This window comes from Mus musculus, chromosome 8, assembly GCF_000001635.26.
Source record: "Mus musculus strain C57BL/6J chromosome 8, GRCm38.p6 C57BL/6J".
NCBI classification, from domain to species: domain Eukaryota; kingdom Metazoa; phylum Chordata; class Mammalia; order Rodentia; family Muridae; genus Mus; species Mus musculus.
The window spans coordinates 92,813,305-92,955,434 of record NC_000074.6 but is presented as its reverse complement, the minus strand read 5'-3'; the positions used below and the strand labels follow the sequence as shown (position 1 = coordinate 92,955,434).

Here is a 142,130-nt window from a genome sequence, read left to right as displayed (position 1 = left end):
CCTAGAGAGTTACAAGACAGAGGTCCGATGCCCGACTCCTGTCTCTCTCCTGGGCAGAGGGAATATGGTCAGCCTGGCACTGGATCTTTGTCCTTCTCGGAATTATCAAAGCAGATGGGAGCTCAGAAACAACCATGGAAGTTGTATCAGACAGGTATCCTATGAGTAGCCATGGAAGTGAGTCCATAAGGAAGCAAGGACTCACTTCCCAGAGAGAGCATACATGCACCATTCTTAATTGAATGTGAAATTCCTAGAGTATAAAAAGCATAAAACATTGTGTAAAATTCACAGTTTATAATAATTATTATATGAATCCATTCAATTCTCCCAGTTAAATAGGGCGTCCCCATGTCTCACAAGGCTGTGATCCTATACACACAGCCAGTCCTAAAGGTAAATCATTGTCCCTACCTTGTTTTTTTCTTTTTCTTTTTTTTTTTTTGGTGTTACCACCTATAGATTTATTCCCAAATATTGCATTGTTTGGCTTTATTATGTAATTTTTTTAGATTTATCCAGAATGATGGCATTTGCCATAGTTCCCTAATTTTTATTGTTGTGTATATTCATTCTGTGGAATGGATGATCACAATTTATTTATTTATTTGGTATGAAAGACATGGAGTTTAGGGTTGTTTCCAGAGTATATGTGTGTTCATGGGGGTGTTGGGAGGAGTGCGTTAATATTTCAAACAATCCTATACATAAACGTGTTAAAATGTCCACATCCACATTTACAAGAACTTCTTCCATTTCTTGGAAGTTCTCTGTTGTTTGTTTTTTGTTTTGTTTTTGTTTGTTTGTTTGTTTGTTTGTTTGTTTGTTTTTACGCTGTACTCAGCTTTATGAAGAAGTGATAAACTGTTTTCCAGGTGACTAACCAACTTGCTGCTTGCCAGTTCCTCGTTCTTGTCTTCAGGTCCTCAGTAGCCTTGGTGTTTGTCTTCTGGGTTGTTAATTCTTGAAGATCTTCTGAGGGTGAGATGATATTTTATCGTGGTGAATTTGCACTTCCCAGACTGTAATCCTACTATGTGCCTTCTCCCGTGTCTCTGGATCCTTCCTGTTTCTTTTACTTCTGGGAAATGACAGCACATTTGGCCAGTTGTCTATTGGCTTGTCTTAAATCATAGAAGCCCCTGAAGCATGCTGGCTGCTCATCTTGCTGTGTTTTGTGCAAGCGTCCTTACTTGGTTGCGCAAGACTCTTCTGCTCTGCTCATGATTCTGATACGTTACTACAATTAGGAGTGTCAACATTTCTTACTGTTTATGTGTTTTGGTGTAATTTGACAAGTTCTTCCTTTGCTGACATTCTCCTTCATTAGATGTTAAAATTTCACAGTTTGGGTCCTTCATATTTATATCTGTGATGCATTCAGTGAGAGTTCCTTTTTGAAGATGTGTGGTAGGAATTCCACTTCATTGTTTTTCGTGAGAACAACAGATAATAAATTATCTTGGTGAAAAGTTGTCACTTCTCTGCTTTGATTAGCAAAGAATTCTCTATTCTAAACAGTTGCCTTCTAGAGTTTAGCTTCTTCTGGGCTTTCTCTTCTGGTCTACTGATGTATTTATCTGTTTGTAAGCATCAAATACCTCACTAGCTTAATAACCATTACTTTAGATTCCTAGCTAGAGAGAAAACTGGCCAGTCCTTCTTCATTGAAAGTGCCTTACCATTACTCCTATTTAAATTCCATATTTCGCTTGCAGAGTGCTAGGGGGGACTGGAGCACTGCACTTCAACAGTGACTGTGTCTCTCTGAGGTCAGTCTGAAGAGAACCAACCTCTTCAGAGGGCCTGATCCTCTCGTCTGGGAATAGAGGGCATGTCTCCATCTTCCTTGGTGTGCAAAGCATTTAAACAGTGTGTGAAGCTTTGCATCAGAAGGAGAATGGCACCAAGGCTAAAGCACAGGCCCAGAAACTACATGACATGAGTTTAATACTATCCCCAGCACTGCGTGCCTGCAAACTCTTGGCTGAGTTCCTCTGTTTGCCGGTGTCTCCATTTCCTCATCTTTAAAGTGTGTAAGATGCTGCTGCTGGTGGTGATGATGATGGCATGGCGGCCTGAGCAATGGTGGTGGTAGTGGCGGTGGTGGTGACAGTGGTGGTGGTAATGACTTACCTCATGGAACTGCTGGGGGATGAATGAGTAAATAAACACAAAGCACTTAGAACAGCATCCATAAATCAATATTTCCCATAAGGCTATTGGAAGTACAGAATTTGATCTCCAGAATTTAAGTTAGGCCTACCTGACTTCAAGTTTTATGACCAGGAAGAGTCAGAAACCGTGGATGGTGTTAACAGCTGTGGCTGCAGCTTCTGGAGTTGTAACTAAAAGCCGACTTCAGTGCCGCACGTCAACCTTTGTTTGTTGGATAACCTTCAGATTCAATTTCCCCATCTGTAAACTGGGCATGACGGCCCCTATCATGGGAGTGTTTCAAGACTCTGGGACCATCAGTAGGATTTACAGTTGCAAGGCTGTTGGTTTGTTTGCCATGGCTGCTTAAACCTAGGCACCCACTTACCAGCTTTGTCACCTGACTCTGGTGAGTGCCTCAATTTCCCATTGCTGAAACAAGATCATGATGGACTCCATCTCATTGAGTAGACACAAGGCTTAAATGAATCAGTGACTGCAAAGAGCCCAAGCAGGGCTTAGCACATGCTAACACACAATGAGTACAACTGACCTGCACAGTAGATCTTTACTTGCTGTACAAAGTCATTCTAGGCACTGTGCTAAGTTTGCTTCATAGAACATTCACGGTTGCTATTAGATCTACTCCATAGGTTAAGTAATGGGGCTGGAAAATGGCCAAATCCCTTGTCTTGGGTAGAAGGGCTAGAGTGGGACTGGATGGGTCTTGAGCTCAGGACGTATACTCTTTGCCACTCTCCTATCCCAGGGACTCAGACACTTGCTATTTGGTTACCACCCTCCTCCATGGTCCTCCCTCAGCAGCCTGCTCATCCATTTTGACTAGAAACCTTGAAACTGATGCTTTTCTGAACCCCAATCGTGTATACCTGCCAGATGTTGCCTTCTCTAGCCCTCCTACCTTTCAAGATTGACAAGTTTTTCCCAGGCTCTTAGGTTCACTCCTTTCACTGTCTTTAGAACTTACCACCAATGCTATCCTCTTTCTCCTCTTCTCTTCCTCCCTGGGAAGTTCCCACTTGCCAAGACTTCGACACCCAGAGACACCCTCCCCTCCCCACTTTCCTCTGCTTCATCATCTCCTCCCAGGGAGCTGAAAAAAGAATCCTTCAACTCACCCACCCCCAGGTTATACATCCTCTATAAGTTGGCACAGGTTAGTCGTGGCTCTAAGACTTAAGATTTTGGTCCCCTGACACTTGAAAGGAGACATTTCCCACACCACCTGTCATCATGTGACACTCATCCGCCATTCATCACACCAGGTGGACTGATTTATAAAGGTTGTAGAGGTAGATGAAGAGTCTATAGGTCCAAGTAAAGTCTTGATAGTGGCAGGATGAAGAGGGTCCAGGTTAGGCAGGTTTCTCAGTGATAACAGAAGCAAGGTCACCCTCCACAGGCCACTGTTGCCTGTGATGAGTCACCCAAAGTTCACAGGTCCCTATGAGGAGCTTAGCAATTCACACTGCCTCAGAGCCATGAGGTGGTGAGTTAATGCCACTTTTAACACTCAGTTCCACCATCATACTAGAACAGACATTATCATGGGGAGAAGGTGGTCTTAGGAGGTGACCCAAGGGCTGTCTTCAAGGATGGATATGTATCCTCTAAGTATACAGTCATTGCAGGTAGATCCTCTGTGGCCTTACACTGAGATTATCCCATAAATGTGTGTGCAGATTTGCCAAATGAGAAATACATGCAGAGTGTATTTGGGCAAAATATATCATACATGGATGTACATAATATACTTAGCACGTACTATTAAATATATGTATGCATATACATCCCTAAAATATGTTGGTATATCCCTGAAGTTCTATATTAAATACATGTATGTGCATACGTGTATGCACATATATCCACATTTCTCTGAGTGTAAGAGAAAACAACTAATTATAAGTGAACTTCGTAACTAGTAAATATACCCATTTAACTATATAGAGGATATTGAAAAAAAAGGAGCAGCCTTGCAAAAGTTCCCCTGACAACTGTCCCCGTCAGTATCCCCTCCCTCTGCCCAAACAGAACCTCTACCCTGACCTCTGATGGCACGAATCCCTTTCGCCTGTCTAAACAATAGAAAGCATCACTTTGCGTATGTTGTAAGTTTACATAAATGCTATCATTCTGCCTGAATCGTTCTGCAAATGTTCTTGAGATTCTGCCAAGTTGATATGTAAATTTCCTTTCTTTAAACAAATCAGTTTGATTAAGGAAAACAAATTGATTGGAAATAAAAACATTGAGACCACTCCAGGACAAGGGGAACATGGAGTCCTAGAACCTAGGTACCACTACACCCACCGTTCCCTTTTATGGTTATGTAAACTGAGGCCAGGGCCAGTGGATGCTATGTCCCTCCTCCAGCCCCCCCCGGACCCCATCTCGGTGTGTGTGTGCTCCTGTCACAACAGAACGAAGTTCCAACCAATGCCTGAGACTAGAGAGCTTCCCTATTATGATATGTTGGCAAGAAATATTGCTCTTTATTTCATCCCACCCATAATTAGACACCAAGCCATTTCCCGGCCAAAGTTACTTCCCAGTCTTGAAGTGCAGAAAGTAAACTGTTTTGTTGAATCAATCGCCTCAACATTAAGTTGGGGTGTGACTGCACTGGGGGCCGGGGGGACCTGCTTCCACTAAAGCTGCTATCCAGCCTTCAAAGTTATGACAAGTCTTCTATCAGCAGCCCACCTCAGTGACCTATATTTTAATGTGTGCTATTAGATTATTGCTAATGAGACATCTTAGGGATAAAAGAATTATGCTCCCTGCTCAGGCCATGGTAGAAGTACAATTGAATTAAAGGCTGGAATCGTTTAGGACTCTGCTAGACAGGCTGTCCCCCAGGCTGGGCCTGAATGCAGATATTAGGCTTTGGAAATTACACAGGAAAAATAAGTATAATTGATCTAAGGTAACCGCACTCGTCTAAATTAAATAATGTGATTGTTACAGGCAGAAAGGCTCGAGATGAGGAGCGAGGCGGAAAAGGCTCCCTATCTGCAAACAAAGTTAGAAGTAAGAGCCCCAGGGAATTGACTTTTCCCTGATGAGCTGCAATCCCCTCCCGGCAGCCTCTTGGTAGCAGTCCACTTGGTAGCAGCAGGAAGGGAACCTGGTCTGGGTGTCCTAGAATGTGAGGCTGGCCAGGCACCCCACCACCATCCTCAGTCTCTCTTTCCCAAAACTTGGGTTTGTGGTGGGGGTCCTCACAGCCCACCCCCTGCTGGCTGACAGATAACATTTCTGTGTTGTGTCTTTCCCTGTGGAGATGCTCTCAGGGTTGTCAGAGGTCATCATTCATGGTCATTTCACCTCCTATCCCATGCCATCACTTATGTGACAACCACATCTGAGTGCCAACCTCTGAGCAGCCCCTGACAAAAGTCAGAAGACCCAGGTTGTCTGGGAGTTGTTCCTTCCTTGGGCCCCCAGGCAGCATCCTCAGCTCTTTCTCTGCGTCTGTGTTACCTGGAGGTTACCGTCCTCTGGAAGCACGCAATGGCTGGTGCTGGCATCACTTGTCACTGGGGAGAAACATGCCCATGAATCTGTGCACTGAGAGTTCGCACCTGCTGGCAGCTCTCTCTCCCTTGGCTTCGGTATACCCCACACATAGGCAACTCAGTGGACAGCCTGGGAAGAAAGATGTGGTGCCTCCCTCCCACCCCCCAAGTATCTTGCCTGCTGCAAAGTATTGCTGCTCTGGGGCCTTGAAGCCCGAAGTGAAGAACTTAGAAGTGTCAATCTCTTGTGGTTAAAACCATCTAGAAAATACACAGAGTGAAGACATTTCCTCTTGCCTCGATCCTTTCTGCAATCTATAGCTGGTCTTGATTGCCATCTTGCCAGGACTCAATGTCAGCCAGGAGACATACCACTGAGGGTGTCAGTTGGGGTGTTTATAGAGAGACTTAACTTGAATGTGTGCAACACCACTGCATGGGCAGGAAACCCTGATGGAATAAAGAAGGAAATAGGAGCATGCCACCGGAGTGCCCACACTTCCTGATCTGCCTACAAATTAGCAAACTCTTGCAGCCACAAGCCACTCCTGCTCTCATGCCTTCCTCCACAGGACCAACTGTGCCCTCAAACTCTGTGCCAAAAGAACCGTGCCACAACTTAAGTTGCTTGCTGTCGATATCTGGTAACAGCAATAAGAAAAGTCACTAATATCCTTTCGCATCCCCCCCTTTCGTCTTCCCTTCCTTGCTGCCACGAACATTCGCCAATTCACAATCGTGGACAAGAGCAGTTCTAGGAGCCAAAACTCTAGTGACAAATAAGACAACTCAAGTCCCTCCTTGAACTCAGGGAGAAAGGAAAGTCTAGTAAGTAACAAGCAAAAATAAATACAGTGTGGCTATGCATTGATAAAGGTTCTGAAGAAAATGCCAGAGTGGCAACAAGCCATAGAAAGTCCTGGAAGGGCTCTTGGCTGGTCCTCAGAGGCACCTTCTTTGAGGCTTCTATATCAGAAAGAAAAAAAAATTAGGAGGCCTCAGCCCTGTGGTCAGCTGAAAAGGATTGGCTGTGTCAGAGGGAGCAGCAATATCTGCCAGTGTCAACCAACAGAGGCTGAACACCAAGGCCATTGCTTGCAAGCTGTGACTAAAAAGAGGTGGACAGTGGCCTGGTTTTCTGGTCCCTTCTAGCAATTCTGAGGGGTATGGTTCCCCTCTCCTATGAATAAGGAGTCTAGAAAGGATTGTGGAGTAGAGCAACCTGACTGAATCTGTGTTTAAAGGGTCTGGAAGGCTGCATGGTGCAGGGACAGGGTCATGGGTGGAGGCAGGGGGCACTGATCAGCAGGTTCCAGAGTAGTCCGGAACAAAGGAAAGGAAGAAGAGAAGAGACTCTTGTCCCAGAGCAGGAGGAGAAAAGATGATCGTGATGACATTGTAAAGCCCACCACCTAAGGACAATGTGTGACATTTTCAGATTTGAAAATATTATTAAGGCAATACAGGCAGACCAGACGTTGGCTCTGTTTCTTGACTTTCAGAGAGGAGATGGGACTGGCTCAGAAGCCAGTGATCCAGGAAAAGCCTTTTTCTACCTTGCAAGCAAAGTCCATGCAAAGGCTGCTAGCCCCTGACCAGCTGTGGACATCACACACCACCGATGCTGGCTCTTTCAAGTACATATATTTCAACCATGACCTTGTACATAGAAAGCTGGCTTTCAGTGTGGGAACAGAAGAAAAGGCATCATTTGATCGGGTCTCCATGTAAATTCCCGCAGACAATATTTTAAAGGCAGAGTTCAGCTCTGCCTTTCCCAGTATTGACTCAAACCCTCCCACACTCTGTTAATTAAAAAAAGAAACACTGCAGCTCCCACAGAGCCCCCATCCTCCCCATGGTATCTGCACAGAATCCTTCCTTGGCACTCAGCTTTTCCTCCTATATAATCAAGAGACACTTTCCCAGCATTTACCTCGGTTCTTACATCACAAGTTCTTTCTGTAAGGAGTAACCAAATGATGGATGTATTGCCTATGATTGGGCTAGCACAGACCATTCTCCAAACATGGCGAACCTCCAGCCCTATTGTGTCCTAGAACACAGAAAGGAAGAGGGGAGCCTGGGGCAGGGTAACCTGCCTGCCACAAGGGACCCACATATCATTCCGTAATTACTTGTTTCCAGCTTCTCCTACTGTTTAGTCACCTGGGGTCTTTGTGAATTCTTCATTTCTTTCTGATTACTTGACTTCCGGTTTTTTTCCCCATGTTACCTTCACAGGGAGTTTAGTCCAGTGACTCATCTAATTGACTTCTTTATTTCTCTATTAATTTACTTTTTGATAGACACACATATAATGCATTGTGGTCATATTTACCTCTCTCCCCCTCTCTTATTCTCCCTCTGACTCCCATTAACGTCTTTAGTCCCAAAAGCTTTCCTCCTGTTACGTCTTTTTTGTTTAGTGTTGTTTCTGTTAGTGAATCGCTGAGTTTAGCCAGCACTACCTTTGTGGGCATGGGTATGAAGCCATACCCAAAGGGTGACTACTAGCAGGAGATAGAATGCCTATTGTGACAGATACACAATGCTCTTAAATGCATGCCTCCCCATGTTCACATATCATGATTGACTGGTCAGGATTTGTTTTCCTATACTCTTCGGCCCATACAGAATAGTAACAGATGTATAGCTCAGTATATTGGCATAGAGGACCCAGATATAAGTCCAAGAAACCACAACCACCTGGGTTTTGACAAAAATACCAGACATACACATTGAAAATAAAATAGTATGAGTAACACCTGATGGGGAAACTGGATATCAACAGGTAGAAGAATTAAATTAGATCTTTACTGCTAAGCCTACACAAAAATCAACTTCAACTGGATCAAGGTCCTCAGTGTAAGAGGTCGGGGTGGATCTTACCACATGAGCACAGGCACATTTTCGGAGCAGGATTCCAGTTGTGCAGGGAATACAGCCAACCGATCAGTAAATTGGACCTTAGAAAACTGAAACAAACAAACAGACAACAAACAAACACAATCCCAAAGCAAACCAAACCAAATACAAAACCAAACCAAACTAACCAAGCAAGCAAGCAAGCCAACCAAGCAAACAAACAAAATGTCTCCATGCAGCCAATAAGATGGCTCAGCAGAAGAGCCCAGCAACCGGAGTTCCATCCTCTAAATGTGTTTGTGTGTGTGTGTCGGTGTGTTTGTGTGTGTGTATGTTGTGTGCACATGCACACACACACACACACACACACACACAAACAAACAAATTATCTGTTAAAATATAATAAAAAGTTTTTTTTTCTTTTCTAAAACAGCTTCCTCAGCAAGGAAATGGTCAAGGAAATAAAAATCCCAGAAGAGGATAAAATCCTGGCCACAGATACAACAGATAGAGGATTCACTTCTAGGCTGTAAAAAACAAAAAACAAACAAACAAAAAAAGAAACAAAAACAAAAAACAAAACAAAGAAACAGAACACATCAAACCCACTTGACCTTTTATGAATTCCAGACTCCCATGTCCCCACCTGCCCATTTCCATTCCTGGTTCACAGAAGCCTGCCTTATGTTTAACTGTTCTTAGACAATCACAAATTACCACACTGTCAGTGTCAGTTACCCGTGTCTCCTCAACCCTGCCCCTTTAGACTATAGCACTTTCTAGATCATTCTGTCATTGGGCTGAGAGTTCCATTGTCAGGGATGAAAGAAAAATCTGAATTTCCTTTTAAAGAAATCGTGGCTGATTCCAAGTGGGTTGGAAATCACAAGCTGTGGCAGTTAGGACAAGTGTGTCAAGACACGGCCTTTCCAGGACAGTGGGGACTTCAGACCCCATCCACAGGAGCCCCTCTCTGCACATACCACCCCCCAAACAGTGACTGTTTAACACACACCTGGATTCCGATTGACACAGAGTGGGATGGGCGTGGACATGCAGCTTATCCCCTCTCCAGACATCTGTGGTTGTTAGGTCAGGATGATCTGGTTCCCTAACTCTGACCCTTAGAGTCACAGAGAAGAAGCTGGTTGCCAACCATCCTGCAGACATTTGAGGGCAGGAATGACAGCTCTCCCGGTCCTCCTCAGCCCACCTCCACCCACCCTTTTTTCTCTTCCTTGGGCTCCTCTGTTTCTTAGGATGTCTTAGATATTGGTTCTAGAGTTGCCTCTGGAATTCAGCAGCTGCAAGGATATCAAAGCTAATGGCTGAAGAGTTCCCAGGGACAGGTTTCCTCCCTGCCTCAGCCATTGATTTTCTCAGTTCTTCTTCACCCAGTTTGCTTTGCTTGTATCCCTGTGGAACATAAAGACAAGCCCCAGTTCTTCCCCCTGCTCTATCACTGGGGGTGGGTCATAACCATTTGTGATCACTTAGAAGGATATCCAAGGGTCGCTAAGTTCACTTCACTAACTGTGAAGTGTGGCACTTCACAGTTCAGGGTGGATCAAGGAAGGACTTACACCTCTGTCACAGGGACTCACTAGCCAGTACCTTGCAGAACACCTGGAGGCCCAGTCATGCTTTATTGACTCACCTAGTGCTTTTCAGCTTGAGAGATTCTCTATAGAACACCCGAGTTTCTGGTTCATATAAAGCTGTGGGAGTTCCCTTTGACTATCCTGGATTTGAGGGAGGGCACGCATTCTCCAGATGATGTCATACTCCCTATTTCCATAGCACTTGCTTCTTTGTTCTATCTTTGAGACATTTGAAACTTTGCAACCGCTGTTATTGACACATCTCCCTCTTTGTACAAGCATGCACACCCCAGAATGATGGCGCTGTCTGGGTAAGAGTTATCCCTGCTCCTCTGTGAGTGTCTAGGATTCCCAATTCCCATCTACCTCCCAGCCATGACTAGCCATCCCCCTGCATGCTTATCTACTATAGTGTTGCCAAACTGTTGCAAGTCCAGTTGTCCCTTATCTTTGTACCTCCCACTCCCTCAGGGCACCTTTCTCTGCCAAACAAGCACCCTGCAGGATCAACTTTTAAGTCCTCCCATCAAGGTAAGACTAAGGCTCAGCATTATCACTGTTGTGGCTGCTTTTGCATAGTTCCTGCACATAATAAGGAAAAACTTGAAATCTGGATCCTCAACAAAGCATAGTGACATCAGATCTACACGAGGGGCACAGAAAAAAACAACCTAGTTTTTGTTACCATTGTTCTTAAAGGACTTTAGAATTTCAGTGTTATGTCTAGGCGAGATCATCTAGATGCAAAATTCAGAGGTAAACAATGAAAGGTGAGATGGGTTGGATGTATCAGAACCAGAATCCAAAGTAATGCCCTGGGGAGACATGGCACCTGGATTTGGGAGATTGGGAGGCTAGACCTAAGCAGACCCAGCACAGCAATCCCCGAGTCACTTGACAAACATGGGCATAGCTAATTTATTCTTAGACTGGTCAAGAACCTAAGACTACTACACTTTCGCTGGGAACCAGTAAGGAAGGCTTGGGAAACAGTTTCTGTGTGCTGAACACACCTAGGAGTCCAGAGTAGCTGGAGTCTTCTCCACTCTTATAAGTGAGGCAAGAGACTAAGAACAAATTCTAGACAGCCAATAGTTTCTTAGTACTGCTGGATCCAGAACATGTGTCATGAAATCATGGCCTCTGCCATCTTAGGGGACAGTAGCTATTCTGTGAGTCAGGGCTGGAGTTGGCCTCACTCTCTGGGCCTGATGTCATCTTTTCTCTATGACAGATTACCATGTTTGTCCATCTAAATCTAACCAAGATAAAACAAGACCCCACCCAATTCAGTTCTGGTGGACCAGCATGGAATTCCAAGTGCAAACACATATGGGTCGATCCTGACAAGACCTTTCTCCCCTGAACTGACTTCATTTCTTCTAAATATGAGAGAGAAGTTGGCAGCGATTGGTATATGTCTTCTGGTTGGTTGGCATAGGCTTGTGCTTTCCACAGACTTCAAGATCTGAAAATTGTTCCTACCCCATAAGGCCTTTCCCACTACATCCTGCATTCATCCATTTAGTTCCTACAATAAACCACCCGAGGTAGGGTACTAAATAGAAAATGAAACCTATTATGCCTATATTTTTAGAGGATGAGTGTTTAAGAGCAGGAGGCCCCAACTGTCGTGCCTCTTGTGAAGGGCTGGTAGCAGATGGTGTCATCATGGCTGAAGTATTGTGAGATCAAACAGTAAGAGAAGCCAGAGATTCAGTCTTGTTCTTTTTGTAATAACTAACACAGGGAACCATGTTAATCTTTATTTGATAGTAGACACCCCCCCAAGTGCTGTAATTCTTTCCTGTTGCTCCTCATCTCTCCTAGGTTCCACCACCTGTCAACATCACTGCACTGGGACACCAGGCTTCTAACATGTGTTGAGACACATTCAAACCTTACCTGAACTGTAGCCCTCATGTGCAAGAGCATGCTACCCTTTCCTCTCTACCTCATGCTGAAGCAAAGGCTGGAAAAAGAAGGGTTAACTCAGTTTGGCAAGCACTCCCAGCCTTATCTAAACAGGAAGAAACAAGTTAGTAACTAACATGGTGACTTGCAGTACTGTTCTGTTTGTGCCGGGAAGCCTGCCTTGATTGGGTAGAGGTGATAGTGGGTACACCTAAGGAGGAGATGTGAATCCTTGTTGCCTCATAGAAGAAATAATTACTCCACTGAAATGACAGGTACATGTTCTTTGTTTCATTCTGCCAGCGGCCTGGGTACTATAATGCCAGGAGAGTTACAGAGGCTTCCCCTTTGAGAAAGAAGCCCTCCCAGGTGTGGGATGGTGGCTAAAGCCATGCTGAGGTGCAGCAGGGATGCATGGTAGGGGAGAACTGGGCACACAGTGAGATCTGACGACAGTTTTGAGAGTCTGTTCTCAGCCACCTAAGTTTTCTAAGGGCTGCAATGCTAGGTACTTCATTTCGGCTTGAACTAAGAAACAAATGGCTTCCACTTGAGCAAAGAGGTCCAGAGAGAGGACAGAAGCTCCTGGAATGAGAAACACAGGCATTGTAACAGAGAGAGGGGGTGACTGGACTCTAGCAGGTTAGATCTGGTAGGCGAAGAAGCATCTCTCGGGAATTATGACAAGGGCTGACTCTCGAAACCTTGAACGAGATGAGGATTTCTCATAGCTCCTAGTGGTCAGTTTGGTAACATTTTAGTTTTCACACACCAGCAGTAAGTATTTGAGCAGCATCAGCTTAATGTGAGAGATGACTCCAGAAAACAGGAGTGAAGGAAGAGAGAGCCAGAAAAAGACGAAGGGAGAGATCAAGGTGTGTTCCAGGTTGAGCTGTGATCAGACATCTACCACAGCCTCTGCTGTGCAAGCCTCCAGCTTTGTCCCTGGATGGAATGTAGAAGTTTTGCTCTTGGGTTTATGGCCACTGCTCACAAGGTCTTACTGGACACTGGTTGCTGGGAGCAGACAGTAGAAAGGCATACTGTACTCCCTTGAGGTTGCGAAGTTGTGTGTGTTACACCGAAACATGAGTCTGAGCCACCTCTGAGAATTGATCACAGCAGCTAAGAGGAAAACCAGAAGTGGGTGGAGTGGTAGAAAGAAGGATACCAAAGGTTCTCCAGCGTTGGTATGCTAATCGGAGAATAGAGTGCAAAACCAGGCCAGCTTCCTGCCCCAACTTACTACTGTACCAAGCATGAAGGTTCACCCTACCCCTCAGGACAGGGCTAGGTAGCAAGTTAGACCTGGCACCAAAACCAAGGTGACAAGCTGAGGTCCTCCTGGAGTGTCTCAGACACATTGGGGAATGTGGTCATGGAGAAGTTTTAATTCTGAGTGTAGCTGGTGACATACTGAGAGAGGTAGAGTGAGACTCAGGGGGCAATCTGTGAAGGTTTTGTCTTTGATTATAAGTGAGTGTATCCTGAATAATAAAATCTTATTTGTCAGGAAAGGGTGAGGCAGAAAAATCATCCCCTTGCTCTTCCTAGTCAAAATTCTGGCTAGACGTCAAAGTCATGAGTGGTTAGTTCTTCTGAGGGTCTGTAGCCTTCATTGTGGAGGGAATTAAATCACTCAGCACCTATGATAAGTCTTAGAATACTTAGTATTTCTAGTCTGGCCTGCATGGCATCTTCAGGAGGGAGTCCTTTCAGATGTTTCTCCCATTCCAGTCACACTGGACTCCCAAGCCCTCCCATACATACAAACAGGATCCTCTTCCAGCAAAGCTGATGATATTCCTCCTCTTGTCTTAAAAATAAATAAATAAAGTTTCAGGTCATCAGATCTCAGTCCATAACCAAATGCAACAGGTTCTCATCCTCTTGAGTACACACCAAGAGGGATGGGCACATTGCTGAGCATGCCCACTCCTGAGAGTGTTTGGCTTAAAATCATGCAGTCAGACACATTGTGAGGCATGAATGGATGTTGGAAGGTTAAAATGGTAGATACTCAGGGTCATGCTGGCCTATGCCAGAGATGGAGGAAAGAAAATTATATAGACCTGTGTAATCCTAGCTACTAGAGACATGAGACAATAGGATACAAGTCCCAGGTCTTCCTGGGCTATAGAGTGAGTTCAAGGCCATCTGGAGCAATGCAGCCTTAAAAAAATGTAAAGATTGTGATGTAACTCAGTGGTGAAGTAGTGTGCATGAGGCCCTACAATTTCAAATCAGCAGTGGAAGGAGTGGTACAGAGGAACATCTCTGGGCATGCACAGATTGTGTCAAAAATCTTTAGCTGGGGAAAACAAAGAGAGCCCTGATCACTACCTCTTAAGGTATATGTCAATACAGGTGTCAGCTTCCTAAAGGTCCCAGCCCCACTGGAACTGGCCCCGTGCATCAACATGCAGGTCTCATCTAGGCAGTAAGTGGCTGGGTGTCTTCATTTCTGGCTCTTAACAGCTACCAAGTTCCCTTGTTTCTTTAAGTACTAGGAATTAAATCCAGGGCTTTAGGCACGCTAGGCTCACCTCCCACCACTGTGCCACACCTCCAGCTCTGTCCAAACTCACTCTGTGGTCTAAATTGGCCTTGTTTTGGTGATCCTTTGCCTCAGATTCCTAAATATGAAATAACAGGTTTGAATCACCAACCCTGGCTCTTTTTATTTTCCTTAAGGGAAGGAAGAAATGCTCCTAGCGTGAGCTAGAACTCCTTTACTGGCTTCTCCTGACTAGACTCCATTGCAGGGAAAATCATCCCTGAGTGCTGGGAGTGTCCTCCCGCCAATGCTCCCTCCTAGACCACACCCATTTGGTTCAGATAATGATGTTTGATTTTTTTTTTATTTTACTCTAGTTTTAGGGAGTTGAGAGGGGAAATTGGAACGGACTTATGAGTAGATTCCTGAGATAGATTTTAAAAGGTCCAGTTTTAGCTTTTGTAGTTCCAGAAGAACCAAATGACTGATTTGGTTTGACATTTCAAAAGTAAGGTTCTTTATTTTTCCTGGGTTTGAAATTCATCTAACCTCAGTAAGGGGTTCCACTGGACAAGACTGGGAAGTATGCTTGTCCTAAGGAAGGTTATTCCTAGTCCTCGGGAGCTGTTGATAGGATGGGAGGCCCGCAGCACACAGTAAGCACTTAGAACACCACACACACACACACACACACACACACACACACACACACACACACACACACACACACACACACACACACGCACATACACACACATGCACATACACACATGCACATACACACACGCACACCTCCTGTCCACTCTGCATCCAGCTCTCTCCCTGAGGCAGCCCCAGCATCAGCTCAAGTTCATTCCCTCTCCCTTTTCTCCTCTAAGTCCTTTGAAGGTGGTTGGGCCAGTAAGCAGCCATCTCTCCCACTTCCCAGAAATACCTCTAGCCCCTTCTAACTCATCTATCAGAGAGTATCCTAGGACATTAGAAGGACTGCCAGGCAGAGATCTGTGGGAGCAAAACATCAAATTATGCCCTCCAGATTTGTTACATTTTCAGCTTGCAGGATTCCGTTGGCTAAAAGAAACACTTAACAACGGCATGGGTGTCTCACGTTGCAGGCGCTTCATCTTACTTCACTCTCTCTGTATCTCTCACACATTTGTGTATGTATATCCCCAACACACACACACACACACACACACACACACGAGAGAGAGAGAGAGAGAGAGAGAGAGAGAGAGAGAGAGAGAGAGAGAGACTGAATTCAGTAGTAACACGTAGAAAAAGACATTTATATTTGGGGAAGACGAGTCATTGATAGCAAGAGCCATAGCAATCTATGAGGAAACATGGGCACTAATCCCAGAAGCTATGTGTTACAGGCACTAAGAGGAAGGCATTCTATGGCAGAATGGATAGAGGGATATTGAGCAGGGAGACTCATTCATATCCATGCTGCCTCTCCCGGGCTCCCATCCTTAAATGTGCACACACATCCTAGTCTCAAGCCATCTAGCAAGCTCTCTGGCAACAAACAAGGATTTTCTTCCAACTCCAGGACAGTCTCTCCCACCCTTAGTACTGGCACCACCCTGGGCAGCCATGCGTCAGAGGCTGGGGCCTGATGACCTCTGCAGGAACTCCTCCATAAAGGCTAGGACAATGGCACAGGAAGCTCTGGCTTTTAATGTGCCAAACGACTGGAGTGTCCCCAAAGAGAGAGTTGGTAGTTTTGGATTTCTAGACTACCTCTGGCCCCGAGGTGTAGAAGTTCTGTCCCCAGTGTTGGGACCAAGCAGCTGCTAAGCCTCACACAATCTCCATTTCTTTGTAAACTAGACCCATTGATTCTTTTGAGACTCTGCTGGTGTGCAAAATCAGGTAGATTCTGTTGATGGTAATTTGAGAAGCATTTAAGCAGAGGTGAACTCTTAGGTTGGATTACTGCAATGACCCACTGAATCCGTGAATGGAAGAATAAGAAGCTTAGGGGAAAGGACCTCTATTACTGATATTCCAGACACACCCTACTCAGCTCCACCCAGACTCCCGAGGACTAAGGAGCTGCAGAGCATTCCATAGAATGGTAGGAGTCCTCTGAGTCATGCATGTGAACTGTCAACCATCCTCCACTAGCTAAACCCATGAGCAGTGTACCTGAATCACACACAAGCGCTGCAGGTAATGATGGGAGGGAGCAATAATTGATGTTTGAATGCCGTCCACCTTTGTTCTGGGTTTCTCTTTCCCTATCCTTTAAAGAGTCAGGAACAGGATGGCACTCTCAGAATTTTCTGTGGGTTTGTTTTGTTTGTTTTGTTTTTGTTTGTTTTGCAGAGAGCATTTTTCAAGTCTGGAGTATTTGGCTACTGCTTTGAAACATTATAAGAAGAATAGGTAGGTAAGATGTGCCACACAAATGTAGCTGGACTTGATTGAAAAAAATATCTCGCCTGTACAGGCAAAACCAAGACTATATGCCGGGGCTGAGGCACTGGGCAGATGTTACATTTACTGAAATCTGTTAGTCAGCTTCCTGTTGCTATGGCAACATGTCTAAAATAACCAAATTACACCGAGGGGAGATTTATTTTGGCTTATGGTTCCAGGAGTTTGGTCTGTGGTCACTTTGGGCCTCTGGCAAGCCAAACTCTTAGACAGGCAGTAGACAGCCTAAGAAACCTAAACTTGTCCCAAAGCAGCCAAAAGTGACGTGGATGGGAGGGGCCCCAACATGTCCTTCAGGAGCATCTTCCAAAGAGTCAGCCTCTAACCACTAGGCAATACTCCCTAAATGTCCCCTGGCCTGCCAAGCAGTACCAGGTGTTTGGGGGAAACTTCAGAACCAAAGAAGGGTAGTCACACTGCACCTTCAAAGAAATGAGCTATGCCGGGAGCTACTTTAGCCTTCTATGGTTTCTCCTGCCCATTTCTCTTGGTATTTGGCAAACCACTAGCTTTCCTCCAGTCTATGAACCTGAAAGGAATTAAGTACAGCAAGCTGTGATCTCAGCCTTCCACACGCTGCTGTTTACAAGGCCTGTGTTTACCACTTAAAAGAAATTAGTGGCTTTCCCTGTTCTTTTTGTTAGACAATTACATCAAGGGAAAAGATTTTTGTTTCAATGTTTTCTGCTTAATTATTTTTCTACCAGATTCTGGCTTGAAACCCTAACAAAGCAAATGACAAGAAGTCTAAAAATCTTTTGTGAGTTTATAGTATGAGTGTTTTCTATTGAGGTAAGAGATAGACAGAGACAGAGAAGCAGAAGAAGAGGAGGAGGAAGAGGAAGGAGGAAGAGGAGGAGGAGCAGGAAGAGGAAGGAAGAAGAGAAGGAGGAAGAGGAGGAGGAAGAGGAGGAGGAGAAGGAGGAAGAGGAAGAGGAGAAGGATGAAGAGGAAGAGGAGAAGGAGGAAGAGGAAGAGGAGAAGGAAGAGGAAGGAGGAAGAGAAGGAGGAAGAGGAGGAGGAAGAGGAATGAGGAAGAGAAAGAGGAAGAGGCGAAGGAGGAAGAAGAGATGGGGAAGGAGAAGGAGGAGGAGGGGGAGAGGGAAAGGGAGAGGGAGAGGGAGAAGGAGAGGGAGAAGAAGAAGAAGAAGAAAAAGAAGAAGAAGAAGAAGAAGAAGAAGAAGAAGAAGAAGAAGAAGAAGAAGAAGAAGAAGAAGAAGAAGAAGAAGAAGAAGAAGAAGAAGAAGAAGAAGAAGAAGAAGCATTCTTCAATGTCTTCCTCCTCTGTTCCTGCCTGCAGGTTCTTGCCTTGAGTTCCTGCCTGACTTCCCTCAAAGATGGATCTTAGTCTGGAAATACAATATGAAATAAACCCTTTCATCCCCATCTTACCTTTGGCCATGGCATTTATAACAGCAACATACATATAAACTAGAACAGACTTCACGAATAACAACACTTGGTTTTTCCAGAATACTTGTTTCTCCTGAAGAAACACTCCATCCTCCACATATTCTGCCCATTCCCCCTGTCCCGCTTGGCAGAGAAGTCTTCCTCATAGTGCCAAGGCCCAGTTCTCTTTGGTCCTAGATTAAAAGACTTTAAATCAGTCATTCTCAATCTGTAGGTCATGACCTATTTTGAGATCGAATGATTTGGAGATCGGTTGTTTTGTTTTGTATAACTCATCACATGTATGCTTACAGGTCCTTAAGCATCAAATATGAGTACCTATGGCCCAGGAACTTAGGTTTAAATTACTCTAATTTTCATGTCCCAACATAGTAACAGTTTCATGATAGTTTTATAGTCATATGACAAAGAAATTTCCAACTCAAGGACCTTCCAAGAGTATCTTGGTGCAGCTATAAGATAGGTTGTGCACAGTGAAGCAGAGAAATCTTATCCAGGTCCCAGTTATTACTTGGTGATGTTCTTAGCTGGCAGCTCAATTTCACTAAGAAATCACAGCTAGATCATCACTAAACACATTAGGTCAAATACAGAATTTGGCAAGGAATGCCTTTTAAGGGACTTAAAGATATCCAAGACAGGTTGGCTCCTGAGACACAGGATTCCAGATTTCCACAGCCATGGACATTGTCATCCATCATCCACCCCGGGAGAATCTTTCTCACAGGTGTGGCTCCGTGTACAGAATTTCAGTTCACAAGCTGAAGTCTAAGCAACAGATGCATTTACAGTTTGCAGCATGTCTTACATTTATTTGTTTGTTTGTTTGTTTGTTTGTTTTGAGAGCGAGTGTGCACATGCATACACAGGGTACCATGTCCTTGTGGAGGTGAGAGGACAATTTACAGCAGTCAATTCTCACCTTCCACCATGTGGCCTCCGGGGATAGAACTCAAGTCGTCAGGCTCAGCTGCAAGCCCCCTTTGCCCACCCACCTTGTTGGGCCCCAGAAAATACTTTCAAAGAAATATTTTTAGTGCCCCTGCAGTCTCACCATGACCTGCTCGTGAGTTCAAGTGTCAACTTCTCCACTCAGGTTATCATGGACATGCTCAGGAAGGTTTTCCAATTTCCAGGTCAGGGATGGATGCCTGAGGTGTATTCATTTGAAAATGTGTCCTGTGAAGATCAAGACTGTTTGTCCTGTTCACTACTGTGTCCCGGGCATCTACTCTGGCAGTACTCAGTGTGCCTGACAAATATTTGTTAAAGGAAGTAGAAACCCGTCTTCCTGCTCATGGATACTCCCTCAGTCTCTAGCTTGCATTCTTTTAACCTGAACTGCTATGACAATTTTGTCTCTGTTTTAGACTTCATCCGTGATGTGGTAAGTTCCCTGCATCAAACATGGCTTTTCCTGGGCTCTCCTTTGCGGTTTGTATCCTCCACTCTGCAAACACACATACACTCTACAGCTACCTTTCCTAGTCTGTGCTTATCAGCTCTGTCCCTAAACCCACAAGCACCCGCCTACCACAGGCGAGTTTCTCTGTGATTGCTTGGAATTTATGAGCTATTGAAGGAGACCTTCGTGGTTAGCCCATGAAGTCAACCTATAAATTTAATTGTGTCTTCTCCGTTTTCCTTGTCTTTATTGAGTGTATTCCAACGATGTTTTCAGAATTTCCTCCACAAAGTTCTTGTGAATTTATTTTAGATTATTCCTCCATACCCTTCTTTTAAAGCATTTCATTTAACAGTCGGGTAAGTGATAGCTCATTGAAGCACAGATGATGTGTATCAGTCTTGTTTTATTTTGTTCTGTTTTTGAAACAAGAGTCTTAATCCCTCTGTCCCCGGTTGACCTTGAACTCACAAACTTGTGATGATCCTCCTGCTTTTAGCGGTGCCTGGGTAATAGTCATGAGCATGCCTGGCTCGGCACAGTGCTCTTGTTAACTGCACTAATCAATCTGTGCACTGTTAAATTTTATGTGTTTTATTTTCCTTTTCCTGTGTCTGGCTTTTCTTATCTCCATGTGCTCCATACAACTTCCATTCCAGTGGTGACAGGAATCCTGTGAATCAGGAGAGTCGATTCTTATCTCCTTGGTTTTGGAGGAATGCCTTCACAAGTGTGTATTTTCTTGAGGTTTCTGGTACATAATCAAGTGAAGGAAGTTCCTCTCTCTTCTGAGACAGTTATTGTAGGGAAGGGAAGAATTCTGTGAATGCCTTGTTTAATCTACTGTGATTGCTATGCCTTGGATAAGTATCCGAAGCCCAATGTGTTAAAGCTTTGTCCCTGATCCATGAAGCTATTGGGAAGTAGCAGATTTAACAGGCGAGGTCCAGAAGACAGACATTGGATCAGTACAAGCATGCTCTGGAGAGAAGTGCTGGGACCTTACCCTCTTCCTCCTTCGTACTTCTTGTCTGCCATGAGTTAGCTTTCTCCAATGTGGGCCACCCTTCACCATGATCTTACTGCCTTGTCACAGACTGAAAAGGGACTGGGATTGCCAGTTTCTGGAACCTTCAAAACTGTGAACCAAATTAGCCTTTCCTCTTTTAAAGTTCATTTTCATGATATTTGTTATAGTAATGAAAAGCTGAGTACACAGGTTCTATACTATGATGTGTACTTCCTGAAGAACATAGGCAGACCATTGGTCTTCTAAATGTTCCTTTCCTATTTTTGAACCCATGAATATGCTACCTTGCATGGTAAAACCATCTAAGGCTGCAGATAAAATTCAAGTTACTAATCAAATTGTCCTGGATTTCCTTGGTGAACTCAGGAAAGCAGAAATGCAGGCCCATGGGTTAGACCAAAATGAAGGGGAAACAACTTGGTTATCCTTGCAGTCTTCAAAGACAGAAGAGAGAGCCATGAGGTATGGAATGTGGTGGCCTCTCAAAGGTGCCACAGGCAAAGAAATCTGTTCTCTTCGGAGTCCACAGGAGGAAGAAGCATAGCCTGTCAGTACTCCTGTTTTAGCCCAGGGAAACCCAAACAATGTCCACACAATGAGATGAAGCAGTACTAGATGCCATAGGAAACTAAAACAATCTTAACTCAATTACGCAAATTAATTCTCTCTTCTTTAATGCTCACCCCTCCATAGAGTCCTGGGATGACACCACAAATTAATACCCTTTATACATTTCAATAAAATTTGATAATGTAGTCATAAATAAAGTACAATACTCACGGAACAATTTCCTTGCTGGATTTTGATATCAAAATCCATTACTTTCCCACTCTGCCTGAGCATACACAACTCTGAAATGACCTATTGCTTCAGCATTTAAAGGTTCAACATCACATACAGATAGATTGGGGGTTCATTAGAGAGCTATTTCTAGATCACTAAATTTCCATAATTGTAGAATTACATAGGGTTTCTCTTTTTTCTTTTCTTTTAATTAATTTTTTTAAAATTTATGTGTGTGGGTGTTTTGTTTGCATGTTAGGCCTATGTACAACCTACATGTAGTGTTCGTGGAGGGCGGAGACCACATTGGATGCCCTGGAACTGGAGGTACGGGCAGCTGGGAGCTGCCTTCTAGATGCTGGGAATCCAATCTGGGTCGTCTGGAAGGACAGCCAGTGCCCTTAATTGCTGAGCAGTCTCTCCAGGCCCTTCTCTTTAAAACAAACACAGAACAAACAAAAGCTTTTATTTTAAATTGGCACATTATAATTGCACATATCTGTGGAGCAGTGTCATGTTCCACTCTGCATATAGAACATGTTGTTCTTCTACTGTTAGATTTGTTAGTTTTTTTTTTAATTTAAAATATCTGAGGGGCATTAGAGATGGCCACTGGTTAAGAGGGTTTGAAGCTTGTACAAAGGGTCCAGGTTGAGTTCCCAGTACCTGTGCTGGGCATCTCACAACTTCATGTAACTCCTGCTAAGATCCAATGCCCACTTCTGGACTCCAAGGGCACTCATGCCTACTTCTGAACTCCAAGGACACACATATCTCACACTCATTAAAAATAAATCTTAAAAAAAATCTTATTTGAGGGTTATAAACAAAGAGTGTGTCTCATAGGGTTCCTTTATGGTTTTAAAATAGTCTCAAGGTGTGTTTATGCTCATGTTAGGTTCCTAAGATCTCTCTTCTTATAATCAAATTTTCAAAAGCTTTAAAAAAAACAGATTCTTTGGAAACATAACTGTTAATTCACTAGTAATTAAAATATGGACATCTTCCTCCTGGGGGATTATGAGGAGAACAGATTTCTTTGCCGTGGCACCTTCAAGAGGCCATCACATTCCATACCTCATGGCTCTCTCTTCTGTCTTTGAAGACTGCAAGGATAACCAAGTTGTTTTCCCTTCATTTTGGTCTAACCCATGGGCCTGCATTTCTTCTTTCCAGGACAATTTGATTGATTAGTAACTTGAATTATATCTGCAGCCTTAGATGACTTTGCCATGCAAGGTAGCATATTCATAATATATGAATATAAGAAAGGAACATTTAGAAGGCCAATGGTCTGCCTATGTTCTTCAGGAAATACACATCACAGTATAGAACCTGTGTTAGTCAGCTTTTCAGTACTATAACAAAATATCAAACTTCAAAAGAAGAAAGGTTAATTTGGATCAGTTTTGAAGGTTCCAGAAGCTTTTACAACCCCAGTTGCTTTTGGACCTGTGGCAAGGCAGCAAGCTCATGGTGAAGAGTGCTTTGCATTGGAGAAAACTAGTTCATGGTGAACTGAAGTGAGGGGGGAGTAGGTAGGGTTCTAACACCTTTTATGGTGCTAGTCCATACCCTTCTCCCTTTGATCCTTCTCACCTGCTTGGCCTATGGTGAACATTGATCTGATTTCCATTTTTATAATTTTGTCATTTCAATAATGCTGTGTAAATGAGCTTATCATTTGTATGTAACATATAGGGACTGATTCTTCGCTTGTGCCATACATGTTTGTGACATCCAGATTCATCCAGATTGTTGATTTTATTGTTTGTGCTTTCTTATTCCATAGTTTAAAAAAATATTAGATGAGTTCTTTCTATCAACTTCTATACAACTCACATTTAGGATATGAAATTTAGATCTTTTCCTCATTTTGAAACTATTATGTAAATGCGTTAACCCCACCACCATCACCACCACACCTGGTAAAACTTTTATTTATACAAAAGTCCCTTCTGCATCCCTGAATTCATGGCCTAGAACTATGACCCTTTCCACTTGGAGCAGTGACCCCTTTCCTCTCCCGACCTCATTCCCTGTGTGTCAATTCTTTAAGACTGACCAATTGAATAAGACTGCAAAAGTTCCCAGGCAATGGAAAAAAGACACAGTTATCACTGGAATTAGAATTAAAACTAAGTATACTTTTTATGCCTTTGATTGTCTGAGCTCATTCCCTGAAAAGGGTCAAGTGTGCCTTGTCCAGACACTTAGAGTAGGAGGGGAGGTATCTCTCTTTACAATCCTAAATTTATTTCTTACAATAGTCTGGAAATATTAAAGTTTATTCACTTCTTAATGTATATTTGGGGTGTTTAACATTTAAAAATGTTTAACATATTTTTGTTATTAACAATAAGATGGCTATAAATGTTTATATAAAACTTATGTGATTATAAGCATTGCTTTTCTAAGGCAAATGCTGAGAAGAGTGATTTCATCATTGAGTAGTTGAATCCTTTCTTCCTTCCTTCCTTCCTTCCTTCCTTCCTTCCTTCCTTCCTTCCTTTCTTCCTTCCTCCCTCTCTCCCTCCCTCCCTCTCTTCTTTCTTTCTTTCTTTCTTTCTTTCTTTCTTTCTTTCTTTCTTTCTTTCTTTCTTTCTTTCTTTCTAAACAAGTTTCTAGGCATCCATTTTCCACAGTGCCACAGCAGGTTACATCCTTGCCAGTGCTGTGTAGATGCTGTAGTTCCCTTGCTTCCTTGTCAGTATTTGATAGTGTCACAAATTTTTATTCTAGCTATTTTGATAGGTATGTATTAGTATTTCATTGGGATTTGATTTCCATCCCCCCAATATAATAATGCTGAACATACTTTCAACTGTTTATCACCCATCTGTTATATCTCTGTGGTGAAGAATCTGCTTGTATCTTTTGATCATCTTCTAACCAAATTGTCTAGTTTTTACCATTGGGTTTTGAGAGTTCTTTATATACTTTAGATACTATGATTTTGGATATCTGGTATGTAAAAAATAATAGATAGAAAAATAGATAAATATAAGTGAAGAATTTACTCCAAATATGCAGCTCTTTTTTTTTTCATCTCAAAAAGATCTCTTGGAGCAGAAGACTAAAATTCTGATGATGCTCTATTTTTTGAGTTTTGTTTTATGCAACTGTATTTTGGGGTGTTAATAGAAAATTCTTTGTTTGCTCTTAGAATCTGCTATGGTTCAAATGTGCTTTGTCTCCCAGAAGGTTGTGTACTGGGAGGTTAAGCTCTTGGGGTGATGATAAAAGATGGTGTAGCCTTTAAGAGTTGGCAGATTAGGTTGCTGAGTCTGTGTTCTCAGATGAGTTTACAGTACGCCTGAAAAAAGGGCACTCTAGCTTCTTTTCCCTCACACATGCATGCTCTCTGGTTCTGTCTCTTGGAGGTGGTACATCCAGAGGGTCCCAAGTGATACAGGAACACTGAGATGTCTTTGAGAACAATAGAATCTCTCTTGGGAAGCCAGCATTCTAGAAAATTCAATGGTCACGAAAGGAGCCAGAGCCAGTGGCTTTCCAGCCTTCCAGTTCTTGTCTCCTTTTAGGAATTCAAGATTCTTGCCTCTTATATCCAGGACTTTAAAGAATGAAATTTGTGGAACACAAAGGATGAGTTTTAGAGGGAAGTAGAGTGTCATTTACTACAGATTTATAGGTGAAAGCCTAAGGGATGTGTGGGTGGGTGTGGTGGTGTCTGTATAGCAGGAGAGGGCTCAGGAAATGAGTGACATCTAGCTGCTTGTCTGGGGGCTTTGTAAAGTGCTTATGGCAGAAACAGCAGTCAGGTATGGGGGATGGTAAGCTGGTCAATCCAGTTGGTTCACCTTGGTAACTGCATCCTCTTAGGTTCAGCCACTCAGTCACATACAGCCTCCAGGCTGAGATGCTCATTTAGGAGATAACAAAGAGACAAGAACCAGAGATCCCTTCTGGCATCCCTGGCCTCTGGTGGGGATGTTCTCAGAACAGCTGCTTTAGGGTCTCCATCCCATCTGACCAGATGTTTCCTGCTGTTTTCACTGCCACACAGCTGGTACCGCACTATCTGAGCTTTCACTCTTGAAAACTGTGAAATTAAACCTCAAGTGCCCAGTCGTGGACATTTTGTTACAGTGACACAACAACACAGAGCCCAAACTGTTCCTACATTCCACTTAGAATGTGGGATAGTTTATGCATTTTATATTTAAATTCTCAGTAATTTTGAACTAATTCTTGAGTATGGTATAACTTTAGATCACAGGTCATGTGGTACTCAATTTTAACTAAGCTGGACCATGTGGTGCTCAAGCAGTTGTTTAAGCAATCTTTGTGTGTATTTCTAAATGAGATTGACATCTGGGTTGTAGACTAAGTAAAGCAGATTCCCCTCTTAAAAGTGGATGGACCACACACACGCTCCACAAGGTCTGAAGAGAATAAGAAAGGCCTCCATGAGGAAAAAAAAATTCCTCTCCTGTTGGACTTCCTTGAACAGGGACATTAATGTTTTCCTGCCTTTTGACCTGAACTGAATAGTGGCTCTTCCTGAGTCTCAAGCCTTTGGCCTCTAGCTTGCCAAATATGAATTATTTTACTTGTCAGCGTCCATCATCACGAAAGCCAATTCCTTATTATAGGTCTATCTGTTGCCATAGAAACAACCAACGCCTCAGAAGATCAAAGAGATGCTTTATTCTGGAGCCAAGTTTGAGTGACTACGGCCTGGGAACACAGACAGAGGTTATCCCAGGTTCCATGTTGCAATATGGTAAGAGTTTCATAAAGCTTAACAGAAACAAAAACAGAAAAGTGCCACCCATCAAGGCACTCTCCAAATGCACACTGGAAACACATAAGGCAGGCAGGTTAAGACAAGAAAAGACAGGTGTTGTAGGCCACAGATGCTATGTGGCAACATCCTTAGCTTTTTGGTTGATTAGAAATCAAAGGTCTGTTTCTACATTCAATGGATTTACCTATTTGTTTCAAAGATGTCAACTTATCTATGGTGGAGGATAATAAATGGTTTTTAAGAAGGTAGAGGTGTCCCAGTATCACCTGGTCTGGATTTGTAACAATGCAATGTGCCCTCACCCCCCCCCCACACACACATTATTGAAGTTCTAATTAGTTAGTCAGTCTTGCAGAAGGTTGAGGAGGTGGAGCTATTCTTTTGAGAAACTTTCATTCACATGAAAATTCAGACCTCATCCTGTAGCTAGCTGGACAAAACACAGGGTGAGCTCTTGCCCTCATAGAGAATCCACTGATAAAAGTCAAGGCACTGATTAAGAAGAAATTAGTCTTAAAAGCTTTAATGGATGTGGGAAGGAGTCTGGAGAAATGGCTCAGTGGTTAGGGACACTTATTGCTCTTGTAGATAAGCCAGGATTTATTCCCAGTACCAACACAGTAATTTGTGATTGTGTTCCATGGACCAATGTCCTCTTCTGGCCTCTGAGGACTCCTACATGTATATGGTGCATGTAAACTCATACAGACAAATACATATAGAACAAATATATAAATACAAAGATCTAATAAGGACAAATGGGTAGAATCCCATAGGAAGGTGACATTTGACCTCTGAACGTTGACACATTGCCAATTTTTTGGAAAAAAAAAAAAGCTTCTTACAACCTTCTTCAAAGGGAATGGTAAGAAAATTGCATTGTATTTAAAAAAAAAGTAGCAGGCCTTTTGTGAATTATTGTACATTGGCTCTGAACCAACACTAATTCCAGGAGACTTAGAACATCATTGTGGTCCAATGCCACTTTAATTCAGTTGCATCTCAGTGGGCTCATGGGTCTCTGAAGGGTTGTTTTCCCTATCCTGTTTCCTTTATTTATTGGCATGAGGGAAGTAGCTAGAAGGAGAGGGACTATTCAGGAGGGTGCATGTGTAGAGTTCCCTCTACTGGCACAGTCATCTTGCCAGGCACAGCTTCCCCAATTTTTTAATAAATGAGAGGTCATACTCAGCACTCAATTAAAGGCTTTAAGGGAAAACAGGTTGGGACTCTCTGGGGAAAACAAGATTCTGCCTTCCAATGGTATTTGATTTATGCTGTAACACCAAGCCTTCCTTGGGTTTCCAACCTACCACAGATATGGATGATTTTTGATCTTCCAGCCTCCACAGTTGTACTAGGAGTCATTAAATCCATTCTCTCTGAACATCCTTATGTACATATGTACACAGCATACACATGTACACATCTCCTCAGATCTGCTCTCTACCTTTGGACAGCCTTAATACAATGCTTACAATGGCTTTGTTTGGAGTGAGTTTCTTACAGACAGTGTTCAGTTGGGTAGTTTTTAAAATTCCACAGACCAGCTTCTGCTTTTTAAATGGGGCATTTAGGCATTCACCTTCCATTCAGTCATTGAGACTGCATAATGACTTTCATCTGTCTTTTGTTTTGGATATTTGATGCTTTTGGTTTTCCTCTTCCCTGACTTTTTGAACATTTTTCTAATTCCACCTTGATTTATTGAGAGTGTTTATCTCTTACACCTTTTTAAGTGGTTGCTCTGGGAGGGTGCATCCCCTTCATGCCTGGGTGTTACTTTACCAGTTTAGGTCCAGAGGTGTTACCTCTTTGGTGTGCCCTAACCCTCACACATTTATAAAATAATCATCTTCAATACCACTCCTAGGTAATCATAGAGCTAATCATACAGAGTCATTTCTACTTCACTTATCAAACATCATTTAGGAAACTCAAGGGTCTACTGAAACTTGTCTCTTGGTTTACCATATTCGTTCTTTTCCCACAATGTCCCAAGGCTTCTTCTTTTATCATTTCCAAAATTTTAGGAGAACTTCCCCCAGCCATTCATTTTATAAACTTGATGGAAACCACAAGCTTAAACATTGGGAAAAGTTCAACAAATGAAATACCACCACCAACATGACCATCTAAACATGGACTGAACAAGGATAACAACAGACAACCAGAGAGTGGGTGAGGAAATCCAGGGGTCTTCAGTCCTGTACAAAGAACCACAGGCAAGGAAAGAACTCGGAGAGTGGGAGAAACAGTCATGCCCAGAGAAGAGCACACTGACTAATATGCCTAATATGAAATGGTCATCCTTAAAAACCGAGCATATATATGTAACATTATGCAGACTAAACAGGCTGTATTTATACATTTAGGAACACAAACACACATACATACACATACATACACACACCCCAAAAGTTAAGGAAAAAGAGCAAGGAAAAATATGAATTTGAAAAAGAACAAGGATGAATGTATGGAGAGTTTGGAAGGAGGATATAATATAATATAATATAATATAATATAATATAATATAATATAATATAATATAATATAATATAATATATTCTTAGCAATACATTAGAGTGGGAATACATGGCTCAGTGGTTAAGAGCACTGGCTGTCTTTCCAGAGAACCTCTGTTCAATCCCCAGCACTCTCATGGCAGCTCACAATCATCTGTAACTCCAGTTCCACGAAACCCAGTGTCCTCTTCTGGCCACTTATGGGCATTGCAGGCAAACAAAACATACACAAAAATAAAAGTAAAATAAAAACAAGAATTTCTTGCATAAGGGGAGACTGTGAAGAAAATTTCTGTGAACTGTTTCAAAGAAACAAGAAGAGGAAGATGGCAGTGGGACCCTTAAATAACAAAAGTGTGTTTGGGGGTGAGTGGGGGGTGACATAGTATTATTTATCCAGAAAAAAATGTTCCTCAAAAAATGAAGACAGAAACATATTCAGGCCAAAGAAAGTTGTATGAATTATTTTTAGAAAGCTTGTGCTTTAAAAATTGTTCAAGAGCTGGGCAGTGGTGGTACACTTTTAAGCTTAGAACTTGGGTGGGCAGAGGCAGAGACAGGTGGATCTCTGTGAGTTCCAGGCTAGTCTGGTCTACAGAACAAGTTCCAGGACAGCCAGGGGTACACAGAGAAACTCTGTCCAGAAAAACCAAGGGGGGGGGGGAGGAGGAGGGAGGGAAGGAGAGGGGTAGAGGGAGAGAAGGAGAGAGAGAGGGAGGGCAAGAGTGAAAGAGATGTTTAAGAACATTCAGAAGAAAAGTGGTGAAAAGGCAGAATTACAAAAACATAAAACATTCAAAATGTTTAAAAAAAAAAGGAAAAAATGCCAGAACTAGGAAGTAAATATGGGGATAAATACAAAAAGGCTTTTCTTTCCCCTCTCAGATTCCTTCTCTTAAGTGCAACTTACCATTTAGAATAAAAAAGGTAAAAAGAGTTACTGGAGGGTTTTAAGATGCACACATGATACTTGGGGTGGAGTAAGTGAAGTTACACTCTTCTGAAGCACCCTGTGTTAAAGGGCCTATTGCTGTCTGAACTCAAGCTGCATTAAGTTGTGTGTGTGTGTGTGTGTGTGTGTGTGTGTGTGTGTGTGTGTGAGAGAGAGAGAGAGAGAGAGAGAGAGAGAGAGAGAGAGAGAGAGAGAGAGGAGTAGACATAAAAAAACATATCAAAGTAAGGAACCAAAAGGAAAAACAACCAAAATGATATAAGTAAAAACTGATTGATAGAAATAAGATTAAGAAAAGAGAAATTTAAAGAATAGGTGGAAACAACAGGAAGAAAAGACAGTGAAATCAGCCATGTCAATTGACAACACTAAATGTCAGTGAACAGAATCCTCCAATTAAAGGACACAGACTGGGCCCAGCAGAGTGGCAAATTTCTGCAATCCCAGAACTTGAGATGCAGAGGCAGGATTGCAAATTCTAGGGCAGCGTGGGGTACATCCTCTGTCTTATAGTTTTTGTAGGTGTGGATGGTTAAGTACTTTCTCAGTATGACTAAAGTCTTGAGTTTCAATATCAGCCATTATAAAACACACACACACACACACACACACACACACACACACACACACACAGAGGCCGAAGGGGGGAGGAAGAGAGGAGAGAGGGAGGCTCATACAGACTATAAAATACTCATTTTATAGAGTATTTCATATAGAAATGAGTCCCTATACAGTTAACATAGTTGAAATGGAAAATAAAACTATCAGTTAACTCCCCGCATCCTAGCACCAGGTTGAGAAAAACCTCAATGGCTTTCTGAGCCAAAAGATGATGTTTTTTCCAATTCATTCTTATATTGAGAATATAAGCAAATACACTCTTCTCTACTGAGATGTCTGTTCCAAATGCCCACCTTATGCAAAATTCTTACCCTTTGCCTATAGGTCCTCTTTAGTAGTAAGGCTGACACATATCTGCAGGAAAGCTGTAACCTTCATCCTTTGGATAGCAGGCCTCAAGGTTTTGGCACTGAGGGCTGCCCTTCCCAGATCACACACTCATCTCTGCATTTCTGTCCGTGCTTGCAATGTTTAGCATCCTTAGAGGTTTTGTGGCTGGTGGGTTCTCATATTATCTACTTTCCATGTTTCTGGAAGTTTCAGCCTGACATATAATCCCTTGGCTGTTTTATGGGTTCAGATTACATTGTCTTAATTAAAAGTCCCCTCATGGAGAGCCGGGCAGCCATGGGTTTGAATTCCAATCCCAGTGTTCAGAGTTACGTAACTCTGAACAAGAAACAAAACCTCTCTGGTTTTAACATTCCTGTGAGATTTAGAGATGATAATTCCAGGTTTTCGAGTTTGTCTTAAGATTTCCTCTTATGCTATATGAGGAACACTAAACAAACGATAATGTTATCATCATATCTTTGGCAAATATCAAGTGTCAGGGAAACCTATACACTAAAAATGGCAGACAGTAAGGATGCACACAAGAAACTAATTTCAGGTAAGCTTTACAGGAACGGTGCTGGGATTGAGTGTGTCCATAGCTTTGTTTGATTAATGACAGGGAATTCCCAAGTGATGATACGACACTTGATTTAAAATCTGATTATTATAAAATTAGATTGTGGTGACGGCCATACAATCCCGTGAATAAACCAGAACAGATGCTGTGTGAAATGTGAGCTGATGGTGTGGAGCTCTTCTGAAAACCTGAAGAACAAAAACCATGGGAAAATCTGGGGAAAAGTCTATCCAAGAAGGCAGCAGAGCAGACTCTGAGGCCAGACTTGGCTTTACCCAGCTTGAAGGAAAGAAGGAAATTGAGTCCAGAGGAAATTAGTGAGAAAGAAGACCGAGGGCAGCTGAGATCTAGTGTGTGAGATTTTGTGTTCCATGCTGGAGGTTTTAATTTACCCACATTGGAACCGATGGCCTCGGAGAAGCTTTAACTGGAGAAGTGGTATCTGTCTTGTGCTTTGAATAGATCACTATGCTCCCTGCAGTGCAACCGAATTCACAGGATGGCAAGCTCCCAGGCAGCACAGATAACATCCCACCACAGCTGGAACGAAGGCCTTTACCTCAGGTCCTTTCCACACTCTTCTTCACCTCCTCGATTGCAACAGCACCTCAGCAGAGGAGGAGAGGTAGAGACCCCATGAGCCAGCACTATCTACAGGGAAATGGTCCTGCAGCATCCTGAAAGCCACCTCACCTCTGAAGTACAGGAACCATAAGGAAGAACAGAGGTGTTACCCTCCCTAGCTTGAAGTTCATCTGTCTTACTTCATCGGAGTCACAGTTCACTGTTAAGATCCATCTTTAACCCATCTCAATCACAATTCACTGTTCAAAGCATTATTTTCCTTCCTTCCTTCCTCCCTCCTTCCCTCCCTCCCTTCTTTTCTCCCTTCCTTTTATGTATGTGCTTGCTTGAATGTATGTGCCTGGTACTCAAAGAGGCCAGAAGAAGGCATTAGATCACCTGAAACTAGAGTTAGACCTGGTTTATCACATGTTGGTGCTGGCAGCCTAGAAAGTGCTCGGTCATGTCTACAAGTCCCAGATCTTCTCCTCCTCCTCCTTTTAAAATATAACTTCCATTTTATTTTTCCAAGGCATTTTTCCTTCCACCCTTACAAAGCCACCTCTTTACATGGGCTTTGGTGCAGGTCATGGTGCAACACCAGCAGGTTAAATCATGGTGGGCATGTACGGTCCTTCTGGGTTTCACGAAATCGATTCCTGACGACCTTGCTGTGAACGATGGCAGAGCTCACACAGTTATGCAGTAATGCAGCATAGCACAGAGCTTGGGAAACACATAAGCATCGATGATGTTTGCATCAGATATGTCCCTGACAGCTGTAGTTTCGACTGTGTTCCAAATGACGAACTTCTTAATGGTCTTATCCTTGGGCAGACACCAGGTGCAGTTCATGCATCGAACGAGGTTCACTTGACCTGGGTCCTTTTTGGCACAGCCATTGTTTCTTTTCCTCCTCCTCCCCCTCCTCCCCCTCCTCCTCCTCCTCCCCCTCCTCCCCCTCCTCCTCCTCCCCCTCCTCCTCCTCCTCCTCCTCCCCCTCCCCCTCCTCCTCCTCCTCCCCCTCCTCCTCCTCCTCCCCCTCCTCCTCCTCCTCCTTCTCTTCTTCTTCTTCTTCTTCTTCTTCTTCTTCTTCTTCTTCTTCTTCTTCTTCTTCTTCTTCCTTCTTCTCCTCCTCCTCCTTCTCTTCTTCTTCTTCTTCTTCTTCTTCTTCTTCTTCTTCTTCTTCTTCTTCTTCTTCTTCTTCCTCTTCTTTTTTTTTTTTCATCTTGAAGCCAAGACCCGAGAGCTCCAGAACCATTCTTAATCAGTTACTATCCTCCTTTCCTTTTAAGAACTAAGTCACAGTACGGCATCTAGAACCTACATGTAGAGAAATACATGGCAGATGTTCAATCCAGCAGGCAGTGCAGGGCTTAACCTCATGGTTAGAACTATGGCTGCTGGAATCGGGCAGATTGGAATGGGGCTTAATTATACACCTTACCACTTAATGACTAAGTTCTCCTTTCTGTTCACTGGAACTAATGGCAGAATGCACATGCTCCATTGAGCATTCAAATGAGCCACTTAGGATTACACATAATACCCGTCACCATCTGTACTTTTATTAAGGGAAGAATAAAAAGAATGAAATCTACTTATGTCTATAAGACATGAACCTGCTGACTACATCAAATATTTGAAACTATCATAATCTATGTAGGCTAGAATGATACTTAGCCTGCTGAGCACATCACATAATTGAAATTATCCTAATCTATTAGCTAGGACAATATTTTCTTCTGTAAGGAAATATTTAAAATAAATGTGAATAATTACAAAATCTTTGAAAGTTTTGTTTTGTTTTTTGTTTTTTTTAGAACTGAGAATGTGTCAGCCACTGGTTAACCACTGCTAATAATGGACGACATGGTGGAGTGTTGAGCTGGAGGGTTTTAATAACCCCAAAGTGGAAGTCAAAGTCATACATCCAACATTAGACAAATAAATATGCACCACAGCGTTCTACTGTTTCCAAAGGAACGCTAGTTTAAATAGTAAAATGTTTATGCTTACTGAGGACTCCAATCATGTTCGAAAGTCTTACCCCGTAGATGAAAAGGTAGGATAGAAACAACTACATTTAACTGTCACTTTGAGGATGCAAGGATATTTAGCTGAAAAGTGACAAAATACACCAAATATTCAAATGTTAGTACTAAGTAGTTGAGAGTGATGGAAGTCAGAGAGATTGCATTTATTCTCCCCCACCTCTTTCTTTTCCTGTGTGCACAGATTCTTTTATAGTAGCTTGAGGAAAATCATTCCCTTAGTGTATTACAAGAAAAAAAAAACAAAACAGAGAGAGAGGTGGGGACAATGATGCAAAGGACACAGCCTGCTAGACATGTGGTTCCTACCCAGATACCTGAAATACCATACAGAAATGTGATGATCCCAAAACAACAAGAGGAACATCAACTGAGATGGGAAGGACTAAAGCTCGTTAGGCAGTTACCTTATGTGCCACAATCTGTGATATGTACACTAAATATACCAGTAATGTTGGAGGGCTTTACCCCTTCTGGTGCCATAACACAATATAACACACTGAGAAAATGACTAGTTAGCTTTCCTTATCTGTGACCTGTAGCAACTAACAGAAAGAAGGGTTTGGCTCAAGATGACAGGGCACAGTCCACCACGCACAGGAAGGGATGGTGGCCGTTGGTTTCACAGTGATGGGAGAAGGTGACAGCTGCTAGCTCAGAATTCAGAGGACCAGGATGCAGAGAGGACAAGAAGCTAGACCAGGCTGTAACCCTAACGTCTCTTCCTGAGATCCACCTCCTCCTTCGAGATTCCACCTCCCAAAGGTTTCATCACCTCTCAGAACTGAGCCGCCAGCTTGTGAGCAATTGCGCAGACACATAAAATCATGGAGGACAGATTACTTCTAGGGCATAACAATTTAACAAACAAAATCAAACAAACAAAAAAAAACTGGAAAGAGAGAGAAGAAAAAAACTAACATGTCATCAATGTGTTCACTTTCCTAGAAAACGCTGTCTACAAGTGTCTTTTAATATCCTTTGAGGATTGCTATATAAAAGTCAACCATCCAAGGACTTTCATAGCAGAAAGCCTGTGTCCAGGCCTCTCTATTAAAATACATTGCCTTCAATTAACCACCCCATATTTGAAATGACTGGGTGGAAAATGTTCCTGAGCCTGTGAATCCAAGCAGCTTCACTACTGTGCTTCATGCAGAACACATACATTCTAAAAGGGAAACACTCTTCTGCTAAACACCAGTAGAGGTGGGCTGGTGAAATGGCTCACAGAGTGAAGGTGCTTGCGGCCAAGTGTAATGATCTGAGTTCAGTCCTCAGAACACACATGGTGGAAGTAGAGAACTGTGTCCACTAAGCTGTCCTCTGACCTCCACGTAGGATAGTCAAATCATGTCTGCCCCCCACCTCCAGACAAATTAATGTATATTTTCTGTGTAGCCCTGGCTGTTCTGGAACTTACTTTGTAGACCAGGGTGGTCTGGAACTCAGAGATCCACCTATCTCTGCCTCCCAAATGCTGGATTTAAAGGGGTGCGACACCACATCCAGCCGCAAATGTAACATATCTATCCATTAGAACTATCCCTGCTGACTATCACACTCAGAAGAGGAAAGTTGACCACACACAATGCAAACACTTCAGTCTCTAAGTACTTGGTCCATCATTATCTCCCAACAGAGCTGTTTTGATTGAAATGTGTTTGGTTTATCAAATGTTTTAAGAAATGAAATTCCTAACTTCCCTTCTACAAATTAGTACATATGACTACAGTGAGTACATGCATTCACTGCATATAGCAGACTGCATATAAACATTACTTAGCATAACTAATTAAGCAATTGCTTCAGCTCATCTGAGACCTTTTAAAAATGCTTTAAGATATATAAGAGGCATATAGTTACCTATACTTAAGGATAAAGCTGTGGTGCTCAATTATCCACGTGTGTATTTAGAGCACACCTGCTTCATGTGTGAAAGTAGGTCGAAACCACAGCTTTTGATTAAATGTAGTCTCCCACACTTTCAGGGGACTCCTGAACCTCAAAACTGACTTTAAAATCTCTAGCTTATGGCTGGCTGTCTAACTGATTCTGAAACCCAGACACAGCAAAGAATTTGGTACCAACAGAACCAATAATCTTTGTGCATTCTTTTAATAAATCGGTTCTTTATTCAAAACCTCAAATGTAAGTGATAGCAAGAGTATGCAGACATGGGTATCAATAAAAATGTCATTTGAAGAAATTTTTGCTTAGCTTAGGTGGTATTCCTGCCTGGGGGTAGACACAGCCACACGTTAACAAACTAAGCTTTTTGATTCTTTGGCTCTTGGCAACATGCTGGAGGCTTCTCTTTTCCATGTGGAAATTTCTGACAAACTCTAAAGTTTGTGAGGAAAAATTAACAGGACAAAGCTCTCTCTTGGACTGCACGGTAAAATACACCAATTTGGCCATTATGTAAAAAAGAACAAATCTGATTTGCTTATTGGGAAAGTGCTATCTTCGGAACCAGCCAACTTAAATTCAATTCAGCTCTGTAGCAAACAATTCATTTTCTCATTAGGCAATCACTGTTCCCTTCAATAAGGCAATTCCCAGCTTATGGCCCACTGCAATCGTCTTTAAAACAAGGTCCCTTCTATACTATGGAGAGTGCGAAAGGATCTGCTATCCAGATGCAAGTCAAGGGGAGCGTGTGCGCTTAGAAAGTCTCAGCCAGGAAACTAAAATTTAAATGGAAATTTAAGCCGGTAAAGATGGAGGTACAAAACCCTGCAGTTTTTTTCCACATTCCCATCCTTGCTTCCAGAAAGGGAAGGGACTAGAGAAAACGTACATGATTACATGTGAAACGACTGAAAATTGTTTGCACTTGCTAAACACGCGGTGTTGATTAATTGCTGACCAGTGGAGAGTAAGACTGATGGATTTATTTATTATGAAAAGTAAACTGAAAATTTTCATTAAAAAATATACAGTACTTAGCCTCAGTCAACACAACCAGTAGGGCACAATGTGAGATGAAAGGAGCTTACTTGATACAGGCAGGTTAATAAAAAACACTTTTGGAAGAAAATATGTCATCTTAGTAAAAAAAAAAGCTTTCTATCGTGAACAACATTAGTTGATAAACACATTCACAATGTGGCCAGTGAACAGCTCTCCCGCGTCGCCTTTCCTCACTGGGAACACTGGCTCAGTCCACCTTTTTGTCTGAGGTGCCCTCCTCCTGGCTCTCAGGACTGACTTTATTACTAGCAACAGAGGGAGCTGTCTGGACCTCTTCTGGCAAGGAGAATACATGGCATGTCTGGAGGTCTAGGTATGTGGTAAATATCTTGGCATATTCTGGGTGCTTTAGGGCGAAACTTTTGAATTCCTCTAGAAGAGAGAAAAAAAATCAACAAATTAGGATGGGTTGTTTTCTTGGCATGAGGAAACTTAACAAAGTATCTTAGTCATGTAATCACTGCAGAATATTGTTACTCAACTCAAAAGCCTGCTGATGAGGGTATAAAGTGTTTAGCAGCTCTGGAATAGTTCTTCCAATATTTAGTCAAGTTTTTAAACTCTCTTTAAAACACATTTTTTTAAAGACTCACTAATTCTATTCTGAGGTACAAATCTGTGGGAATTGTAACTTGTACTTGGGAGACATGTATGAAAAATATTCATAGCCAAGCAGTCTCATCCAAAATAGGAAAGAAAGAAAACGGCTCAGACCAACAGGAGCCGTGAATACAATTGTAGCAAAATTCACAGAGCGTATGGGATGCAATGCCAGCAATGAACAGTGCGGGTGAATTTGGGACCATGTATCTGAATGGAAAATGCCAGAAACAAAGGAACACAGATCACAGGAGCTCATTTACAAAAAGTTTAAAAACTTAGAATTAACCATGTCTTGATACACAATGGTGGTGAAATGATGACGTAAAGCAAGGCGGAGATTCCTTTCTGAGTAGGGAAGAGGCTGTGGTAATGAGGGGCCATGAGGGAGCCCTGGGGGCTCTGGAAAAGCTCCATGCATCTCTTGAATGGTAGCTACACGGGTGTTCCCTTCATGACATACGCTGTGCCCTTCATTTTTCCTCTTATTCCATTTTCTATGTCTTTTTTTTTTGTTTTTTGTTTTTTGGTTTTTTTTTTTTGTAAATCTGTTATCCAGGGCTGTCTATGCTAGACTTTGAATGTATTCTAACCCTTAACTCTTATATAGAAAGATGCAGTCTTGACAAACTGAGTCCGATTTATAATCAATAATGGCTAGGAAAGCACATTTAATAATCATATTACAAGAGCCCTGAATCCTGGCTCTTATCTATCAGTGTGGTAGTTCCGGGAGCTGAGCTAAAGATAATGGATTTATCAATGAGGATTTCAATCTCAAGTCTCCAATAAGCTTGAGTTTCCACAATGCAGTACTGTCCTTGGTTTTAAAGTCTCTTTCACATCTGTAGCCTATGTCAGTGATGAGAAGAACCTCAATGACATCTAAGACAGACCTGGGAGCACAAGAGACGACTTACTAAACTAAGGCGATACTCTGAAGGCTTGGCTTTGCTCAGAGGCCTGAGGCCTTTGGTGGAATATCAGTAACACTAACAGGCATCTTATTTCTGTGTGTCAAGCACGGTAGTAGAAGCCTTTAATCCTAGCTCTTGGGAGACCATAAACAGGTGGATGTTGGTGGATTCCAAGCCAGCTAGGACTACATGGTCAGACCCTGTCTTAAACAGTATCTCATTTTTTAGAAGTGCTGTGAAGTGACTATGGGTAGAATTGGGCCATTAATTTGACTAACGGAAACCCAAGAATGCTAACAATTTAAACAGTCGTGTTCTTACCTCACGTCAATATTTATTTTAAAAAATACTTAAATATCTTAAACTTTTTTATTTGTATTTTTATAATTTAGACTTACATAGGATTAAGGGAGAGGAGAGATTCTAGGTATTCTGAAGGAAAAAGGTTGAACTAAAAAAAAAAAAAAAAACAGAGCTCTGGCCACTGGTTCTGGCTACCAGATCAGAAGATTGCCTATGTTCCAGTAGATGGTCCAATATCCACAAGCATATGTGCATCACTCATTGGACTCAGTGGGTTAGTTACAAAAAGAGGAAGTAACATTGGAAGGAAGATGTACTGAGAGGGCCTGGAAGGAGTTGGAGGGGGAACATGAGAGGTGAGTATGATCAAAAACTGTATACGGGGCTGGAGAGATGGCTCAGCAGTTAAGAGCGCTTATTCTTGCAGAGGACCTGGGTTTGACTCCCAGCACCAACATAGCAGCTCACAAACGTCCATAACTCCAGTACCAGGAGATCCAGTGCCCTCTTCTGACTTCTGTGGGCACATGGTGCCCAAACATCCACACAGGTAAACAACTCATACACATAAAACATATAAATCTAGATGAACACACAAACAAAATAATGCAGCCTAATTGTCTAACAGATGATTTAAGCTGACAAAGTATGGCCACCTACAGACAATTTTAATCTAATAGAAATCATTATCTTCCACTGATACACTTCATCATAATCTGGTCATTTGGGAGCTTCAGAGATGGCTCAGTGGTTCCAAACAATCACATGTTGGTTCACAACCATCTATCACACCAGTTTCAGGGCACCTGATGCCCTCTTCTGGCCTCTGCGGGCTCCTGAGTTTATGGGATGCACATAAACGCATATATTTTATAAAGAAATATAAAAATAAAGTTTTAAAAACCATTGGTATTTAGAGTAATAGAGAGTGTTATAGGAGCAAATGGTCAAAGAAAAGTTAGTTCACATGAGTTTTTGAAGACTTCTTAAAAAAATATGAACTCAATAATTGATTCATGGCCCTCTATATGTAAGTAAGGGAATATGGGCAGCCAAAATACCAGTAACTAAACACAGAGTAAAGGAAATATTTGACCTGCTTTTCCCATGCTATGAGCATTCATAAGCTGGAACTCTGTGAACACCATCAGGGCAATGTAATTAGGGAGTTAGAGGGTACCACTCCAGCCAGAGGGGATAGCTTGTGGAAGATAAGAGAGCCTGCCACCCAGGACCACATCAAAGTAAGCAGGAAACAATCATTTAGGCCTCTGTACAGAGATATATTTTAAAGACTACCCTGGGAAATATAAAGAAAGTGATTCACCACCGTTGTTTTCATACATGGTCTTGAGCCATCAGGATGAAGGAGAAGTTAATGTATGGGTCTGGATCTATACCACAGGATGAAGGAGGAGCTAATGCATGGTCTGTATTTCAGGTCATCTTTTTTTTTTTTTAAAGATTTATTTATCCATTATATGTAAGTACACTGTAGCTGTCTTCAGACACTCCAGAAGAGGGTGTCAGATCTTGTTACAGATGGCTGCGAGCCACCATGTGGTTGCTGGGATTTGAACTCCTGACCTTCGGAAGAGCAGTCGGGTGCCCTTACCCACTGAGCCATCTCACCAGCCCCTCAGGTCATCTTTTGTGATGGTCACTTCCTCATGGGGAATTGTGACAGAATGAAAAAGACAAAGGCTATCCACATTCACATAAACTACTACATTAAATATCAGCAAACTGTGTGGCTCCTGCTACCATCAGTGCCTTGGTCCACACCCCTCCACTGCAGCTGACTAGGTCACTCAGGGCAGCCTAGTCACACTCAAGGTAGATAGCAAAGGCACTGAGGTGCAGGTAATGGTGCCAGTGCTACAGCCAGACTCTTAGAATTTGAATCCTGGTTCTGATGGTCTTCAGGTGGACAACCTTAAGAGAATTACTTAAATCCTTTGTTCTTCACCAAACACAGACGTGAAAACACAGGATACTGATGGCAGAAGTTTATATACACAAAATGTAAGAGTATCTGGCATGTGAGCCTTCAATAATTAGCTATTACTATCACCACCATGACAATATTGCCACCGGGGCCATCACCGCTATTACCAAAAGTGAGCCTAGGGAAGCCACACTCATCTAACTCTCAATTCATAGCCTAGATGCTCTCTTAGTAAAGGGGGCTTGGCGTTGCCTACTCACCGTAGGAAACAGAGTCCCGTTGGGCAATTTCTCTGAAGAGACCAGAAACATTAAGGTCAGGCACTCCAAGAGAAGCCTGCAGAATGGTGCAAAACTCCTCCTCTGTTATGTAGCCGTCCTCATCAACATCAAAGAGCTGCAAGGGAAAGAGCACACAGAGGCAGAGCCCTAAAGCATATGGTACTGAACTGTACTGGAAAGTAAAGTCTTTAATAAAGAAGTTATTGTATGATATATTACTGTACCTATGTATGCACACATAATGTATATATAGTGCATATATATGTGTGGAGAGAGAGAGAGATAGATCTGCTACTCCTATAAGACTTAAAATCTTACAGCAGTTTGGGCGTGGAAAGAGACAGGACTAAAATAGAGGCCATGCCAACAGTACATACTAAAAGACACTGTAGCCCTAGAGGGACAATGAATCTTACTCAGATAAGTCTACAAAGGCTTTTCAGAGAAGTTTCCATTATAGTTTGCTCTCATAGTATAAAGAGATATTCCCACAAGATAAAAGGAATGGCAGGTGAGTCCCGGGGACTTACGTTGGAGAAGTCAGAACCAGATCATGGTGGGTACATACAGCCCCACCCAATCCTGGAAAGGGAAGGGGTGTGATTACATGTATTATGAAGCAGAGTGTGTAGGGAAGGGTGGGGGGTAGGAAACTGCTAAGACTACAAGCAAGGAAACTAAGCGGAGTCTACGAGTCTACGGTGAACAAGTCAGACAGGAAGGGCAGACTTTTGCAGAAACGGTTTGTAGCAATGGGAGGGAGCCAAAGAGCTGACGTTTTTCCAGTTGGGTAAGGGAGGAAAACAGCCATGAGAATTACTACCAGATGAGACCAAGAGTTGGACCTAGAAAATTAGATTTGAGTTACAAGTGCCAAGAGTAAGGAAAAAAAAATCAGCTACAAGTTCACGAGACTGATGAGGCCTCAGGTAGAGATCCAGGAAAGAACGGAAAGCATGTATGCATGTATGCATGTATGCATGTATGCATGTATGTGCGCATGTATGTATGCATGTATGCATGTATGTATGTATGTATGCATGTGTGTATGTATGCATGTATGTATGTATGCATGTATGTATGTATGTATGCATGTATGCATGTATGCATGTATGCATGTATGTATGTATGTATGCATGTATGTATGTATGCATGTATGTATGTATGCATGTATGTATGTATGCATGTATGTATGCATGCATGTATGCATGTATGCAGCTTGTGTGGAGAGAAGAAACGGAGCAGAGGTACGGCCCTGTGCAGCCACCACTGAGACGTGTGGGCAGAAGAGGAAACGAGATTTAGGAGCAGACAGATGAATGTGCCTTCAAACGCTAACAGCGGGTTTAATAACAGAAACAAGACTTGACAGTGGTGACAGGCACCAGACTACAAAGTCATGGGAATGCTGAGAAGAACAAAATGGCTGCTAGATTTGGTAATTAGGAATGAGATGCTTCCAAGAACCAAAGGGGAGGTGGTAACGAGAATCAGAAGACAGACCAGTGACAGCAATACAAGTGGTGTGGGCATCAAGGACAGCTTACAGAATGGAGGGCGGGAGGCAGTGAACCAAGGCAGGCATGAAAGGTGGTTGCTATATTTATAGGTAGAAAAAAAAAATCACTAGACTGGGGAGGTAAGAAGTCAGGCAGTATTAAAGGAGTAAAGACATGATGGATAACGAATAATCAAAATCCTTTCTGGGGTATTAAGAACTTTTCATTAGAACTCATTCTTTACAGGCACTGATCAATGGTATTCAGTTCCCTTTTCATGTATATTAATCCTTAATGCTCCCAATAGTGTTGGATCAATGGGTGCCACCATCAGCCCTCTCCTGGACATGTGGAAGCTGAGGCCCAATGAAGGGAGGTGGTTCTACCCCAGGCCATAGAGCCTGCAAGAGGCAGAGCTAGCATTCAAATGCTGGCAGTCAGTACTGAAAGTCCCAGAAGTTGAAATTCCTACTTTAGACAAAATATTAGATCAGAGACATAGAAAAATAATGGCACTGGGGAGACCTGATGATCAAGGAAGGAAGTATAAATGAAGACTCAAAGTTAGTGAGTGAAAAAAATACATCATTCAAAGTTGGGATTTGCCAGGCATGGTGGGGCACACCTTTAATCCAAGCACTTGGGAGGCAGAGGCAGGTGAATTTCTGAGTTTGAGGCCAGCCTGGTCTACAGAGTGAGTTCCAGGACAGCCATGGCTACACAGAGAAACCCTGTCTCGAAAACAAACAAACAAAAACCAAAACAAAACAAACCCAAAAAAACAAAACAAACAAACAAACAAAAAAAGTTGGAATTTGTTACCTCATGGATGGGAAAACAGGCTTCGGGCCCATTTCCTGTGTTAAGTTTTTAACTGGTGTGTGAGTGTGTGTGTAAGAGAGAGAGAGAGAGAAAAAGAGAAAGAGAGAGAAAGAGAGCGAGAGAGATAGAGAACTCTGTGTGCGTGTGTGTATGTGTGTGTGTGTGTTTGCATGTGTATGTGTCTGTGTGTGTGTAAAGTAGACCACAGGCTCCTTATGTATCTTGGACTTCAAACAGTAATGGTCAGGATTCAGTAGCACTGGCTCCCCACTGGCTCTAATTTTCCTCCAACCTTCCAGCCTTTAATGACTCTCCCCAGCCACCTAACACTCTAAAAGTCTTGGCACAGTTGCTGGTCTCACTTCCCTGTTTTATCTCTTCACAAGGTCCATCCTGGGCCTTCCTTCTGCTTTATTGATTCTTGGCCACAGCTACTCTAGACCCTTCTCCTCCTTGATTTCTCTCGCTTACTAAGAACTCCTAATCATCTCTGTTGGCTAATTCAGAGATCTCTGATGAATCCAAGTCTGGACGTTGGTAGAAAGCTAGACACTCCGTTTCCTCAGGGGAATGGTATTTCCCATTGTACAAAACACTATAGAACCCCTAATTAAATAGTCCTGTACCTCCTACTAAGCCTGTGGCCCCAAACCTTTTAGACTACCCTGGGTGTGAATTATGAACTACTCACTCACTTTGACTGTAGGACTTAAGAAAGGGTATTGGGCATTCCTATAGTCAGGACCTCTGGGCTGGGCTGGGCTGGGCTGGGCTGGTCGAACACATTCTCCTTGGCTTCTTCCCTGGCCTCATAACTATTAATAATTTTGTCAATCAGCCAGAATTCATCCCACTGCTTGCGACTATAACCCTCTACTACTCTACCTGTATAGTTTGACGTAAAGGGGAAATAAAAGATAGGAAGGTAGCTGTCATGTGTGCCCCACAGAAAAGGATGTGGCAGTGTTCTATATACTATCAAAGTGTATTACCAACTGAAAAGGAAAAAAGTTAAAATATCCACAAAACCTATAACATATTCAAAAGTCAGTTTAAAATAACCAGTGTGAACTGGGCCTAGTAGTCTGAACCTGTAATCCCAACACTCAAGGGACTGAGATAGAAGCACTCCAAGTTTGAGCCAGCCTGGGTTACAGAGTGAGCCCTTGACTCAGTTAAAAATATAGATAAATAAATAAATAGATAGATAGATAAAAATCAATGTACAGCACAACTCTTGCCATAGGGGGAAAATGAGCTAATTTTAGATGTAAATCTTCCTTTCTTCCCTCTTCCATCTTCAAACCAAGGTCTAGGCTGGTCAAGATTTTCATGACTTCTTTAAAAACAGTAATTATAGTGATTAAGGTCCGACTTTCCTATTGGGTCTTTCATTGGCAAACCAAGGGTGACTATTTGCTTGGCTAAACATGTAATTACACATATGATCCTAAAACAGAAACAGAGATGTCTGGATTGGAACAAGTTAGCTCTCTGTGTCCTTTAAGGCTTTTTGATAAGTAAGTCTAAAAGCTGAAGGTTTTGGGAATTTGAAAAAGTGTCTAGCCCCTGCATCATGCCCATTTGCTGGGCTCCGAGCATCAGGATTCTTTTTGTCCTGGTCTCTCAGTTTAAAAGAATCTGCAATAGAAAGTGCCCACCGGGAATCCTTCAACAATGATAGCATCCCTAGATTCCCAAAGGGCCATCTCTGCTTCTTAAAACATGGAAGAGGAGTCTTGATCACAGAGCCTTTCTAGACAAGAGAGACAGAGGAAGGCTTGTCGGAGCCACAGTGTGATCTCTGTCTTAGAGAAAGCCAGGGAGAGAGAAGAGGACGAGATGGAAGAGAAGGTCAGGACCATTTCCACCATGGACCCAATCAATGCTTTATTAAAGTCCTAGTCCCTACCTCTCTGAAGGGTTCTCATCAAAGCCATTCTGAACTTAAGAGTCCACACTAAGTGTCAGTGGGTCACTTGACATGGCTTTCATGCTGCATGGATTTGCTGTACAATCAATGAACCCATTCAGGCAAGACCAGTTGGGAGATGACCCCACAGACTTAGTACTCAAAGGCAAGGCCACAATGAAATGCTAGCAGGTGAAGCATCTCTACTCTCAAAAACCCATGCACTTTGGCATAGAGTGTATATGGGGGCATGTGCAGTCTGCATCTTCACAATACACATTTTCCTCAAGCTCTGCTGGGCATGAGATATATTTTTTTCTCTCTTAATTTAGATCCCTGCACCACACTGAAAATATATTGAATACTACAGTAAGATCGGCAGGATAGAAACTTGGGACATGTATGATGATGCTAGTCTGACACCACACAAAATAAACTCCAGCACCAAAATGCCACTTAAACCATCTGGCAGATGCAAAAATCAGGACAGATCAGAATTTTCTAGATGGATTAGGGTAAGAGGCAAAGAGCGGTATTTATTTATAAATCTTACTCCAGGGCTTCAAAAAGGAGCTGAAAAGAAGTAACATTAATTTGTTAAATCACCTGTTGTTCAGTCTGGACGCTCGCGCCTTAGCTGCTTCCATTTTTGTTTAAATGGATACTGTGTTTTCTTTATTCTCAGTAGCAATTGACTTAATCTCATTACCCTTCCAAACATGTCACAGCAGATCTGTAAACTCGGGGGACAGATTCACTGATTTTTTCCAAATAATGGAGTTAGAGTCAACACATATTTGCAAGGCCAACCGAGATGCGGTCAGTGGGCTTGGCAGTACCTTAAATGCCACCTGGATGATCTCTTCTGTATTGGCAGGGTTGCACAAGACAGCCAGGCCGATCACATACTCTCGGAAGTCAATACTGCCATCATTATTCTGTAAAAAGATAGCAATCGGTTAGGAAGGCCACCTAATGAGTTAGTGTTAATCACACCAAAAAGGTGAAGTATAAGCATGCTGTGTAGCACTGTAGGATCATGCACTGGGCCACTGTGAAGAGAAGTTTACTGAGAAGGACAGCAAGGGACGGGCTACCCACTCCCAGTTCAGGAGGCAGAACATGTTATGTTCAATAATAACTATAAATACTTACCCTGAGGCCATGTCAAGTGACCCACTGACACTCAGTGTGGACTCTTAAGTTCAGAATGGCTTTGATGAGAACCCTTCAGAGAGGTAGGGACTAGGACTTTAATAAAGCATTGATTGGGTCCATGGTGGAAATGGTCCTGCCAAGATGGCCAGCATCAGAGGATCCCAAAAGGTCCTGGAAAGTTAATAAACAACAAACCCACAGAAAATGAAAGGAAAGGGGAGAAACTGAGGCATTAATCAAACTGCATTGTTTAGCTCTTTCTGGCTTAATGTGGAATGAACCAGGAGCAACTGTGGCATACCAAAAACCCCTTGGGGATTTCTGGCCCCAAAAGTCTATACTCCGAAGCCAAAGAAAAACAAACATAACTAACATGACACAATTCAGGTGGGGCATCATGATGACAACAGAAAACAAAGGCTAGATGGTTCTAACCCAAGCTGATATGCACATTAACTATTAAGAGAATGAGAGTTTAAGATAAAGAAGAAGGAGAGAGCCACGCTTGGTGGTACCCACTTTAATCCCAATACTTAGAAGGCAGAGGCAAATGGCGCTCTGTGAGTTTGAGGCCAGCCTGGTCTACAGACTGAGTTCTGGGCCAACCTGGGCTACAAAGCGAAATCCTGTCTCAAATAAAGAAAAGCGAAGAGGGTGTAAAAGAAACTCTAATTGCTCTAATTGTCTCCAAGGTTCACTGTCTCTGTCTCCTAACCTAGGCCGAGTCCTGGAATCTTCTAGCCTCCTTATAATCTTATCTAGACTTAGACTGTTTTTAGCCTCTGAGACTTACAGCTGAAAAAGCTCACTCTTTCTACTTCTATCTGGACTCTGTTGGCTAGTTTAACTCAGCTCTTCTTCTGGCTCAAACTCCTCTCCAAGCTGACTGATTCGATCTGGCCTCCAGTAAATTGCTCTGCTTGGCCGCAAACTAACTTTGGCAATTTGTTCTAATTTTCTGGCTCCTTCTCATTCTGTCTTCACCTGTGTCTAGCTTGTTCTCTCCCACAATTTGTCTCTGTAAAATTCTCCCAGTAAAACTGTCTCCCTCTTTTTTTTCTGAGAGACTCTTTATTGAGGCTCTATTCTCATGAGAGTTGGGCATGTCTTATTCTGTCAACTCTTTCTCCGATTCCTCACTTTATCTGACCCAAAATTAATTATCACTCTCAAACATAAAGCTTCCTTCTACAAACTAACTTTACCTTCATTGTTCGGGATTAAAGGTACGTACTAAGGGCGTGCCTGTACTCTAGCCAGATGGATTAAAGGTGTGTGCTGAGGCTGAGCCACACCACAACTAGAAACAGGTTTTTCTAGTAAACAGGATAATCTTGGGTTCACAGTCTGATCAACTATCCTGCAACAGGGGTAGAGGAAAGTCAGAACATGAGGGAGGACTCGAGGAAGAGAGACTGTTCTTACAAGAGGAAACAGGGACATGAGATGGAGAGGGGGAAAGAAGGATGAAGAGGAGGAGATGGTATTTAAGCATTATGAGCAGGATCCCAGGGTGGGAACTATTTTGGCAATACAACCTCAAGTGATGAATCCCCTGATACACTACGCATCAGAGACAACAAGGCCAGAGCAATCCTTAGTCCCATGGGCTAACAATGGACACCTGGCATGGACGTGCATGCAGTCTTCAACTATACACAGTCAGCAGATGCACTGGAAAAGCAGAGGCTATAAAAGCCCCTGAAATGCTGGGTGATCCTTTGTAAGCACATTTTCTAGGGAGGATTTCATTTGTTTCTCAATAGCCGAGCTCTCAAAAGGTCAAATCACTTTCTTCATATTACTTCATCTCTCTGCAGGGTGGAAACTAAAAGGAATAATAACTTAATTTCCCCTTCCCACCAGAAAAGGCAGAAACATGGATTTTTGAGATTTCCCCCAAGTATTAGAGTTTATTTCTAAGACAAGACCAAACGTCATTCAGCTTCTCTAATTGTCCAGAAACATCTAGAGAATAACTATTAAAAAAAAAAACCGCTTTATTGCTGAGTAAGTTATATCCGGCTGGATGCATCTCCTTTAAGTGTCTAACCGATATCTTGTACAACAGGTAGTCACTGCCACAGTGACCATCTGCCAAAGAAGGCAGCATTTGAAGGAGCGCAATACACTGTTGCGCATCAGTATCAGTTCTTGACATCCAGTGCACGGTGATTTAATGAGCCTTAGGCTTTGCGGAGCTTCTTGAATCATAGCAAAGTTGCTCAACAAAGGCAAGGTTCTTACCCAACTGACTCTCGCTGATGAATACAGGAGAAGTAGATGATCAGTCCTCACCACACCATCGCGTCTATGTGGAACCCAGGTGATCCTCCCCATAACCACTAGTCATGGAACAAGACAATGTGCTGGAGCTGACATTTCCATTAGTCTATGATGGCTAAGCATTCTTCAATGGGCTTTTATTTTTAATTGATATAATTACATTACACAAACTCTTGACTGACATGAAGGAGAATATGTAATTTTTCTTTCTAGTAATGTGAAGGAGGAGAAATCAAGATGGAACTCACTTGGAGAGACTATTTTACTTTGATTAATAATATACCACTGAGGCTCTTACTTCAGGATAATAAAATTAAGAACTGGAAGAAATTGTAGAAACTACTAGTAAAGCCAAGATATGCATTTCATTCCAAGTTAATAAAGCCTACTATTTCTATAACTACAATTAAATTTAAGTAGTTTGATCATCATACAAATCTAACAGTTTGATAAACTATATTTAACATGGACAAAAAAGTTATATAACAACATCTATGCTTTTAACTTTTACATTTTCAATTGAATTTGTGACTTAAATTGTTCCATAAATCCATGTTGGTTTTCTTTAAACTTCCCTGGGAAGAATTATAAATTTAATAGCACCTGGTTTTAAAATTTATTTCAGAGCTGCATTTAAATGAAGAAATAAACCTTTCAGTGGAAGGTTCTAGTCATTTCTCCACGTCCTTTGCCAAGCAGAGTTGAGGAATAGTCCCGACTTGGCGCCAAGGAGTCACATGGAGGCACTGGAGAAAGAATCGTGGCCAAGCTTGCATGAGCTCCATCTGCGGGCTTCACCCTTTTCCTGGAGGTCAGCAGGATCAAAGAGGCACCGAGAGTGGGAGGAGTCTGAGTGAGTCCAGTCACCCAGCATCTTCTACTTGCCTTTCTTGCTTCTAAGAAGCCAGGAAAGTCTAGGTATGTCAGCTGTTTAAAATCTCAGGAGGGGGCTCAGAGAGAGCAGTCAGCTGTCAGGAGCATTCGCTTCTCTTGCTGAGAACCCAGGTTTGATTCCCAGCACACACATGGCAGCTCATAACTATCTGTAACTCCAGTCCAAGCGGATTGAATGCTCTATTCTGGCCTTTGCATGCATGGTACATACATGGCACATAGATGCACACACACAAACACACACACAGTGGAAAAACATTCATGCACATAAAAATAAAATCTTAGGAGGAAAAAGCATCAGTTTTTCTAGGCTGTTTCAGAACTTAATTTGTTTAAAGTATATATACATATATATTTTTTTTCATTTAGATTCAGATTTTTTTAAATAAGGGTTTCAGTCTTGCAACATTTAAGGATACAATTTTGAATACCTGTTATAAGGATTAATTGCCAAGAATTTCTCTCTGTTGTGTTATAATTGATAATATCTTTGTGAATGAGAGATAACCAATGTTCTCAGAGTAACATGCAAAACATTCCCATAAAATATAATCTACTTGTCTGTAGTAAGATACCATCTATGATGAAATGCTACACTCCTGAGAAACACTATTATTAAGAATTCTATGTCTCAGTTATCAAAACAGGCAGGAAATGTTCCAATTACCTGCCCATTCTGACTGAGAGTATATTTCTACCACCTTTTAAAGAATACTAACAATTATCTTAGTAACTTAGTATTATGTATCAAATAGTAATTTATGACAATTTTCAAGATCAACTCACATTCAGTACAGGGTTCCATGTAGATGAAGCTTTAAAATACTAAAATATATTCCTAGACTGACCTTGCAGATGACATACAAATTATGAATGTTCTTTTGTAAATTTCCCACTCTTGGATATACAGCATACATATTTCTTTCTACGCTTTTACAGGTTATAGAATTTAGTGGATACAATCAAGACATAGTTATTTTCAAAGTTACATGCAGTTTTAGAATGTAGAAGTGCAGGTCATATCATTTACATGTTCTCGCTTTTCTCGGTTTACTACTTTGATTGTATTCTTTAGTGTTAGACATTCATGGGCAATGGGGTGGATAAATCAAAAGCCTTCTTCACAGGCTATAAGGAGCTTTCCATGTAGACATGGATGCTTTGTGTGTGTGTGTGTATGTCTGTCTATCTGTCTGTCTAGGGGGAAGGTTACAGAGGTTGAGGTAAGGTCCCACGTTACCAAGACTGGTCAAAAACTCACTAACTACATAGTCAAAGCTTGACTCCAGCTCCTGATCTCAGGCCTTTGTTTCAAGTGGGAAGACCACAGACATGTGCTTCTGTCCCCAACAATATGGTACTTTTTAAAAGTTGCAAATTAATACATTCTCTAACTTGAAAGTGTGGCTTTAAATGTTAAATATGTAATGAAAACTAAGAAACTCACTCACTGTTCTGGCTGTTGGTTCTATAGAGAAACCAAAGATTTGTCTCCTTGAGGCAATATAGAGTTAGGACTGAATTTTCTAGTATCCACACTGATGACTGGGGTTATTTAGATAAATTTTCGATGAATATGGAGGACAGAGGAGGAGAAAGTTAGGTGGCTTCTGGGTGGTTTTCATGCACGTTAGAGGAGGTTCTAGAAATTTCCTTAGCTGGAGGAATGAAGGAAATGCTTAACGCCACTTCTAGTATACATTGCGAGCCTCGAGTTTTATAAGACATTTATGATGATAACTGGAGCAAAACCACAGGCTCTACCTTGTCCTTCCTACAATCACAGTGTGGAGATCAAATGAGGACAATATTCTAAGACCAGACAGACATCTTGGCAGCTTGCTCCCTTTCCTGGCTACTCTCCTACTCCCGTGCCTGATATTTTCCTGGGTTAACTCTACAGTAGGGAGGCTGGTACGAATGTGTGCTCGCAGGCAGCAGCTTCATGCTTATATACTCATGTCTGGTCTAAGCGGACGATCAGACCAATGGGAATTGCAAGTCCCTTGAAGAAAGCAGATGTGATTTCTGTGCTTGGCTCAGTTCAGCATTATGTGTGTGGTATTTCATAAATGCTACATGATGCCGGTGACGGTGCACACAGAGTCCAAATGCCAACCTCTCCCAGGCTCACTGGGGCTTTCTGGCAGGAGCTCTAGACCTCCTAAGAGGCCAGCTACATCATTCCGTTCCCATAGTTACATCTTTCTTTTAAATGAGTTAAAGGAGGAAAAATAATTGAGTTTTGATCTCAGAAGGACTCTCCAAAGTGGCCCCAGGATGGGAGGAACTAAACATATCAGAGTGCGAAGTACTGAAGGGCAGGGGATGGAAGACCAGAGACTCTCAAGAGAGCCTCTCTTGTGCATTCTGCTCCAACAAACAGGCTTCCTGGGCTTGGCTTGCTCAGCTGAAACAAATAGCTTATACCAAAATAATCAGGGCAGGTTAAGAGCTCTGCAGCAGAAAGGCATGGTTCACACAGCCACAGGCTGGCAGGTTCTCACTATTCCTTATTTTCCTTCTCTTGAATAGAGGCAGTGCTGACTCTCCTGCTTGGCAGTTCTGGCTGGGACAGATTTGAAAAACACTGGGAGACAGCCATAGTCCAAAGCGCCCAGGACTGTCAGTTTGGCAGCTCATTGGCATGATGACCCCAGGAGCTTTAGAGCGTTCTGAAGAGACTTACATCATCTGGAGTGGGAATCACTCAATTGCTAAAGGATTCTCCCTGCAACTCTAAATTGCAGCCAGGGCTTCAAACCTCAGCAATTATAAAAGTCAGCAGTATCTGCTGTCTATGCAGCTTCATATTCTACTTCATTGACTGCTAATTATGTGTTTTGTCTTGTTATTTTTTTCTTTCCCTGCCCGTTGTTTCCAAAGATAAGCAAAAGAATTTTCCTTACTCTGGGGTAGGGCAAGACAGGACAAGAGCTGGCTAGCATCACCTAGGTGTGCCTGGGTCTGTATGGAGTCAACAGAAGAATGATCATTTTGATTCGTTCAGGCGGCCAAAGACGCTGAACAACAGGTACACCTTTGTATTCCTCGGGGGCCCTTGACTCTTCACAAACACACCAACACAAAACCAGTCTGTTTGTCTTACTAGAAAACAGAAGAAGGGCTCTAGACTCTTAGACGTGCGAAACCATCAGTAGAAAAGACTTCATTTAGCCTTTCCTTCTCAGCCTTTGAAGAGCAAAATAATCTACCTCCTGATGCTTTCTTGACTTATTCTGTGATTTTAAGCAATGCAAATCCATTCACCCATACAGAAGCCCCTTTCATAGTCAACCAACACCTCCCCATCACATATACATGACTCTTTATGTCCTCTCTCAAAAAAACTAATCTACAAACCACTCAGAACACTTTTGGTCCAAAACTAGTTTTAATTAAGCAGTGAAGCACAGACTATGGTCAGGAATATGCAGCATTATAAAAGAGCCCACCAGGAAATGGTAGCTGGTGGGTGGGATCTGAGCTGTGGCTCATGTAGTAAGGCGTTCTGCAGTCCTGTCCTCCAGGGAGGGTCTCTACCTCTCTGCATCCATTTCAGGAATACATGGTCAGCTGCAGCCATTCTCGGATGGACACCTGAATCAGGCCATCCCTATCTCGGTCCAGAGCCTTGAAAGCTCGAAACATAGCATCCAGGCGAACCAGGCAGCTGATAAAGTTGTTAAAATCCATCCCGCCATCTTCGTCAGCATACCGACGGACAATCATTAGGTAAAGTTGCTCATTGAGCTGGAAGCCCGCTGCCTGCATGGCCCCGTGCAGCTGGGAGCTTCCGAGGGAGCCAGAATGGTCACTGTCGTACTGCTTGAAAACACACTGCCATTTCTTGATGTTGTTCCACAGGTACTTAAATTCCTCAAATCCCAGTTTCCCTGTGGTGTCACTGTCCATGACAGACACAATGCTCCTACAGGTATCAAGGCTGAAGCCCTCTGTCTTCAGCTCTTTATGCTTAGAAAGGACTTTGTTGAGAATATTCATCAGGTCAGTAGCACCCACCTCCATGTCGGGTCCAGCCAGCTGTGTAAATTGCTGCCGAAAACGTCTGACTTCCTCACTTTCTGAGGCCTCCACGACGGTAAAATGCTGCTGTTGGGGAGGCGGCTCTGGGGTGTACTGAGCTGCGGCAGCCTCGCTGATAAAATTGACAATTCCTCCAAGGATTCCCCCGATGTTGCCCCCGCCTGCTCTTGCCTGACCACCTCCTCCAAGAAGGCCTCCAAGAGCCCCTCCAAGCCCCCGATCTGCACCTTCCAGGATCGCCTTTGCGAGAAACATGCTTGCCGGTTAGCGAGCAGGTGTGACAGCTGCTGCAATCCTGGAGATGGTTTAGAAAGAGCTGCCACAGAGTCAGAGTAGTGCACATGTGGAAGAACTGGCTTTTCTGTACCAGTCTAGAAGGGTACCACACCCAAGAGGAGATGTTTCACCTCCAACTGAAGTTGCAGAGTTCCGTTGGGTCCTAGCAACTGTCATGTTTTCACTGGCCTCAATGAAGTTATTTTTCCATGTCTCTAGATAGTCCACATTAGAATGCTACCTTAAATAGAATGGAAAACTATACATTTCTATGGCATTGCTTTCTTATTTTTATTAGCACCCAAAACAGGACATGAATTTTCCTCTCAGGAGATAAACAGCTTAAGTCAACATCTCCTTTACCAAGGAATATTTATGGTAAGGGTAGAATTGAAGAATTCTTGGGTATTTGAAACAGATATTTCCATTCCTTTAGGAAGGTTTCCAGAATCCAATTCTTAAGAAAAACTTGGAAGAGGGTCCAGATGCTACCATGAGAAGTTCTGAGGCCTTCTCTGTAATTAATACTTTTGGCATCTTTTTGAGGTTAGCACTTACAGGAAAAAAATATTCTATATGCATATGTCTCTATAGATCCCACAGTGCTGGAGTCACAGGCAGCTGTGAGCTGCTGGTGTTGGTGTTAGAAGAGAATTCATTCTTTGCAGAACACACTCTTGATTGCTAAGCCATCTCTCCAGCCTTAGGTGGTAAGCTTATTTAAATGTTTGATGGGATTCACCAGTTAAGGCATATGGTTTTGGACCTCTCTTTATAAAGAAGTTACAGATTTAGGTCCAAACTTATATTCTTGGGGATAAAGAGATGGCTCGGCAGTTAAGAGCATGTGCTTCTCTTGCAGAGAAGTTTCATTCCCAGTATTCATATTGGGTGACTCACAATCTCTGTTAACTCTAGCTTCAGGGATCCGATACACATACACACACACACACACACACACACACACACACCAACATCAACCTCTGGCCTCTACATGTGCAAACACACACACCTTCACACACATGCATACACATACAGATTTACTTATTAACGAGTATTTGGGAGAAAATTCCAATTTTAAATCTGAAAAGTGACACAATAAGATTATCTTCCCTGCCTACTTCACAATGATTCGATCTAATTTCTCACATGTTGAGACATGGGCTAGGTAGTTAGGATACAAAGGTAGATAAAACAGAACTGCTGTGCTCAAAACTAAGTAGATCATGAGGACTGACCGTAAGTATAAGCTTGTGTCCATTTGCACATTTTTATTATTAATACTGAACCATTATAATTTCGTAGACCATAATCTGGTGTTAAGGTATCATAAAAATCCTTTGGAAGAAAAAAAAACATTCTAGATAAATAAAAACTCAAAAAAGCTAGCACTATTCAAGATCACGCAGGTAATGTGTTTTATACTGCATTACCAAGCTAGCACGGTTGCCAAAGACGAGTGATGAATTCTGCTGAGGTAAAGGAAAGGCAGCATCGACTGCAGAAGACATAATGTATACGCCTGGCTACAAGTGGTTCTTCTCCAAGTGTAAGATGATACACAAGGATAGCGCAGTAGAAGCACGGGGCAGCCAGGGGATGCTGGGTGCTTAAGATGCAGCAAACAGCGCAGTGCGATGAGAGTCTGTTCAGAGGAGTGAAACTGCTGAGACAGCAATGAATCACAATCGGACTGGAAGGGATTCTGAGCTGCTGTGTAACAGGGTCCGCCCTCTGGGTTCCTACAAAGCCACCCATAGCTCAAAGGAGAACAGAGGTGAGATCACCATGGGAATGTACAGTTCCACAGCAACCAACGGACTGGCTGTCAAGAAGAGAATGGTAGCTAGAGACTGCCAAGCTCTCCCTCACAGCTGACGATTACCACATAGCCCAAGAGGTCCTAGCAATTGCAATGCTCTTGCCTCAGCTCTGGAAAGCTGGGATTGCAGGTATATGCTGCCATGCCCAACCAACTATTTATTTATTTGATCATGGAAACGATGCCCTCAATGTCCTGTCTCTCTTAGTCATACCCAATAATTGGCCTTATTTCTCATGGGCACAATGAAACTGCTTCTATGAACACCAAAAAGACTCAGCATAGTCCTTAGCTGTGTAAGGAAAAATACCTCAAACAGACTACCTTCTCTTTAAGGGGTTCACGGGGCTCATCGTGTCAAACATGGACTTAAATCCATTCACAGAAGCCTCTTTAAGAGAAAGGGGCTTTAATGGAAATGGGCTTTGTTTTTTATGACTTTTTTAAAAAATTATTTTTATTTTATTTTATGTGTGTGAGTGTTTTATCGGTGTGTATGTCTTTGTACCGCATGCAGGCAGAGTCCATGGAGACCAGAAATGGACATCAGATCTCCTGGCACTGAAGTTATAGTTGCCTGCTACCCTGTAGATTCTGGGTATCTGGAAGAGCAGCTAGTGTTCTTAACCATTGAGCCATATTTCTAGATTTTTTTTGACTGCTATATATTAACTTGATAGCAATAGCAGCTAGTATCATATACAATCTACCTCAACTGATACATTGTTTTGTTATTTGCTACATTTTAAATTCCTCTCATTTCTTACTGTAAAGAAAGGATATCTGGCTAACAGTTTATTAAAAATCACGATAGAATAAAATGCTGTTATTAGATGTGTAAGTCTTTTCTTCACTGGACCATTTAATCCTCTATGGTCACTTACTACAGCATTTATAACAACCTGACTTGCTATCTGGAAGGAAGCACCATTGCCAAAGCCTTCAGGAAAAGGATAGAACAGGCCACACCTAATGGAAAATGCAGTCCTAATCTGGGAGGAGAGTTACTAACTTCAGAGATAAACAATGATACACGAATGCTGTTAGCAATATTAGTTCTATTTGCACAAAGTATTAAAAAACAACTTGACTATCTACCAACAACTGAATGCATATTTGATATAAAGAAGTACTATAAACAAAATGAATTAATCACTGATGCACACTCCATGGATAAATCTCAAAGCATGTGAACTAAAGCCAGACACAGGGAAGTACGCGTCATGACATCCTAGTTATGAGAAATGTCCAGAAAGGCAGGAAGCAGATGAATGTCAGCCTAGGTTCTAGCAGGGAAGGCATGGAACAAAGGATGACACAATGAATGACAGAAGGAATCAGGTGAGGCCGATGGAAGTGCGCTAAAACTCATCGATGGTGATGGCTGCCTAATCTCATAAATCAATCGAGGGGAGACTGCATCGATGGTGATGGCTGCCTAATCTCATAAATCAATCGAGGGGAGGCTGCATCGATGGTGATGGCTGCCTAATCTCATAAATCAATCGAGGGGAGGCTGCAGTGACTTGTGTTCTTGAAACAAGTGAATTAACATAACTTGTAAATCCACAGGAACAGTTTACAGCAAAAAAGGACACAACACTTTTAGTCTCTGTGGTGCAGTTAGCCAGCTCTGTGGCCATGAGGTGGAACTTCCTCTCTTGGTTAGCAACTTACCACAAAATGAAGAGAATGGGAAATTAATTTGATAGCAAAGGTATCAGGTCCTATAGTTGAATCCATTTAGATTTTCATGTGGTATTTAACAGTGACAGCAGCAAAATCGGTACCTACACCTCATTATAAGATACACACACACATACACACACACACTACCTTGAACCTGGTTCTACTAATGTGAAAGACATATTACATATCATTACCCCTAACCCTATCCTTATGCGTTGCCTCATTTTCAAACTACAACCTCATTTCTGACTACAACCTACTAGGTGCATTATGCCTCTAAGTAGGATTTGAACATCACAGAGAGGGACAGGATCTACACTGAGGTCTGCCAGTTGCCATCTAAAGTCAAGTCTTTCTGTCAGGTGTGGCTTTAGCTCCTGCAACATGATGTGGAACAGACATTCTGAATTTGGCAATCATGTGTTGATCAGAATGCCATGCTGGGTGAGATAAAAAAAAAAAGCCTTTCTGGGGTCCATGGAAACTGTATCAAACTATGCCTTATGCTGGACTCTCCCTCTTTCCAGAGTGCGGATGAAATCAGTCGAACACAATCTTTTCTTTGCAAAGCCTGCTCTTTATGTCCCTCTGCACACAGGGGAGGTCAGAATCTCTCACGTGCTGCAGAGAGGAAGTCTGGATTGTTGCAGCCCCTTTCTGTTTCAGATACTAACGTCACAGATACCCATGAACTACGAAGATAAATGATATAATTCTTATGCTTAGATACATATTTTTAGGTGAAATGAGAGAGCTAAGTCAGACTAAGAACTAGAAAGAAATATTCAGACATGCAGGACTGCAGAACTTTCAAGAAAATTGAGTAGAAAAATTCACCTATCCCACCCAGAAGTTTTAGCCTTTTCTTCTAACGATGCCACATAAATTATGAAGTGAGTTTCCTAGAGCAAAGACTGGATAGCTGGACTTGAAATCAAGATGAGGTCTTCTCCCAGGAACTATCAAATGCTACATTATTGACTCAAAAGTGACATGGAAATTTAAAAAAATGGTAATGTCCTTGTCTCTCTATAGCCATTTAAGGAGCCTAAGTGTTCTAACTTTCATAAGGAGTGAGATCTCTGTATGACAGCACCTTGCCTCTAACAGCCAGAGGCGAGCCAGAATGTTTGTTATTATTGGCACTCAAGACTTATACTTGGACTCCTACGAAGAACAGGACAGACGGGAAGAGCTTGGGATAAAGAAACACATTCATTCCACAGAATAAAACAATAATAAAAAAGATCTACAGAACTTTACAATAGCCAGAAAGACCGGGTTGCCAGAGTTCACAAGTAGACACAATCCCTTCCTGTGTAAGACTTAAGCAACGAGCATGCTGCTGCCAGAAGATCTCAGTACTAAACAGCAGAAGTAGAATATGACACCTGACAATATATTTTACAGAAGGAAAATAGTAACCATCGAAAACTTACTAGAGTCAATGGTCTGTGAGGAGAACAGTATTGGTTAATTAGAGTCTGAGTTCATGTCAGACTATACCCAAGGAACTAGAAATCAAGCTCTCATTCTTTCCCTTGTCTGTGAAGATGGTTGATAGACCTTGCACTAGGGGAGGAGGACTGGAGAGAAGGCTCAGAGGTTAAGAGCACTGGCTGCTCTTCTAGAGGATCCTGGTTTAATTCCTAGCACCCTCAAGGTGGCTCATAGCTCTTGCTCTAGGGGATCTGATGCCCTCTTCTGGCCTCTGGGTGCATGCGACATAAAAGTGAGACAAGGAAGTACATGTAAGCAAAACATCCTTACATATATAAAGGAAAGGAAGAAGGGGAGGAGGGGAGGAGGGAGGGAGGGAGGGAGGGAGGGAGGGAGGCAAGGAGGCAGAGAGGAAGACAGAGAGGGAGGAGGTGAGGGGAGAGAGGAAGGAAGGAAGGAAGGAAGGAAGGAAGGAAGGAAGGAAGGAAGGAAGGAAGGAATTTAAACTCTACGAGGAGATCAATAAGAGGGGTTTGTAAAGGGTGAAGTTAGCACTGCTGCTATGGTCCTGGCAAGACACTGTTCTCTATAGAAATGTCTGCCCTATAACTGCTCCCAATTTAGGTGGCATTATTTCTTGATTTCACTAAAGTTCCTTCAAATGTGCTGGCAAATAATTTAGCACTTAATTTGAATTATTACTATAAAATATAGAGAGGCCTTTGTTCTAAACCATTGTCTCTGACTTATCTGAGCATTCAACACATTTCCCACTTAGTCTTTGATATGAGGGATTCAGTAAATATTTGTAAGTGTAAACAAGCGAAATTAAACCCAAAGACAAAAAAGAGTGTTTTGCTTTTGTCTCTCACACAGGCAGGATTTGGCCAAAGGAAATTACTCCAAACTAGGAAACAATGGCTTTTGTCACATTTGGAACCTTTATGTTGTCTGCAATCAAATTTCTGAGTATCGAACTGAGCACACAAGTAATAGCATTTTTAGGACAAATTGGTAGAAATAATTATGCAGCTTTGGTAGATTAGCTAAGAATGTAATGGGGGAGGAAAGAGTAAAACAATAGAGTCAGGGTTCTCCATCTCTTAAATCCTAACAAATGCATGGGACTTACACCCAGCCCCCACTAAGCAGTGAAATTACTCCAGTAGCTCCTGAGAGCAATAGACCTGAAATTACTCCATCTCCTTGTTCTCCTATCAAACAGCCCCAGCCCAGTCCTCTCAGGAGACTGAGGAAACAGGCCTGGCACGTGCACGTCAGTGTGTGCGCAAGGTGTGGCGGCAATCACATAACTCAGCGCTTAGCAAAGAGAATCTTCACAGGTACAGACATGTAACTGTATGAAAAACACAGGAGTAGCACGGAGACAGATGAGGGAGGGCAGACGGACAGACAGACAGAGGCTATTTGGTACATTCACCATTAATTCTCTACACTATTTTCTTTTCTAATACGTGGCAGGCAGAAGACCGGCTCCTGGTCTATATGGAAGGCCAAGGACAGGGAAGAAACATGTATAGCTGGAAAGAGGAGTGAAATATGTTTCTATGAATTCCTTCCCCAGCTCCAGGATCGAGACAGCTGCCCCCGTGCTATTCCCGATTTAGTCTGTAGCTCCCTCTGTACACACCATCTACCAGATGCACCCTGGCCCAGCCTTTCATGTCTCTGTCTCTTCTTTCAAGGCTTCTGTATAGGAAAACTCTTCTCCATATTATTTTTAGGGAATAGAAATTTAAAAGTCCCCTTCTCGTAGCATCATTGTGCATGAGCCTGAAGCTATGCAGCCCATCACTACGTGGACGTTTCATCATGTCCATTTCAATCTGTATGTGGCTCAAATTATGGGGCCTGCCATAATTTTCTTTTTCCTCTCCTCTCCTCTCCTCTCCTCTCCTCTCCTCTCCTCTCCTCTCCTCTCCTCTCCTCTCCTCTCCTCTCCTCTCCTCTCCTCTCCTCTCCTCTCCTCTCCTCTCCTCTCCTTTCCTCTCCTCTCCTCTGGAACTCACTCTGTAGACCAGGCTGGCCTCGAACTCAGAAATCCGCCTGCCTCTGCCTCCTGAGTACTAGAATTAAAGGCGTGTGCCACCACTGCCCGGCTCTTTTCATGTTTAATATAGAATTGAGATCATCCTATGTAAACTGACATCTTGAATTAGTTTTTTTTTTCTAAATTGTGTCATGGACATTTCAGTTTTACAAATAGATTTCCAAAACCACTCATATCTTAATGAGTTTTTATGTATAATTAACTTTATTGTCTAAAAGTAAGACCTCAAATCAGTAAGAGCAGATCAGAAATTAGTGCCTGCAGCACCAAGAGAGCCTGCAAGAAGGAGGGTGGGAATGTTCCACAAAGCAGAGGCAGGTAGGCTAACCAGGAAACTATCACGTTACCCTGCTCGGTCAGGGTAAACAATACAAGCACACAGGCAGAATCCATGAACAGGCAGGGTCAAATCAAACACATACACTGCTTAAGGAACCAAGGAGGAAGACATCATGCTTGCAATAGTGACACTGTGTATTCCACACCACAGAAGGAAACCAATGCCAATTCTTATAAAACAGAAATAAATAAATAAATGCAAAACCTATTGAAACAGTCCATGGAGAAAGGTGGTTGGTAAAATGGGCTCCTGTTCTCACTGTCATCACTGTGCCTAGAGCCAACTGCCTTCCCTCAAAGTCAGGGTAACTCAATCTGTCTGACTGGTGATTACTATAATCCCTGCTTTTAGCTCCCTTCCTCACTCCTGAAGCTTCCTGTATTTAAATGTGACATAGAAATGCCACTGTTGGCAGGCAACACCAAGCAGAAGCTGGAATATTCCTGAAACTGCCAGCTATGGTCATTTGACACCTGAAATACAGGGTATGCTCTACAAATACTACTTAACGCTGAAGAGGAGATCCTGAGGATGTTAAAGGTGTGCTACAATGGCCCCCATTTGTCCCAGTTTCACCTCCTTCCTGTTTCCTCATCTCCTTTCCTTGTTTGGATCTCGATGCTGCCATAGCCCTTCCTGTCAGCATGTCGACTAGGGAAGCTTTACCTGAAACCACTTGTATGGGCTTGGAGAGTCAGCGTAAGAAAGTTGCTATAGAAATGTCACAGAGGCTCAATGCTTATGAGAGAGGCCAACCAATGACTGGTCTAACATGAGGCCTATGCCACAAGAGGGAGACCAAACCCCAAAGACATACATACATACACACACACACACACACACACACACACACACACGTCTATGAAATAATTCCTAGCAATATTCTACTATGCTGATGAGGACAGATGCAGAGACCCACACCCAAACATTTAAGTGGCTTGGGGAACCGCACAGAAGAGAGGGAAGAAGGACTGTGGGAACTGGAGGGGTCAAGGACAGCAGGAAACTGTGGCCCATAGAATCAACTAAGCAAGGCTCACAGAGACTCACAGAGACTGAAGCAGCAACCATGGAGTCTGCGCTAGGTCCCTGCATACATGTAGTGGCTGTTAAGTTTGGGGTTTTGTGGGACTCCCAATAGTGGGAGACTGGGTGTCTCTGACTCTTTTGCTTATTCTCCTGATCCATTCCCTCCTTCTGGGTTGCTTCATCCAGCCTTGATATGAGGGTTTGTACCTAGCCTTTTTGTATCCTATTAGACTGTGTTCAGTTGATATCGCTGGGAGGCCTATTGGTTTTTTAACAGAAAGGGAGGAGGAAGAGGAAGAGGAGGAGGAGGAGGAGGAGATGATCTTGGGGAGAGGAGAGTGAGGGGAGAGTTGGGGGAACAAGAGGCTGCAGATAGACCCACATTGTTGAGAGAAGAGTAAGTTTAAAAAAAAAAGCAAACAGCAGCGCTTATGAAGTAAAAAACACCTCTAATTTACCAATTTGCATAGTTGTATCTAATAAACTTTCTTCCTCACCATAAATCACCATTGTGCTTTAAGCACACCATGACATTAATCTGCTGTTTCATGTAAGAGGGCAGGCTATTTGAATGATGTAGCAAGCCCAGAAGAGATGCATAGGTGTTACCTCCTTCCAGCCTAGCAAGGCTGGCTGTGACCACCTGCTGTGCTGCTCCTTTGATGTGCCACTACCTGCCTGAGGCTCAACCTGCCAGAGGCTGAACTGGTTCTCTTCCAAGAATCTTCCGGAGTTAACATCGAACTGCAATCTTCGAGAGTTCCCACTAAAAGGCTGACCTATCTACTTCAAAGGAACTTTGCTGGCCAGGGACAGGCCTCCCCTTTTCTTTATAAAGCATGTTTGCTGACATTAAAATTAAACCTTGAGCAGAGAGCCTTGCCTTGGTTCTGTCCTTATCTCCCACAGCCTAGCCCCTCTTCTCTTCCAGGTTTCCAAAATGCCTTTCCAGGCTAGAACCCAGACCTGTGATCTGCTGGCCAGACACAACACATAGGGACTTCCTACAGAACAAGATTGGTTACTGACCTGTATCACCTTAAAGACTAGTTAATTCTACAAGATCACAAAAAAAACCAGTAGGACGATGACCTTGCTGGAGAAATGGGGAGAAGAAAGAGTTAGGGGTCCGGAGGCTTGCTCTTTCTGTCATCAGCATGATTTCATTGAAAAACATCTTTTTGATAAGTGACTGAAGATTCTAGAATTAGAATCTTCACTCAAGAGGGAGTAAGCACCCTTGAAGCTCTCTCCCAATTGAACAACAAAAGAACAAACTACCTGTAAACAAAATAAGGGTCGGTGATGCAATTAAAAGTACAGAGGACAATCAGTAAGGGTGTGAACCATGGAGGCCTGAAGAAGGCCATGTTTAAACTGCCCCAATGGGACACACAGCAAATCCTCCTCAATTGAGAAGTAACGGAAACAACTTGATACAGTCAACACAATGGCTCAATTAGGACTTAAATTCTGTACAAATCCATTTACATGGCATCTTAAATACACATAATGAGTGGGATGGACCGCAGGTTAATGATTAAAAGGGATTAAATGTGGAGGCAGGCTTAACTACAAATGAATGGCTACAAGAGAATTATTGTATTTGTATAATTTTAAGACTATCTATTTTAAGACTAGTTTGTCTTAAATGTTATAGGCTTCTACACATGTGCTAGCTCAGAACTATAGGCATAAGAGTCCATATTAATGCTTCATCTACTAAAATAAAATTTTAAGGAAAACTGGAAATCTTAATTTCTTTTTGTCCTGAAGAAACTTGATTGATGAGCCGGTTAACTTACTGCACACACTTACATTTTAGGATGGTGGAGAGGTCATTCGAACACTCTCAGGCAGTTTCATATAAAAATAAAACCCATTTGCTCTTCTTGCACTTCGGGGGCAGTCCAGAAATGTTCAGGACAGTACAGTACCATTCAGGTCACCAACGTACAAATTCTACATACTTTTAAAAGGTCTTCCCAATTAAATAAACATGCCCAATGCTACACTGCAGATGTGACTACACAGTCAGCTTTTACTGCTGAACAAACACCTAAATTAATTCGCACTACTTGACGTTACACTTCAACTGTATTTATTATTCCTACTAAGGGGAAGATCTACCCATAACGTTAAACTGCATCAATTCTTCTCACACTGACCCGCTAAGTTTGTCAGTATCTGCCTTGCACTCTGTAGGAACTGGCCAAATAAAATGTTAAAGATAAAGCTTACCGTACCCTGTCAAAGAGTGCAAAAAGTTGTCTCAGGACATCGGAAACAGGTAGCTTCAAGTATTCCGCAAACTCCTCGATTCCAATTCTGCCTCCTTTGGAAGAGCTTGCGATAGACGCATATTCATCCAAGTGCTTCCGGATACCATCCCAGTCTAATCTAGATAAAGAATTGTAAGTGTACAGTATTAGTTCTAGGTCACTCGGACCATCAACGAGTGTTATTTTATCAATTTGTGGAAGGGAAAGATATTTTACGTTAAATTTAAAATAGAAGTGAATAAGCATTTGAGAGGACATATCAAATAGGTATGGAAGCATTTAATTTTTAAAAGTATGCCAGTATGGTGACAAAAAAAAAAAAAGAAAAAACAAAATGAAGATTGGGAGGACAGAAAGGTCACTAAGAGCAGAATGGGGACAGAAAGTGATCCATGAATTTTAACCTGACATTATCTGGAAAGTCAACCACTGCTTATTGAGCTGTTATGAAAGAAACTAGAAGTATTTCTTTCAAAAAGCTTTCAGGCTGATAATTCATAGTTCACAAAATGGTACAATAGGGTGATTCACTAAACTATACACACTTCCTTTGATATCAGCTATCAAAAGTGAGAATAGTAAGACACTGGGGTCAATAAATTCTGTAATTCCTATAAGGATAAGAAAGGAATTAACTCTGAAGAGGAATACCAGGGTCACATCTCTTACACTGAACAGCCAAACTACTTATACCAAATGATTAAAGTTAGATCACAGATGAACGAGGCGAAGTTTTCACCACCACCACCACCACCACCACCACAACAACAACGACCGTATATGAAGGCAGGAAGGCTGTTGCCAATGTGACTCATCAGGAAAGGTGCTTGCCATCAAATCTGCTGGCCTGAATTTATCTCAGTGGTGGAAATCATGATGGGAAAAGACAAGTGAGTTCGCAAGTTGTCTTCTGAGCTCTACACGTGGATTGTGGCATGAGTGTGTATGTGAGCATGTGTGCGCATGTGCACACATACACTCATACACACAAACACATACCTTTTTAAAAGGCAAGTGTGTAGGGCAGGTATTTTAAGCGATAGAGTTGTCTGGGTCAGTTTTCCCCATGTGATGCTCTGAGTAGTGTATGCCAGTGCCATGCACTTGCCAGCTGCTCTGGCGCACTTCTGAGTGGCAGGGTGATCTATATGTACATATGTACTGATAACTCTCACTTGTTACTTTGAGCAGCTCATACAGACACCACTGTGTCAATTATTCATGATAAAACAAAAATAGATTTAAAAAATTGACGATAAATTCACCGTTCTGGCTTTCCTGCTAAGCACCGCATAGAACTAGAACTAAATAATAATAAAGTAAGAGAAAGCAGAGATGGGATTTCCCACTCTGCACATTTACAAGGGTTTACTAATTTTAAAATATACTTACTTCAGTTTCCGGCTAATCTTTGAAAATTCTACCAGCCCGGCCTCCATAGGCAACGTGAGCTGTCCCGCTGAGATCATCAGCCTGCAGTCTTCGTAGGTGTGATCCGTCACGGGTATTTCCAATGCTCTACAAACAGTAAGAAAAAAAGTGATCAATGAACCACTCATGGTTTCCCACTACCCATGAGCTGGTGAGCAGGCCAGGGTGCCCGGGAAGAAATGAGGGAGCCCTCAGATTCTCCTCTTCTGTTTTTTACTTTCCAGTCTCGCCCACTGGAGTGTCTTCTGTCTGTCTGTAGAGCTGAAAATTTGTATTTTGCATTCCAACTGGAAAGGCAATACATTATTAGTAGATTCATAAACCACACAGCATAATGGTGGTGTGGGATCTGGTGACAGGAAATGCAGGCCTGAGTCCCACACTGTCACTGCCTCATATGATTTTGGGGGACACTGCTCAGTAACTGGGTCTGGTGCTTTCCTCACCTCAGGGTTATTGAGAGCACAAAGCTAGATAATGTGACTTAAGGGCCTTCGTGGCACTTGGTGGGGAGAGCATGCGCTGTGCCCATCATTGCTTTCAGCCTTTTATGCTGTAACACAGGTCTCAGAGTGCACTCCAGGTTCTGTTTCCTAAGAGCTGTCACTAGCTGGCATGTTTTCAGGTGGTTTTATCACCTATTTTTCCCACTTGCGTCTCGTTATAATAAAAACTGCGTGGAAGACAAAGAGGTAATTTTAATATCCATTTTATATAGGAGGGAAAGGAGCTCGGGGGCGGGGTGACTGGTTCTCTCTCTCTTCCTGAAGAGCCACACTCGCCCCATTCCCCATGCAGGAAAAGAGCTGATTTTCAATGAATCTCTTCTTTGCTTTAAGGTACACTTTGGGAAACTGAGCTACATGGTACAAACTCTTTCTAGTTCTAACATTTATCTCCTCATTTTTAGACATCAACCGGCATATAGTTACAAAATTTGCTTTTCATTGTGGGGAGAAAAATGATCAAAACAAAACTTGTAGCTGGTTTAGAAACTAAATAAAAATGAGTATACCCAAATATTCTCAATAGCAAAAATGTTTCCATAAATATTTATCCTATTTGGAAAATAAATTTATTTTGGTGTGAAGTAACACATTTGTGTATATGGGGGAGGGATTCAAAATCTGGACTTAGGATTTCTATTGTTGTGATAAACATCATGAACAAAATTTGGGGAAGAAAGGGTGTGTTTCACTTATATTTCCAGGTAACAGCCTGTCACTTAAGGAAGTCAAGACAGGAATTCAAGCAAGACAGGAACCTAAAGGCAGATACTAATGCAAATACCACAGAGGAGTGCTGCTTACTGGCTTGCTCCTTGTGGCTTGCTCAGCCTGTTTTCTTACAGTTCCCAGGACCACCAACCCAGAGGTAACACCAGGCACTGTGAGCTGAACCCTCCCACATCAATCTGTAATTTAAAAAATTCACAGCTGGGAGGTGGTGGCGGCGCACACCTTTAATCCCAGCACTTGGGAGGCAGAGGCAGGCAGATTTCTGAGTTCGAGGCCAGCCTGGTCTACAAAGTGAGTTCCAGGACAAACAGGGCTACACAAAGAAACCCTGTCTCAAAAAAATAAAATAAAATAAAATAAAATAAAATAAAATAAAATAAAATAAAATAAAATATTCACTACAAATTACAGAATGCTGAAAAGGTGGAGAGACAATCTTCCCCAGGGAAGAAAACACCAATTGGTTTTCCAATACCAAATGGTCAGCCCTGAAAACATACATACCAATAACATTATTCAGACTGTATGTATTTGCATATACACATGTATGCATGCATGCATATGCACACACACACACCAAAAAGTAATGAAAGGAGAAGCCATGAATTTGAAAGAAAGAGGTTATATGGGAGGAATGGGAAGGAGGAAATTGAGATATTACAATCTCAAAAAAAAAAGAAATAATATTTTAAAATAATCCTTCCACCAAAAAGAAAAGATTAAAAACAAAAAAAAAAAAACAAAAAAACGCACTACAGACTTGCCAATGGGCGAATCGCATGGAAGCATTTTCTCAGTTGAGAATCCCTCTTCTCAAATGATTCTAGCTTGTGTCAAGCTGATATAGAACTAGCCAGGACAATTACTATAGGTGGGGGGAGGGGAGGAGAATCTATGGAGGTGGTACCTCGGGGGCCCTGAGGCTGCCTGGGTGGTCACACAGCATAATACATCCTTTCTTTACAGGCTCCATGATTGATCAAATCAAAATACTGGCCAGTTAAAACTCCCTTCCATGCAGTAAATATCCTCCGTCTGTGGTGCAGTTTCTAAACGCTGTCCTGGCCATTCTTCCATGCGAGCAACTATTTTTCTTTCTGCCAATCCTTTCTACAAGCAAGCCTCTTCCTTTTGGGCACTGTAATCTTTACTGCCTTTGAAACACCCGGCCTTGGGCAGCACAGGGAATAAGAAAAGTGGCCTTAGAACACATGCCTGGAGCCACCCCGATGCTCTGCAGTGACAGGCCAGCACCCATGGAAGACACTGACTGCTCTTTCTACCTGAGGCATGCTTTTATTGGTTTGAGGCAGCACCTGGGAAATATCTGTCGATTATTTCACTGCCTGTGTCCATCAGCATACCATTTTACATCTGAAGAGAGTTGCTGAATGAGAACCATGGGGGTTGGAGGGTTAAATGATATTTACCATTAATTCTCATTATCAGTTGAAACCTCCAGGACATACTTACTCAGCCATTAAGTTCCGGATTCTACTGGCGAAAAGGACAGGATCGTTCTTCTCTTCCTCACTGGGTGCTTGCACAGGCATAAACTGAAAGACAAACGTCTTCCCATAGCAATCCTTGGGCCCAAGACAGTGAACGCTAAATACATTAAATGATCAGTCAACACACCTCAGTTGTGGTCCTTCCTGGAGCTCATGTTAGATGTCATGGAAGGGACACCGGGCTTGGACCTGGGATATGGAAGCCTGACAGGGTTGACTCTGCTAAACCGCCTCCCCAACTCTCAAAAGATGGCCATGGTCACTACCAGCTTCAATGTGCTACTTAAGGGAACTGAAGCCTACAGTTCGGGAATTTACAACACAGCACTGCCTAACATAGCCTCCTTAGAGCTAGACTCTCTTCATCTCCATTTTATGTGAAGATGGCCTCTCCCCACCCCACCTTTTCTTTAAAAAAAATGTTTTATAGTATTTTCTATTCTATCCATTTCAATGTCAACTACACTTTAGTTACTTGATTGAAAATTATGTTTTGTTATATTTTTTTCTACCTAAAAAAATTAAATTTCAGAACTAGCTTTCTAGTTTTTTGTCTGTCACCTTTTTCTTTCTTCTTTTCTGTTCTTTCTTTCTTTTTGTTTTATTGGTTTTTCATTTTGAACTTGACTTTACTCTCTACCTGACTTTGACACCTAATTTTTACTGTCCTTTCAGTTCGTGTGTGTGTGTGTGTGTGTGTGTGTGTGTATGCACAAGTCATGTGGGTGTATGTGCTCATATGTGCACATGTATGTGGAGACCAGAGGTCAAATTTGGGATGTCTTCCTCTACTGTTTTCCACTTCATTTGTTTTTGAGACACAGTCTCTTCCTGAACCCAGAGCTCACTGGCCGTCTAGACTCTCTGGCTGAAGAGCCACAGGGGTCTGCCTATCCCTGCTCCCTCTTCCCAATGCTAGAGTTAGGAGGTGTTCATGCCAGGAAGCAGGCAGTTCATCCACTCTCCTCCATCCCTTTAATGTATGGTTTTCCAATACCAAGAAGGCTTTAATTCCATATTCAATATAGTCTGTCAGCACATACAGTATTCTGGACAAGATTATTAGGACCTTCTTCTCCAAAGAAGAGCCACGTCTTAATAAGATAGATCAACACATCATTTTAACCCCTCACATAAAGTACAGTTGTACATGGGTTTAATATCTTAGCCTGCCAGCCCAATGTTACTGAAGCCACATGGCCCTGGCTCATCCTAAGGCTGGCCAGACTTTACTTTTCTCCTACCAAATCATTTTTTCCTGGATCATGAGAGCAAGGAGTAGGAAATTATTAATTTTGAGTGGGGCTGGGAGCAAGAAAATGTAGCCAATGTAGTGGGTGGCGGACAGGGAGAAGATTCACCCTAAAGCGCTAATGCTCCAGAGAACGTTCTATAGATAATCCAATCTTCGATTGTGGGAAAGCGCCATCCACTTTGCCTCTACTTGTTTACTGAAATATGTTTCTGAGCCAGGGACCATGCAATATGTCTCATGGGCGCCATTTCATTAATTCTCTTATGTATATCATAGAGGACGATAATATGTAAAGATGAAACAGCTCAAGGCATCATGACTCGAGTTCATTCAACAAATAGTGATCGAGAATGGACCTCCCATGTGTCAGTCCGTGCACCAGGCCCTGAAGTCCCTCCCCCACAGGAAGCTCTGCATGAAGTATGGCAGATATTGGACATATGGATGAGCCGAATCAGCCAACAAGAGCCACTACACTGTGCTGGGTACCTTATGGTAGGGGTGTTTCAGATGGCTCTGTCAGTTCTGAGGCAAATGAAATCTCCTAAAGTGAAATGCTCTCTTACTTACAATAAAAATATGGCTTAAAAGACTAAACAACGTAGCCAAGGTCACACATAGATGGCAGGCTAGAACTCAAAAGAAAGAAAGAAAAAGATTTGTCTAAACAAATACCATTATTTTTTTTAGATGGACCTATATTCAAATATGGTAAAGCATGCTATGAATTTTAGGCTGTTGGTGACTCAGATAAAGTTTGAACAAAGCAGTGGACCAAGACAAGGCCTAAGGTTCTTTAGTTTGCTTTATGTTATGGACTGGTGTTTTGCCTGCATATATGTCTATTCACAACATGCATGCGTGGGCCACTGAAGCCAGAAGAGGTGATGGGAACTGAACACAGGTTTGATGGAGAAGCAGCCAGTGCCTTTAGCCACCCATCCATCTCTCCACTGCGAGGACTGAGTTTCTGAGCAGTAACTTGGGTACCAGAAAGGAAGACACTGGGAGGAGAGAAATAAGGGCCTGGAGGATGCTGTAATGGCCCCAGGGAAGACCTTGGGACACTGAATGGGAGGAATAAGGATGCAGAGCATGATGGGATACAAGAGGCATTTCAAAGATAAAAGTAAAGGGCTTGCAGAGCAATGTGTTATGGGCCATTTTATACTACATGCTTATCTTATTAACTTTACAAGGAAGCAACAGTGTGTTGGAGAATAGCTCTGTAGTGTGAGTCAGGGAGAGGCATTTAGCCTTTCCGGCTTCAGGTCCTTCTGCCAAATGAGCAACTTAGACTCCCATAAACTCCTAAGATTCTTTCTGATCAGAAGTCTCTACTGAACATCTAACTCTTACGGTGGAAAAACCAACCAAGCCACCAGAGGTCTCCACATCACTTAATCTAGAGCAGCAAACTGCAAATCAGTTACTGAAACTTCCTTCTGCCCTAACATAGTAAAATTTATTACACTTGCATAGTATGAAATTCAAAGAAGAAACAGGAGGTTTAAAAAAAAACAGTGTTTATTAAATTTCTAACAAAACAATATAAGGGAATAAGATTTTTAAACTGCCATATACTTTTTTTTTAAGTCAATGACATGTTGAACTCCAGAAAACGGGCAGGCAGCTGCGGGAACTCATCCCCTGCTCAGCTGAACCTGCCTCTGGCACGAAAGCTCCTGCTCCCCTCTCTGCCTAAATATTCTCTGGTTCGCACCACGCTGTACTGTGTCTTACAGCCTGTGCCTGTTGAAGACGTGCTGTCCTGTTTTGCAGCTTTGTGCTGTGTTTTTTATGGACCCCATGTCTTCTGAAGCCTTAAACCATACACAAGATTCAGAGAAAACTCCTCGATGTATTACCCACGTTTATCCAATAGCCAAGACCTCGCCTGCCACTGACACCGAACACCTGTAAAACTAGTTTAACGCTCATTGTTTCGTAACCACACCGAGCGCATCTTACCAACTGCTGACTAAGAAGGGGAAGATGGCTAACTGCTGGCACTATGACCATCTTCCTTTTCTTTTTTTTTTTTTAGAAAGCAAAGCCACTGTTAGGTCAACGCTAATAAGTGTGACAGATGTAGCTCTTATGATTCCTTTTGGAAAAGGGCAAAGACTGCTCTCAGCATCCGCTGGTGCTTCCTTCCCAGGGAAAGAACACTGCCAGATGAGGTAGGATGTAAAAGTGAATGCTTAATGAACGCTTACCACATAAGTAGCCTTATTAAATTTCACAACCCCATAAAAAGGTGTTATTATCCTCAGTCGCCGGTGAGAACACAGATGTAGAGAGGCTGAAGTAATTTTACCTTCACATAGAGGCAGGTAGTAGTAGGAAAAATATGATGCGTTTTATAACGCTCATATATCTACTAATACTCAGAAGTTTCAGAATTTTGTCAAGTTCCAGAACAAAGTTGCTTTGCCTGGACAAGTATACCTGTGGCTGGTGTATATTTATGTGAGGATGTAAAATTGGGGTTTTTCTAAAAGGCCTGTTTTAGATTCAAAATTATAAATAATTTTAAGGTCTTTGGATATTTAAGTAAATTATTCAAACATACGGATGCGTGCAGCAAAACACTGTGTTCAGCAATGGACCAAGTATATAAGGATGATCCCATGAGATTGCAATGGAGATGTTTAGACATGTTTTTAAATGTATATGTATTTATCGTTGTATCATAACTACCTACAGTATTTAAAATAGTAAGATGCTGAGCAGGTTTGCAGTCGAGAAGCAACAGGCTCTACCACATAACCTAGAAAGCCTATGCGTGGAGAAGCCTTTTTTTTTTTTGTCTAAATTTGTACAAGTACAGTCTATAATGTTTATAAAAATGCATTTCTGAGAATATATCGGCTGTTATATCTGACTGCATTTGAACTTCCCCTAAGCAATCGATTTTTTGAAGACATAAGAATGTTATATAATATACAATCATCATCGTCACTATTCACCCAAGTTCACTTTTAAAAGTGTAAACCTAATACCATATTTTTGAGTGGTAAGCCTTGGCTTAGGTTTATTCAAGGCTGAAGGTGTTTTAATAGCATGCTTATAACAATGACTTGGAATCAGAAATAAAGATTTCCATCACTTAAAAAAAGAGAGAGAGAAAGAGAGAGTTGCTCACCTCGATACCTGCAATTCCAGAGACAAATGACCAACAAGCTTGCTGTGGGACAGCTCAGCTCTGCCACTGAAGTTACATAGAAGCCTGAGTCTCAGCAGCAAGGCCCAGATTATTAGTCAGTGCTAGGGCGTGGCCACACATACTGCCTGAAAGGCTGCTGGGCTGCACTTCTGAGATATAGTCAAACAGTGGAGAACTAAAATATTCAAATATCATGTAGCTACTAGACCCAGGCATGGTGGTATACATCTTTAATCTTAGCTACTCAGAGGCAGGAGAGTTTCAAGTTTGAGGCCCATCTGGGCAGCTTAGCAATATTCTTTCTTAAAATAGGAAAAAGAAAAAAATGCTGGAGATATATGTCATTCCGTGGTATAACCTTTGTCTAGCTTGTGTGAAACCCTGCATGAAATTCCCAGTACCATAAAAGAAAAGAAAATGAGTAAAGCAGTCATGAGCTCCATGGGAGAAAGAACTGTAAATCCAAAATAAATAGAACAAAACGAAGAATACTAAACTAAAAGTCAATAAATTCCAGTTTTGCACCACAATCCAAATATATCAGCTCAATGCCCTACTGATTCAACTACGTTCAACAAGGCTGGTCATCACTTTGTGAAGTTGTGGGACAAAGAATACATTCATTCCTTTGCCAGAGGGGGAATGCAAATACTGTAACTTCTTTCTTGCTTTTTCCTGACACGGAAAGGAAATGTGGCAAGAGCAGTCAGAGGACAGGATGGGGAACTTATGGACCCTGATGTAATGCACTTTCATCACCGACATGGATGCAAGGCAGGAAAGTCCGGGGCTGTGTGCACCCCACACCTGCAGCTGCCTCTTAACTAGAGAATGATCAACTTAGGGGGAAGGGTAACTGATGGTGGGGTGTGTGTAGTATATATTGTGTGTGTGGTGTATATTGTGTGTGTGTGGTGTATGTGTGTGTGTCTGTGTGTGTGTGTGTGTGTGTGTGTGTGGTGTGTGTGTGTATATATGTGTGTGTGTGTGTGTGTGGGATATGTGTGTGTGTGTTGTGTGTGTGTGTGTGTGTGTGTCTGTGTGTGTGGTTTGTGTATGGTGTACGTATGTGGTGGTGTGTGATGTGAGTATGCATAGTGTGTGGTGTATGTATGGTATATGTGTGGGGGGGGTTGTGTATGGTGTATGTTTGTGGTGGTATGTGATGTGAGTATGCATAGTGTGTGGTGTATGTATGGTGTGTGTGTGTGTGTGTGTGTGTGTGTGTGTGTGTGTGTGTTATAGCTTTCCAAGTCTGCAGAGGTGATAACAAGGTTGTTTTAAGTATAGGTTGGTTGGTTTCTTTTTTAGAAAAAGAAACTAGAGCTAGACCACATAAACAGTTACTAAAGAAGAGAGAGCAGTGCTCAGGGCATTTAGGGACAATAGTGTGAACTTGCCCCAAGTGTCCTCTGTGCACAGAGTTTTGTGTTCTAACCTCAAAGGTTCTGAAAAGACCCCTAGTTCACTGTATTTGCCCTAATGTTTGCTGAATGTTGTGGGATATAGATTAGCTCTTTCCCTCCACAGAAGCAACTAGGATTATCCCAAGAGTAAGTGCTCTGCTCCATTTTATGACTATGCTGACAGATGCTTTAAAAGTGGTTAGGTACACAGTGACACTCATAAAAAGGTATCTTCAAAGTACTCGGATAGCACACACATCTCCAAAGAGTTCACTAAAGCTTAAACTCACTCTGAAATCTAATCCATTCCTGTGTATCACTTGGGATTGGTACATACCTATGAATAGTTAAACAATTAAGTTATCCAGCAAGGGAAAATAGTATTTTAAATGTCACAGTCCTGCCACTTAGAGCACAAGCCTCCACTCAGAATTCTGTAGTATATAAAAGTGTAACATTTTCTTTCTTCTTTTTAGGAATAATGTTATTTATTTTTACTTTATGTGTTTGAGTGTTTCTGCCTGCATGTATACTGGTACTACCATTGCAGTGCTTGCAGAGGTCAGAAGAGGGCAGTGAATAACCTGAAACTGTGAGTTGCCATGTGGGTGCTGGGAATCACACCCCGATCCTCTGGAAGAGCAGCCAGTGCTCTGAACCTCTGTGCTATCTCTCCAGCCCCTACTTCCACTGCCTGACCCACAGGTACAACTGGCACATATCCAGGCTAGAGTCTCAGATGCCAGACTTGAGGGCCTCACTTGCTATCTAGAACCAACTCTTAGGGTCTTCATATTTGGGTCCAAAGTTTGAAAAGGTTCTAGTCATCTACCCATTCTTCATCTGCTCCTGAAACTCAAAGTCTGTCCTGTGAATGAGGACAGGAGCCACACAAAACTCCCTAGAGGTTCACAGATGCAAAAGCAGGCTGTGCGAGCATCTGAAGCTGGTTTCTCTTGTCTACATCCCAAGTATTACCTCTCAGCTTTCATACAACTCGTCTTCGAGGAAGCTGGCTCGGCCAGCTAGCACTGCTCTTTCGGTTGGGTGTGGGACATTAAACTAGGCATGGGCCAGCATTAAAATGGACAAGGGTGGGAGAGGGGAGGCACATTTTACCTGCCTGAGTGATTAGCATGTTGGGGGGTCTCAGAAGTTACATGTGCTTGCTGGCTGGATTCCAGGAGCTAAATCTCTTACAAACCGAATCTGTAAGACTGGGCGGGTAATTTGAAAGGTGCTGGACTGCAGCCTCTAAGCTAGGATTCAGGGTCAGAGCAGAGGCTACATCATCTTAAGCCCGGAGGCTGCATCTGAACGGCTTACCTCAATCTCCACCTTCGTGAAGAGTTGACAGAAAGTGAGCACACACAGCTGGAGGCTGAAAAAGAGGAGAGAAGCCTATTCTCTCTTGCACAGCAATACAAGTACAGCGTATTCTTCACACATGGGAACTCCCACGTCACGCTACATATATATTTTGGATTTAGATATGTTACTTTCAAGCCATGAATCCTCTCTGGGTTAGACAACTACACTTGTGATTGAAAAACGAAATCACCAAATGCAGTCACTATGTTGTATTAGTGAGTGTGAGCTACAGCTCAAATAGATCAAACCTCAAATGTACACTTGCCCTGATAGCACACTCACAGGCCTAAGTCTCTATAGAAAGTACCCAAAGTCTACTACCAGAAACACAAATATGCATGGGAGACAGGGCTCAATGGTTAAGAGCACTGGTTGCTCTTCCAGAGGTCCTGAGTTCAATCCCCAGCAACCACATGGTGGCTCACAACCATCTATAATGGGATCTGATGCCCTCTTCTGGTGTGTCTGAAGACAGCTACAGTGCATTCATATAATAAAATAAAATACATCTTTAAAAATAAAAATTTAAAGATATACAAATATGTTTACAGAAAAACTCCTAAGTAGAATATCATATTTCTAAATTCTTCAGGTAACAACTTTTAAAAAGTCAGTGGGGTTTCCCTTAAAAATACCAATTTTATCAAAGCCACCCAAGTAATTACGAAAGCTTGAACTATGGAGAAATTTCCTGAAAACTTTGGAATATCACTGTAATTCTAGACAGAGGGATTCTGCAAGTGGCTGACCCACCCATCAGAGTCAGTTTTTGAGACAAATGTCATGCCTCATGGCTTTTCAAGACGAACTTAGACTCTAAGCTAGATTTCTGTAGGATTTTCAGTTTAGCCTCTTCCAACAATTGACCCAGAACTCAGGCACAGTGGATTAGACCATATGTTTAAGAAAGCAACCAGTCAAGCTTTCATTTATGTGTGTGTGTGTGTGTGTGTGTGTGTGTGTGTGTGTGTGTGTGCTATTAAGAAATTAAAGAATGACTTATCTGTAAAAATTATTGGAACTGTTGGAACTGAGACTTACTTAAGTTAGGGATATCACCAAGGAATACTGGCTCCACCTGGAGGGAAGGGGCACTCAGTGCCTTCACCCCCAATGGATAAACCCGAGGTCACACAGACAGCTCTGGGTAAATCTAGTGAGTTCACAAAAGAAACAAAAGGACTTGAATGTAGGAAAGGAGGCTTGTCGGAAGAAAGACAAGTTGGTGGGGTGGTGGGAAGGAGAGAAGAGGATGAGGAATAAAATACCCAGAATGCATGAGAAATAGCCTAATAACAAATGTAATAAACTTCATAGTTTATTAAATTTTTAAATTATTAAAAGGAATTGAGGAGTTAGGTTTAGGATTTGTTAGAGTTAATTATGGTTTTAAACTGTGATTGTTTTTAAGCCTCTCAGGAAAAAAAAAAAAAGGAAGACTTTTTACGACATATAAGCTCCAAGACACACCAACCCATCTTAATCACTGTCAAGTGAACTATCTTAAAATTTTTCTGCCGGGCAGTGGTGGCTCACGCCTTTAATCCCAGCAATTGGGAGGTAGAGGCAGGCGGGTTTCTGAGTTTGAAGCCAGCCTGGTCTACAGAGTGAGTTCCAGGACAACCTGGGCTACACAGAGAAACCCTGTCTCAAAAAAAACAAAAAAAGAAAAAGAAAGAAAGAAAGAAAGAGAGAGAGAGAGAGAGAAAGAGAGAGAAAGAAAGAAAAAAGAAAAAAATTCCTATGTGTTTTGAGTGTTTTGACTGCATGTATGCCTGTGCACAAGGTATGTACAGCATCCACAGAAACCAGAAGAGGTCACCGAATGCCCTGAAATTGGAGCTGCGGCTTGATTGTGAGATGTCCTGTGGGTACTTGGGTCCCTCTGCAAGAACAGCCAGTGATCTTAAGCACTGAGCCATCTCTCCAGCCCAAGTGAACTATTTTCAACCATTCACATAGGGCCCTGGGATCAAGTATTTGGACAGGTAGATATTTATTTTTTAAAGTATAAAGGTTGAACACAACAGCTCACTAAGCATGCCTTGTTCACACTACACTTCTTAGAAAATCACCTTCCACAGCTCTGTCTCTTCTAAGCTTACTCCTCCATGTCCCTTCTCCCTTGAGGTACCTGCCCCAGTGAAATATCTCTGTTTTGGTGAAACAGCAACTGAGACTATAGATTTGCGAGTAATAGGCACTGCGCTAGCAGAAGCACTCAGTGGGCCAGAAGACAGGTGGCAATGGGACTTGCATAGGCAAGGGCCATGTGCATTTGCACAAAACAAACTTGGTGCCTTTGAAAGATTTTGTGTCTCCGTCTAAGTCACGAGGCATCTTTGACATGAAACATCTTTTTTCCTCTCCAAAATTTGCTTTCTGATTTCATTTTTCCCTTTATCCCACACTCCCCAGAGTGGAAGGCTGTACTCTGAAGCTCCTCTGTGTCCTTCCCCTACCTCAGCTTCCAGAAAGCTTTCTTCTATTTGACCTTCGCAACCACCCAGACTGCTGTGTAACAAAGCCATACAGATCAGCAAGCTCAAAGCCACGCTCTCCACAGGACACCTAGCCAGGAAGTGCCCAATGGATACCTTAGAAGATAGAAATCGGTATCCACTGAAATTGCAGACACTATGCTTCTGAGATGATCAAATACTACTTGTCTCTCATTTTTTGTTGCGTGAAAGTTAAAAAAACAAAACAAAACAAAACTTGGAATTCAACATTAGTAGCAACATGAAACATGCAGCTAGTCTGAGGGGTCAATTGATTCCTTAAAAAAAAAAAATTGAACATAACACATTGCCTACAGCCCCTTTGTCATCCTGTTCTTTGTTTCTAACATTGCCTGTTTAACTTCACCTACAAGGACTGAACACTGCAGCTCCCAAAGGAACATACGTGTTCTCTATGATCACTTTCATTTAAGTGTCCCATGAGTTACCTTTCCTAATTCAAATTTATTCTCTCGGAGAAATTTCTGCATGCACACACAAAGGGAGGCGTATATACTACCTTTTCTCCCAGACTTCCAAAGCGCAAGAGATTGTGTAAACGCTACATAGAGAAGCCAGAGGATGCTAGAATGAATTGGTTGCATCCTCTAAAAGATCTCCACTGTTATTTGAGCTCCCTTGTTAACACTGTCAAAACCTGGGTAAGGCCCTATGGAAGATTTTTCAAATCCAGATTTGCATATGGGTCTTGCTGAAATTTAAGGAGGCTGGAACTTTTCTAGCGGGAGCCAATCAAAAGATCTTGGAAGAAAGCTGCATTCTGCGTGCCCTGTTTTCATAAAAGGCCTGTTTCGATTCAGCTTGTTCGATGGTGCAGACGTCCCTCGTCTCTCTAAGAGCTCCAGAAACCGCTGACCACTGTGCTTTCAAGATCTATCACCGTGGAACTGAAGTCCTGGGTAGCCACTTCCTTAACACAGACATACCACAGAAGTTTCAGGTCCCGAAACTCAAGTGAACTGCTTAAACCAGCCTTTTAAAGTCTGATCAGACAGACTACATGATTCGAAACCTACAGTGGGAATGAAGCCCCAAGATCCAAGCTAAGCACAATGCAAGCCAGGGCCCTGGAGTGTTCCTTACAAACTGACAGATTACCAGTATTCTGAAAATGGTGTTTAATGGACATTAATCTCACCAGGCATTTAGTGGACAAGAAGGTAATACTGTCCCCAGAGATACGGTTAAAAAAGACTCAAGACTGATTGAAGATTTTGCTTTTGAAGAAGGAATAAATTCTATTTCTTTTCTTCATTAAGATAGCTTGGATGACGTATTAAACTACGTAAGTGACTTACAATGTATAGCCTTGCCAGGTCCAGGTCACAGTATCCTAAAAGAGAAGTAGTCAGACCGTTAGTCTAGACGGGTAGGGATACCTGTAATCTCAGCAGATGAGAGATGGAGGCAAGAGATCAGGAGTTCAAGCCCAGTTTTAGCCATACCATGAGTTTAAGGCCAACAGAAGCTATATGAGGCCTAGTCTCAAAAAACAAACAATACAAACAACCTAGTAAAATTAATCTTTGTTTAGTATTAGGACTCGTGTAGACTTTTTCTAGAGTAAAAAGCAACATATTAAAGACTAAAATAAGCTTGTAACTATTAAATAACATGAATTGATGTAAAAACTCATTAATCACACTGACTATACAGCTGCACAGAGATCACTTCCCACCCCTGTATATTTTTATGGAACAACTGGTTCTGAATTTAAAATATTGTACATGTTCATTTATTTTTTTTCCCAAACAAGCATATCTGGGAAAGTAATGTGCATGTAGTATATATAATTTATCATTTATCAAAAATGATTATTTGGAAGAAAATAGCCAAAGCAGTACACAATGCAGTAATTTTAATATGTGAAGATTTAAATATACAGACAGAGGCCTGAGTAGAAGTTTGATAGATTTTAATTCCTTTTTTACCGCAGATATTCAAGTTGTGAAGCTAGTCATTAAAAAGAAATCTGAGCAGGTGTAGAGATCATAATCTTTCCTAGTATGAGTAACAGTTACACCCTCCTTTGATTACCCTCTGGTAAGGCATGAAGCCCAGTGTCTGGAGAGGGCAGCATAGTTAATGTGTGGAGGATAACAGTGGGACCAGATGACGCACAAGAAGACACTGCTTCCTGGGGCAGCCTTGGACTCTAGAGAAGATGTGGAGTTCTCTAGGACAGTTTCCACACCACTTGCCAATGCTCATTCAGCCAGTAGATGCTCCACCTGTGCTTACTGCCTCCCCCAAGGTTATACTCTGCCTCCGGCCTTGCTACCACCAGTCACCTCTGTATCTGGAAAGGTCTCCTTGTCATCTCTATGAGAATCATACATTTCTACTGTCCAGTCTAAACAGAGCCTAAGTCTGAGGCTCCCCTGTCCATCCCAGAGATGGCAGAATAGGAACTACGTAACGCCTTCCTGAAGCTAAGATATACAGAATGGTGTCTAGTACTGGTATCACATTTTAAAATGCCGGCAACAGATGGCATTAATCTGCCCAATTGCTTTCCCCATTTAGCCTTTTATCAATGAGATTTTTAAGAGTCCTAGAAAATGAGCTATTTGGAATACAGAATTCCTTCCCTTACCAACTTGTTTGGGTATCTGAGGAGGACGGGCTGCACTGGAACTCCTGGGATGAAGGCTCCTAGAACCACATGGAAATTGTATAACAAGGTTTGTATATGAACAAGAGGTATATAATAATCAAATAGTATAAATACACTGATTGCTTGAGAGTACACAAAATAGAGGCCAAGATGAAGTATTTACAAGTTATTACAAGTAAGTTATTAATCACGAGTTATTCAAAGTAAGACGTAAGCAAACATCAAATGCTGTGCCTCACCCACTTACACACATATTTATTCACTGTTTTCTTTGGTAAAGAAAACGACATTTATTTTGAAACATATAATTTCACCATTTATTTATTTTTATTTTGGGGATGGTTTTCATGTCCTAAATACATACTATCCAATATTAAAAAAAAAAAAAAAAAAAGGTAAGGACAAAAGTTGAGGCAAACAAATAAGCAGAAGGAGCAAAGCTGCCACACTGGCCTGAAGCAAGCCAAGTCTTTGTGCAAAGCACACTAGCAGCCAAAAAGGGGCCTGAAGTGTTCCACGTTAAAATGAAAGGTGCATTCATGGCTGCCTTCCTAGCATTGGAAAAAAAAAAGTGAACTTTGGAAGGCATGTAAAAGCATGAATGATATTAAGGTAGGCTGTCTACTTCTCGACAGAAGACCCCAGATATCTATGAAGGTCCTTGGAGGAAAAAGAAGTCAGTGACTTCTGAGCATGCGCACACACAGATACACACAGATGACACAGACACACAGATATACACATAGACATATACACAGAGGCACAAACAGACACACACATATAGACACATACATAGATTCACACAAGCGGACAAACACAGACACACAGACACAAACACATACGTAGATATACATAGGCAGACGAATGCACATGTGCACACACACACTCACACACACACACACACACACACACACACACACACACACACACACACACACACACACATACACACAAACCACATACTCCCCTAAAAGGGAAAGGCTACATCAAAAAGGAGAGCAAAGAAGTAAATTGGCATACGTTCTGTGGAATCACAGCATCAGAAAGATTTTATCAGAAAAGACAAGCCAGGAGCAAATGAATTATATTGTGCTTTACAATGGAGTCATTCGAGAAATCTCCCATACTATATTGTTACAATACATAATTTAATTTATCTCACCTGGTTTAAAAGTAATCAAACAGGAGCGATTAGTACAAGTACCTTCTGGGAAAACTAGTATCTTGGGAGAAAAGGAATAAATTTAATATTTCAGTCTAATTAATAGATCACCTCATTATTCTCCTATGACTTCACAAACACTGCTAATGCTTCAAAAAAATAAAAATGAGGCAAGAGTCTGACTCTTGATTCGAATAAAAGCTGGACTCAGCTTGTTCCACACACTCCTTTAAAAGAAGTGTAGCTTTATTTTTTAAAAAAGTGAGGTTTGACCAGTATGATAATTACAAAAAGATAAAGGCTTTGAATAAATAGTATTCTTAGTTTCTAGAATATGCTGTCCGCACGTTTCTTGTACGTTTCTCAATGCTTTTATTAATGATCTAAATAAATTGGAAAGAAGACATAAAGAAAGGTAGCATCCTCAACCAAAATAAATCTTGTCACAGCTTTCTCATTAGATGCTCTTTACTCCCAATATATAGTTCAGGGATGCCTTGAGAACCGAGGGCATCTGTGGTGCCTCCTGCTCAGTTGCCTTAGTTATCACGTGACGTACACTGTCATGGCTGGCTCTGTTTCTCCTGGGGAAACATTTTAGCTGTTACTGTGCAACCTGATCTTTTCTCTGAGAGAGACTGGGGACAAACACTGGGGACATCTCCATTCGTTACGGCACAGACTTTTAAAATGTAGTCAAGAGTTAAGTTCTAAGGATAGAAAATCAAATCAAATCCCTGTCCTCAAAGCAGTCAGTAACTATCCGATCTGTCATAATTAGAGAGGGGAAACACTGGCTCAAACTACAAAACAGGAATAAATGAGTGGCATAATTCCATCCCCTAATTAATAAAATGGGTTTCCTGTGATAATCAGACACAACGGCCAGCAGTTGTACTTGGTGTGAATCCACAAAGAGCCCATTAACAAGGACTGCTCACAAAGCGAGTCAGAGAAATCTCAGAGAGGAAGGAGCACTCAAAGCAGCCTAGCAGCTCCAAGGTTTGAACTATTTCCACAGCCTCCTCCCATCCCGTGGCTGTCAGTCAGAGCTAGAGAAGGATACCACACCAGACCACGTTACCCCTGGACTGAGGAAAAGCTCTGCAATGTGAGAAAAACGAGCTGAAATCTGCCTCCTTGTTATCTCTCGCCTACTAATCCTAGAACATATACATATTTCTTGGATCCAAAGAGAAAAATCTAACTTTTCCAAAGGACTCCTCAGCCATTTTTAAAGCCAGTCCTCCTAGGCCTAGGTTTCTCAAGTTCCCAGGGTGGGTGTCCTTGAACATCTATGTGTTACCATAGCAGGGCTGCCTGCTATAGCATCTGTCTGCTAGTGATCTTGTTTTCATGAGGGCAAAAATAGAGGGTGTTCGTTGGATTCAATCCTGTTTTATATGGTACGTCATACCCTCCTTTAACCCCAAAAGGGCACCTCAGGGAAAGAAGCTAGGAGATGGTGAAGTATAACATGTTTGTACAGGCTATTTCGATATGCCCTTGAATGGAAAGCTCTACTTAAATATAATTCAGAAAAAAAATGTACGCTTTGAATATTTTCAGTCAAGTGAGTTAAATTATGTAAAGTATTCATTGTATTTAACAGGAATTAAAGTCAGCGTTAGAGAATCCTTTTGTTTGTTTGTTTGTTTGTTTTATGACTCAAAGGAAACATCTGACAGATAAAGGGGGCGGAACATGTGGGGATGTCACACTAACTGGTTTTACTCTGCATCTATCATGCTACAGACATGCGGCACGGAGATCTTGCTCTCCGAGGACCCAGATGAGAACATCTACAGACAACATCCAAGTCCTCAATATATATGGATGACCAGCTCCTGCCTCTTACCTGGGGCCATTCTCCACCTGATGTCGCTCGCTTTTTGATTTCATTGATTGTGTTTTTTCGGGAGTCAGGGTCAACACGGGATACCAAAACTGGCTGCAAAGCCCGTAACAGTCCTTGAAGACAAAAGGTCACTTTTTTTTTTAAAGCCACCATGGCATTAGCATGAAAATGCTAGCAAATCTAAAAGTAGAATCTTTTTAAAAAACCAGATTCAAAGTTTTCTAGTGAGACTCTAATTTCAAATGCAGAGATGGGTATTATTTCATTGATTCTACAGGAGTTAGTGGAAAGAGTGGAGGGTGGGGCGGGGAATGGAGGGAAGAGCAAATATCTTCTTCCTTAATGGATGTTACGCTGTCAATCAAAGCTTCAAAACTATCCTGTTTGATTTCAGATCATGTACACGAGTTGAGGAAGAATATGATAGATTCTACTAAAATCCTTGGAACAGGTCGCCTCCAATCACACGAAAACAGTCTTCCAGTGCTTTGCAAAGGAAATGTTTGGGAACAAGCCATGGTACACAAAGCACAGTAAAGTGAACAGTGAAGGTGTGTGTGTTGGGGGGCGGGGGGTAAGCATCTTCATTCATTCATTGACAAAGCTACAAGGATTCCTATTCTTTCTTTTCTTTCTCCTGGACAGGGAGGCAGCATCCGGGGACTTTTACACCCATTAACTCACGGCTTGGTGTGTGCCGTAACCTTGGAACAACCAGGAGCAGTTACTTGGAGACTGAGTCCTCTGGGAGAGATGGAAGCATCTGGCAGGAAAAACACTTCACTCGCTTCGTTATTTTTTATGGCAGGAAGCACTCATTGTTCCACCTCGTAATTTTCAAAGACTTACACAAATGTCCCCCAGGGAACCGTAGGGGCACAATAATTTAGAAAGCAGAGCTAGGAGGAAATATTTAGCACATCTATCAGCCTAAAACCATAAAGAGAAGTTCATGAAATAGCATGTGACTGGTGGTTGGTTGGTTTGTTTTTTTTTTTTTCCTCCCAGACTCTTTTTAAAAAATAAGCATCTTTGAAATCTGATTTTTCTCATGACGCATAGCAACACAAAGATATGACCATGCAGAGATAAAGCAAAGTCTCCTGAAAGCCCAAAAGCGAAAGATAAGGGTGGGAAAAAAACCTCATTCTTTACATAGAGTAGCTCATTTAAAAAAAAGGAAAATGTTTAAAATATTTTAAAGTTTTATTTTTAACTGGCTGGAGATATCATTCGGTGTTAGATCATTGTCCTGCATGTACAAGACCATGAGTTTAATCCCCAGGAATTAAAGTAATAAGCATATTGGAAATGCCTATATATGATTCTTTCATCTTAATGTTCTCACACGATAATACTTTAGCTGTTGCCCTTCTGATACTTACTGCCAACCAGAGGGGTCTGTGCATTCTCATTCCGTGATACCAGCGAAGGCAGCCCAGCTACTACACAGGCAATTCCGTCGAAGAACGTGGAATGAGGAGCGACGACAAAAATGGGCGCTTCCAGAGGGCTTGCAACCTTTCCTTTCACGGTAACCGTAAACCCCATGGAGAAGAACATGGCACGCGCCAGAAATGTCAAAGCGGGCCGAGTGATCTTCCTTTGAAAGCAATGATGGAAAAGATGTTTTTAGCTTTGCTTTCCTCTAAAGCACAGTAGGGAAGCAGAATCAGATGAGAGAACCTCATCTTCATAGACGAGCTGTGGCAAGTGGGAGCTGTCGGAATTATCTGCAGCTGTCAACCTGACACGTGTAGAAGGAGGCAACCTCAGCCGAGGAGTTGCCTCCATCAGATGCCCTGTGGGCGTGGATGCCTGTGGGTTACTTTCTTTACTACTGATTGATGCTGAGGGCCCAGCCCAGTCCACTGTGGCAGCAGGGCCTGAACTGTGTGAGAAGATGACTAACTGAACATGAATCTAGGGAGCAAGCCAGTTAGCAGTGCTCCTTCATGATCCCTTGACTCCAAGGTCCTGTCTTGAGTTCCCCTGCCTGGCTTCCATAATCAATAGATGATGATTTAACCCTTTCTTCTCCACACTGGTGCTGGACAGTGTTTATCACGGCAACAGAAAGCAAATTTGAACAGGAGCTGAACAGAGAACTCCTCTGAATTGGCAGGCTGTTCTAAATGTTTCATATATATTAATATTTTTTAAGTCTCAGAATACCCTTGTGAAATGCAAATTAATATCATCCTCATTTTAAAAACTTACTCCTTATGTTTACCTATATATGTGTGTATGTCTGTAGGAATGTACATCCTACATTGCACATCTTGTGGTTAGGGGAAAACATGTAGGAGTCAGATCTTTCCTTCCACCATGTGAATCTAGGGGATTGAACTCAGGTTGTTAAGCTTGGTAGCAAGCATCTTGACCCAAAGAGCCATCTTGCCAGCCCTTGTAGCCTCATTATTTACATTTAAATTTAATTTTATTTCTATGTATCTCTGTGTTTGCCACAGGTATATGGGTGACCAGGGAGGCCAGAAGAGGGTATTGGAACTAGGGTTACAAGAGTCTGTGAGCTACCTCATGTTGGTAGTGGGACCTGATCTCCGGTCCTCTACCAGAGCAGCAAGCACTCTTAGCCCTTGGGCCAGCTCTCCTTAACCTCGTTTTGAAGATGAGCGAACCGAGGCACAGAGTAATGACTTGTCTAAAGACACATGGATAGGAAATGCCTCCACTATTCTGTAAGCTTGAGACAATTAAAGTGAATCTTCAAACTACAGCCCGCAAGAAGACTACCAACATCAGTACTGGCCTCAGAAAGCAGTCATCTTGGTAATAAATTCCTCGTACATAGTGAAGATGCTACTGTCTACCGAAACACTTTAGACGTTTCATGGGGAAATGACTGAGGACAAGCCCTTAGAGATAAATCTAGGCTACAGTACTACAGCCTGCAGCCATCACCAATACCTACAGGGGTAAATGTCCAGTTGCACTGCCATTGAACTTGGATACACAAGCAATTGTAGAAGGCTTGCTATTTACTTCTTTAAAAGGTTTTCAGAAATTCTATCATTGAAAGTAATTATCTCTGCAGGCAAGACGGTTCAGCAGGTAAGTAAATGCTTTGCCATCAAGAATGATGACCTGAATTAAATATTTAGGACCCACACAGTAGAGAGAGCCAACTACAACCTCTGCATGTGTGCAGTGGTATATGTGCACATGTAAATATACATATATTCACAAAATAATGGTTTTTAAAAGACTACTATCATGCTGTGCAAAGACATATAGGACTTATAAGGTGCAGTCCCTTACCTGATAAGCTTAAATAATAGGACATCAAAATAGGTATTTAGATTCCTAAACACAGAATGGATACAACTCAGTATATGAACAAACATATGTTATAGAGCAGCCAGACATGGGATGACCCTTACTATCCTGAAATCAGAAGAGTTCTGAGTATCCCAACATGACAGAACTGGGCCCACCCTTGTGGCGAGGTAAGAGCATTCACAAGACACCAGAGCAAAGCCCTGTGTGTAAGAGGCAGCCTCACTAGTAGCTCCCTTATATATCCTTCCCTCCAGATATATAAGCAAAAAGAAATAGCTGGGGTGGAAGTGGGGGTTGCCCCCATTCTTTGGCGCTCTAGCCTCCCTTAAGTTGCCTGTGCTTGTGAGGTAACTCCTTGTGCACCCTCCTGTAAGCATCCCAATTAAACTCACTGGTTCACTAAGCTAGACTTGCATGGAATAATTTCCTTGGGTCTGTCATCAGTGACCTATCTGAATGAATAGACATTTGTTCACGTCTCTATTTAAACAACAACAACAATACAGCTCTTCATGGAAAGTAAAATAAAATGTATACAGTCATCCCTCAGTAATTGTGGTGGAAAGACTCCACCCCCAGTCATTTATAAATAGCAACATCTTTGATTGCTCAAGTCTTTTATAAAATTCCCTGGAACCATGGCATAAAAGCCATGCTCACTGTCCTGCAGACTTTCAGGAGAGATATCCTTTTTTCTAAGCATTTTGATGCAGAGGCAGAACACACTCCTGACTATACAGTACCTATGAGGTACTGAAAAGAACTTTTTTAAAAAATGAGCTTCTAGTAGCCACAGAGGAAGGTTCTGTGATGCTGGCCTCACAAGGAATAAAACTCAGTAATCCAGAGTGCTTTTCGGAGGGCACAGGAAGGTGGTGACCTCCACCTTGAGTCTAGAGGGGAGCTCTAGATGCTATAGAAGCACAAAGTACATTTCTGGGTTTCCATACTTTATTTCTTAACTACAGTGCTCCTACTTCTTTATACATACATTTCAAGAAGCCACACCCCTTAATGACTGCTATTTAAATGTGTTTTAAACACCCACAGGGAAAGAGCTGTGCAAACTTGGTGGGCTAAGTATGAGTTCCGTGAGCCATGTAAAGGGAAGAGACAAGGGTATGCGTGTGTGAGCTGAGCACTTCTACGGAGGAATGGGAGGTGAGCCAGTGAACTGCTGAGCACTGGAATGCAGTATCAGAGCAGAAACAAGATAGTGTGCCTCAAAATGAGGGAAAACATGAGGATCCACTCCCACTCCCAAGTGTCCTCCGAAAGACATGTATGTGCTGTGGCACAGTACACACATGCACGTGTGCATTCATGCATGCACACACACACACACACACACACTTTTTTAAAAAAACGTTCATAGCTAAAAGTCTTGTGCCACATAAAAACTTCAAAATTATTTGTATGAGAGGAGACAGATATGGATTTCATTGACAGCAGTAAAACGTTTCTAAAACAAAAACAATAAAATATTGAAAAGAACACATTTCTAATTTTTTTTTTGTTCTGGATTCTTACTATTCCTTCCCTAGATTTTTGTAAGCCAGTAACTATAAAACCGAAGGGGGAAAAAATCTGAAAGAATCATGAATCTGGAAGAGCAAGCCATAAAGTGTTACTTTATAGTGTGCACCCCTGAGTTATAAAACAAAGAAGTGTGATTTGCAAGGACCGAGCTCTCTCTCGGGGCACTGCCAACGCTTTCCCACTTCAAAACAGCTTTGGTTTTGATATTCACATTTGCTCCCTGGAACAAAAGCTGGAAGCAAACTGCATACTTCTATAAAGGTTGCAGAACAGTAGCTTTCATGATTTAGGAAGACATATCTGCATTTGAGGTTTGTATAAAAAGAATACATCCATGCATATGAATAAAAGCAAGGGAGCAAGCACTGTACAAAAGTTCTGGGAGTTCATCAACGTCCTAAAATAAATGTAAAGATTTGCAGCCTATTGGAATCCACAGAATACACATTCGGCCCATAAACACTATATACAGATGGCAATAATCTGATCCTGCCAAACATTAGGAACTTCTACTAGTATGTTTTATTTGTTCTTGCTCATTCTGTTCTCTAGAACCTTCCCAGTTAGATAATTCTAGAAATCCTAGAAAAGAATTTCCATTTGCCTCAGTACTAACATTTGAAAAAATGCTATTTGAGTGATAATAAAAGAGAATGCTAACCACTAATATAATTAATAAAGATAGTATAATCCATCTACTTAATGAAATTACTGTAGATCATTACTTCAGGGAAACAAAAGCAAATGTGAATACCGTGGAAAGACAAAAAAGAAAGCCAGTGATTTTCTAGCTATGATGTTCCAGATGCTGACTGCATCGTGACACAAGGCCCAGTACACACAACTTGAGAAGAAGAAAGATTTGTTTTAGCTCGTGGCTTTAGGAATGATGGTTTACAATGAACAATTCCATTCTGGGGACCATGGGACAGTGATGGAGTGTCACAGCAGTGAGACCAGAACAGGGCACAAGCTATTCACCTCATTGTGGACAGGAAACAGAGAGGAAATGCACAAAGGGGCTCTCCCCCTCTTTCCCCAGGACATACTCCTAGTAATTGACATAATTATTCCAACTAGGCTACCCCCCCCCGATTTTCACCACCTCCTTATAATGCCATCATATTATGAATCCATAAAGGCACTAGTCCTTTGATCAGGCACAGCCCTCAAGATACAGTCACTCCCCAAAAGCCCATTGGCTGTCAATAAAGCCTCTAATGCATGAAGCTATTGGAGACATTTCATGTTAAAACATATCCCAGGGGCTCTTTAGAACCAAAGATGAATATCCTTCACAAAAACTGGTCATTGGAGAAACTTTAAAAGTTTTGATTTGTGTAATATTTGGACATGATTACCACTTACCTCCTCCAATTGCTTATTGGATGGGTCAGCTTTTCAGGACAGCATGCTGTTGAAATGACAGCAAATGGCCATGCGAGCAGCAAAATTATTCCAACCAGTAAAGCACGGACTGGGAGCAGAATAATTCCAAGAAGAAACATCTGCAAACCAAAGTTGACCAAAAAAAAAAAAAAAAAAAAAAAAAAAAAAGTAAGTAACAGGAAAGTTTTTGGTTTCCTGCATGTTCTCAAGGGTGAATTAATTAAATGCCTTGCATGAGACTGAGATATAAACACACACAAACAAATATGTACACAAGATAGGACATTTATCATGGTTTGTATATTCTTGGACCAGGGAGTGGCACCATTTGGAGGTGTGGCCTTGTTGGAATAGGTGTGACCTGGTTGGAGTAGGTGTGTCACTGTGGGTGTGGGCATAAGATCCTCACCCTAGTTGCCTGGAAGTCAAGTCTTCCACCAGCAGCCTTTGGATGACAATGGACTGAACCTCTGAACTTGTAAGCCAGCCCCAATTAAATGTTGTTTTTTTTATAAAACTTGTCTTGGTCATGGTGTCTGTTCACAGCAGTAAAACCCTAACTAAGACAGAAGTTGGTACCAGGAGTGGGGTATTGCTGTGATAGGCCTGACCATGCTTTTATTTTAAAGAATGTGGATTTTGAGACTTTGGATTTGGAAAGCAGTGGAATGCTTTAAATGGGGCTTAATGGGTCATCCTAGTAGGAATATGGAAGACTTTGTTGCTGGGAGTAATTTGAACTGTGTTGACCAGGCCCAAGAGATTTCAAAGGAGAATAATTTCAGAATGTGGCATAAAGACTGTTTTTGTGATATTTCAGTGAAGAATGCAGCTACTTTTTGCCCATGTCTGAAAAGTCGACCTGAGGCTAAGGTGAAGAGACTTGGATTATTGCATTGACAAAGGAAGTTTCAAAAAAGCCAGCAGAGACTTTGTTCTCTGATTAAGTCTTGTGAAGAGAAGTTTGAACAAGCATAGCAAGCTTAGAAAGGAAAATTATAAAAATATATGGTTTGAGTATTAAAGGGGCACCAGGAAGTGAAACGGAGCAAAATCCTGTGTTCTTGGAGATAACAGATTAAGGTAGTGGGACCTTGGGGCAAGATCCTACCCAGCTAAATTTAGATCCAGGCATGGTGGTACACCTTTAATCTCAGGCTGATCTCTGCATTCAAGGTCAATCTACAGAGCAAGATCCAGGACAGCCAAGCTTAGGCAGTAAAGGATTTGGATGAAGACATAGAACTCTCAGCTCTGCCTGTGCCATGCCTGCCTGGATACTGCCATGCTCCCACCTTGGGAGTAGGACCTTGGGGCAAGATCTTACCCAGCTAAATTTAGATCCAGGCATGGTGGTCACACCTTTAATCCCAGGAGACAGGCATGCTGATCTCTGTGTTCAAGGTCAATCTACAGAGCAAGATCCAGGACAGCCAAGCTTAGGCAGTGAAGGAGTTGGAAAACAGAAAGCCTGTGACAATGTAATAGTACAAGGGGGTCATGTTCTAGTTCTTGCAAGCAGCAGAACTCGTAACTTCTGCCATGTGGATCTGGCTCTAGAGTTAAGCCATGGAATACGCGGTAAGGAAAGCTGCTAACAGGGAGTGGAACCAGCCCAGGAGAAAGCAGTTTGTTGCAGTCAACAAAGATGAAAATGGAGTAGAGATCTGAAGACCGCTTTAACATCAGCCATGGAGATGCAGAATTTGGAATTTGCCCAGCTGGTTTCCTGTCTTTCTTTGAGGATTACAGTTAAGTGATTGAATGAATCTCAGAAGACCTTGAACTTTGGACTTTTAACATTGTTAAGACTGCTATAAACTATGAGAACTTTGAAAGTTGGACTAAATGCATTTTGCATTATGCTATGTTTAAGTATTGCCTCCCACCCCCATAGACTCATGTGTTTGAACAAGTCTATGGGGACCAGGGAGTGGAATGACATGGTCTGTATATTCTTGGACCAGGGAGTGGCAACATTTGGAGGTGTGGCCTTGTTGGAATAAGTGTGACCTGGTTGGAGTAGGTGTGTCACTGTGGGTGTGGTCATAAGATCCTCACCCTAGTTACCTGGAAGTCAGTCTTCCACTAGCAGCCTTTGGATGAAGTTGTAGAACTCTCAGCTCTGCCCGTACCATTCCTGCCTGGATACTGCCATGCTCCCACCTTGATGATAATGGACTGAACCTCTGAACCTGTAAGCCAGCCCCAATTAAATGTTGTTTTTTATAAGACTTGCCTTGGTCATGGTATCTGTTCACAGCAGTAAAACCCTAAGACAACATTGAATCTCAAAGGGTTATTTCTAGCAGAGCATGGTGGCACATATCTCTAATCCCCACATTCTCTGCCCAGAAGAAGCAGGCAAATCTATAAGATCTATAGTTTGAGGCCAACCTGGCCTACATAGTGAGTTCTGGGTCAGCCAGGGATACATTTTATGAGACCCCGTCTCAAAAAAATAAAATAAAATAATAAAACAATACTATCAATAATAAAGGCAAAAGAAGCAGTGGGAGAACCATGGGACAACTTGATCTGTGCATCAATGAGGGGGCACAGAAGATGCTGGGAGAACAGAGGAAAGGTGAGCCTAACTTAGCCGATAGAATAGGCTTCCTGGGAGAACATGGTAGCCTCAATACTCCCGCTAAAGAAGCAGGTGCCCTAGGTCTTTGGTCATAAGTACTTAAGAGACCAAGACAGGGAGCAAGTTCAAGGTTGCCCAGGCTACAAAGTGAAGGGAAATGGAGCTTAACACCTCAGTGATAAGAGTGCTTGCTCCACATGCTCATGCATCAGTATGGTCCCAGCATAGCTAACCACAAAGCAAACTGATGCTAGCCAGGCAAGACAGATGCACTGTTGCCCAAGAGCTACACAGAAAGAAGAGTAGGAACAACAGTCTCTGTGAAGGATGGATGGATTGCACTGCTTCCAGAGCCTGCCAATTCTGTGTAACTAAGCAATAAGGAACTGGGGAAGAGAATACAAACTAAAAATAAGTAAGAATAAAGGATATAAGAACAGTAAATCATATGTAGATGCTTAGTGTGTGTCAGGCACATAAGACATGGCAATTCATCTAGTTCTTAAGATCTTAAGTTTATTTACATGCAAAGAATGCCATGGAGAGATAAATTAAATCACAATAAGTCACAGAAGGGGAAATAAACTTATTTAGAAAGCCTTTGCCCTTAATCCTTACACAATCCTGCCTTTTAAGTGAACAGCCATTATGTATAATACCAATTTTTTTTTTATAAATTACATGATATAACCAGTGAAGCCTGTCTTCTGTCTCTATTGCCCTCTATAGGAATTTGAACATTATTAAATAACTTACAAAAATGCCTCAACTATTCTAGTTCTCTATCTATCTTAGTTGTTGTAATTTTCAAGTAGGACTTCAATTCAAATGGTGGTGGCCTGTGGGCTCTAAGTTTTTTTTCTTCAATTTTTTGAAGATATTTCTAGATCTCTGCATTTCCATAGAAGTTTAGAAGTAATTCCTCAGTGTTCTCCCTCTTCCCTCCCTCCCCCTCCCTTTCCTTCCCTCCATGCCTACCTCCCTCTCTCGCTCTCTCTCCCTTACACCACACACACACACACACACACACACACATACACACAGACATGTGTATTAGGATTTTTGTTGAGATTCCAGTGAATCCAGATATAAGCAGGAAGAAATTGTCATACCAATAACACTGTGCTTTCTAGCTCACAAACAAGCTACACCCACCGACATGTCATAATTCCTCGCTGCAAGATTTAGTTGTTTCCAGAATAGTGACCAGATATGGTTTGGGTTACACATACTTCCAAGTATTCAACATCATTTACTCTTATCACAGGCATGCTTAGCCTGTTTTACTTCTTAGTTGTTAATGCTTAGTGTAAATACAAAATTGGTTTAATCTCTAAATATGAGAATTTTCCAAGTAGCATTCATTCATTCATTCATTGAGATAGAATAGCGGAATGCAGCTTGGCTGACTTTGAACTTGCTAGGTAGACTAGTCTAGCCTTGAACTCACAGATTTCTGCCTGCTTCTGCCTCCTGAATGTTGTAATTAAATGTGTGTACTACCAGTCTCAGTCTGTTTCTTTTTTATTTCTAATATAATCTGTTACAATCAGCAAACATATTCTGTAATATGTCAATCTCTTGAAAATTTCAAGACTTCTTTTCAGCCAACGAAAGGCCTTGGGATCTTGCAGTTGCAGGAGACCGTATCCTACAAATGACAGTTTAGTAAAGGTGGTGACCTTTGCTCTTTAACCCTTATGCTTCAATAATATCTCTGGTCTGGTCTTTCCTATCAAGTACTAAGAAATGAGTGTCAGCATCCTGAAAGCAGGTTACTTGCGTATTTTTTTAGTTCTTTGTCGCACCTAAACAGCTGGAATAGCACCTTGGCTACATTGTCTTGAAATTTTAGCCAGCAGTTGCTCAAATGACTACAGCATATACATTTAATGTATGACAATTCAGAAAGCCATGCTACTTCACATGCAATGCAGAAAAATAAGTGCAAATCTGTCCTTTCAAAACCATTTTACATGTTTTACATCTGCACATATGTACACTTGAAAAAATACTGTTAGATTTTTTTCACTAAATCATCACATTGTATAGTGATTCTTTGATTAAATTAAGATGAAGAAAAAGGAGTTTTATTTACTAATTTCCAAGTGTCATTTCCAATATTCCTCATTCTTCCCTGGGTATCCAGGTTTCTATCTGAGACTATGATACCACGTTTCTACTACTCTATCTGAGACTATGATACCATGTTTCTACTACTCTGAGACTATACCATGTTTCTACTACTGGAAAAAAACATTCTGTCTCTTTTGTAACATTACCCCTACTTATTTCTTTGGGTGCACATGTGTGTTTGTGTGTGTGTGTGTGTGTGTGTGTGTGTGTGTGTGTGTGTGTGTGTGTAAGTCAGAGTCAGTTCTGTCTACCACATAGGTCCTGGGAAGCATAACTTAGGTCTTCAAGCTTAGCAGCAAGAGCTTTGTTCTGCCTGAGCCATCTTGACACTTTGTTTCCTTTGGTTTGTTTGTTTACAATGAGGGTTGAGCCCAAAGCCTCAAGCAGGATGTCACTGTAACACCAGTGAGCTAGAGACCTCCAATCCCCACTTACTTTTTGGTTTGGTTTGGTTTGGTTTGGTTTGGTTTGGTTTGGTTTGGTTTGGTGGTTTTGGTTTTGGTTTCGGCTTTTGAGACAGAGTCTCTCTCCACAGCCTTGGCTGACCTGGAACTCATTATGTTGAGCAGCCTCTGCCTCCTAAGTGCTGGGATTAAAGATGTGCACCACCACTGCCCGGATTCATTTATCAGCCCTTATATGCAGCTCTTGTAACAACTCTCATCATTTTTCCTTCTAAAACTATCTTCATTTTCTTTCAAATTCCAAATAATATTTTATATTACATTCATTCATTCATCCATCCATCCATCCATCCATCCATCCATCCATCCATCCACCCACCCACCCACCTACCTATTTTGCATGTGTGTACATGTATGTATGTGGGAGCTTGTGTGATGTAGCACACGTATGGAGGTCAAAGGGCATCTTATGAGCATTAGTGTTCTGTTCCCACTGGGTGGATCTTGGGAAGGAACCTGGGTCATCTGGTGTGGTGGCAAGCATCTTTACACAAAGCATCTTTAGCTTTCTTGCCTCCTCCTCCTCCTTGGCTGTTTATTTCTGGATTGACTTGTCCTTTTTAGGAGTTCTGGGAGTTATTTACATGCTTTGGATACTATACCCCTACCAGATATATTATGTACAAACATTTTTCCCTCAAAGATTTTTTAGGCTATCACTTTCATTTCTTTCTCTCATTTTATATGCATACGTGTTCAGTGTGTGTGCTTGTTGGCGTGGCTTGCTTTGGGCTCATGGAAGGTGGGGGTGAGGTGCATGTGGAAGCCTCAAGTTACTGCTAGATGTTTTTCTCAACCACTTCCCACTTTAATGACTGGGGTAGGGTCCCTTATTGAAGCACAGCTCGCCAGTTTAGAGTAGTCTAATTGGCCAGCTTGCCCCAGGGATCCTGTTTCTGCCTCATTAGTGCTGGGATTGGAGGCAGCCACTATACTTGCCTAGCTTTCCGTAAGGGTTCCAGATACCCAAACTCAGGCTCTCATGTTTGTGTCATAAGGGCTTTATTCACCGAGGCATGGCCTCGGATCCCTCTTCAATATAATGGGAACATTTTGAAGCACAAAGAATTTAATTTCACAATACTACTTATCTACTTCTCATATGGCTCCCTCTCCCCACCCCACCCAGTGCTTGTGCACGTGGATGCCAAGTGCACGTGTGTGTGCTTGTGTGTGTGTGTGCGCGCGCGCGCATGTACATTTGCTTATGCTTTTATTGTCTAGCTACAAAACGAATGACTAATCCACAGTCATTAGGATTTACACTTATGCTCTCTCCTAACACTTTCATTATTTTAACTCTCATATTTTTTCTGTTTAGTTCTTTTATGAGCTTAGGCTGTTTTATATGAAGTGAACTTAATTCTCTTATGCATGTTAATCCATTTAGCCCAGACCACATGAAAAGACAAGTCTTACTCCATTGAATTGCTCTAGCACTCTTGTAGAAAAATCAATGGCCATAGATATGTGTTTGTTTCTGGACCCAGTTTTCTCCCATTGATCCATTTATTTGGGGACTTTTATGGTTTAATTCTGTAAGGTTTATTTTCTTTGTCATGGGTGGCTCCTGGAATCTCTGATCAATTTGATTAATAGTCAGTTGATGCACACAGGAATTTCCTTTAGTGTAGAAACATAAATTTCCCTGTACTTGCAAGGGGCTTTTGTTGTGCAGCTTGGATACAATGCCAATGCAGGTGGCAGTTCAATGGCCTGAGCCTTAGATCCTGCTTGTACAGAGCCCCAAGGTCAATCAGAGATGACACATCAGGGCATTCTTGGATCTTTCCAGAACACAGGCATATCATCTTTCTCGTGTTCAACTGTTATATGTCCAGAGATTGGTACTTACTAGGCTATATACAGCAAACAAACATTTTTATGTGGACAGATAATCCCATCAGTTACCACTGGTCATTTTAGTTCTAAGTTCTTTTGCAGCAATAAAAATTAGACTATATTTTACCATGACGCATAGTAGCATAAGACCCTTAAATACTTTTTTAAAAATTGCGTAAGTAGGGGCTAGAGAGATGGTTCAGCAGTTAAGAGCATTTGACTGTTCTTCCAGGGGACTGAGGTTCAATTCCTCAGCACCCACATGGCAGCTCACAACTGTCTGTAACTCCAGTTCCAGGGGATCTAATACCTTCATATGGATATACATCCAGGCAAAACACCAATGTATATAAAATAAAAATAGATAAATTATTTTTAAAATGCATAAATAAAAGAAAAAGGAAGAATTTAAAAGTCTTAGGCCCAATAATAAAATGCTCAAGTAACAACAATCCTTAAGAAGACACCAATCATAATTCAATGTTAAATTTAGTCTGAGCCAAATATATGATCATATCTAAGTGAGAGTATGTCTGTACTTTAAAGTAGACTGTATGAACATCATATTTTATCCACACCTATTCAACTGTTCCCTTTATCCATGCTATTCAAGCCACTGATGCATCTATGATATCACTGGTATTATGGATTTTTTAAAAGAAAGGAAATGAATGCCCAGGAAGTTTAATCCAAGTAGTGAATTTTAAATATAGTATACCGTTATAGACCTGCAGCAGAGTTATCAATATTAAGATTGGCAAACCAGAGTACATTATGCCACATATTATCTCATTTAACTCTCCTTTGAAGAATTATTTCAATTTATAAGATGAGAAAATATAATAGATAAAGGAGGTTAAGTGACTAGGCCAAATTCACAGAATCTGCAAATAAGTGACCAGTATGCTTTGCATTATATGTGGTTTTCATGAAGTTTTTAGAAAAAGCTCTTTTTAGGTGATTAAGAAAACTAATAATCAAAGTACAATAAAAATATTTAAATATGCTGCTTTGAGCCTCCCTCCAAACTCTGAACCCAAATAGCCAGGGTACATTTTCACTTAAATATAACTCATTTGTCTAGAGTTATCTTGAAGAATAACATATGTGCTTATAAGTACTGCAAGTGATTCAAAGCATAAAGAGGAACTCTGTAAACTTAGTGTCTCCACATCTTTTATCTTCCTCTCTCATACCTATCTTCAACCAGATCCCCGTCGTTAACTCTAACCACCACCCTCTACCACCAACCCTGCTCCCAACACACACACACACACACACACACAGAGCTCTGTGCTTAACATGCTTCCTCCAGAGGGGTCACAAATCTTAAAGCTGTATATAGAAACAATGCTAAATACTACTTCAGTGCAAAATCGCAAAAATTCTGAGACGTACAGGGAGACATTAACCCTTCTCCCCCTGCAGACAAGACAACCGCTGTTTTCACCCATCTTTCTCTTTCTCAAGTCACTAACCTCATCAAAGAGGAAGTCAAAAAGTGAACTCACTGATGCCAAAAAGCTGTCTTTTCCGAGATAAAGACAACTTCCTTTGTGGCCATTTCTAACAGCTATGTCTCATGTCATCTTTGAATCTAGAAAAGATGCTGTGTAAAAGCCCACTCAAAAACACTCTCAAATGCCTTCATGGGTCTCCCAGATTTCTCTTTGCTTTGCTTCCGACTCACAGCCTGGCTGTTCCTGGGCAGTTTGTCACTAGAGCCTTCCCTATGGTTCCAAGGACAGAGCAGGGATCTCTGCCTCCTCTCTTACTCTCCTCGGCTCTAACTGGCTCCCCTTTTTACAGAAGGCATATAAAAGAGAGTACCATGAAACCCTCTCTCATATGGTAGCTCTCAACCCGCTGCTTCCACAAACTCGAGCCAAAGCTCCTACCCCATCCCGCCCCTTCTCAGGCATACCTTCTCTGCATCTTCTCACTTTTGTGTACCTTGGGTCATCCCATCCCCCAGTGTCCTCACTTCTCACATCCTCCTGTTTGGCCATCATGACCCTTTCCAGTCGGATCCGGATCCACAGATCTTTCTTCCGCAGATCCTTTCCCTTACCAGACTCCACACTCAGCCAGCCTCCCCCTTCAGACTATCTACTCAGATGCCTCCCCCGTCAGATTTCCAATTCTTCAGGCAAACTCCTAGTCACACCCACTGTGATCTCCTCTGACACTCTTCGGATTCGCGATCCTCTCAGACGCCTCCTCCATCAGACCAGCTATTCCCTCAAATACCTCTCAAGTCCTGATCCCCTCAAGACTGATCCTCCTCCGACCAGATGCCCTCACCCCGAGCCTCCTCCATCGCACCACATTGCCTTAACCTGAGCGCGCGCCTTGCCTTTACCTGCAGCCTTCGGGAGGCACTGATCGTAGTCTGCTGGACGAAGGGGTTGGGCACCGGCGGCGGGAAGAAGGACGCCTGGCGAGGTACCATGGGTGGCCGCAGCCCGGCGTCCCCGACGCCCGAACCCGGGACCGTAGCCGCCACAGCGGCCGCCTCGGCGCATCGGTTCATGATGGATCCAGGTGCCCGACCCGAGCAAAGCGGGGACCCGAAGAGAGCGGCCGAATTCACAGTCCCAACCTCAGAACCAGAGACTCCCAGCCCCAGGCGCCGCTCCCGGCTTCTGCGCAGGCGCCAGAGTCACCTAGCCACTAGCTGCCCCGCCCTCCGGGACGCACCCCGGGCTCTGGCCCCGCCCCCTAGGAACCTGCTTTTGGAACACACCTCTTGGATCCCAATCTAGTAAGTAAACTTATAAATCCAGGGTGGGTTTTGTTTATCTGTGCTCGATTTCCGGCGTGTTTCGTTTCCTGGGTAAACCTATTTCATTTGGGGGTGTTTGTAGGTTAGAAAGAAAGCGAGCTAAAACAGTAATTAGCAGCAGGAGCAGACAACATCCCACTCAAAACCTAGATTAACATGGAGATGGCTGTCTTTCACAGTAATTATTTGTATAGAAAAGGCAAAAGCAACTGGCTTCTACTGTAGATGAGGAACCTGACCCAGAAAAGGGAAATGTTTGACGACACACTGAGGAAGTATGAGGCTGTCTGAACCTGTAGGAGAGGGTAGGGAGAGTCCAGGGTTGCCCAGGGCCTTGGTCATTTGCTAGTTGGTAGAACTCTGCCTAGCTGCAGTTGAAGAATGGAGAGACAGTGAACCAGTCATCCCTGGCTACCTCTCCTCCCAGCAGGCAGTGGAGGACAGGGAGAATGAGACGTACCATCCAGGCTCTAAGACAGCTGCGTGTCCAAATTTAGCCACTATGATATCCCCAAATCTTCCTGCTGCATCAGGTAGTTGTGAGTCTTGGGCTACTGACTTGAACTTCTCTGAGTTAGTTGCCTCCTCTAGGAGTGAGAGGGTAACTGCTACCTCACAGGGCTGTACAGTAAGGATGAAATAACGCAGTGTAATGCACAGAGCAAAGCACTGAGGAGATGGTAAAGTGGGGAACAACTGAATTCCCTCTGGATGTGTAACAGAGAATCTTAAAAACAGCGATAGGTCTCTGCCTAGAGACTCTTGGAATAGCCTGTGTCTTGCAAGAAGGAGCTTCAAGAATCAGAACTAGTAGGCGAGACACAGGAAAAAAGGTGATTTCGGGCCCACTGAGATCTCTCCCAGGAATAGGGTCTATTCCTCACTCCACTACCTCTAGTCCTACCAGGGAAGACCCAAAGTGATAGACTCCCAACCTATCCGATCTAGCAGAGACTTCTGAAACACACACACAGTAGCTTTTGGAATTCATTGACAAATCACTACATGGGAGGTCGGGGGAGGGGGAGGACTAGAGGTAGAAGAAGCTCCCACATTTATTGTGGCTATGTTTAGAAAGCAGGCACATCATCCCCTCAAAATGTGTTTCCTTGGGGAGGTTTTAGGGGTGACGGAAGCTGCTGCTGCTGCTGTCTGCGGTCTGTGGTGGCAGCTGCGGCAACTCTGGGTTTATGTTCTTCATCATTTGGCCCCAGCTCAAATTTTGTTTCTAACAGCCGACTCTCTGATCCCGACCAACCACTTTCCTCTGGGCCCTGCTGCCTCTCCTCGGGAAGTCTGTCCAGGTGATCCTTTAATGGCTCTTAGAAGAGGAGCAGGTGTGGCTGCTGGGGCTGTCTTTCTCGGAAACTGAACTGCTATTTGGAAAAGGCAAAAGCAGCTGGCTCCCACCGGGGATGAGGAACCGGACCCACAGAAGAGACGTGATTGACGCAATCGTTAGGATCCGCTCTCAGTGTAAAAGAAACAAATGGTTAAAGGGAAAGTAAACCTCCAACAGACCCCATACCTACAGCAAGGGAATTGCTGCTGCGTGCGTCCCAGTTCTTCCTCAAGAAGACCAAAACGACCTCTGTGTCTAGGCTTTTCCCAGTGTAGATCAGGCACATAAGCCTACTCACTCTGGAGTTCTTAGTTTAGCACCTCTGACCTTTCCAGCATGCATCCTCTGTGCCTTACATTGAGCAGAGATTTGTTTTTTTAAGCACACCCCCACTACCCCCACCGCTGGCCGCTGTGAACTGCTAAAACAGAGCCAAACACTGTCACTCAATGGGTGTCTTTATTTATACTTGTTTGCCATTTCCCATGGGGAACTGTTAAAGGGAGAAGCAAGAAGGCTGAGCAGGAAGCCACTGACTTGGTTCTCCTCCATCCAGTGGAGGAAGTGACTGGGCATGATCTGCACAGAGTGAGGAGGGGAACCATCACTAGGCGGGCTGAGATGCATCATGCAGCGATGTCAGACAACCCGAGTCCTTTGGGCAGGAAATGCAGTGGAGTGGAAAACTGAAAAGGTTGAAGGAAACGAGCGAAGGGCATACAAAAGCAACAGTTAAGGTGGTGCAGGTGTCTGGGCAGCAGAAAGGGTGAAACCAGGTGTCTCTGATTTCCACCTTGGCACACCTGTACCCCACTGCCCCATGCCAGGCTGTTAACAGGGCCACCAGTGCCCTCCTAAGCCAGTCTCTATTAACTCTGAGAGTGCTGAAAGCCATAAAAAGGTCATAGATGTTGAAGAACCAGAAGAGTGGAGCACCAGGGCAGCCCAGAGGAGGGCTGCATTGCAAATATCCAAGCATCCCCTAGGGTGGGCAGGAAGGAGAAGCAGCACCCGGGAGGGTACAGTCAGCACCTTTCTTTGGGCACAAAAAGAAGCCACCCTCTTAAATCTGAAGTCACCAGGTGAAGGAGAAGGCTGGTTAACTACAGAGGAGGACAGAGCCGCCAGGCTGCTTCACATCCTTCACCTGGTGTGCAGCGATGAAGATGATAGGGCCCGTGGGAACAGGGCCAGCTCAGCAGCCCAGCCAGTCTGATTTGATGCTTCCAAACTTCACGCTCTTGAGACTTTGGTTCTCCAGCTTCAGGTAATAAGCACCCTTGAAGAAGTAGCTATGACCTAAGAGAGAGAGAAAGAAGAGAGACTGGACCCACTCTGACCTTACGTGATACGCAGGAGGTCCCTGGGAGCTGCTAAGTCTGCTTGGCATGGGGAAGCAGCTTTTCAACCAGGGAAGACCCTCTGGAGGAAGGGAGGAATGTGAGGAATGGCTTGGAAGTTAGGTCTCTTAGTAGCTGTACCTCTAAGCCAGGGATCAGGGTACCAACTTCTTAGAGCAGCGGTTCTTGACCTGTGGGTCTTTACCCTTTAATACAGTTTCTCATGTGATGACCCCTCCCCAGCCATAAAATTATTTCATTGCTACATAATAAGTGTAACTTTGCTACTGATAGAATCATAATGTAAATATCTTTTTTCCAATGGTCTTAGGCAACCCCTGTGAAAGGGTCATTTGATCCCCCTAGAGGGGTCAAGACCCACAGGTTGAAAACTACTAACTTAGAATTTGTTATGAGATTAAGTTACTCAATATTTGCTACTGGTGACAACAGCACCTTTCTGAGCACAAGCCAAACACATATATCATATATCATGGGATGGGGAGCAGAAGGCCCATATTTAAGTATAAATATAAATAAATGTAAATATGAATATGAATCTAAACATAAATATTTGCTTCTCTTTGTCTTTAATTCTGAATGAGTTGCCAAGATGTCAACACATCTGGCAATAGCATATGAAAATGCGGATGTCTGGCTTCTCTTTAAACCTCTAAAATAAATAAACCCACCAGACCCTACTCTTTCAGGTCAGCAGTCAGCAGAGGCTGAGGAATGACCCTTCGCTGTCAGTGAATCACTTGCCTCTGGTTTCTTATAAAACTCTCTCTCTCTCTCTCTCAGACTTCCCACACACTCACACACAGTCACACAACAATCACGTCCCTCCGTGAGCACATATTCAGCCCTCACACACACACAAGCACACACACACACTCAAGCACACACACACACACACACACACACACACACACTCAGGCATACACACAAACTCTCACATACACTCAGCCCCCCACAAATACACTCACACAGACCCACCCACACACTCACACTCACTTAGCCACATATACACACAAACTCTCACACACATACACAGTGCCCCACACACTTAGCCCACATGCACACTCAAGTACACATACACACAAACACACACACTCAGGTCCATACACATGCACACACAAACATTCAGATCTACACATGCACACTCATAAATAGGCACACACATATATACACACACCCACACGTATACTCATATACTCACCAACACACACACACATACACACACACTGAGGTCCACACTCATACTTACACACATGTACAAATTCATGCACTCAATAGTGCACATTTACATGTGTGCACATAGTCAGACCCACACTCAGACACATGCACAGAAGCATGCACACTCACACACACACACACACACACACTTACTCACATATACACACCCACCCAAACACACACACATATGCATATTTCTTTTCTACTGTTTTCCCTCCTGGTCTCTAGAGGCTCTGGAATGTGTGAATTCCTCCAAACATGAATGACCCTGTCTACTCCGTTTAAAACCCTAGCTCACAGTAGGGACTTTGACAGCAATCCTTAATGGAGCACCTGATTATACATGGCTTTCTTTCTTCACTTCCCATGGAAGCTCAGGGATATGAGCTTTGCAGATGGTAAGAGCATCCACACCCACACCACACACACACACACACACACACACACACACACACACACACACACACACACACACCTTTGTGGTGCTGAATTAAAATCTCCTCTAATAAGCCATGAAAGCCAAACTGAGTTCATTTCCAGGATCCTAGAGAGTCACAGAAGCCTCCCTGGGAATATGGTTTTCAAATTCCAATTACTGTCCTGTGCTGATGCTGCAAAGAAGCAAGCAGCGGAGTGGGGGTCACTGCCGCAGGAGTGACAGAGCATGACAAAGTTTGCCTTGTCTTGAGTAGAGCCCTGCTTCTGATGGGAGGTGCTTAAAAGGCCTCCTGAGAAACCCAATACAGCCTGGCTCAACCCCCAGAATGAATTTAGGGCACCAGGCCATATTCCTGGTCCCTGGAGGCCTCCCAGCCCTTCCCTTCTGGGGCTCCAGGCTCTGCAGCTGTAAGGGCCTTTCTAGGTCTTACAGCCTGGAGCTTGGCCGGGCCAGCAAGGGTCAGGGGACTGGCTGCCTTCCCAGCACTGAGCTGAAGGGACTGGCTTGTTTTCTGGGACTGCCCTGCAGGAGTGTGTGCCAAAGAGGAGCTGTTTTCTGGCTCGGGTCAGGCAATCCTGGAACGCTAACAGAGGCCTGGGTAGCTCACCACCACCCTGCAGGTCCACGACGGCATCCAGGTTATCAGGGATGGCATTCCAGGAGTCTGCGATGAGCTTAGGGAAACCGGGGTCCATTTTCTTCTTCACTTCATTGTATCTAGGAAAGAGACAGGGTGACATAGATGGCTTCTGTGGAGGCCAATCCCCTGCCCACCCCCTTCACCGATGGCACAGAATGGGTCCAGGGAATAAGACGTGGCCCTTCAAAGGGGAAGTAAGAAGCAATGTGAGGGTCAGACCTGGGTCTGGATCCCTCACCACTACCTCCTAATTGAATGGCTTGAGACAATCCCTAAAAGCAACAGCCAGTGTGACTGCCACCAAGAAGCACAAGCTTGCATTTCTCCCATGTCTGGTATTCAGCAGGATTAGGGAAGTGATCATTCTTTTAAGGCCATTTTTTTTCATTTAATTTGTCATATGTTTGGGTGTTTTGCCTGCATGTATGTCTGTGTGTCATGTGAGTAAGTGTCCTCAAAAGCCAAATGAGGGAGTCAGATCCCCGAGAACTAGAGATGGTTATGAACCGTATGGGTGCTGGGAATTAAACCCAGCACTTGGAGAACAGCAGATAGTGCTGTTGAGTGCTGAGCCACGTCTCAAGCCCCTCCCTGGCAACCTTTGACTCCCTGCTGCAGTCCTAGGACCAGTGAACCAGACCCATAATTCTTCCATTGTGTGGTTTGAACAAATTGCTGCTTCTTCATCTGTCAAGCGGGGATCACAAGCCATGTCTGGGAGTTAACCGAGGCTCAGAGAGAGTGAGGTTACAATGCCATGTGGTGGGTGTAAGCTCAAGGCCGTGAGTCACCGGGCAGACTGAATGCTATGCAGTCCCAGCCAGAGCTGTCAGGGTACATGTTCTACCAGGCCCTGAATTTAATCCAGGTAAACACCTTAAGCGTTAGGAAATCCTTCTCCTTGCTGTTGTTTCAAGTTTCTTGGAGCACTTTTAAATTGCTGCTTTCCTTTTCCTCTCTTCTCTTTCCCTCTGTCTTCCTCCCAACATACTAGCTATATTTATTATAAAGAGGTAACACTATACAAGCTAATGCGCCCCCCACTGTGTGCCTGTGGCTATCTCAGTAAACAAGGTCAAACCTCACCTCCAAGGCAGAAATTTCTAAGCAGATCCTTTTAGGTACCATTCTAGGGATGGCCAAGCTTTCTTTCCTCCACACAGCATCCTGGATGGACCTCCTTTTCCCTAGAAGCAGCCCTACCACCTCAGTCAGGGGCACCAACCAAAGCCTATCCCACATCTGTCTTTTCTAGGGGGTTCCCTTGCAACCCATCACCCCATGAACTGTCAGAAAAACCTTCACAACTGTAGCTTCATCTGAATAACAATTTCTTGGAAAAGCTGTTTCTTCAGGGCCCAAGTTGCCAAAACCTAGCTCAAAATCCCCATCCCCACCCCCCATCTACATGACCTCTACTGAGCCCCCCACTGTAAATCCCTGAAATTACAATGTTACAGAGATGTGTGCCCCAAGCCCCAAGGATTCCCCCTAGCACAAAGAGAGGGCAGGAATCAACCCCCACCCACTGTATAGGTGAGGGTCAGAGAAATGAACCAGCTTGCTTCCAGAAAGTTCTTTTCATCCAGGAAGACTACAGTGCCGTGCCATGTCAGGAGAGGTGTCCCTTCCTCCCTGTCTCTCAAGTGTCATCTTGAATGACTGTCTACAGATGTAGAGGGTGAAACGGAGAGTCAGAAGAGGCATTTGTGTCCTAGGTTTTCCACGGGTGTCTTTGACATACTTCCGCTTTTGTACCCTTGGTCCAGAAAATGGTGCTCATAACAATATCTACATTAAATGAGAAATCAATCCACAGGATATGCAGAGCTTCTATCTGGAGTAAGACTCAGGTTTGGTAACCATGCAAACGTTTTTGAGCCTCTTTGCACCATAAGCTCCAGGAAGACAATGAGGAGCTACATCAGAGCTCATCACCAGCACCTAATTCTATACAAAGCACATAAGGGACACTGAATGCTTATCTGTGGTTTCAGTGGGGACTTCAAAAAGCAGCAGCTGGCCTGCTGGAGCCAACTGATCACCCTAGTCTCTGTCTGTCTCTGTCTGTCTCTGTCTGTCTCTCCCTCTCCCCCCTCCCACCCCCTTTCCCTCTCTCTCTCTCCCCTACAACCATGGCCCATGAAAGTATCTCAAACTCTGTGTCACCTTTCCTGGGACAGACCTGTCTGAGATCAGCCCTTTCTAGTCTGGCCCCTTTATCAAAGGCTCATGGAGCACCCTCAGCAGAGGACAGTATCTGTTCTAGCATCTAGAATTAGAGGCCTTATCAAGGAAAAAGATGAAAAGAAACCAGGAAGACATTTCAGGGCCTGTGAGTCTGTGTATGTATGCACACCCCTGCTCACATGGGACATGCCTGTTCTTGCATGTATATGCACATAGGGTGTGTAGGAGGGGTTCTGTGGGAGTACTTCCCAGACATTGCAGACAAATCACCTAGGGTTTATAGGATTCTGAGATTCCCGAATCACTTGTCTGTGACTCTCCATCTCTCCCTCCTTCCACACTCGGTTTGAAAGATTCAGAGTGCCTGGGATGCCATTCGCAGTACGTGGGCATGCCGGGGGTGTTCCGGAGCCCATGTGCCGAGGTCAGCTCAGTGGTTTCCTGACAGACTGTTTTTCTTCTTGAGGCTTGAGATACCAATCAGCTTAGGTTGCTAAGTATCTCAGCAGTGCGTCCAGAATTCCACCCTGCCATGGGCAGCCCCGGGACATAAGCAGCTTCTGAATCAGGCCAGTTGCTGGTGGGGTGAGGGGAAGAGAAGGGGGAGGAGACAGAGGCCATGAAGGAAGCAGGATTGTTTGTTCAGGGACGCCAGACCAAGTGTGGGAGTTCCATTACTAGTTCCTGGGAAAGGCTTGAATACAATGACAGCCACAGAACGTGGGATGGGGGAGATGGAGGGGTGCTATAGAACTCTAGTCCACTCACTGATCAAATGACCCAGAAGGCACAGTGAAGGCGACACTGGGGAAGACAGAGGAAAAGCATCTTTAGGCGTATCTCCGGGCCAGCACACTTACATGTAAGTGGGACGACTGAGTTCGTTAGTTTCTTTAGGTCTCAGTTTCCTGACCGCTAAGCTGTGAAGGATTGTAAGCATACTCGTGGGTTTAAGCTATGTCTATGGATACTGCTTTCTCTGGCCCCTCATCCTCACCTTTGCCTCTCAGTGCTAGAGCCTTCTTTTCAGAGGACTTGGAACAGAGCCACCTGCTTGTAAACTGCTCCCCCTGCCAGTCTGCACCACTGGCCAGACTTGCTGCAGACATAGGGGAGGGTGCCTGCTACTGACGTGATGTGGGGGATGCCTGCAGTCAAGAGGGAGTGTGCCTGCTGCAGACATGGGGGAGGCTGTCTGTGGCTTCCCAGGGCCTGGTTGGATGCTGTCTTCCTCATTTCCCTCTGCTCCCTTACCTTCAACTTCCCTCCCTCGGTTTCTAGGGCATTGGAGGACAAAGACACTCTCCAGGGCCAGAATGCCAGGACTCAAAGCCCAGTTGTCACTCCATGGCTCTGTAGGAACTGAAGCTAGTTTTTAACCCCTTGCAACTGTTTCCTGCCGGTGAAAAGTTGGAAGAACTGTGACTTGTACTACACTGGGCCTTCCAATTAGCATCTGGCATATACCAGCAACAATAGCCACTAGTCTCTCTAACTGTGTTACCAGCTCTTCTACATTGCCCTAACAGGGGGCTCTAGACTAGATGTCTTTATGCCCAATCAGAGACAGCTGAAAAAGGAAAGGAAACTTAGGCAAGCATTACCCTAACAATATTACAAAGAAAGTGCATCCTGACTCCCCTTGGAGGGCCTCTTCCCTGGCAGGCTGGGAACCAGGGAGGAGACATCTACCCACACTGTGTATATCAAGCCACATAGTGTCTTTCCGCATGAAACTAGCCATGTCGCCATTGTACCTGGGACCCCCTTACCTCCAGAACTTGTCTCCTGCAAAGATGTATGTCTTCTTGTTCTTACTCCAGTTAAAGGCAGCATCTACTTGCTGGACATCAGGGGGCAACCCCAGGCTGGTCAGTGGCTTGGGGTATCCTCGCTCCAGAGTACTAGCAGAATAGACCCAGTACTCATTCCCTGAGGGAAGGGACAGAAGATGAGCTGGTGGCTGTCGGGAAATACCTCCGGCCAACCTGGCCCTCCTGTCATCTCTCTGACAGAAGAGCCTGCTTGGTCTTTCTCAACCGGGTGTGACCTTCTGCTCAGATCCCAGCTTTGACCCTAGAGGCAGGCCTCGAGCACAGGATCACGTTTTATTTCACTTTCTTTTGAGATGAGCTCATGTAACCCAGGCTGGCCTCGAACATCTCATCATCCCTACCTCATTCTCCTGAGGGATTACAGGGAGGCAGACTCCCCCACCCCTGACTTCTATAGGGCTGAGAACCGAAGCCCAGGGCTTTGTGCATGTTAGGCAAGTATTCTACCAACTGAGTTGCATCCCCAACTCATGTGCACAGGGTTTTACAAGTTGGTGGTAAAAGGTGACAGTCAAGGGAGGCGATGTGGAAGATAAGCAGCCAATGCACATGTCATAGCAACCACAAGAAGCCCCTCTTTCCCACTTGGACAAAGTGCCCTGAGAGCCAAAGCTCACTTGGCCAGAACCTATGGTCACCAAAGGATGGAGATGAAAGCTGCCTGTATATGAGACAGTAAGTTAGCTGAGCCTTCAAGGCCAGCCTGGGCTACACAGCAAATGCAAAGGCCAGCCTGAGTTGTCTGATAAAACCCTGTCTGAAAACAAAGATAGAAGTAACAAGCCTCATAAAGTGGTGCTTCTTTGGGATCTAGACGCCAGGTTATGCGTCTTTGGATTCTAGACACCTTGTATAAAAGTTTGTTTGTATCCAGGTTTCAGACACCACGCTCTATTCAAACCGATACATGTTTAAACAAAACATTTTATGTTAAACTTGAGGCACCCACCGCTGGGGGCTGAAGAAATGGTGTGACTGTGACTGCTTCCTATTCTTAAAGACTGGAGTTAGATTCCAAGTTACCCATGTGGGTGGCTTACAACCTCTGCCTCCAGGTACTTGCCTTGAGTTCCTGCCCTGACTTCCCTGGATGGTGGGATATAAGATCAAATATACCCTTCCTTTCCTAAGGTACTTTCAGCCATGGTGCTTTATCAAAGCTATAAAAACCCTAAGACATGCCTGTAACTCCAGTTCCAGGGGGAATCAATGCCTCTAGCCTCTGTGAACACCTTCACTCATGGCCACACCCCAACACACATACACACACAAACATACATGCATGCACACACAGAGAGAGACAGAGACAGAGAGAGACAGTGATATGAAGAGAGAAAGAGAAACAGAGAGAGACAGAGAAAGAGACTCACATACTCAGACATATACACATACGCATACATACAGAAACAGAGACAGAGAGAGACAGACACACATGCACACACACACACACACACACACACACACACACACACACACACACACACACTTAAAGGTCTAACTAAGGTAGCTACTGACTAAGCCTCTAGCCCTGGAAAGTTGTTAGGGAAATATCAGCACTGAAAGGAACTTCTATTTTCTTAGAGGAAAGGAAACAAAGATCAACAAAGAGCCCAGAGGAGAGGAAATGTTTGTCCTAGGGGTGAGGCTGGTGGATGCTGGGTGCCTAGCAGAAATAAAATATGCTAGATAAATCTAAGGTGTGTTGGCTAGGTTTTTTTTTTCCTTTTGTCAACTTGACAGAAGCTAGAGTTATCTGAGAAGGGGGACTCAATTGCAAAAATAAAATGCCTCAATAAAATTGGCCTCTAGGCAAACCTGTGGGCCATTTTCTTAATCAGTGATCAATGTGGGAGGCGCCAGCCCACTGTGGGTGATGCCACTTCTGAGCAGATGGTCCTGGAGTGCATAAGAAAGCAGGCTGAGTAAGCAGTGGGGAGCAAGCCAGTGTTCAGAGCTCATCTATGGCTTCTGCTTCAGTTCCTGCCTTGGGTTCCTGCGTACAACTGTAGGCTGAATTAAGCCCTTGCTTCCTCGAGTTACTTTTGAACCTGGTGTTTTAACACAACAGAAACCCTAACAAAGACACTGTGCTTTGGGGAGTGATGTTGAGGCAGGTCCCTAATGGAGCTGCAGTACCTGCAGGTGCCTGAGAACTGTGGTTTGGTGGAGAAGTGGATCCAGTTAAACAGAAACTGAGGGCCAGCGAGACCCTCCTACATACCTGCGAAGAACACAGCCTTCTCCTCCTGTGGGGCCTCATACACAGCGTCAATCTTTTCTGGGAGCTCAGGCCAGAATGTGGCCACCAGCAAGGGACCTGTGGGCTTGTCACGTGGTGTCACTGTCCGCCAAATAAACCTGGAAACAGGAATGGACCACAGACTGTCACGCCTTCCATCGCTCTGCAGCTCAGAGAACCAGAAAACCAACTCAGAAACATGGGAGGGTGGCAGAAGGAGGCAAGGTCAAAAGAAGGTTGCAGAGAGACACTGGGGAATAGGAGGGACACTGCTCTGCAAGATGCCAGGGCTGGGAAGCCACTGTTTGCTCTTGTCCCCACCTCCTCCAGGAAGCCTCCCTAGATTGTCTGTCTCCCTCCCCTGTGTCCTTCCTCAGTGACTCTCAACAGCAGCACTGAGTGCCTGGAGTGTCTGCTGTTTACCTCACCTGTCCTATTTGATGAGAAGCCAGCTGAGACAGCAACTGACAGTACTTCGGAGCATTTTCAGAATGTAAATGGAACGGATCTATGTGCTTTGGCAAAATAAGAGCTACATTTACCAGGGGCATACTAAGCACCAAGCACTTTTATGGATGAGCCTTGTAAAATGTAACACTCATAACTGTAACATGTGAGCTTAATGATCTGCCCAGCATCTATCTCTCCCTCCCTCCCTCCCTCCCTCCCTCCCTCCCCCCAACCCCTTCCTCTCAGCTCCATAGGTATAATTATCCTTCAGCACAGGGAGCCCCTGTTGCCCATGAGCTCATCCTCATCCTAGGAATTGGTCCCAGGTGAAGGCAACCTCTCAACATTGTAACAGGACTTGCCATTGAGTTACAAAGACAAAAGCTATCCTCAGCTGCACGTGGCCTTGAGTATTGGTTGGTCATGAGTAAGCCTCTGATCTCAAATTGCAATCAGCAGCCCCAGCAGCCCCAGCAGCCCCAGCAGCCCCAGCAGCCCCAGCAGCCCCAGCAGCCCCAGCAGCCCCAGCAGCCCCAGCAGCCCCAGCAGCACATGGGCTTGCTATAGAAATGTGAACCTGACATCTGCAGAGCAGAATTCTCTGGCTTATGATTGAGACTCTGTTTGAACACGCCTTCTGGGTGACTCTGTTTGCCAAAGTTGGTTAACTGAACATTTTCTTGCCATCAGCATGACAAGATTGAACAGATAGACTAGTGTCTCACCTCTACACCTCTCTCTCTCTCTCTCTCTCTCTCTCTCTCTCTCTCTCTCTCCTTCCCTCCCTCCCCCTCTCTCTCTCAGGCCACTGGCAGTCAACTTGGAACCCAATCTTGGCATACATGCCATGCAGAGGTATCAATGGACAAAGACAAATCACAGGTCCTTCTTTGCCCCTTAAAGCAGCACAGCTTTATCCCTTGACACTATACCATGAAAGACCAACTTTTCCTCCACTATTTAATCTGGTGCAAGAGAGAGTGGTTACTTGAAACAGCACACACAAGGCAGGGACATGATCCTAATTTGCCAACGACACTCAGATAGATTATGGTAGTGCCTGGATTTAAGTTCATATCTAATGCCAGAATCCATATTCAAGGATCCTGTAGTACTGCCCTGTCTGCCCAGTGCCTGGCACTGTTACTGTTTAATTATTTACAGATCAATTCAATGACTCCATTGAACATACATCTAGGTCCTTCTGATAGAAAGCCTTGGCTCAGAGCTGTTTCTGAGATTCCCACATCTGGCAGCTCGATACATGATCAGTTTCCACAGAAGCAAGTGCTGCAAGCTGGGGACCTTGCTGGAGAGTAGAACCCCTACTAACCTCTTCTCCCTCTTCTACAAGGTACAGCAGGACACCAGTAGCATCTACAATCACTAAACCTGGTTCCGGCACTAAGACCTAACTGGATCTGACTTACTGCTTTTTGAGGCTCATTTCACTCTCTATCTTCTTGTTATCACCTACTGAGCACGTAGACTCTGGGGAAGGCAGAGCCTTTGTATCCCACACCTGCCCTGTGTCTGAAGAGAAACCCTTGGTGGAACAGAAGGAAGACATTCTGTGGATATCTTTTAGCCTCAGTGGATTCTCTAACCCACACTGTATACATCAGGAACTTTTATCTCTATCTCAGATGTATGCTTCCTAACCTGGTACTCCTATCACGAAAATCACCTCTATTCTAGGAAGTGTGGGTACTTCTTCTGAGAACAGTGATATGATATTAACTCCTGGCACTCTCTCTTCCCTTTCGTAACTATCATGGAAACCCTTCAAGGCAACCGTCACAATAGATGCTAAATTATGATTTATTAAGATGGCAGGTAATGATGCTGGCATTGTTCTAAGCACTAAACTCATCTAATCCTTATATTTGCTCTATTTGATAGGGTAAAATATCAGCCCCATCTTAAAAATGGGCAAGCTGAGGTCTAAAGGAAATAGTGAACCTGCCGGTGATGATACAACCCGTAGAGAATTCGTGTAGATTTCTACTTCCACCGCCCATTTTTCTAACCGTTATACTCCACGAATAGATGAATGGATTATTGGGTCAATGTATGGAAAGGTAATAGAGAACAGAAGGACAGTGATGCTTGGTAGATGGATCAATTGATCAAAAGATACATACATGCATACATACATATATACCAGATTAATAGATTGAAGTAGGTCTAACTAGATGGATAGATGATGGACAGATAGATGGATGAATGTACTTTTTTTCATATAAATGGACTTTTTAACGAGGTCCTAGATACTATTTCTCATATCCCAAGCAGCCAGGGCATTAGGGTGACACTCAACCATTTGTCATTACCAGGGCCTCATAGAATGAAGGAAATAATCTCCCTCCACCTAACCTCACTTGCTATCTATACAGACATCAATTTGGTCACTTGAGATCAATAGCATTCTGAGAGAAGGCCAATGGAAGACTGACTAATTCCCCTACATTCTTCTCTCTGTCCTACTTTAGAATCATGTCTATATGTGCCTTGCTATATGTTAGCACATTATGACTTTTAAAGGCTGGGATGAAGTGGACTGGGGTGGCCAGCTTAGTAATGTTCTTTGAATTCACTGGTAGAAGATTCTCAGATATTGCATGGATGAAATCTTTCAATGTATGAGTATGGTTTGATTTAGCCTCTAACACCTTGTCATTTACCACAAGTATAGGCAAACTATGGGAGAATGAGCGGCATGTAGAATATATCAGACCTGCTGATTCAAAGGCTTAGATATCTGGTTGACCCAGAATTCAAGAGAGCCACTTGAATTGTAAGCTACCAAGAGCTGTGGGTTGTGAGACACAAGCAAAAACTGCTTACTGCAGGTCATTCTGTGAGGCTCCAGGAGCCCTCCACAACAGTGGGGGCACAAGAACAATGGGAAAGGACAGAGGTTAGAGGGTAAGAAAGACAAAAGCAACCTCACTCACCGGTCCTTGAAGAAGAAGATCTCACCACGGATCTGAGCGATGCCATCAAAGACAATGTCCTGTTTGCAGATCTCCGGAGTGACAGGTCCCAGTGTTGGTGTGGGGCCAGTACCAGTGTCAGTATCAGCATCGGGGGAGGGCCCTAGGGAATGGGGAGACACCTGACCCTAGACTCTACCCAGCAACAAGGCTTCTCATCGCCAGGCTCAACCCCTGTACTACTCACTTAACTGGCTAAGGCTACAAAAAAAAAAGAGCAGTCTACCTGGGTAGAGCCTGAGCTTAGAGAAGGGACCAGACGCTTGACTCTTGTGTGGTCTCTTACTTTAAGAACAGAGAAGGCTGGCTGGTGCCAGTAGAGGTGTGGCACTTTCTTAAGGATTTGCTTTTGTACTCCTCAGGCTGCGCAACAGTGGAGTCTAGGGAGGCGAACAGTTGCATCATTCCAGCTGGCATGTAGCCTTAGCGGGACTGCAATGTCACCCATCAATGTCTGCATCTCTGATTCTTTCCCAAGTTCAGAGTCCGTGAGCTTCCCCATCCAGGTTTCACTTTCACCACGCGCTTGGTCCAGGAACCACTAGGACTATTATATAATTGATTTCTTTTTTTAAGAAATTGACTGGCTGCTTTTTAGCCTCTAACCTCACTGAAAGCGCAGACAATAGGCCATCATTGGTGGCAGGAAGCAGTTATTATGTTTCTATGGCAAAATGAAACATGAGCATCTTACAAGAACTAGTAACACCCATTTCACGCCAGAGAAAATTCTGCCCTGTAGGCAGCTCCCTCTTCTGGATCCTAAACCCTACCTGGCTGCTGAAACCTAGTTGATATTGGGCTAAACGCCTTTCTTAGCCTCAGTTCATATACCTAGCACATGGAAATGGGAACCAAGAGAGGCATGGATAACTAGAGTCTAGAAAGGACAGAGCTGTCTCAGAAGCCCTTTGGAGCATTACTCTAAAGCCTGAGGACCAGGCACGAGCCATGTCCCCTGATGATGTCCCTGGCCATTCTAACTAGATGAGGTCTGGCATTTTCCACTCCTGCGTCTTCCCACCCAGGCTGTGGGATCCTCGAAGACACCTCTCCCCTCAGAGTCCCACAAGCTGCGGCTTACCATAGAGCTCCTGGATCCCCTTGATGTCATCATGGGATAATCGGAAGTTCTTGGTGTAGGTGTAGATCGGGGCCATCAGAGCTCCAGGGTCCTGAGAGTGTTCCAGCCCCATGGCATGGCCGAACTCATGGGCTGCCACGAGGAATAGGCTATATCCTGAGTGCCAAAGCAGGGACATGAGGTGGAATTCAAGAGAGAAATAAGACAGGCATCAAGACTTGCTTAATAGGAAGGAGGTTTGGGGGAGGACAACTCCAGGGTAGAGCTAAAAGTTCTAGAAGTGGCACATATTGGTTTTTCCCTTGTGCTGAGAGTGCTGTTGCTTTTGAGTAGGCCAGTCAGCATCCTCTTGCCTTTTCCCAATGATGGCTGCATGTGGTATGAGGGCGAGAGAAAGGGGCATCTGCTTCAAGTCCCATCTGTGAAAAAGCATGCTTTTTAGCCCTTTGTGAGAGTTGACACAAAACCTGCTGCTCAGGATCTCAAAGAAGAAGAGTGAGAGGGAGAGTCTGGCCTCAGGGTTTCACCATTTCTTCCCAGGGAAGGAAGTAAAAGCCACTCCCCTGGGAATGCAGCTTGATGATATAACATTCGCCTAGTGTATGCCAGCAAATCCAGTCCCATGGGGAAACTGAAACAAAACATATTCATGCCTGTATGGCTTGCTCAGGCTTGGCCATGGAGAGCAGGCAAATCGTGTGCCACACCCTCCGTGCTGTGACTCAATTATCCCACAAGCCCCACTACAATAACAATAACAATAACAACAACAACAACAATAATAATGATGATGATGATGATAGTATAAAATAGAATTCTGTCCCTGGTTACCTAGGACATGCCATCTTATTTGCAGACATCACCAAAATGGAAGCCAGAGCCAAGAATGATATATCTAACTATAATTCCAGTGCTTGACATGCTGAAGTAGGGTTGTGAGCTTAAGACGAATCTGGGCTGCATAGTGAAACCCTGTCTCAAATAGATGAATCAGTTAAAATGCTACCCTCATTGCAGCCAACGAGCCCTTAACCCACTGTGGATTACAACCTCTTAGGAAGAGAGACAAAGGGACCGATAGGGACCAGAGAGTGACATATAATGGCTGAAGCGGGCAATAAGGTGATACAGGCATGGGGGTGGGGGTAGGGGGATGGGGAGAGACACTTTGGTTGTAAACTTCCAGCCTTCTGACTAGGGGAAGAGTCAGTTTATGTTGTCCTAAGCCACCAGTATATTATGCTTTGTACGTGGCAGCCTGAGTGGCCACAAACTCTTCACATGGGTGGAGATCTCACCATAGGCAGAAGTTGCACCAAGCAGGGGTGTCAGACTATCTCCTATGATAGCCTTTGGCGGGCAAGAAAAAATTCCTAAGAAAACCTCATTTGGCCAGCATTCACCAAAGTGCACCTCAATACAAGAGAAAAGCAATCATCACAGAAGGAAGAGTGTCCCGGTGAGCATCAACTCTCCATGCCACACAGCCTAGAGTCATCGTTAAAACTCTCAGTTGACTGTTGATCTTCATCAGGTTGGTCTCCAGGCATGCTGCCGAGGAACTCTCTTATTATTAATAGATGCAGAGAGCATAGCTTACTGCAGCTCCGTTCCCTACGCATATACCCTAGGCTGTACAGGAAAGCAAGCTAAGCGTCAGCCCGTGAGCTAGCTACATAGTGCTATCCTGCCATCAGCCTGTGAGCTAACTACACAGTGCTATCCTGCCATGGTTCTTGCCTCCAGGTTCTCACCTTAAGTTCTTGCCCTGACTTCCCTCAATCTGGGAGTGTAAGCCTCTTTGTAGATCTTTCCTCCCTAAGTGTTCATTCACAACAACAAAAATCAATCTAGAATAGAAACCCACCTAATTCTGCCAGATCCTGGACCCATCCCCTTGCCTAAACATTTTGGGCTACCTGAAACACTGAAGTCCTGGGCATCTAGGCAGTGAAGGTTGCCCAGCTCAAAGACCAACAGTAAGGTCTTTCAATGACTCCTGCTAGTGACAGTCCTGTCTGGAAGGGTAGCTGGAGTGGTAGGTAAGAAATGCAAAAGCAGGGCTGATCCCCACTCAGGGTCAGTGCCTAGTCATCTCATTTTGAAGCTGTATGAATGTCCACCTAAACTGTCTGGACCTAAGCAGGGAACCTGTCTTCCCTGCCGGAGCAGAGTTTCCTCTGCTCTGAAGGCTAGATCTGAAGGTACAATGGGGGTATCTTGTTTAGAGACAATATCTATGCTTGATCCATCGTCTGGACCTCAGGTTGTTCCAGGTCAGGTGTGGAGGGGTGTCCAGTGTCTCTACCCAAAGGCCAGGGCCTCATACCTTGGTCAGGACAGAAGCCCCACTTCCGGTCATCATCGTAGTTGGTTGTGGTCGCACACCACACCTTGCCATCGTTGCGGCCGGCGCTGGTGCAGCTCTCATACTTGTTGCCCAGGAAAGTGAAGGGGAAGACACATGGGGCACCTTCTGAATTTCCACCCACAGTGGACATAGCTGGGGGGTAAAAGACAGAGGTCAAGAGGCAGCAGAGGATCTGAGGCCACAGTCGGGAACCAATGACAAGACGGTGACATTAACATGCACTCACTGGGTACTGGTCCATCCTATTCACCTCCATCAATAGCCCTGTCATAGGAGAGACCCTATAGTGACATCTCCATGTCATAGATGGGACTTGTCTTGAAGAGGCTCAAAGAGATTAAGAAACTTGCTACGCAGATAATACTTGAAAGTTAAGTACCAGACCCAAGGTTTAAACCCAGGTAGCCATAGTTCAGAGTCTAGAAATGGACCCTTGTAGATAGGAGCAGAGAGGCCAGACACCCAGAGGGCTGAGAGAGCAGATGGTCTCAACACACTGCCCTAGAAGATGAGCCTTGAGGCACACAGTCTTACAAACGCAAATCTCTGCTTTAGCTTCAAGAAGCAGGCTCAGTAAACACATGTTGGAGAAAAGAACAGTGAGAAAGGATGAGTAAGAGATGAGACATAGAAGCGATGCAGTCAAGAGAAGGTGAGGGGAAAGATTCAAGGTCAGAGGGAGGGAGATACAGTGTCAGAGCTGAAAGACTGGGTGCAAACTGGCTAGCAGGCTGTGAGCCAGCTGGCCAGGAATCAATAGCACACCTGCAACAGCTGACTCCCACGCCTTTGTGGTACCACAGCTAGTCTTGGGGAAGATGCTGTAGGTAGCCAAGTGGGTATTAAATGTCAAAATGCTTGCCTCTGAGGAGCATAGAGAGGCAGGGATACCCACCGGTCTCGGGACAGAATCCATACTTCTTATCCCGGTCATAGTCCTCGGTGGTGCCACACCAGCGGTAGCCATCGGTGCGGCCCTCGGTGGTACAGCTGTTGTAGGAGGTGCCCTGGAAGCGGAACGGGAACTTGCAGGGCTGTCCATCTGCATTGCCACCCATGGTAAACAAGGCTGGGGAGGGGAAGAGAGGGAAAAGATGCCATTGAGAGAGATAACTGGCTGGGTAGACTTGGCTAGTCACCCACTTGCTGGTTCATTTAAGAGTAGTTGTAGCTGTTAAAAATATTAATTACAAACAATCTCTAGAGGCTGGAGAGATGGCTCTGCAGTTACAAGCAATGACTGCTCTTCCAGAGGATCCAAGTTTGGGTCTCAGCACTCATGTCAAATAATTCACAACCATCTGTAAGTCCAGCTACAGGGATTTGATGCTTCTAGCCTCAGAGGTACTTACACTCATCTGTACATACGCACACAAAGACATACACACCTACACTAGTTTAAAATGATAAATAAATAAATAAATCTAAAATACCAGTGAACACTGACTTCTCGAGAAAGTTTCAGTATTCTCTGGACATCTCCACTGATGCTATAGCCAATCCCCACAGAAAGGAGGGGAGAAGGAGAAGGGGTAGCTGGTATCTTAGCCTCCTACTCTGATGACCACAGGGTAGGGCATGACTGGAGAATGGGGAGAGACCGGATCAAGGTCAGCCTGTCTTGAGATCCCCCAAGGCTCCCATCCCTGCATCCACTCTGGAGTTACAAAATGGTGTGTGTCTGGAATTGCCAACTAGCAAAACCACAAGTGCGTAACGAGGACCATCTGTGTACAGCAGTGCCAGGGGTGACCTCACTGGGTCTGTTAACTCTACCACAAGCTGAATAGAACTCAACCCCTGGCTTCCCAGTGCAGGGACGGGGGGTGGGTCTCTATCTTCATTGCTATTCTCCACTCCCCCCCAAACAAGACACCTTTCCCTGATGGACCAGAAAGAGTAAAGCTTAGAGAAGCGATAGATCTAAGTCCAGAGGCCCTGGTGATTCAGAATCAGGAGGGTTAAGTGATAACTTTGATCCCACCCAGAAGCCCATCTCCTCTGGGACCCACCCTCTTCCCAAAGAGAAGGTCAGGGAAGAGACACTGAATCAGCCGTCAGGAGGGGCTGAGTAATCAGAATCGCTGCCCCAAGACCCAAACACGTGTGCCTTGTGCGTACTTGAACCTGGCCGAGGACCAAATCAATAGCCAATGTCTGACACAGAGAGAACCTGTCCAAGCTTGAGATGTTCAAGGCTGTTTCCTATCTATCCACGGAACCTGTATCTATCCACAGAAGGGCTGACTCTGGAAAGGGTTTCTGTGCTTTGCCCATGTCCAACCGGGAAATGCAAGACACAGATTTTTATTTTAGAACCTCTGACTTACTAATCGTCAGTAGCTTGAGTCTTACTACAAAGTTTAGCTTCCGTGATAAAAGCATAAACAAGGCTGAGGATAGAAGTCTGTGGTGGAGGAGATCAGCTCTACCGTGTGTGAGGCCATGGGTTGGATCTGCCTCGAAAAGACAGAGGAAAGGAAATGTAAACAGGAAGGCAATTAGAAGCTCTTTGTTCCTTCCCCCCTGTCCAGATGATTGGTGCTACTGTTATGTTGCAATAGGGGCAGGAAGAGTCACAACCATATACAATTATATACAATTATAGCCCCCCCTTACCCCAAACAGACTGTCCTTAGTCTATGATCCAGAAATGCCTTTATGAGTTGGGGAATAAACTAATACTTAGAAGTAGGTCTGTATTTTCTTTCTCTCATTTCTCCAACATTTTTTTTCTGGGTTTCTGATGTTTAGAACCATCAAGTGAGATGGCCTGGCCAAGTATGATGTCATGCATACTTTTACCAAGATTTATGATTAGAAAGTGTGTCCAGGAAGCTTTCAAAGTAGATTGAGTGTGGATATCAATACCCCTCTGCCCTTCACACTTTTTCCTCAATAGATGGTAGAAGAGGGAAAATGTTTCGAGCTCTGATGAATGCACACTCACACACACACACACACACACACACACACACACACACACACACACACACATACACACACACACACACTGAATGGAGCTGGATACCTGTCCTGGCACAGGGACAGAAGGCAGAGTCAGATGGCATAGCTCTGACCACTTTAAGTGACTCTCTTTGGTACAGTGGGCCCAGTTTGGGAGGGATGGCTAATATTCTCAGACTGAAGATCCTCCTTGGATCAGGTACCAGCTTGGACTGAGCCTTGTTCCTCTCCCACTGCTAAGCTCTTCATCTGTCTCTAGGCCTTGTCTCTCTTCTCCTGGCCTCCTGGCCTTGAACCATAGAGTTTGTATGAAGTATAAAGTGGCCCTCCAAAAAAATGTTGATACATTCAAAATCATTCTCCCATATGTTAGAAAAAATAATCAATAAATCAAATCCATAATCTCACAAATAATAAAGCTAAGTCACTTATCTAAATATGAAAAAGTAAGCAGAAATGGTTGTGCACCACAAAAATAGCATTTAAGCTACAACAGACCACACACACAGGGTGGGAGTCCTATGTGACAGTGGTCCATGAGGTCAGACTGACTGGAGACTCTGTTCCCTTCTCAGCTTGTGTCAGGATACTATGTTCACACAGTGACGATGAACTTGAGCAACACACTTCTTAGAATGTGTGCCTGTCCTTAAAGCAACACAGTAGAGGCGGGACACAGTGACAGCTGAAAGCAGGATAATGGACACTTAGATGAGGGGATGAAGGTTGGCTGGCCTGTGGAATGTGGAGGATGTAGGCATGGCAGGTACCCCTAGCTAGGCTGAGGGCCTGGGTAGGGTGAGGGCTGGGGCCAGGGCAGATGCTCACCTTCATGGGGGCAGAAGCCATACTTGCCATCCTTCTCAAAGTTGTATGTGGTGGAGCACCAGAGGAAGCCATCACTGCGACCAGTGTCTGTACAGCTGCTGTATTCCCGACCGTTGAACAGGAAGGGGAACTTGCAGTACTCGCCATCAGCGTTCCCATACTTTACGCGGACCACTGCAGGACACACAGAGCCTGAGACCCACCTCTCAGGGCCTTGCGCTATGGGCTCATCCTGAAAGCTGAGTTCCCTCCTCCTCCCATTGCCCTGATCCCATCAGAGCAAATGAAGGGCTGAAAGTGGGGTTAGATTGCTAGGAGACAGGAATGAAGGCTGACGGAAGCTATCTTACCTTGTCCTTCTCCCAGGGTCCACAGCTCATCATCATCAAAGTGAGAATCTCCCCCAACACCAGTGCCCGGGGCAAAGGCATGTGCCAGGAGTCCATCCTTGCCATCAAATGGGTATCCATCTCCATGCTCTGAAATCCACATTGCCTCTTAGCTGTTATCATTCCCTGCCCCCACAGCTGCATCCTTAAGCTCAGCCACAGCCTTATCTGTGTTTGGAGTTCCTCAGCCCTCCAAATACCTGTCCCTTTCACATTTCCTACTGGGGTTTTATGGAATAAGCATCACTGGGAGTCAATGGAAAAGCTCTCGCTTGGTTGCTCCCATCCTGTGGCCCATACTCCTCGAGGACACATGGTCCTCTCCCCTGCACCACAGATAGACCTTTGCTCTGTTCATTGCTATCAGGAACACTGTACCCACCCACATGTCTTCAGTGCCACCACAGCATGATAGCCCAATCCCTTCCTGGCATCCATGGCCTCCCATCAACTCCATCTTCCTCACTATGCTCTATTCTCATGCCAGACAGTCATCACTATCCACAGAGCTAGCCTTCGGACTCTACTGTAACAGAATGTTTCCCTTACTTACCCCCAGGTCCACATTGCCTTTCCCATGCCCTCCACCTTCATTGTTTTACCTACTCATATCCATACCACCAGCCTTCATACGTATACTGCTGCCAGATACCAACAGCTCACATGGTAGCTTGGCCCCAGATTCTATTCCACTTCCTCCTGCATTGCTATTGGGACTACTGAATTTAAATTGTTAAGGTCTTTCTTATTATGTTATATCCAAGTAGCCATATGCATCTAGGGGCTGTCATTTACAGGGTGCAGTCCGTTTTTGCTGCAAGCAGGGTATACTATACTGCATCCTCTGCTATCACAGCCGTGGCTTTCCAGTGTCTGGAACATGCTCTGCTACCTCCATCTGATGAGCATCCGATGTCTACACTTCTCAGTAAGCTGCCCTCGGGATCCCCATGCTTCTCAAATGACTACCTAGCCCTGTTGTCTCTGTGCTACCCCATTCTCCAGCCCAGTTCTGCCTACCCCAGCGTCCAAAGTTGATCATGATGTCAGCCTCCCCATCATGGATTCGAGAAAAGCGCAGCGGAGTGACGTCGCTCCATACTTTTAAGGCCCGAGCAAAAGCATCATCCACGGTTTCAGGGTCCAGGTCAGGTGTGTAACCAATGATCCTAGAAGGGGGAGAAGTGCATACGACTGTGCATATATGCAATTGTGCAAGTGTCTATGTGCATAGAGTGTGTGCATGCATGTGTGCGTGCGTGCGTGTGTGTGCATGTGTGTGCATGTGTGTGTGTGTGTGTGTGTGTGTGTGTGTGTGTGTGTGTGTGTGTGTGTGTGTGCAAGTGTTCTCGTGCAGCAGATGTGTTGAGCAAAACTCACTGAGAACACCCTCCTATACTGCCTTGATGTCTCTACAATCTCAGACCTTCTCATCCCTCATTCTGTCTGGGACAAGGGCACCAGAGAAATAAACAGTACAATATCAAACAAAAGGCAGAGATCTCACCCTTGATCGATACCAGGCACATAGAGGAGAGGTCTTGGCTCAATTAGCAACCAATCATAAAACCACTATAAGATTAAGAACACAATTATCAGCTGGTCATCAAGCTTCCTCCACTTGACCCAGTGACCCACCCAGATGACAATGACAATCACCAACACTTGTAGACCCTTGCTCTGTATCAAACATTGTGGAAACCTTTGATTTACATTTAATCTAATGTAGCTCCTCAACCGCCCCTATGAGGAGCAGATTTCTTAGCCCTGTTTCATTGGCAAGGGTACCAACTCTAAGTGCAAGAGAGTAAGACCAGTGCCTCAATCATTAGTGAATATGAGACTCAAACCTAGCCACACATCAAGAACTCTGTATGCAAAGTCCCTGAATGCTCAGCTCTGAGGAATGACACCTCATGGATCCCCTAAACTAGGAAGGCAATTCCCAAGGAAGCACACATCCCTCAGGGTCCTGACTCTGTGTCCCCCCAGACCCTCCTGGGCACCTGTATGTGATCTGGTTCTTGTCCCACTTGGGCTTGCGGGGGAAGAAGTTGTAGTTGGCCACATCTGGGTTGCCACATCTTGGCTTCCGCATGGTCTCGATGGTGTTCTGGTCAAGGTCACCTGTCTGGGGCAGCCCAAAGAACTTCTGCATCTTCTTGAGGGTATCTTTCAGCACAAAGAGGTTGCAACTCTCCTTGGGGCAGCCATAGAAAGTGTTCAGGTATTGCTGAAAGAGACAGGAACTCTCAAAGTCGGGATCCACATTGGGATGGCAATGCCCATTAACCCCAACTTCTGCCAAACATTCACTAACTGGGACAGGATGGAACCAGGAATCTAAAGACAGTGAATGGAGCCTTGGGCTTTCAAATGAGTTCTGTCACCCACCAGTGGGGTGATTCACTTGTAAAGGGCATAGCTACCACCTTTTATTTCCTTGAATTTATAACTCAGTAGATATTAGCTTATGTAACTCTCTCTCTCTCTCCCTCTCCCTCTCCCTCTCCCTCTCTCTCTCTCTCTCTCTCTCTCTCTCTCTCTCTCTCTCTCTCTCTCTCTCTCTCTCTCTCCCCGTCGTGCAGAGGAAGAGGAAGAATCTAAGAAAAAAATCAGACAACTTAAGAAACTTGCTCAAGAGGACACCACTCACAAATGGCAAATCGGGATTTGACATCAAGCGGTCATGCTCCAGAGCCCATGCTTGAACCCTCAGACCCCAGCTTCTATCTGACTGAACCTCCCAGCAGACCTAGGAATACATTATTTTCCTCATATTTTTTTTTCTTATGAAGAAATTTAAGGATTGTGTCTGGCATGGGTCTGGTAGCAGACCTGAGTTCAAATCTTAGCTCCACCATTTCTAAAAAGATGCTGGCCTTATTCTTTAGATGGTCTGCCCCAAACTACAACCAGCTGCTCAACAAGCAATGTGTGAAGGCCACCATGTGTCAATCCCTGTGCTACTGCAGGATAAACTGATGATCAAGACAGGCACTTTTACTCTGTAAGGTTCAAACCCTGGCGCAAGAATGTGGGTGAATCACAAATGCAAACTTAAATACGTGGGGAAGTCTGGCTGGAATGGCAAAAGGAGCTAGGAGTTCCGGCTTCTAGACTGGCTCTTACCTGCTTGGAGGCACTCAGCAAAGGGCAAAAAGAGGGCATGATAGTAATGACCATAATAGTAATGTAATAGTAACAATGCCTGATGTGTATTGAGTGTTTCCTAAGCGCCAGACACTCTTCCAGGAATCTAGAAGTACCTGACCATCTATCACAAAGATGGTGCCACTATGACCCTCTGACTTCAAAGAAACATCCACTCTGGAAGTTAAATCAGTCATTAGAGATCACCAGGCCAGTAGGTTAACATAGGATGTGCAGGAAGTCAGATCATGTAAGTTAAAAGCCCCCTCTTTCTCTCTTTCTTTCTTTCTTTCTCTCTCTCTCTCTTTCTTTCTTCCTTCCTTCCTTCCTTCTTTTCTTTCTCTCCCTTCCTTCCTTCCTTCCTTCCTTCCTCCCTCCCTCCCTCCCTCCCTCCCTCCCTCTCTCTCTCTCTCCCCCTTTCCCCCTTCCTACCTTCCTTCCTTCCTCCCTTTCTTTATTTTCTCTCTCTCTCTCTCTCTCTCTCTCTCTCTCTCTCTCTCTCTCTCTCTCGTCCTTCCTTCCTTTCTTCTTTTTTTTTTTGTTGTTTTCTTTTGGGAGGGGCGGCTTTTCACTTTAAGTTGAACCCAGTACGTTCCTGTCCCGGTCTTCCCAGGTGTGCACCATCCTTGGCCACCTTATTGAGCTCTCTCCACCTGTTATATGGACGCCTTAGGGAGTGGAGTCATTCCGTCTACACAAGGGTCACGCCCCACAGGTTAAGAACCATTGCTGTAAAGGAAGCCTTGTGGAAAGAGATTTGGTGTCCCCCCCCGCCCCCCCCCCCGGCATGGCATGTGATTCCTAGTCTTGGATAGATTGGGGAAGAGGCTGACTGGAAGATTTCTAAAATGATTGAATAAAGGCAATAAAGAGACATGTCCTGAGACCCAGCAAAGCATCTAAACCAACCCATGGCCAGTGGATGGAGAGTGGGTACCGCTTTGCAGTTGCCTCCCCATCTAGCTTATGTGATGGATGCGATGGATGCTGCTGCCAGGACGCCCTAGAGCCAGGCGCACGCTCACACAACAACTAAGCCGCAGCTCTGGAGTCTGGCCAAGAAGGAGGTCTTACTGGCCGCTGGCCGACCCCAGCCCGGCTCAGTCCGCCCCCGCCCCACGCGCCCTGGCCTTCTGCTCCTGCTCCTCAGGCCTGCCAGCCAGGCGCGTTGTTTCCTTGTGTCCTCTGATCCCAGGGAAAAGTTCAAAGAAACTCTCCTTGGACCCTCCTGGACAACTTCTGCATTAAAACAAGACATCCCTCAAAATGCACAGTCTGCTTCCCTCCAGCCTCAAATTACTTGCCAAATGGTCCCTTCCAGCATCTCACCAAAGGCCTGTCTCTAGATGTGTGCCAAAGTTTCCCAGAAGTTTGCCAAGCCTTGCTTTGGCTATCCTTTTGTGGCCAAAGGCTTATACAAATTATATGCGAAAGCACACACCCCATTTTCAAGAGATTCCCCCTTAAACTGATTGCCCTAAAGGCCTGACAAGATGCTTGCCAAAGGTTCTGTTGCCAGCTCTCCTGTTGGGTCCAAAAGACATTTATAAAGCCCTCCTAGAACCAAATCCCTTAGGTAAGTAGTCAAAGTCCCTATTATTCACAAAAGCAACCCTTTCCAGATGTTTCCCAGGGCAATCATCTCCCTCCTTTGCTTCTTCCTGGTCCCTTGGACGTACCCTGAACTCCCCCAACTTACTTATCAGTGGCCTCTTCTTACCAAAGCCTCCTCCCCCCCACCCCCACCCCCACCCCCGTTGTTTACAAAAGCCAACCTCTCCATCAACTGGCCAAGAAAGAGACCCTCAAAGATGTTTACCAAAGTTCCTCCCAAGGCTGTGTGCCAGTAGAGGGGGTCAGAAGAGGGAGGGTGGCCTGCGTCTTCTATTTCCTAAATTTGTCTAAGCCAGCATAGCAACTTACCACTGCCAACTCTTTGTCTGTTTTAGGGGCGACATCGCCGGGGAACTTGATGATGGGCGATGGTGCAGCGATGGCGCGGCCCAACAGGCAGCACAGGACGCAGAGAACCCGCAGAGGTCCGGCCAGCGCTCCCCAGGCCACTCGTGCCTCCATCGTTGCGCTCCCGGGCTCCGCGTGTCACCCTGAGGTCTCTGGCTGTGCCCTGGGGTCCGCCCGGCTGGCGCCTGCCCTGCACGGCGATCCCCTTACTCTACTGCCTCTGCTTCTCGGGGCTCAGGAGCTCATAACGGGGTCCCACGTCCCAATACACACCACTGCCGCGGGTGCTTGCAGGTCCTGGCAATCCCTTTGTATATCTAAACTCCTGGATGCACACAGAGCCTCCAGCCACCAGGGAAGTCTGGATGCAGCGGAAACAAGGGCGGGCAGACGCCAGATGTGGCCGGCTGGGCTGGAAGAGTGCTGGCAGCACCGGGTGGAGAGGGGAGGGTGGGGAAGTGAGGTCCGACCCGCCCCTCTCCTCCCCACCCCCTTTCTCAGCTTCTTCCCACCTCTTCTTCCATTCCCCATCCCCCTTCTGCCTCCAGCTACCCTGGCCCTTCTTGCTCCCTAACTGGGGGCTACCACTCCACATCTGCACCTAGGTCCTCTTTCTCTAAACAACTGGTGCGAGTCCTGAAGACTCTTATTTAAAGATTGGATCAGGGCCTTGCCTTTGGAGGGATACTGGAATCAGGACGCTGAGCTCCTGGGCACAGGAGTCCAAAAAGTGAAAGTTAGAAACAAGAGGGTCCCAACCTTTCATGATGGTCCAAAGCAGAAATGTTAGATAATCAGCCATAGAGCCACTCAAGGAAATGAATAGAAGTAGAAAGAGCCAGATAGAAATTAATAGAATCTAACCAGCCTTCCTTCTCCAAACTACACGTTTACTTGGTTTCACTGGTGGTCCTCAATAGAACACAATACAGTGATGCACACAGCACTCCAACTTGAGAAATGTTCCCTCTCTTAGGAAAGACAACTGAGTCTGACCTTACTTACTCCCCCCCCCACACACACACACAACTAATAAGAACATTCTAGAAAAGCTTCTTGGACGATGTGACTTCTGAGTTGTTCCTGGAAGAGCACCTTGGGGTACCTGGTGGGAGCAGAACACACATTTCCAGCAAGCTCTATCAAAGGAGATTCCCCCTGTCTTAAAAGTAAGGTTATCCTGCCCCAGGGGCCAGCAAGGATAATCTGGAAAGGAGGTGGGATTAGGATCTAATTAAGAAGCCAGGGCATGTGCTGAGATAGCCAGCATCACCTGCCTGAACAGAGTTGGAGATCCTGGGAGTAGAGTATGTCCTCTATCCCTTGGCTTGAAAAAGCTTAGTGGCTTGGATCTAGTGGTCTTCTGACAAGTTCAGACTTGCCCAGCAGGCTGTAGAGTGGGTTAGCCAGGGTCAGCTGCAAGGAGTCTTTTGGGACCAGAATCTGTAGGAGGGAGCTGGGCCATCTGAGGGGACAGCTCTGGCTTTGGGGAGTAGGGGGTAGAAAGGACCTCTGGGGAGGGGCGATTGTCCTCTGGCTCAGCCCCATTTGGCTCCTGGCCACCCAGTCTTGTGGATAGTCAGAGAGCCAAGCTGGAGAGCGAGTGGTGAAAGCGGAAAAAGTTGTTTCACTTAAGCAGGGGTTGAAAACTCGTGGCTTGTGGGCTGAATAGCATTTTGAAATTTGGGAAGCCTTATGTAAAAATCAGACATTCTGGTTTTGTTTAAAAGTTCCCTAGACCTGGCAACCACGGGTGCCAGTTTCCATATGGCAGCCACTAGCTGAGGCTAGGTCGTCCTCTTCAGACAAGACTTTGTTATTCTCTACCACCTGGTCAGGGATTCACGGTTGTCACCTTTGCCCACATGTCTCCTACTACGTTACGGAGCTAGCCACCTTGAAGGACATCAGGGCTAGACCCCTCTCTCCTACACCACAGCTGTAGAAACAAGGACCTGAGCTGGGGGATGCTATTGGCGAGAGGAATGTGATCTGAATCCTATCCCAGAAGGAGACATCAAGTACCAGAACTGCCTGGTAGTTATTAGTTGATAACTAACTGAACCTAATTCCAGGAACCCCAAACCTTGTGCAATTCTTATCCGTGAAGAACACTTCATGTACCATTGCCTTACCCAGAAAATCAACCCAAATGGGCCTGCCAATCATCTGGGGAAATCTGTCTATTCTAGCGCCTTTAGGAACAGTATAGTGTCTACCTACAAATGCATTGGCACACTGTGCCTCTAGTCCTTATGTACTCTCGTCCCTGGTAAGTGTTCTTTCCTTTCCTTTGCGGTAAACTATGTCTCCTTAATTACACTTTGCATATCTCATCTGAACTCTTTCTAAAGGGATAAGCACACAGGGAACAGAGAGGAGGCCCTAGTGAAATTCTAGTGACACCTGGTTTCAGCTCCAACCTTTCCTCCAAAGGCCTTAGGAAGACATGGAACCCAAATAGCAGAGCTTTGGGGTTCCTGTGAGTGAGAAAGGGGAATTTTCTTTTTAAGTCCCTGGGTAGAACTATGGGAGTTGTTTTTTTTCTACAAGTGCTGATGGAACCATCAACCTGGCTTTAATTGGGATTTTTATAGAAGCACGAAGGAGTACATGGGAGACTATGGACAACTTATGAGGCGCTATATAACCAAAGAAACACCCCTCCAGGCCAACTTTCATTACCTACTTATATATTCCTCATGGACGGGCAAGGCCTCCTGTCTGTATCTCTAACATGCAGCCATATGAGTCACTCATGTGTGACCCATGAAATGAACCTTCTCTTCCTCCACAAGGGCATGCTTTGCAGTCCAGTCTGGTGAGGGTCCTGTGAGGGTCCTCACAGCTGCTCTGATTTCATAACAGCAGCCTGTCATGCCCAGGGGACAGCATCCCACAAGAGTTCACTGGCCACCCACCAGAAGCTGAAAGAGGTTAGAAAGAATCCTTCTGGGGCCTTCCTGGGGAGTGTGTGGCCCTGCAGGTGCCAGAGTGGGCTTCAGCATCCTGAATCAGGGGAAGATGAACTTCAGGTGCTCAAACCACCTTATTTATAGAAAGTTAATCCATATGTGGTGGTTTGAATGAGAATGGCCCCCATAGGCTCATCTGTTTGAATGATTGGTCCCTAGGGCTGTGGCCTTGTGGGAAGAGGTGTGTCATTATTGTTGGGGTAGGGATAGGGTTACAAAAGCCCAGGCTAGGCCCAGTTGTACTGGAGAGCTTCTCTCTCTCTCTCTCTCTCTCTCTCTCTCTCTCTCTCTCTCTCTCTCTCTCTCTCTCTCTCTCTCTCTCTCTCTCTCTCCAAATTGTGGACACAATATAAGCTCTCAGCTACAATTCCAGCACCTTGCCTGCCTGCCTAATACCATGCTCCCAGCCCCGCCATGATAGTTATGGACTCATCCTCTGAAACTGTAGCAAGACCTCTCTCTCTCTCAATTGTGGATACAATATAAGCTCTCAGCTACAATTCCAGCACCTTGCCTGCCTGCCTAATACCATGCTCCCAGCCCCGCCATGATAGTTATGGACTCATTCTCTGAAACTGTAGCAAGACCTCCATTAAGTGTTTTATTCTTATAAGTAGCCTTGGACATGGTGTCTCTTCACAGTAATAGAAAAGTAATTAGTAACACCATCGGCCTGAAAAACTACCTAGACTGTAATTAGCACGTGTCAAGCTATGGCAAGCATTTAATTTATTCACTCACTCATTCATTCATTCTTTCACTCACTCATTCAAGACTTATGCATATTGTTCCAGCTGCTGAACTCCAATGGCATTAGGGCAGAGTCTGTGAGTCTATGTCACTGCAGAAATAGGAATTGCTTCCTGAAGTCCTTGGGCAGAGGTACCTGACCAGTGTCTGCCAAGAGTCCAATCAGAAAGAGTTGAGTGGTGAGGAAATGAGGACGTGGTTTGCTCTCCAGTACAGCCACATTGGGAAGAGGTGGGTACCCTGACCCCGATCCCTGGCTTCTGCGTTTAACCAGAACTTCAGGGTGCAGGGAGCCAGAACAGAAGTGGAGGACAAGAAGAGAGCATAGCCAGGCATTCTTGGTGTAGTGATGGTCTGGCTGATGACTGTCTCAGGTCTGGTTCTGGCTCCTGTTGGCTCCAGGGTATCGTTATTAGGGGCAATTTGTTTCTTATTAGGAGATGATTGCTCCTGCTGGAGAAGGGCAGGTCACTTCCAGTCAGAGTGTGGAAGCTTGGAGGAGCCCACTCTTCCTGGAATTTGAGATAAACTTGGTAGGGCTCAGAGAACAAACTAAAGAGCTAGAAACACAGTTGTTCTGGATCACTGGTCTGTCTTCACAGTGGCAATGCCATTGCCACAAGCTTTGGAGGGGTGGACATCTGTCATCTGTGCCTTCTCACGACCTGGTGTTTAGTTCAGGCCCTGTGGGGAGATGTTAGTCATGCCTCCAAAACCAGACAAGGGCCGATCTGATATAACTCACAGCAGGGTCTTTATTCCAGCTAGCTCGGGTCCCCACAATGTACCATCATCACGCAGAATGGTTTTGGTGAGGGGGGAGCCCCAAATGTCTATTAGGGCAAGCCTTTACAGTAAGCAGCAAGCAGGGAGTATGTGTGCAAGCATCTAATTGGAAAGCTCCTGTGGCCTTTAACGTAACTGGCTGGTGCTGGGAGTCACATCATAAACTTAGCTTCTGCTCCCCTCTGCATTAGTGGTCGTTAGGCAAGGGATGGGCTTGTAACCTGGGGTACAGGTTTGTTGGGGGAATAACCTGGAGACATGTCTTGTTGAGGGTGTAACCTGGAAATTCTGGTCTTGGTGGGGATTAGTCTAAAGACTGAGTTTTGTTGGGGGCAACTTGGAAACGAATGCTAGGTACCAGCCTGTTAGTTTACCTGAGTTCAAACTTAGGTTGGGTTCTCTAAAATGGAGTCTGAACTTACAAGATTTGGCCTCACACTTCCAGCTCCACAGAGGCTGCTTGGCATAGACTTGGATGGAAAGTGAATCCATACCCCTTGGCAAAGCAGAACTCAGAGCTGAGCTTTAAGAATCCCCTGAAACCAGCCATTCGCTGGACTGAGTCTGGGATGCACCTGCCTTTCCGTTGTACATGAGCTTGGATCCGTACAGGGCAGTAAAAGACCAGGGCCTGCCTGAAGCAGAGATGACACAAAGATGATGGGGTCATGAACCAAGCGGAAAGGGGAACCCCCTCCCACTTCCTCTTCCCTGCCCCCACTAGGCCGTCTAGCCTCCCAGCCCTGAAAAAAGCTAGGCTACATTTGAAGGTTTACTGAGCAAGCCATTAAGTCCCCTTAACTGGCTTTGGTTTATCTTTGCCAGAAGCCTATTTATTTATATGAGTGAGGCTACCCCTCTGAGAAATGTTGGGAAGCCATGACCCTTGAGCACCCCTTGCCCACCCCCGTTTTGTCACTGTGTCTTGGTCTCTCCTGTTCATCTGAGAGGCACGCCCCCAGTCACCCACCCTCATCCCTTCCCCGGGGCCCAGAACTCACAACCCTCAAGAGGCCTTGGCAAAGGCTTCCCTGGCGCCAGGGATGGGAATGGTTCTAGGCTGCCACACACTGGTGATGCAGGATGGCCTGCAGAGTTGGAGCCTGTGGCACTGAGTCCCCTCCCTTGCAGTCACATTCCCCCTAGGGTTAGGGTCAACCCTACAGCAAGGCCAGCTCCAACACTGTCTGAGGCTTTCAGTGTCACGCTCAGCGAGCATTCCATAGGCCTGCAAAGCCATTTGGGGGGAGGGGGGCATGTCAGTTCAAGTGCTATACCCTCAGTGAATCTGTCCCTGACTGACTGTCCCTGAAAGGATTCACGCTGGTGTTGACACCTTTGTGGTAGTGACATTCATCTGGAAACACTCTTTTCTTTAAGTCATTTACTTGTTTGTGTGTGTGCATGCCTCTGTGTGTTTGTGTGTGTGTGTGTGTGTGTGAGATGTATGTTTATGTGTTTATATGCACACAGAAATGCCAAAAGAGAATGTCTGATGTTCTGCTCCATTGCTCTCTGCTCTGACAAACAGTCTCTCAGAGAACCTAGAGTTAGGCTGGTGTCTTAGTTAGAGTTTCACTGCTGTGAACAGACACCATGACCATGGCAACTCTTATCAAGGACAACATTTAATTGTGGCTGGCTTACAGGTTCAGAGGTTCAGTCCATTATCATCAAGGTGGAAACATGGTGGCATCTAGGCAGGCATGGCACAGCAGGAGCTGAGAGTTCTACACCTTCATCTGAAGGCTGCTAGCAGAATACTGGCTTCCAGGCAGCTAGGATGAAAGTCTTAAAGCCCCTGCACACAGTGACACACCTCCAACAAGGCCACACCTTCTAAAAGTGCCACTCCCTGGGCCAAGCTTATTCAAAGCATGACATTCCACTAGCTGGGTGGAGCATATGCAAATTATCACAGTGGTAAACAGAAAGTCTCAGCTCTTTGCTCCTGCCTCCTCCCTCTACCAGCACTGGGGTTCCATATGCATTTAAGACTGCCTGGCTTTGTGAAAAACAGAGTCCTGAGACCCCTGCTCATGTAGCAAGTCCTTTCACCTTCTTACCTGCTGACTCATCTCTCCAGCTCTCCGAACACTTATTTCATTTCTTTGTATTGAACCCAGCATGAGAATGTCAGTGATGTCACCAGCTTCACACACTGTAGCTGCTCAATAAATACTTGTTGTTTCAACAACAACTTGAATAAGTGAATCATTCTCCAAACATGAGCAGATGGATGGAAAGGCAGGCCCAAGTACCAGAGACTGCAGACTTCCTTTAAGCCACTTGGGGAGGCAGGGGACAGGCAAGACCCTGTATGGTCTACACTGGACCGGCTAGCTAGACCAGTTAGGTAGACCAGCTAGCTAGCCCAGGTATGTGGAAGTCCTAGCTGACCTGAAAGGATAGAAGAGCAGTTCGTGTCCTTACCATCTCCACCTTTCTGCCTTCCCCTCTTGAACTTTGAGTTCTGCACCATTGCTTGCCCCACGCTCTTGTCTCCTCCTCTTCCCACTTCCCCATCTCCCAGCTGTGCACCAGATCCTAGGATCTTGCACATGCTAGGAGAGAGCTGTTGTAGAGCTACATTCCCAACCCATTTATACTTTATTCAGTTTATTTTTATTCTCTGTCACCCACGCTGGCCTCAGTTCCTGAGTACTGAGATTACAGGCACCATGCCTGGACACTGAATTTGTGAGTATATATTGGTGGTGGGGGAGGGGATATCCCTTAAAGGAGGAAGGGGCAGAAGAGTTCAGTAACTTTGAAACCCTGGATCCAGCTTTACCTGAAAGCAACATAGCCTTAGATTTCCCAGTTCAATGAGATCTTTCAATACTTAGTGCAACTTAGGTAGCATTTTTATTATTTGTACCCAAGAGTGCCCTAAGAAACAGGCCTCGGTAATCAAGGCTAGTGAGCTACCATCACGGTGCCAGACAGAGTACCTGGCACTTCTCCCTCCATTAAGAACCCAAAACTTTATGCTTTGGCACCACGGGGTAGAAGAGATATGAGGTCCTCACAAGGGGGCCAGGAGTTCATGGACAGAGGGACCCTGTCCCTGCTGCTCTCTGGAAGCTCGGGTTTATGGACCAGTGAGCTCTTCATTCTTGGACTGCCTCAGACTGGCTGGGATCCCCCAACAGGGAGGACTCCACTGATCCATGCCCCTTGGATGGGAAACCCTAATGCTCAGCTTTCAGGACCCCTCAGAGAGATTTCCCAAGGCAGCAAAGTATAACAAGTAGGCTTGTCTACCATGTTCTCTGATAAAAAGCCTCTTTGTAGGGTTCCAGGGAAAACACTTCAGGGCTAACAATTCCTGAGGTTGGGTTACAGGAGGGATGGGTCTTGCTGAGCCTTGAGCTGTTCTTGTTCAGTTTCCTCTCCTCAGAGCATCTCCAGCTCCATCCTCCATCCCAGAGTGGGTCCATCCTGTGATGGTCCTGGCATCTGCAGCACCACGGGTCCCCCACCACGGCTCCTGAATCATAAGAATGCTTTTCCTTGAAGGCGTTGGCATTCTTGGGTAGTGCCTTTCTAAGCTGGAGCGGGGACAGAGAAGGAGCCCTGGAGAGAAGCCCAGCGCAGACACAGTTGCTGGGCCATCTTTTGTGTGCTAAAGGCTGCTCACTCACCACTGTCAGTCAAGATGATGCCTACAGGTGGCAGTATTACCTCTCTGTCTAATAGGCTGAACACCCAAAGACAGACTGGCGGGCAGGTGCTGGTACCCCTGGCTTAGAGCTGAGAAAACTGAGATGATCCACTCAAGGCCATGGATGTAGGATCCACACTAGGACGTCCTTGTGGTTTTCTGTTTTTAGAGTTCTTGTATACTTCCTGAACTATCATATCCCACACCTCGCCATGGTGATGTGAGGGAACTAAACTGAGGCACTGAGGAGGCCTTGCGAGGGCAAGACTACACACAAAGAACACCCGCCATTCCCAGGAGCTTGCTTTGAGCCGCAGAACACCCAGTGGGACCTTCGCTGATGATAAGAAGAAGAGAGCCCAGAGAAGTTAAGTGGTTTGACCAAGGACACACAGTAAGTCTACACAGTGCTGGAACCTGGGGCTGTTGAATATTTCCTTGCAGCTGTAGCTGGTACTCCAGTCACAGCTTTTGCTCCCCACCCTACTGTCTTTAGTCCACTTCCAGCATCCCCTCCTCTCCTCAATGATTTTCACTTCCTGACTCCCCTTGGTCCAGAAGTCAATCCAAGATTATTATACTTTCAAAGCCAGTTCAAAACACACCTCCAGGAAGTCCTCCCTGATTCAGAGCCAGTCATCAGCAACCATCTTCACGTACAGATGGTGGCTTGTTAACTCTGTGGCAACCTCACTTCTTTTATTGGTCCTGTAATAGTGAAATGGACACTCAGGGCTGTGATAACATGGGTAGTGCTTATTATTCACTTAACACTGCCAGGTAAGCCTGCAGCAGAGGCTTACAAACCAACCACTCTCTTTATAATAAGGTGTTCTCTGCAGATTTCCCTCCCACAGCTGTTCTCTCTCTCTCTCTCTCTCTCTGAGCGTGTGTGTGTGTGTGTGTGTGTGTGTGTGTGTGTGTGTGTGTGTGTGACTGTGCATACATTAGTTTAAGAGATGAAAGTCTTCTAGTGCCTACTGAGTATAGCCTTGTGTCTAGGTGGAAAGTGTCTTAGCCACTGCCATTTGGGGCTCTAGTAAGAATGAAATCGGATGCCCCTCACTGTTCCTGGCACAAGGCCTCTGAGGGAGGAAGCACCAGGCTGGGAAGGCCATCATCCTTCAGAGCTCTGGTTGGTTCTCTCAGGCCAGCTGTTTCAGAGTGGACAGGCCTCGCCATCTGGCGGCTGCTATTGGAAGAGCAGCCTCAGGGTGTCCACTTCCTGGGTTGGTACATTCGTTGGGTTTCAGCTCCACCTAGTGAATTCTATGGACAATCACATCCAGTCCTGTCCCCTTTAAGCCTCACAGTCCCATTGGCTTCAGCCTCAAGTAGATAAAAAACAAACAAACAAACAAACACCAAAGTGATAGGAAGAGACAGAGACCTGGGATAGGGGAGGTGCCCAGGAACAATTCAGGTGACCTTAGCTGTGACTCACAGCCTTGGGGATATGGAACCCGAAGAGGCCACCTGATATAGCCATGCAGGAACCCCAGTGGAGCAATAGAGACAGCAACCCACCCAGAAACCTTTTGACCCAAAATTTATCCTGTCTATAAGAAATGCAGGCATGGGGGAGGGGGGCAGAGACTAAAGGAATGGCCAACCAATAACCTGCCCAACTTGAGACCCATCCCACAGGCAAGCACCAATCCCTAACACTGTTAATGATACATTCTTATGCTTGGAGACAAGAGTCAGTCCAGCATGGCTGTCAGCATGGCTGTCCTCCATCCGAGAGGCTCCACCCAGCAGCTGACTCAGACAGATGCAGACAGCCACAGCCAAACAGTGGATGGAGCTTGGGAGTTCTTATGGAAGAACAGGAGGAAAAAATGTGGGCCCAAAGGGAATAGGAACCCCACAAGAAGACCAACAGTCAACTAACCTGGACCCTTGGGGTTTCAGAGTCTGAACTACCAACCAAAGAACATACACAGGCTGGACCTAGGCCTCCCTGCACACATGTAGCAGATGTGCAGCTTGGTCTTCATGTAGGTTCCAAAAAACTAGAGTGGGGTCTATCCCAAGCTGTTATCTGTACCTGGGATATGTTCTTTTAGGTAGGCTGCCTTGTCTGGCCTCAGTGGGAGAGGATTGCCTAGCTTCACAGAGATTTGATGTTCAAGGGTGGGGGGATAACCAGGGAGACTCACCAGCTTAAAGGAGAAAGGGGAGATGGGGTGTGACAGGTGCAGTGAGTGGGATGTAAAGCGAATAAGCAAAAAACAAAACAACAAAAACAAAACAAAACACCCAAAAACCTAATAATAAATAAAAATCCAAGTGATATCTAGTATCCAAATTCAGAATTTGAGGATGCATTAACCATATAGCTTGGATTTTAGATTCAGTGCTCACATGCTCTTAGCTCTGGGAAGTTTGTTCAAGAAGCCTGGCTATAAGGAGACGTCTGTGGGTGTGTTTGCCCGCATGGCCCCCCTGGCCAGTCACAGGGTTAATAGGTTCCCTTTCCTATTTACCAGAGTGTCTTTACTGCCTGTTAGCACTTCTGGTCACCCTTAGAGCACAGGACGAATGGCCGGGGCTAAGATGTCCTGGGTGGCACATACCTGTAACCCCAGCACTTGAACATTGAGGTAGGAGGATAGCAAGTTCTAGTCCAGGCTGGGCTACAGTAGCTCAATAACCTATGTCCAACACCTGAAGGCATGGGGCTGAAGTTCAATGACAGAGTGCTTGGCAGACACTCTCAAGGCCTGGAGTGTAAGACTATGCAAGAGAACCAATGATGAGGAGCCCACCTCATCACTGGGACAGGACTTACTGGCTCTCAGTCTAACTTACCGGCTCTTATTTATCTATCTCTCTGCCTCTTACCATAGCTTTTATATTTATCCCAGCTAAAGTGAAGAAGGGTTGCGGACTAACCTGCTAATCACAGGCAGAGATAATGAGAAAAGCTCATGTTTGTTACTTTGTTAGCTGATCCTATTCAGAGCACTTTAGTTGGCTGGTTTATGGGGTTCTGGAAACACCCCTGGGGATGTATTCTTATGAACAGTATTCCTCTATGTATGAGGAAACCAAGACCCAGAGATGAAGTTCATTCAAGGTTGCACAGTGGGTGAGTCCTGAGGATGGTGAGTGAGCACTGAGGATGGTGAGGGAGCACTGAGGGGAGGGAGGGAGCACTGAGGATGGTGAGGGAGCACAGAGGGGAGGGAGGGAGCACTGAAGATGGTGAAGAAGCACTGATGGAGGCTATCTCTGCTCACTTCCCAGGCTTGGATCCCAGGCCTGGGGTCTACATGATGCAGATACAGATGAACCTCCTCTTCTCCTAAGAAGGAGAAACAGACCATCTTTGTAGCCGTGCACTAGGCGGCCTGGGGCCTAGGCTGAGGTGCAGGAGTCGAAGTTTAGCAGACCCCCATAGAGAGACTTTGCTCTTGGAAAATGTCAATCTCTGCCTCAATAGCCTGAGGGCTACCCCAGTCCTTCCAGTGACAACGCCTGGCTCTGTTTTGCTTGTGTTTGTTTGTTTGTTTGTTTGTTTGTTTGTTTGTTTTCTGAGAATCCAGTAGAATCTCTTTTTCATGAGCAGAAGCCATCCTCCCCCAGCAGCTGCACGATCTCCTGCTCCCGGCTGCTACAGCCCCGGACCTCAGCTCTGGCACGGCATGCCTCACTTTAGTTAGAAATACTGGCACAGATGGCCTTGCCCGTTGCCCTGGCAGCCAAGCTCAGATGCCCAAACACCTTGCACCCTGCCTCCCAGCCACACCTCCCCCAGGGTCCCACCCTTCCCAGGTTGCTCCAGTCACAGGGTCCTCTGTCTTCCCCACTCTGTGGCTGCACTATCCCACTTGACAGAGGCAAGGACCCCCTCCTTTCTCTGTTGGAACCTCCTTCAAAGACTGCTAGAGGGTCTTTGTTGGAACTGGGGGCCAAGGGGAGAGGTCTGTAGCTTCCACATCTTCCATGCAGGCAATGCCCAGTGTTATTCTTGAGCACAAAATAGGTTGAGGCCCTGGTAGGCCTCCTTTCTGAGCCACTGGGCACTTTGATTCAGATTCCCAGGTTGTCACACCTGGCCCTGCTCTCCTACCTGCCCTGCCGCCCCTATACGGGAAACAGAAAAGGCTGGTCTTACATCTGATCTGCTCAGAAGGCGCTGCACTACATTTGGCACCTGTGGCATGGTCGATGTGTGTTCACACTACAAGAACGTTCATGACCATGTACAAGAAGTAGCCCTATTGGCTGGACCTGACAGGTACAGAGAGGCTCAGCATGCACCAGAATACAGACAGACTTTCAGGACACTCAAGTAAGTGTGCCAGTCCTTCCATTCTAAAAGGAATCTGGGAGGGCTTCTTAGAGGAGGCACCACTGAAGTGGAGGTCTGAAGGCCAAGAGTATGTGAAGTATGGGAGCCAGGGTCAGAAAAGTCTTCCAGGCCCACACATGCATATATAAAACAGTTAGCCTTGAACACAGAACCCCTGGATGGTGGGTGGGATAGGACATGAGGACAACAGAGGCCCAGCTATGTGATCCAGCTGTAGACCCTGCCCTTCTCTGAGCATCCTTGCTCCCTAGCCACAAATGTTGGTGAGAAAGAGAGAAAGAGAGAGAGAGAAAGAGAGAGAGAGAGAAAGACACAGAGAGAGAGAGAGAGACTGGAGGCTGAGGACTACTGCTAAATCCACAAAGTGACATGCCAACCAGAGAGACATATTCCCGGCTTCTGTTTTAAAAATGTCATTGGTGTATCTGACACATGGGGGGCACTGGGCAGCAGGGACAAGCCGCAGTTTGCCACAGGCTCCCCCAAGCCTTGTTGTCCTGAGCTGTCCCCTTCACACCTGTTTAGTCTGTGGGAAATGAGGACCTGGAGAAGGCGGTTGACCCGGTGTGATCAGATTTCAATTTCCTCATAAGGTGTTTAATCCTAGAAGTGCTGTCCAGAAGCTTATCTGAGGAGGCTCGCCCAGTACAGACAGATGCTGAGGCCTAGGGCTGACTTTCAGGGAGGAGACGTGGCCTGAATCTTTGGGGACAGATTGAAGAGAGTGAGTCACCAGCTGCCGTGCTCTCTGCCTTCTCCCTCTCCTCCATGGACATTTCCTGGTTGCCCCCTTGAGAAGATTACGGATCTCTTTCCCCTCGTCCACCACAGATAACGCTATGACCCTCTGGCTCACCGATGTAGCCATCCACAGCCTTGTGTCCATCCTTGTGGATGCTGCCTGAGGTCATTCTAGAGCTCTGGCTCCTTTGGTGGCTAGAAATGGGGGTTTCCTTTCTTCTTTCGCTTAAGTTTCGTCATTTTCCCAAGCATGCTAGATTTCTGTTGTGGAAAAATACTCGGGATAAAAACATTTATTTCTGCTCAGGTTCTAGTTGTGGTCGCTTGCTTTATTGCTTTTGGGCCTGTGGTAAAGTAGAACATTGTGAGAAGGGAGGGAAGGGGACCGGTGTGTGTGCATGCAAGTGTGCGTGTGTACACACATGTGCATTTCTATACATGTGTGTGCATGTGTGTGCATGATACATGTATGTGTGTGTACATGTGTGTGCATGCATGTGTATGTGTGTGTGTGAGAGAGAGAGAGAGAGAGAGAGAAAGAGAGAGAGAGAGAGGTCATACCCTCCTAGTGAACACTTATAACCTTCTTCTTCCAACTAGGTCCCATCTCCTCAAGTTTCTCCACTAATCCACAAGCAAAGAATTCCTCTGAGGATGAATCTACTGAAGATGTCAGGGTCTTCGCCATCCAATCACTTCCTAAAGGCTGCATCTCTGAACACTGATACACTGGAGAGTAAAGCCTTCAACATGTGAGTTTTCAAGAAACACTTAAGCTCCACAGTAGACCAGCAAGGGTCACTGATCAAGGCCACCTCACATGGATGCTGATAGGGGAAGACTTTGCCTATACCAGGCTGAGAACTATACATGACCCACAGTAGGTGCTGCCCTACTGTGTGAGTGGGAGTGTCTTGTGCCCGCTCAACTGGCCAGGAAGAACGACGCTGCAACAGGATCCTTCTGCACACGTTTATTCAGTCCTGTTTCTTCTTGTTTATATCTCCCTTGTTTGTTTATATCTCCCTTGTTTATATCTCCCCTGAACCCTGGGCCTCTCACTCTTTTATACTCTCAGTTCCCATCCACGCACAGCAGGCCACGCCACCTCACCAGGCACGCAGCTTCAGCTAATCAGGGCAGCAGGGGCATATCTCCATCAAAATGGATTCACCAGTATCCTGGTACACCTGC

The 142,130-nt window shown here is 44.1% G+C and overlaps 3 protein-coding genes, 1 long non-coding RNA gene and 1 pseudogene across 11 annotated transcripts; 1 reads left to right on the top strand and 4 right to left on the bottom strand.

The window, feature by feature from the left end:
* Nucleotides 1-32,564: 32,564 nt before the first annotated feature.
* Gm2947 lies at nt 32,565-32,913 on the bottom strand (annotated as a pseudogene).
* Nucleotides 32,914-36,155: 3,242 nt separating this feature from the next.
* Nucleotides 36,156-100,122, bottom strand: Lpcat2 (lysophosphatidylcholine acyltransferase 2). Of its 7 annotated transcripts, XR_001778442.2 has the most exons (15): nt 99,810-100,121; nt 90,395-90,534; nt 85,570-85,787; nt 84,185-84,297; nt 82,327-82,387; nt 81,144-81,202; nt 79,846-79,880; nt 75,981-76,035; nt 68,787-68,869; nt 66,037-66,162; nt 64,609-64,762; nt 46,466-46,639; nt 46,150-46,248; nt 41,057-41,192; nt 36,930-37,400 (listed from the first exon to the last, which is right to left on the bottom strand). XR_001778442.2 is itself a non-coding variant. In NM_173014.2 (14 exons), the coding sequence occupies exons 1-14, from the start codon at nt 99,978-99,980 to the stop codon at nt 37,216-37,218; spliced, it is 1,635 nt and encodes a 544-aa protein (NP_766602.1). In that variant the 5' UTR covers nt 99,981-100,102; the 3' UTR covers nt 36,156-37,215. The 7 variants fall into 7 exon arrangements, 4 of the variants coding, with proteins under 4 accessions (NP_766602.1, NP_001344304.1, NP_001344303.1 ...); NM_173014.2 differs by lacking the exon at nt 46,466-46,639 and having other exon boundaries at nt 36,156-37,400; nt 99,810-100,102; XR_003947292.1 differs by lacking the exon at nt 46,466-46,639 and having other exon boundaries at nt 45,917-46,248; nt 99,810-100,122.
* On the bottom strand, nt 53,026-54,040 carry Capns2 (calpain, small subunit 2). Its single transcript, NM_027112.1, has one exon. It carries the CDS (start codon nt 53,948-53,950, stop codon nt 53,207-53,209), a length of 744 nt encoding a protein of 247 aa, NP_081388.1. The 5' UTR covers nt 53,951-54,040; the 3' UTR covers nt 53,026-53,206.
* Gm45472 lies at nt 100,017-102,625 on the top strand. The gene is made up of 2 exons (XR_003947583.1): nt 100,017-100,211; nt 101,468-102,625. It is a non-coding gene; the product is annotated as a predicted gene 45472 (long non-coding RNA).
* On the bottom strand, nt 102,014-128,145 carry Mmp2 (matrix metallopeptidase 2). Of its 2 annotated transcripts, XM_006530751.3 has the most exons (14): nt 127,658-128,145; nt 124,588-124,814; nt 123,602-123,750; nt 122,543-122,671; nt 122,193-122,366; nt 120,728-120,853; nt 119,293-119,466; nt 118,356-118,529; nt 116,027-116,182; nt 114,904-115,045; nt 111,479-111,615; nt 109,195-109,354; nt 105,200-105,309; nt 102,015-102,873 (listed from the first exon to the last, which is right to left on the bottom strand). In XM_006530751.3, the coding sequence occupies exons 1-14, from the start codon at nt 127,808-127,810 to the stop codon at nt 102,770-102,772; spliced, it is 2,115 nt and encodes a 704-aa protein (XP_006530814.1). In that variant the 5' UTR covers nt 127,811-128,145; the 3' UTR covers nt 102,015-102,769. The 2 variants fall into 2 exon arrangements, with proteins under 2 accessions (NP_032636.1, XP_006530814.1); NM_008610.3 differs by lacking the exon at nt 120,728-120,853 and having other exon boundaries at nt 102,014-102,873; nt 127,658-128,138.
* Nucleotides 128,146-142,130: the final 13,985 nt, after the last annotated feature.

What these genes read in the sequence shown, in the direction of transcription:
- Capns2 (NM_027112.1), bottom strand. Translation starts at nt 53,950, where the DNA reads ATGTTTCTCGCAAAGGCGATCCTGGAAGGTGCAGATCGGGGGCTTGGA.
- Lpcat2 (NM_173014.2), bottom strand. Translation starts at nt 99,980, where the DNA reads ATGAACCGATGCGCCGAGGCGGCCGCTGTGGCGGCTACGGTCCCGGGT. An exon ending in CCAATAAGCAATTGGAGGAG is followed by an intron (nt 85,788 to 90,394) that starts GTAAGTGGTAAT and finishes TTGCTTTCAAAG; the next exon opens with GAAGATCACTCGGCCCGCTT. An exon ending in TTTGATTACTTTTAAACCAG is followed by an intron (nt 81,203 to 82,326) that starts GTGAGATAAATT and finishes ATGTGGTTCTAG; the next exon opens with GAGCCTTCATCCCAGGAGTT.
- Mmp2 (XM_006530751.3), bottom strand. Translation starts at nt 127,810, where the DNA reads ATGGAGGCACGAGTGGCCTGGGGAGCGCTGGCCGGACCTCTGCGGGTT. An exon ending in AAGAACCAGATCACATACAG is followed by an intron (nt 123,751 to 124,587) that starts GTGCCCAGGAGG and finishes TCCCCCTTCTAG; the next exon opens with GATCATTGGTTACACACCTG. An exon ending in GCAGGAGACAAGTTCTGGAG is followed by an intron (nt 105,310 to 109,194) that starts GTAAGGGGGTCC and finishes TCTCTTTCCTAG; the next exon opens with ATACAATGAAGTGAAGAAGA.